The following is a 140,098-nucleotide window of genomic DNA, read 5'->3' on the forward strand; positions in this document are numbered from 1 at the left end:
TTATATATCCAAGAGTAGACTTTCTGGCTTATACGTGTCTTCGCATACTTGGACTACAAAGTACCAGAATGAGGCACCTTATAAATAAGAGAGTTTCTGGATGCTGGGAAGTCCATTTCTGTCTGGTAAGAACCCCTTTTGTTTCACAGATGATGCATTCTAGCTTTGTACATGTATAAGAGCCAACTATCTAATCAAAGGGAGCCCTTGTGGCCCCTCACTTCAGTACTACTACTTTGGAGGCTAGGGTTTCAACTTAGGAATTTGGTGGATGGCTTACCACAAACCCACTTTAACTTTTTGAGGCATTGCCAAGTTGTTTCAAAGCAACTGGCCATTGGTATTCACTTCAGCAATATGTATGAACAGCAGTTTCTGTAGAGAGCAGGGGGGAAGGGTAGTGCTGTGAACCCCTCGTGATGACAGTAGTTGTGCTTACCTGCAGTGGCCCGAATAAGGTAGAGCCATCAGGCACTGGGGAGATGGCTCAGTGGTTAAGAGCACTGATTTATTCTTCCAGAGGTCCTGAGTTCAAATCCCAGCAACCACATGGTGGCTCCCAACCATCTGTAATGGGATTCGATGCCCTCTTCTGTTCTGTCTGAAGAGAACAACCGTGTACTCGCATACATAAAATAAATAAATACACCTTGAAAAAGAAAAAAGATTGAGCCATCAACATCCCATCAACAATCTTTGGGGAATGGACGGACCATCAGCTGAGGAACTATTGCCAAGTCAACGTTCCTGGGGAGGGAGACTCATTTTTCTTCAGGATGTAGCTACTGGTAAATTGCCCATGCTCCAATAAATAATTCCCACACCAGTACGAATTCCAACAGCTCTTCTTAAACTCAGTAAGAGAGTAGAAGGGGGGCATGTTAGAAAGGAGGAATTTCAGAGGTAGTTGGGGGAGATATGAGAAGGACAAAGATGATCAAAGAATGCTATCTAAACATTGCCAAATGCTATACACACAAACAAAGGTTTTGTGATATTTCCAGATGCTAGCCTGAGAGTCCTATTGCCATCATTTTACATTGTAATTATTGTAGTAGGTATGAAGTATCAACTGTCCTATTGCCATCTTCTTACATTGTAATTACTGTAGTAGGTATGAAGTATCAACTGTCCTATTGCCATCTTCTTACATTGTAATTACTGTAGTAGGTATGAAGTATCAACTGTCCTATTGCCATCTTCTTACATTGTAATTACTGTAGTGGGTATGAAGTATCAACTGTCCTATTGCCATCTTCTTACATTGTAATTACTGTAGTGGGTATGAAGTATCAACTGTCCTATTGCCATCTTCTTACATTGTAATTACTGTAGTAGGTATGAAGTATCAACTGTCCTATTGCCATCTTCTTACATTGTAATTACTGTAGTAGGTATGAAGTATCAACTCCTTTTAGCTCTGCTTTACGTCTCCCTGATGACACTAAGCCTCTTCTTAGATATTTATGGCCATTCGTGTATCTCCTGTTTATCGGTATCCCTTGCTCATTAAAAACTATTTATCTCTTTCCAGGGGTGGGGGCATGCACTCAGGAGGCTGGTAGAGCTCTGTGAGTTCAAGGCCAACCTGGTCTACATAGAGAGCTCCAGGCCAGCCAAGCCTACACAATGAGACCCTGTCTAATAATAATAATAATAATAATAATAATAATAATAATAATAAACAATAATGAGGATGATCTACTTATCTCATATTATTGTGACAGGTTTCTGTGTATTCTAGATAAAATTCCTTAATGCATTATTGGTAAATATTTTTATAAAGTTCGTTCCCTACTTTAAAAAAATTATTTTATGTGCCTGCATCTGTATCTGTTCACCATGTGTGCCTGGTGCCCACAGAGATCAGAAGAGGGTATTATTGGATTCCCCAGAACCAGAGTTGCAGATGGCTGCCATTCAGGTGCTGGTAACAACCTGTGCTAAGCAAGTGTTCTGTTGTTGACTTACACCAACCTCCCCCTTGCATTGTGATAAAACCCAATTCACCTAATTTCCTTTGTGACTTACGCTTTTATGTTTTAACCCAACCAGCTGCTGCCTTATCCAACGCTTTGGAGGGCTAGTGTTGGGTTTCCTCTAAGAATGTTACAGTTTGACGTTATCGTTTTGGAACTTAAATTTCAAGTCTATGGTCCATTCCCGTTCAGTTAACTTCTTGTGTATAGTGAGAGGTATGGGTCTGTCTTCATTCTTGCATAATCTTCCCGATGTTTTAAATATAAGCCTGCTACCTTGACAGACCGTGATATGCTTCGCATCTGCCTGAGTATTTCAGTGCCCAATACTGCTAACCACACAATTACAATCATGCTGTCGTAAGTGTATGTGAACTTTGGATATTTTTGTCAAAGTCTATGACCTATTCTGATACTCAAGACCTATTCTGATGCTCAAATACTCAAACTCTTCCTTCCTTTCTTCCTTCCTTCCTTCCTTCCTTCCCTTCTTTCTTTCTTTTTTGGTTTTTGGAGACAGGATTTCTCTGTGTAGCCATGACTGCCTGAAGCTCACTCTGTAGACCTGGCTGGCCTACTCAGAGACCTGCCTGCCGCGATTATCTTTAAAAAATAAAAACAACAACAAAACCCCCTTAAAACAGTAAATGCTAGGGCTGCATATTTCTTGGCATGGTTACCACAGAGCCCTTCATTTGTTCCGCTGTGCAAGCTTATACGTTTTTCTTTGCTCCATAGCTTCCTGGTCTTTTATGTTCCCCTGACCCCTCTCCCCATCTCCTCTCCCACCTCTCAGGGCCTAGACACTTATAACAAAACTGTGGCTATGTAACCTTCTTCCCACCCTACTTTCCTTGATTTCTGTCTTCTTGGTAGCTTTTCATCCCTGGCAATCTGCTTACCTAGTATTCGATAGAAATAATTCATTAGAGTTCATCATGCTGGCTTTATTTAAAATTCAAGCCCCCATCTTACATATTCATGCCTGAAACCTCTCTCGTTTAAACCCCACGATTGTGGTTTGTATTAATCTTTTAAAATAACTTTTAAAGTACATCATAAGCAGGTCCAGAGAAAGAGCTGAAGTCAACCTGAGGATTACCAAGCCCAGGGCTGGATCTGGTGACAGATCTGTGAGGTATCATTTGGTCTAAGTCTAAGCCCAGTGCTTGGTACCTTATATGGGTATTGCTGCTTTCAAAGCTGGAGCTGCTCTTCCAAACACTGGAGTTCTCGGCTCCTTTTCGGCATGATGTAAGTCCCACAAGTATTGAGTTGTCTTAGAGGTTCTGGGGCGGGGGTTCAGATAAGAGCCTACATTTAAATACATTAGAAAACATTAGGTAGAAGCAAATATTTAAGAAATGCACTTGAAGGTCTCACTTGATGAACTAGAAGGGGGAAAATATCCTGGTTTCAAAGGTTTGAGTTTTGGCTTCTCTTTAATCTTCAAAGCAGCAACAGCTTGAAATACTCAAAGCCAAGGCCTGAAAGAACAGGCTGCACCCACCCTAATCATTCTTCCAGAGGTATTTCACCAAGGGTCCCTGCCTTCCAGTGCTCAGTACCACACTTGGCTTCAACAAGTTTGTCTGAGGAGAAGGAATATTCAGAAAGGACATGGATATTTTTGGTGCTAAGGCATGTTAGAGAGACTCTGGGCTTACTGGAACACACGGGCAGGTCATTAGGAATAATTCTGGGACCTCATTCCTCATTTCAAGTACCTACCCCATCCTCCTAAGCCTCAAACACATACACATCTTGTTCTTGTTTCCAGCCACTTCTAATGTCCGCTACCTCCTACCTTACGCATCCTTTCACATCGCCACAGATCCTTTGGAGATAAGGGGAGGAAACAAACAGATGCAGTGGGCAACGAACATGCGTAAACATTTCACGAAGGGATTTCTTTAATAAAGAGATTTCCCCATGGGATAGGCCCCTGATTGTTTGATACTTTTTAATTGGTACCAATATGTTCTCTATATGTTTTGTGTCAACCTATTTGTAAATGTATAGATAACACAAATGTATAGTTAACTTTGAAGATGCCAACACACACACACACACACACACACACATACACACACACACACAGAAAAAAAAAATGCAAATCCTGCCCATGAATCTGGTAGCTGCTGTGGCCAGTCTGTCCATCACACAGAGAGGGATTGCGGCAGTGAATACAGTTCTCAGTAGTGCCAGAAAAGTCCAGGATGTGGCAGGTTTTGAGGTGGTTAGAAAAAGAAAGACTAAACCCAACCAATCAAAAGAAAACCCCTCAAGACCACAACACCAAATAATTAACATTTGGGGACTTTCCTCCTAATCTTTTTTAAAATCTAAATATTTAAAAATGGTTGGGTTCTTGATTTTACAGTGGCACGTACGGGGTTTTCTACAGATCTTTGTTTGTTTGCTTTTTGGAGACAGAGTCTCTCTAATAGTCCAGGTTGTCCTGGAACTCACTATGTAGGCCTGGCTAGCCTTGAACTCAGAAAGATCTGCCAGCCTCTGTTTCCCGAGCGCTGGGATTAAAGGCATGCACCACTACGCTTGGTTTGTAAAGGGTTTTGTTTGTTTGTTTGTTTGTTTGTTTTGTTTTTTTGTATTTTTTACCCAAGCAACTAATTCTCTACATTATTAAAAAACATTCTCCTATATTTTTCCAACAACATAATTTCATCAACGCTGTTTCCACCCTGAACAACACTGCTTCTAAGTAAACCACTCACAAACGTCTACAAGTAGAAATAACTGGAGAGAGGCAAGCTTAGAGAGAGGCATCAGTTTCTCCATGATGACTAGCTAGCGTTAGAAGAGTGGTTTCCCTTTTTTTTCCACTCCCAAACCTCTGGCATTTGACTAAGTTTTTCTGCTTTCACTCCCTTACGAGTGTCCACTCCTTTCTGGCGACTGTGCTTTTTCTTTCGATGTTGTATGGATGAACAAAGGGTTGTTTGCGCGGTAGATTTCCCCTTTGAAGTGTCTAGGGCAGTTCAAGAAGTCCAAGACACTTTTTAAAAGCCTGGATCTTTCACAGTGTCTTATCTGACTCTTCCTGACTTGCTGATTCTGAACAGTTCCTTTCAACAGAGTGTAATAGTTAATGGGAACGTGGAAGTGGGCCGTCGGAGACCGTTCTCCATCACTAGTCAAAGTCTTTAACAGGTAAAAGTTCTGTCCTCTGAACACCGGTTCAGAGCTACTTAAATGTCCTCGAAATGTGTCGGAGGGTGAGGAAGAGAATGTGCGTGCAACCAGAACACTGAGTCCTCTAAGTTGTGGAGGAAAAGTCCCAAGTACGCGCCAACAGTTGGCGAGGGTGGAGAAGCGGTCTCGGGTAAGCCACTGCCCGGGGAGGGGGTGGGGGGTGGTCCCCCTTTTCCAGCAGGAGCGCATGGGCCACCCTCTTGGGTCTGGCAGGCATTTGGGTCCGAGGGATTTGTAATGCTCGCCATCTCTCGGGGTCCCGCAGGAGCTGCGGATTGGAGGGGGACCCTGCTTGCCAGGCAACTTTTGTGGCTCATCGCTCCTCTGTCCTTTCTCCTACTCTTGTGGGATGTTCAAGGCAGACATCGTAAAGTTTCTGCATCCCAACTTCTCTCCCTAGCTCCCCGGCGCGGTGCCTTCGCGCCCGGGTTCCACGCACAGGTCCCGGGGTCTGGGAACTTGGCGAGGCTGCTTCTCACGCACGAACCCGGGACCCCGCTGCAGGCGCCGCCTCGGCCCCGCGCGCGCCCCCGCCCCCCTCCCCAGCTCCGCAGCCGAGAGCCCGGATGTTGGATTCCATCCCTGCGCCTGGTCCTTCATTTCCATAAAAGGGCAGCGCTCCGCAGGGCCGAGATTGCGGCCGCCGCCTCCCCCCGCGGCGCTCCCCCGAGGCGCGCGCCGCCCGGGCCCCACCAGAGCGCGCGCCGCCCCCGCGGGAGCGCGGCAGGAGGAGAGCCGGAGAGGAGGGGACGGAGGCCGGCTGCAGGCGGTACTGCGGGGGGGGGGCCGGGGCGGGGAGGGGGGTGGGGCGGGGCCGCGGCGCCGGGACTCCATTAGCCGCAGCGGGAGCCTTCGCTTCCCTCAGAAGCAGCGACGCGGGCGCCGCCGGCCTCGCCTGTTGCCGCGGGAGCCGGGCGGGAGGAGCGCGGTGAGGGGCGCAGCGGGAGAACAGAGCGCGGGGAGGACGCGGCGGGAGGAGCGGAGCGCGGGCCAGCGCAGCGCGGTCACCCGGGCCGGGTGGGGAGGCGCGGAGCGGGCCGGGCGCAGCGGCGGCAGGTGAAGGCACCCGAGTCCGCTAGGCGGGTGCGGCGGGCGGAGGCCACGGTCTGGGTGCCGAGGCGCCCGCACCCGCGCCCTCGGGGGTGCGCGCTTAGCCGCGGCTCCTCCGCCTTCTCCCTCGCTGCGGCCGGCGCCGTGGACTCGGTGGGGTTTGTCTTCCTTTGGGGGAGTGACGCTGACGAGAGCCATTTCCTCCGCGCTCGCAGGAAGGAGCCATGGCTCTGGACGGGATAAGGATGCCAGATGGCTGCTACGCGGACGGGACGTGGGAACTGAGCGTCCATGTCACCGACCTGAACCGTGATGTCACCCTCAGAGTGACCGGGGAGGTGCACATCGGAGGGGTGATGCTGAAGTTGGTGGAAAAACTCGGTGAGTAGCACCCCTGATGCCTCCAATGAAGACTTCCCAGAATGAGAGGAGGGGGTGGGGAGGAAAGACGGCGGGGGGAGGGGCGGAATTGGGAGATCCTAGCACCCGGCGTGTGCTGCGCTTAAAATGCGAAATTTGTTGCTATCGGGGCGCATAGACCTGCTCCCCTCCGCGTCCTGTTTGTTATCTTGATTTTTACATAAGGTAGTGATTCGAGCCTACTAAATAGTTAACTGCGGATTCCCGGGACGACTTGTTGAAAGCAACGAGGAGAGTATGCAGGTGAAAGTTGTGAATGTGGTATTACGGGTCTGTAGGTGTTAACGCCTCATACCTTCATTGAACCTGGGTGTGGATGACGCTGTTTATTGGGGAGAGTGTGCACTGGCGTCGGTCGGTATGAAGTTTCTGTAGCTGTACTACGTGATGGAGTGCCCTGAAATGTTCCACTCTGAGCTCTTGCGAGGGGTGGGGCAGTGCTTCACAAACTTGGTATCTGTATTCTGAGTTGGAAGTGAGCTATTTCGAGCATTAAGAAGCCAATGAAAGAACTTCGTTTTTTTTGGTGGTTCTTTTTTTCTTTTCTTTTCTTTTCTTTCTTTTTTTTTTTTTTTCAAGCAGACACTAAACTGAGTTGAAGTTGACAGTATTTATTTGAGTACACATGGATACTGGATTGATTCTGACTCGATTGTAAGCCAGGGCTGTCACCCAGGATATTTGAGAAAATGGCACTACCCATTTTGTGATAAGGCAAACCGTTTTCACCTGGCAGAAGGACCGGACTAGATAAGATGATGATTTTATCGGGAGAGCTTTTATCAGAGGAACAGCTTTCAGGCCTGCAAAGTGCTTGCTGCTGTGGGATAATGAAGTGATAAGGTGTTTTGTGTGGGGATGTCTTTTTGGCAGGGTTAGTTGGTTTTAATCAGTATTCATGCTTTAGGCCATCCTGGAAAAGTAAGGAATATTCGTTTCTCAGAAAATGTATTTCTTATCAAGGAGGAAGGGGAACTGCCTATTTACCATATAAACTTAAATGAAATAGCCTGATACAATTTAGGAATTAGGCTGATTTCATTTATTAGGTGAATCTACTTAATGCCCCTGCAGGGAATTTAATTATTGGAGGTCTAAAGAGGAGCTGGTTGTACCGCCTCTCAGTAGCAGGGTCCTCCCAGTACTGTCCGTTGTTGATGCCAGAGACAGCCCAGAAAGAGCCACCAACCAAGTAACTGTCGGTTCACTGCTTTTTTTATGTGATTCAAGTTAATCACTGTTGGCAAAATACTTACCAACCTTTTTTGTCCAGTTCCATTTGGGGTTGAAAACTACCCAATATGGTTCCTGTTTGACAAGGACCCGGTAATTTGTATCAGATTGCCTTATATGTGATTAGTGGACCTTGCTGATACATTGCCGTTTTTAATTATTTGTTTGGTTAATTTTTTTTGGTTTTGTTATCCAAGACTGGAGTCTCACTATGTAGCTCTGGCTGGCTTTGAACCCGCCGTGTAGACCAGCCTGCTCTGCTTTTGAGTTGTGGCATTTAAAGGGGTGCCCTCCCCATGCCCAGCTCCACACGGTGATTTTTTTTTTTTTTTTTAAGTAATGCAATAAAAGATCTGTCAAAGGTGACTTAGACGAGTTGGAATTCTCAAAAAGCCAGGCTTTAATGAATAAATAATGATTTCTACTATATTTACATCACTTTGACTGACTGTGTTATGAAATCACAATTATAAATAGAATTGTTGGGGGACGAGCTGTCTGTAGACAGGATTGATATTTCTGAGTAACTATCTTAATCATGCCGATGTTAATTAATTACATAGAACGAGGGGGCAGGGATGCCTCTGTGTAGGAATTTTGTATCTGTCCTCAGTTGGACCAGTTCTCTCGAGTTCTAAGTTCCAAATGGGGGAGGCATTGCAGACTTTTGACAAGTACACAAGAGTGGGATACCATTTAAAATGTCCACAAATCAGACCAGTCAAATTAGAAAGGAATTTTTGCGGTTTTTTTTTTTTTGGGTTTGTCTTAACATTGGGATGGGCTGCCTTCTGAAGCCCTGCGTGTTATCAGCAAAGGTATTAAAAGACCAACTCGATGACTCTTGCCAACAGTGGCTGACTAGATCAAAGCAGCCTACAGGAGTCTAGGTAAAAGGTGGAGGTCTTTTTAGGGATGAGATGGTGCGGTGTCTGGTGTCTTCAGATTGCACAGCTGTATGGGCATGTAGCAGAAGCAGGCTTACGGGGCCATGGAACGGTTAGTGGCACTATCCTGCAGACAGCCTTAACTGTGTATGATGACCCTGTCAGTCTCACTGGAGGGTAGATGATTAGCCAAGGCTTTATGATTCCCTGGAGTTAATAGACCCCAGGTTGACCCTCCCTTTCATGCCTTGAGTTGTGGAAGCTCTGGAAAGGGGGTACCTTTGCTGTCATTAGGTCCTCAGAGATGCAGGTGAGCAGTGAAGGGAGCAGCCATTGTGTACAGCAGGTTTTACTGTACAGCTGGTGTCCCTCCTGGAGCAGACCAAGTCGGGAGCATTGATGATGCTCTCTCGGTGTGTGTCAGCGGTTACCCTTGTAGTTGGTTTCAGTCTTTTATGAAGAACACTTGCATTCCAGGGAATGTAGTTATCTAAACCTGATTCTCAGATTTATTACTTTAATTCCCAACCTCTGAAAAGAGTCTTACGCCTTAGCATGGACCACATTCGTCATTCTGCTCTAGACATTAAAAAAGAAAAAACAAGAAGTATATGCCGTGAATGTGATAATGGGCTTTGGGGGCTTATAGCTTGATGAAACTTTTATGATTGGCCTGTGTAGGCTGATCGTAGACAGTCTCATTATTGTACATCTCCATGTATGTGAAGAACTGCTTTTTTTTTCATCTTTCTTTAAATGCTATATAGAACACTTTAAATAAGGGCTTTAAATATTACTATGTCTTTTTTATTAAAATAAAATGTTAACGGCCACTGTGGTGGCACATACCTTTAATCCTAGCACCCAGAGACAGGTGGATCTCTTGAGTTTGAGGCCAGCATGGTCTACAGAGCAAATTCCAGGACAACCAAGCTACAGAGAAAAATTCAGTCTCAAAAAACCCAAAAACAAATAAGTAAAAAAAAAAAAAATGAAAATGAAAATTTAGATGTGTGTAGTTTAATTTTTTTTTAACTTGGGTATAAACGGTACTGTTCTATAAGGATAATTTCATAACACGTATATGCCATGCATTGAACATGTGTTAGTTTGTTTTGAAGCAGCATCTCATGTATCCTGAGCTGGCCTAGAACTCACTATGTAGCTCAGGCTGGCCCTGAAAATACTGGGATCGATGCGTAGCATGTCTGGTGTGTATAGTTTTTGTTGTTGTTGTTTTTGAGGTTTTCTTGTTTGTCTGTTTGTTTTTAAGAGAAAAAACTTATATCAAGGATAAGGATTATAAAAATAAGATGAAAAAGGATACAATTTAAAACAATTATATCTAAAAATAAATTGTAAAAGAAGGCTTAATTGGCTGGGATGCCTCTGGAGATCACTGGAAAGCAATTAGACCTGTGAGAGTCAGCGTTCCATCAGCATTGAGGATTCTGGGTACCAAAGGGGATGCTTAATTGGTGTTCCGTTTGGTCTTTCCTTTTTCTCTAGGTACTCTGAGCTTTTGTCCACTAAGTTTTAGAGTCACTTTTAGATGACTTTCTAACAACTCAGTTTGCGTCTCTCTAGAAATACTCACTTTCAGTGGTGAGTAAGGAATTTATAATAGTGTGGAGCTTAATGAATGGAAGTTTCGGCAGCTAGCTCTGAGCTGGGAGGGAGCGGGAGGGATCCACCACCTATGACCGATTCCTTCCAGCTCTGAGTCTGAAGTTAAATCACATCCCCATGGTACAGATTTAAAGGGAAGTCGTGGGATTCAGTTACGATAAAGAAATGAGTGGAGCTGACTTAAAATCTGAAAATTGCCCTGCCTGGTACTGCACACCCTCCATCCCAGCACTTGGAATGGCACAGGCAAATGGGTCTTTGAGTAAGTTCCAGGTTGGCCAAGTCTACAGAATGAGACCTGCTCTCAAAACGGGGGTGGGGGGTGGGGGCGGGGATGGGTTGGGGGGGGTAGGAGTGAGGATCTGGTTAGGTTTTGAAGTTAGCACATATGATCTAACCTAAACTAAGATATTGTGAAAGCTATTCACACAGCACTCACTGTGTTTTTTTTTTTTTTTTTCTTTTTTTCGAGCTGGGGACCTAACCCAGGGCCTTGCGCTAGGCAAGCGCTCTACCACTGAGCCAAATCCCCAACCCCACTGTGATTTTTTTTTTTTAAGCATGCATTTATTGTACCTTCCGGAAGTGCAAACAGCCAGGTTTGAACTCCAGGAACTCTAAAAGCAAGGTTTGAGTCGAGTGCCCAATGAAGGTGCTGGTACCCATTAGGACCTTTGTCACCTTCAACACTAAGTGAGAGGTTGACAGGATGCACACAGAAGAGGAGCCACCATAACTGCACAGCTCTCTCTCCCTCTTCATGCATACGCCTCCCTGAGGGAGAAGGACTTACTTGTTTTGTAGAATGGTGTCCATGCTGGGAAATCCTCTTTCCTCCTTTGAAGTCTTACAAGTGAGTTTATGGAAGTTAAATGTCTGGATAATGTGTCACTGACTCCAGCTGAACTGTGTTATAAGTCGTGTTTTTAAGTCTCTGGAAGAGCAGCTGGCCAATCACTGAAGTGAATCGAGTCCTAGTTAAACCTGATAGCAAGCTTCCTAAGTGTTTCCGTACTGTGACTGATCCATAGGCATTCACTGTTGAACTTCATCTGTTTCCTAAAATCTTAGAAGTTATTTGAGCAAGAGAGAGGGTGCATCGTAGTTAAAACACCTGCTCCCAAGCCTGAAAAACCACAACCAGAGTTCAGTTTCTGGGACTCCGGAGGGTGGTTTAAGGAGAGAACTCTTCTGAGTTGTCCTTTGACCTTTGCACATGGACTGTGGCATGCTCACCCCCAAAACAAGATGATTTACATACACACACAAAATTTTAAGTTCCTTAAGAATAGAGGACAATATGGGCTGGGGATTTAGCTCAGCGGTGAGCGCTACCTAGGAAGCGCAAGGCCCTGTTCATCCCCAGCTCGAAAAAAACCAAAAAAAAAAAAAAAAAAAGAATAGAGGACAATATAAATTTTACTATGCTTTTTATAAATTCACAGTAAGTATGAACTATTTTGGAGGTATATGGTATTTGTTCCCTTTTAAAAAAGGAGGGTGGGGGACAGGCTGCCACTAGGTAGACCATACTGGCCTGATCTTCCCTTTTTTGTCTTCCTGGGTGCTGGGATTAAAGGGAGGTGGGTGGGCTTTGCTGTTCATATTTCCCTCTGCCAAGTTTTTTTTTTTTTTTTTTTTTTTTTTTTTTTTCTTTTTTCGGATCGAACCCAGGACCTTACACTTGCTAGGCAAGCCCTCTGCCAAGTTTTATGTCCCAATTTTCTACAAAAAAGAAAGAAAGAAAAAGTCTGTTAGATTCCAACTAGAGCTAACTTATTTTTAGGGCAAAGGCTACCTTTTTCTTTATTCAGTTATTTACAGAAGGCCGTGTCACTTTGTCGTTCGATCTCACTGTTGGAAAGCACAGCTCTTAGGGCTGGTTGAGCAAGTTGTTGCCATCGTGACCTTTTGCCCTTAAATACTCAAACCCAGACTGCCTAAAAATGAAGGTTTCTCTCTTAGACAGTTGCAATACATTTTTATCACCTCCAGGAAATTTCCTATTGACCGAACACTGTCATTTTCTATAAATACGCACACATTCAAATACATTCAGATTTTACAGTTGCCTCAATGTCGGTGGCAGCCAGACTGGCCTCTTACTCCTTTATTGTGCAGAATAACTAAGTGTAGAGTTCAAGGAGTATGCAAGTAAGATACGTGTAAGATGAGCGTCTTTTTCCAGACTTCATAGCTACACTGGGAAACAGCCCTTGTTAAAACATCTCTTGGCCTTTCAAAGCAAAATTATCAACGTGGTAACCGATATTTTTGTAAGTTCTCTTTCATAGACTGTATCTTTAAATTCAGTGTAAGATTACTTGGACTGTTGGGAACGTTTTTATTTTAACATTATTTTCGTGATGGGGCCTCCTTATTTTGCTCAGGCTGGCGTGGAATTCCTGGACTTAGATGATCCTCTTGCCCCGACTTCCCAAGTATAAGAGTTAGAGATGTGCACTTTGCACGGAGCTACATTAACATTCTCAGACATTGACTAGATTGTCCCTAATGTCAGCTGACCTCCTATTGCTTTAGGTACTAATGGATACTCTCCAGTCAGTAAGGAAAAGAACGTGTTGTCTGTCTGCCAGCAGATCTAATTGCACCTCTGACCCCTCTTGCTTCTTCCTGGTTTGTGCGATCCTTGAACAACCAATCCAGCCTTCCGAGGGGGGTCTTAACTTACACAGAAGTCATCATGTGGACCTGGAACGCTGTAGTCAAGGCCAGAGTTACTACATAGTGGGTTTGAGGCCAGTTTGGGCTCCATGAGACCCTGTGTCAAAAAGTATAGAGGGCCTTAGCCCAGCAGGTAAAGACCTGCTGCCAGGCCTGACATCTGAGTCCAGCCCACAGGACTTAGATGGTGAAGGAGAGAGCCGACTCTTACAAGCTACCCTCTGACCTTCACACGTGCACACGTGCACACCTCCAGCACACGCATGCTCAGGGATAGTTGTAGTAAATTGAAAAGACCCTTTCACAGGTTTTGTTGAGACCTGAGTTATGAACACAGGTGCTTTATATAAACTCTTCGTGCTGTACAAGTACAGAGACGACGCTTTGTCAGCATTGACCATGTCCGGCTGTGCACTGCAGAGGAGGAAGGTGTCCAAAGTACAGTGGAGAATACTGTTGCCTATTTGGGAGTGCAGAATTGTACGCCCCAAAAGGAGTTTAGCTTGGATTACCGCGCGTTCCCACCCCCTCCCTTCACTCTGAAACACATACCTGCCTCTAATGTAACAAAGAGCTATTTAACCACTGTTTTCCTGAGATTTCTGAAATGCAGCTAACCGGTAAGTGGATGATGGTATTTCAGAGATTTGAAAAACTTATAGCCAGTGGTAAATTAATTCCCTACTTAATCTGTTTTATAAGAGCAGGTGTTTTATATTCATTTATAATAAAGGAGTGAGGTAAGATTATTTCTTGGCACCTCAAAACATGAGGCTGGTTAGAAACTCATGAAAAGACTTTGAGGGGAAAAAAGCTAATGTATTTGGATTTCTTGCTCGTTTTCGATACTAATACTCAAAACCATGGCCTCACGGATGCTAATTGAGCAAGAACTCTCTGACCCTGAGCTAGACCCTCAGTTAGGGGTAAAGGATACTTAACAATTTCACCCAAATAAGAGTAGTAAAGAGTAGTAATGCCTGGGGTGAAGTAAATATTGTGCAAGGTGTTTTTAAATAACTCACTATCCTTTTAAAAGATGTTTCATCTTATGCATCCTAATGTTTCATGTACGTCCGTGCACCATGTATACCTCCTACGGTGTGGGTGTTGAGAATTAAACCCTGCTCCTCTGAACCAGCAGCCATTCCTCTCAACTCTTGAGCCATCCCACAAGCTTTAATAAACTTTTGTTCTAAGATGTGACATTTTGCACTTGAGTTTGTAATTGCAAATCCCTATCGTAATTAGTTTTTGAAATACATAAGTTTATTATCAAAATTATTATACTAGCCGAGTGTGGTGGCCCATGCCTTTAATCCCGGCACTCAGAAGGCTGAGGTAGCTGTATCTGGGTTAGGCTAGCCTGGTCTACAAAGCAAGTTCTGGACAGCCAGGGCCACAGAGAGAAACCCTACCTCATCCTAGGCCCACCAAAATAATTACTGTATTAGTCTGTAAACACTGCATATCCAGCATCTTTTCACCCTACTACTGTTCTGTTTGTCTTAAGTAGTGTCTCGTTCAGCAGAGACTGGCCTAGAACTCTTGTGTGGCTGAGGAAGACCTCAGACATTTGATCCTTCTTCCTCTGTCTCCCATATGTGGAATTACAGACATGCATCGCCATGCCCAGCTTATGTGGTGTTGGCGACCAAGCTCGGGGCTTCTGCATGTGAGGTACTCTACCAGCTAAGTTATATTTCCAGCCCTGCTGTTTCTCTTAATGTGCACGTATGTTCGGGTATAATTTACATAAAGCAAAAATAGTTGTTGAATGTAATGTTTTGGGTTTTGGTAGCTTTACAGTCATGTTAAACTACCATAATCAAGAAATAGAAGTAGGCCCCAAGTTTCTTTGTATTTCTCCATAATCAGCCTAGCTCCCCAGCTTGAGGCCCTTAAGCCATTGCTGGTTTGCCTTTTCTGGGGAGCCTTATAAGGGGAACATCTGTTTGAATGTGGTTGCTTGATACAATTTGGCTCTTTGGTCCATAGAACATGTTCGTAGTTCCTTCGGTGGAATGTTAGTCTGTGGAATAGATGTGTATTCTAGTGGGTTTTGTGGGGGAGGAGATGGGAATACCAAGGTTTCTTGAATAGCCCTGTTTGTCCTGGAGCTCTGTAGACAAGGCTGGCCTCGAACTCAGAGGGCCACCTGCCTCTGCCTCCAGAGTGGAATCAAAGGTGTGCACCACCACCCAGCTTGAATATGCACTATAATTTTATTGTGATTGAAGACATTTGGGTTGTTTCCAGTTTTTGTTGATTATGAATAATGTTGTCATAAAAGCGTGCAGACGTAATTTCCCATTTCTCTTTGATAACTACCAAAGAGGGGGTGGCTGGGCCTGAAACATAAGCTGAAAGTTATAAGAAACAGCCAAGTTTGTCCGGAGTCATTTTGCCTTCCGTTCAACATTGTATATGAGTTTCTGTTAGTCCCTTTGCCTCTGTACTCAATACTGTCAAGGTTTCTTGTTTTCATGTAGTCCGTTCTGATAACTAATTTTGCTTTGGGCAGTGTGTCTGGAATGAGTAGAACATTGGTTTTTCGAGAGCTTATTTGCTCTTGTGTATATATATGTGACTGAAGCTGACCGGCCTTCCTGGCCCAGAGAGCCTCCTGAGGCCAGCTCCCCAGGGCTAGGATGAAACCACACAGCTCCACTGTAGTGGGAGCAGCAGTTTGGGTCCTTTGCAAGCGCTGCCATGTGGGTGCTGAGAATCAAACCCTGGTCTCTGGGAGAGTAGCTAACACTCTTAAACTCTGAGCTGTCTCCAACCTCCTTGAGTGAGAATATTTTACATTGGTATGTCACTCTAACCAAGGTTAATACGACACTCACTGCATAGCTTGGGTTGGCTATGAATGCATAGGAACCCTTCTGCCTTGGCTTTTTGAGTGTTGGGTTTGTAGATGTGAGATCCGTACCCTGCAATGATTCAGGATTGAGACTTGTCTCCTGCCTAGGTGCATGAGATCAGCCCTGGGTGACCTTTACAACTTGTCTAGGTTACCAATCTGAAAAAAAGCAGCAGGAACATCTGCTCCAAAATTTATGATCTTAGCTCTGTATCTTATATTGTAACTTAAAAAAATGTATCAGGTATTTTAAAGTTGACATTTAAAGCATCTGTATAATGATGTTTTGGGTATCTTTTTCCATAACAGAACACCCAGAGTTATAAGTAAAACACAAAAAAGTGCCAGGTTAATCGATTGTAGGTTTCTATCGGATAAGTGCCTTCTGGTGTAATGTTCCTTAATGGAATTTTGGGGTTCCGACTTAAAAGTTTTATAAAGCTTAAAAAAAAGCTTGGAAAAAGGCAAGCAAGCGCTGTATCCGTTTTAAAACTGACTGTTTTTAGACGGTGTGGTGATAAAATCTGTGGGTCTGGAAGCCCCCTGTGGCAGGCTCCTGGCTGTGCCATAGACTAGCTGTGTGACACTGGACCGTCCTCCTCATCTGTAGGGTGAGGGTAATCTATGGCCTTGCTGATGGAGTGATTGGAAGGACGACATCAGCAAACACGAGCGTTAACGTCTGTGGTGACCGCCAGTGGTTTTGTACACTTCCAGAAGCTGAACTAGAGAAACAGAATTTTGTAACATGGAAAATGTCTTTTATGCAGTTAAGCCAACCAGCGCTCATTTATTCTCTGCTGCGGTAAAAAGATAGTGAACCTCTTTTTGACCACCGTCTATCAATGTTAATAATATTATAAAAGGTTAAGTATGAAGATGTTTTATGCCGTACATTTAATGCTTCTGTATGGACTGTACTGGCATCAGGGCGTACTGACTAGACAAATCCCTTTTTTTTTTTTTTGCCAGCAATTAAGAACTTAGTTTAAAACAGAGTTGTGTGTTTTGTAGACCAGCTTTATTTTTATTCCCATGTGTGGGGTGAAGAAGCACGTGGATTCATCTTTCCCAGGAACAGTGGCAAATGCAGAGGGAAAGTGTTCCTTTAATATGCCCTTCCTGTTGTCACTGCTTTCTAATAACAAAATGAAGTAGATCACTTTGAGTGTGGAGTTGGTGGATTGGCTAAGGAATAAATGCCAGCTAACCTTGCCGTGGTACAGGAAGGTGGTGGAGACTTAGAAGCATAACTGATGACCAGCCTGAGGGTCCAGTGAAAACTTAGACATTCCGGGTGATGGGGACTGCAGCATGGTGGTCAGAAGAACTGTACTCGAGCACAAAGCACTTGTTTATTCTCCAGTCACTCACTCGCTATTTTTAAGAAAGAACTGTTGGAGTGAATACAGACTTTTACTACCGTCCCACTTCCAGTCGTGGGGAAAGACGGTCTTTACATAGTCGTTACTAAAATGTAGCAAAAGTCCGTGTAATAAAACAGGCGTTGTGTACTGGGAACCTGACCCAGTATAGGACAGGGTGCGTGGAGGGAAATGACTTGGAAGCTCAGACCCAGGTGTATTAGAATTTGTTAGTATTTTCTTCTGAGAGAAATTTAAAATGTCCAAGCTAGGAAGTCTTACTAAATCGTCTTTTGAACTAATTAACAGCTCTGACTACCGTTAAAAGGACCAGTGCAGTTAATTGTTGTGGGTTGAACATTATCTAGTATACACACTCTCTGGTGATAGTCTTTGAGCAGGGTTTTACTTGGCTTTACTCTGACTTCTGACTTCTAGGAACGAAGCCATGTTAAATCAGTTAGCAGCCTTCAGTGTTGGGTAGAGAGTGACCCTCCCTCAAGAAATGATAACTGTGTGGAGTCTACTGTGTGCACTCTGTGCTTGCATGGTCCCTTTCATCTGAGAAACTCCTCAACCATATTATTACATACTCGGGGTAGAATGTAATAATAAATAGGGATAGAGAAATCAAATGTATGGACATAATTTTGTATTTGTACAAAACATGACCCTGACCGAAACAGCCTGAGGAAGAAAGGGTTAATTTCAGCTTACAGTTCTCAGTCCATCATTGAGGGAAGTCAGGGCAGGAACTCAAGGCGGGAACCTCAAGTCAGGAACTGAATCAGAGACCTAGGTTGCTCCCTGTACTGGCTGGTTTTGTGTGTCAACTTGACCCAAGCTAGAGTTATCACAGAGAAAGGAGCCTGCCTCAGTTGAGGAAATGCCTCCATGAGACCCAGCTGTAAGGCATTTTCTCAATTAGTGATCAAGGGTGGGAGGACCCAGGCCATTGTGGTTGGTGCAGTCCCTGGGCTGGCGGTCTTGGGTTCTATAAGAGAGCAAGCTGAGCAAGTCAGGGGAAGCAAGCCAGTAACATCCCCCCATGGCCTCTGCATCAGCTCCTGTTCCCTGACCTGCTTGAGTTCCAGTCCTGACTTCCTTTAGTGATGAACAACAATAGCTGAATAAGTCTTTTCCTCCCCAACTTGCTTCCTGGTCCTGACATTTGTGCAGGAATAGGAACCCTGACTAAGACACTCCCCATGTGCAGTGATGTTTTGCCTGCATGTATGTCTGTATGAGGGAGTATGTTGGGTTTTCTGGACATGGAGTTACGGACAGTTGTCATATGGGTGCTGAGACTTGCTGGGCCTTCTCTCCAGCCCCATGGAATACTTTTGTTTGTTTTTGAGACAGGCTCTCACTGTGTAGCTATGGCTGTCCTGGCCTCGACTCAGATACACTGGCCTCTGCCTCCTGAGTGCTGGGATCTCAGCCTCCTTTCCTGTCGGACTGAGAACTTTCCTATTGTACCAAGCCAGGGGTGGCACCGCCCACCATAGACTGCGCTCCCACATTAATCACTGATTAAGAAAAAGTTCCACAGACTCACCCATGTGACAATCTTACAGAGACACTGCCAGTTGTAGTTTCTTGGATAACTCTAGTTTGTGTTAAGTTTGGTAGAGATGGGGAAGGACATGACAACCAGGAGAGCCGGCCTCCAACTTGTAATTTCAAGTGCTGGGGTTACAAGTTTGTACCACTCTTCCTAACCTTTGTTTGTTTCGAACAGTGAATTCCAGATTCTTGTCAGTTATGAAGAAGCAATAATAGTTTTTGTTCGAAGTTTATTTTTTCTGTTAGTTTACTATAACAATTACCCGAAATCGTGTGTCTTTAATAAGATTTAGTCCTCACAGTTCTGGTGACAGAGAAGCCTGGGTCACCCTGATCTGTTTCCTTGGTGGGAGGGATGCCCAGCTCTGGCCTGACTCCCGAGGCCCCCGATTCAACCAGCAGAGCTCTGCCCTCTGCGCTGCTCTCTTCCCTGAAGCCCCGTCACACTGGGGTGGAGTGGCCACACGTGAGCATAAGGTATTCAAATCGTCCTCCCTAGCAGTTTCTAAATATTTCCCACCATGGGGCACAGACCCCATCAGTTCACCTCAGAAGCCTTAATGTAAGCTAATGTCTTCATAATTGAATACCGTACTTTAATTGAAACATGTTAGTTTGAGTGGATGGAAACGTGAAACAGCTCATGTTTCTGTTAACAATTAAGTTAGCATTTTAAACTACAACACAGAAATTTCAAAACAATGCTTTACCACCAGTGTACTCCTTTGTTACTGTGACTTAAACTGCATAGCCTAGCAACACATTCCCATCTCCTGCTTGCGCTGTGACTGATGAGTGACATCCAGTCTGGGGGAGCTGAGTGACCTCTTCCCACCCAGTCAGCAGAGTGTGTGCTTGTGTGCCTCTTGTCTCCGAGTGATAAACTTCCAGGACCTTTTATAAGAATGGAAAACTGAAAGAGGAAATTTGTAAATGAAGATACAAGGACAAATAGTGAGCAGGAGTGAGACTGAAACCCGACTGGATACTGCGCATAGCTCAGCTTGGTCGCCTGGCTCCCAGCGCCATTCAGGACACTCAGATGCTGCCATCGGAACTCGAGAAAACTTGGTAAAGACAAAATCATAGAAGAAAACTTCCCTAACCTAAAGAAAGAGATGCCCATGAACATACAAGAAGCCTACAGAACTCCAAATAGATTGGACCAGAAAAGAAATTCCTCCCATCACATAATAAATAGTCAAAACACCAAATGCACAAAACAAAGAAAGAATATTAAAAGCAGTAAGGGAAACAGGTCAAGTAACATATAAAGGCAGACCTATCAGAATCACACCAGACTTCTCACCAGAGACTATGAAAGCCAGAAGATCCTGGACAGATGTCAGACAGACCCTAAGAGAACACAAATGCCAGCCCAGGTTACTGTATCCAGCAAAACTCTCAATTAACATAGATGGAGAAACCAAGTTATTCCATGACAAAACCAAATTTACATGTTATCTTTCCACAAATCCAACCCTAGAAAAGGAAAATAGATGGAAAACTCCAACACGAAGGAAACTACAGCCCTAGAAAAAGCAAGAAAGTAATCTTCTTGCAACAAAACCAAAAGAAGAGAGCCACACAAATAATAATTCCACCTCTAACAACAAAAATAACAGGAAAAAACAATCACTATTCTTAAATATCTCAACATCAATGGAATCAATTCCCCCAATAAAAAGACATAAGAGAGGAGACAGTGTAGCAGGGTGAGGACATTGTCATGGAAATAACACCAGAACCTGCATGTATATAACAACGATCTCAAATATTTCTTGACGCTGGTCCTACCGCCATGGGGATTGAGCCCAGGACCTCTAACTGCTAGGCTAGCACTCCTCCACTGAGCTGCCACTCTTTAAACATGTTTTTATTTTGACAGGTTGTCACTAAGTTGTGTAGGCAGTCTTGAATTTGTGATTCTTCTGCCTCAGCCTCCCAGGTACCTGTGAGTACAGGTCTGTGTCACCAGGCTCAGAGTGACATCGAAAATACAGAGTAGCATTTAGGAGGCAGAGGCAGGCAGATCTCTGTGTTCAAGACCAGTCTGATCTGCATAACATCCAGTGTAGCCAGTGCTGCACAGTGAGACCCTGTCTCAAGGAAACACACGTACACACCCCCACCCCCACTCCCACCACCCCCACCATCCCCATCACCCCCACCATCCCCATCCCCATCCCCATCCCCACCCCCCCCCCCAACAGCAACAAGAATGTAAAGAGTAAAATGTTTATTCCGGTTTAGAAAGTAGAAGGACTGACTGCACCACAGCACAAAAGATGTTGTTTCCAGGCCGTAAGTAAGTGTTGTGCAGGAGGGAGATGGCTCAGTGAAGTGCTTGCTGTACAGCCGTGAGAACCTAAGTTCTATTCCGAGAACCCACTTAGTTAGGCCGCTGTTGGGGCAGTGCCTGTAACCTAGAACCGAGTAGGCAGTCAGGAAAGTTCCTGGGACTTGGTAGACAGGCAGTCTAGCTGAAGCCATGAGCCGCATGTTTATAGACTGAAGACCTCAGATCCCTAAACAATGGTAGAAGGAATGAACCCCTCCCGAAAGTTGCCATTGGACTTCCTTGCGGCGCCTTTACACACACACACACACACACACACACACACACACACACACACACACACACACACACACACACACACACAGCAGTTAAGATACCTACAAGAAGACAGGTCATGGGAAAGAGGGATGCTAAGGTGCAGACCAGTTGGGGATAGAGGTGAAGGACAGCAAAACTGCCTCGTTCCACAAGTTGGGCCAGAGGACAGGGATGGACGAGGCCTTAGCTGGCTAAGATTTGTGTAACCCGTGAAGTGGCTTAGATAACTGCCAGTTGAGACTTTAAGGTTTTTCATTAGAAGTGAAATGAAATTTGCATTGGGAACGTTAACTAATGTGAACTGGGCCTTGGTGTGATACAAACCTGAAGTCCTAGCTAATGGAAGGTTGTTTAAATATTTGAAAGTTCAAGGACTACCAGGGCTGTAGGGTGAGTTCGAGGTCAACTGGAGCCATGTAAAGCGATCCTTCTGAAGCAATGAAGGGGGCCGTGCTGTTGCCCAGGGTAGTCGGGTGTCTTCCCGCCCCTTGATGCTGAATGCACACAGGGTCAGTCTCCAGTGTGGGGTGGGGCTAGAGATGTTGAGTAAGGTTGGGAGTGTGAGGAGGGGAGGAAGGGACAGATGACAGCTGCTGAGGTACTCAGTTCTTGGACAGAAAAAAAAAAAAAAACCTGAGAAGAGCATAGAGCGCTCTTGGGTTTCTAAAAAGAGTAACAGGTTAACATGTGTATCACACACTCAGGGAGGTAACTGTGCGTTCTGCTAGGTGAGGTGGACACAGGCTGGGGTCAGTGTTGTCCAGGATTTGCGTGCTCAAGTGGTAATTCTCTTCACTTTATTATGAGCAGACAGTGCTGTGTGCTAGGTTGTTTCAGCGGAGTTCACGCGTTAGAGCTTTTGTAACTCTTTTAAAGCATCTTCCCCTCCCCCCAACTGTCCTTGGTACATTCATGGAACTATATTATAAAAACTTAAATTCTGGAGATGTACTATTGAATTCTGTTTCTTTAAGGAGCATTCTTCTAGGACAAGATTAATTTAGGAATTTATTTTGGGTCATTCTTTCTAGAATAATGTGGCTACCGAAGGGCCATCTTAAGGGGAAGGAGTGACTTAGATGTGTGTATGTGTATACTATTTAAATAAGTGTGTATGTATGTGTATACTATATAAGTGTGTGTATGTGTGTACTATATATAAATAAGTATGTATATATAAAACTAAAAAGTATATATTTATACAAATTTGTATATATATACATGTATATATACATATATATACACATACACTAGAAATTCAGTTTCTGATATTAAAAACAGAAGTGGCTATACTCAGCCAGGGTACATGCCAGTCCCTAGTCACGGCTGCTTAGAAGGTGAAGATGGGAGGTCTGATTGTCCACTCCCCTGTCTCAGCACTGAGATCCCATCCGGCTTGAACCTATTCAGGTTTTGTGCATGCTGCCCCAGGCTGAGAGTCCCATGCACATCAGTTCTGTTGTGTCTGGAAGACACTGTTTCAATGGAGTCATCCACTACCTCTGTCTTAAATCTCCCACCTCTCTTCTGTCTCTTGGGCCCCAAGAGGAGGACTTGGATGAAAACACTCCATTCAGGACTAAATTCTCCAAAGTCTCTCCCTCTGTACATTGTCCAGTTGTGTGTCTTTGTGTCAGTGCCTGTGTGCAGTAAGACGGGCTTTTCAGGTGCAGGCTCAGCAGAACCCCAATGTCTGAGTACAGCAGTGTGTCACTGTGTTCCCTTAGCAGAATGTAAGCAGAATGGGATGTAGGCCCATCTATCTATTCTCAGGCTCATGGCCAGTTTAACAGTGTCAAGACTATGTTCCATCTCTTGGTTTGGGTTGGTTTTGGGGGGGCGGGGGTTGTTTTATTTTGTTGCTGTTTTGAGACAGGATTTCAATATGTAGCCCTGGCTGTACTAGAACTCACTGTGTGGATCAGGCTGCCCCTGCCTCCTGAGTGCTGGGTTTAAAGGTGTGTGCTACCATGCTGGTTAGCACCAGTCTATTTTCCGGGTAGGTCGCTGTTTTTAGGTTGCAGACTTTATTTAATAACCTATTTTTTCTTTGAAGAAGTTCAGCCAATCTTTGTCAGTCCTGAATGGCTCCTGTTTTCTGTGTGAAATGTTCAAGTGTATCAGTCAACTTTGTAGTTCTCCTGCACTCCTAGCTGTCCTCTCTAGTCAACAGTAAATATCAAGAAACTCCAGTTTCCCAAACTCCAAAAATGGCAGTCCTGACCCAATTCAGACTACTACAGAAGGATTTCTGGTGCTTAGTTAACATTCCTCTGGAGCTTGTCAAACAGGTCACCCAAAAGGAGGGAGTCATTTCCCTTACCTCTGGCAGAAGGGACATATATGGCTCTTCATTGACATATATCTTTGATGCCTGAAGAATATCAAAGTCTAGGTTAACGTCCACGCTCCCTCAGTCCCTCCGTGTTCACAAGTCCTTAGAGTTTGAGGAGCAGAGTTTCCTTTGGACCTTACCTTCCAGCCTCTTTGTTGGTGAGAAAGGATAGTCTGACTGCTTCACAGCTGGAGAGGGCCCAGAAAGCCTGGAATGCTGGTCAAAGGTGAGGAGGGGGAGGGGAGTCAGGTAATGAGAGGAGACCGGGAAATTCCAACAGAAGCTTCTGGCTTGTTGACCTAGCCTGAAGAACTGTGCTTTCTCGGTGTCTTTCCGTGTGATTAGGGCTGGCTGGTGGGCTCTGCAGTTGATTTCCTGGATGCTGTCTGTCAACTGAGTGGGACTCTTCTGTCTCTGTCTCTCTCTCTCTCTCTCTCTCTCTCTCTCTCTCTCTCTCTCTCTCTCTCTCACTCTTTCACTCACACTCTCTCTCCCCCTCTCCTCCCCCCTCTCTCCTCTCTTCTCCTCTCTCTCTCTCTTCCCCCCTCTTCCTCTCCTCTGATCTTCTCCCCTCCCCTTCCCCTCCCCTCCTCCCTTCCCTCTCTCTCCTCCCCCACCTCTCTCTCATCTGCCCTAAGTCCTCACTGTAGGGTAAGCAGTTAACAGCTGGGGTAGACTCCACTTTGAGCCATAGCAGAATGAGGCCTGAAAGTTGTCAGTGTGATAAAAGTGTAAATACTCATTCATAGTAAGAAATTTCTCAGCAGGGAAGAAAACAGAGTTTAAAGACCCAAAAGATGGTTCTGGGATAACGCGTGGCTAGATAGAGGTCAGACAGAGGTGTTTTCAGCACTGGGAAACACTTTTAAACTTATTATTTAGAAAACAACTGAAGACAGTTTCAATTTTGATCCTGTGACTATAATGATAGCCAGTGTTTTTGTTACCAAGACCTTGAAAAACAAGTTCTTTTCAATGAGCAGTAGTAAAGAAGTGAAATTGAGTCAGTAACAGCAGCATGGTACCTGGGCTTGTCTTTCATTGGAACCTGTTTTGTGAGTCCCTTTCTCAAAGGAACCTTGTCAGCAAGGTAAACCCCCCTCAGTTGTGCGTTTGATTCGAGTAGGCTCTCTTGTTGTCTGTAAGGTTCTCCACAGTTAGCCTGCTATTCTTGGCCTCTCCAGATGGGAAACGTTTTGCCTTCGTGAATAGTGGATGTGTCTGACGGCTGCACTCTGAAGATATACTGTTTGCTCCACGACGGTCGGTCCTGTCAGGTTACAATGATGCTGTGGTCTCTCTCCCTTCTGAAAACCCCAACTGGAGGACTCCTTGGGCCTACCGTGCACTTTCTGAGCATCGTCACCTGTAATACTGCTCCTCAGCTTAGAATGTCAGACCCACACTTTTTTTAAATGCTGCTCAGGGAATCACAGTGCTGACCAGACTAAGGGCCTTATCTCGTACTCACAATAAAGCCTGGACTACTTTCTCCTGCAGACAGGGCTCCTGCCTGCCCCTGGAGTCTTCGCCCCTGACAGCAGCCCTCTGGTCCATCAGCCTCCTTCAGCTGCCATAGCTTTGTGTCATCTCTGGCACTGGGGCAGTGCCCTTGGCACACAGTTTAATGGGTGTTTGTGAGTGAACCGTTTTACCGGGGCTGTTTGCTACCCTACTGTAGCAATGGCAGTAAATGTGGACTAAGTTGGTAGCCTGTGCTGCTGGAGGTGCTGGGGAGATGCTCCGTGAGTAAAAACATTAAGCAGACAGGAGTTGGATCCTTGGCTCCATAAAGCGGCCATGTTGTGAGTCCCACACAGTGCTGTGATAATACTAGAGTGTCCATGTGTAAACACGCACTACAGCCTCCACGATCCCTCTCCTGCCCTCTTCCATCACCATTTTTCTTTTGGTAGTATGTGCATGTGCACACATGTACATGTGCACCAGGTGTGTCGTACATGCATGCGTGTGCTAGATGTTGTATGCACGCCAGATGTTGATGGCAAGTGACCTCTTCCCTTTTTTTTTTGAGACAAGGTTTCTGTGCTGGCTAAAGTTATGTCAACTTTTGACACAAGCTAGAGTCATTGGAGGGGGAACCTCGATTGAGAAAATGGCTTCCTAAGATCAGGCTGCAAACAGTCCTGTAGGGCAGTTTCTTAATCAGTGACTAAGGGAGGGCCCAGCCCATTGTGGGCGGGGCCATCTTTGGGCTGGTGGTCCTGTAAGAAAGCAGGCTGAGCAAGCCAATAAGCAGGGCCCTTGTATCGCTTCTGTCTGCGTGAGCTCCTCCCTTCAGGCCCTGTTTTTAGTTCCTGTCCTGACTTCCTTTGGTGATAGGCCATGGATGTGGAAGCTTAAGTCAAATAAGCCCTTTCCTCCCCAACTTGCTTTTGGTCATGGTGTTTCCTCGCAGCAGTAGTGACCCTAACTAAGACGGTCTCTGTGTAGCCCTAGCTATCCTAGAATGGAACTCGCATGTAGGGTGCCTTCCCTCTGTCTCCCAAGTCCCAGGATTAAACGTGTGCACAGCACTCTTTTTTTTTTTTTTGGTTCTTTTTTCCGGAGCTGGGGACCGAACCCAGGGCCTTGCGCTTCCTAGGTAAGCGCTCTACCACTGAGCTAAGTCCCCAGCCCCCACAGCACTCTTACCTCTTCCTCTTCCTCTTCCTCTTCCTCTTCTTTTCCTAGACATCACCTCGCTGAACCAGAAGTTCATTGAGTCCAGCAGGAGTGGCTGGCCAGGGCGCTCCAGGGGTCTGTTTCTTTCCCCCACAGTCCCCACACTAGGTTTCTGCCTTGTTCCTTCTCTCCCTCTGGGGGTTAGGGGTCTAAGCTCCTTGATGTCTTTCCTTGTGGATGAAACACATTAGGCTCACTGGCATTGCCATGGGCAAGAGGTCTTCTGTCATATGCTGGGTGAACAGAATCCCCACAGGGCTTCCAGTCCCTGTGTCGCAAGTTGTTCTTGTTCATGCTTATCCTCACAAGCAGGCTGCTGCTTCGTGGAAGAGCAGTAGAATTGGCCTTGGAAATCAGGCTGTAAAGAGAAGCAGCAGCAAGCCACTTGTGGTTTATAAGTGTGCTGGCGGGTTGTGTTTTCAGGCTCCCGTGTGAGCTGTGTCTCTTTGAAACCTCATCACAGTGTGCTGTGTGTGTCTGATGGGAGACAGGACACAAGGAAAAGGGGTATTGGGGAAGGTCATGGGCTTGAAGTTTGTTTATGGACAATGAAGGGTTTTGCCTTTAAGGAGGCCGGGTTTATTTTGACCCATTTTCAGGGTACAGTCCATCATTGACAGAAACTTGTCTGAGGAGGCTTCTGGAGAGTGTTCAGAGTCCAGACATGGAGAGCCGCACACGTCTGTCAGGATGATGCTCACGTTGAGCATGGTTCTGCACCTCAGGAATCCTTATGAACACGGAAGCCTCTTAGCTCCTGGGAGCACGAAGAAGCCAGCAGATGGTGCATTAGGTCCTTTGGACTTTACTAACCCTAGTTTTACATCTTAACTTGAGGTGGTTTTTCTTTCCTTTCCTTTTTTACTTCAAAAATACAATTTTTGACCATTTGTAACTTTGGTAGTCTGGAACAAGTTGCCTCTGTCAAAAAATCATGGGCAGCTTCTACTTCAGATTGCTCCTGAGGCCTTAACTTCTGGACCACATTTCATAGGAGCCTGCCCTTTGTGAGGGCTTGGGGCAGTTTCTCCCTGCCAGCCCCGCCAGGCAGCTGTCGTCCACATCAGTAAGCATTTATTTCAGTCTGGGAGCAGGTGCCTGAGGAACCGACCCACTCCCACTTCACCTTCAGCTGTGTGGGCAGATTCCTAACATGCCGGCAGCGTCTGCTGCTAAAGCACAGGATTTCTGTGCCTGAGTGCTTGGCCCTGGGCCACTAAGAGAGGTGGCCAGGAAGTGCTAGGCATTCGGTGACCCTGGCACAGTGCTTAACCTAGGAATGGAGAAATGGCCTTTTCTGCTCCCGTAGCATCAGCCCTCAGTAGCAAAGGACTGCGGTTGTCCCATGTGCTCCTGAACTCAGCACCTCGGCTCATCTCTTCCTAATTGCTTCACGCTCCCTCCCCAATGCTCTTCCTGGGGCCCTACCCCACCCCTGTACTACAAGGAAGCCACACAGTTTATCTCAAAGTTACTTTGGGGACAACCTAAATCTTCTGGCTATTTGGATTCAGGGTAGCTTTAAATTTTACTTCTTTAGTTGGCTGGTTGGGTGGTGGTGGTGGTTGTTTTGAAGACAGGGTTTCTTTGTGTAGCCCAAGCAGGCTGTCTTGGAATGGAACTCTCACTGTGGACCAGGCTGTCCTCAAACTCAGAGGCCTGCCTGCTTCTGCCTCCTAGGTGCTAGGACTGAAGTGTTTGTAACTGTTGAGCCGTTTCCTCAGTCTCCAGAGTGACTTTATTACAGTCCTGGCCCACCTTTCTTTCTCTCACTGGAAATTTGAGACTTCATTTCCTTAATGGGGATGTTGTCAGAGGTGTGGGGAGGAAGGGTTTTGTATCTACCTACAGGCTCAGCCTCTCCGAATATCTTAATCTCTGTTCCTAATGAGAAAAGTAACAGGTGTGACCAGTTACTCTCCGTAAAAACCCCAGCTGTGGCCGTCTGCTGTAGACTGATCCAGAACTTAGTACTTCCAAAAGTCCTCAGATTCAGTGCTGCAAAATAACTTAAGGTATGAATGCTACATGCAAAACAGAGCAGCTGCACTCTGCTGGTTCCACTTGTGTTTGCAAGTGAGCTCCCAACACCGTGATTGATACAGTTTGGTGAGAAAATAACTTGGAGAATCACCTTTGCTTCAAATAAGGTAACAGTTGCCAGTGTCATGAACAGACCGCCTCTGCTGCTAAGAAGCCCAGCTGGGTTCTTAGCATGGGACAGAGGCTGGGCTACACAGCTGTGTCTTTACCCTTAGATCAGCCAGTTCTACTGCTCCCTAGCAAGAGCTGCTCTGAGTGCGTCAGCCATTTTTATTTCAAGAATGTTCTTCTTAAGTGTCTTTTGCTGTGGCTGGTGTGAGTTCTCTTGTATTTGGCTATTTCTCCCTCTGGAGTACTCGTTTGGATGTTTCGTTTCTCTTAAGTCATTCCTCCCTTTTTTGGGCACTTAGTAACCTTAATATACAATTGACCCAAAAAGATTTTAAATTATATCTGCCTGCTACAAGTTTATTATTACTGTATGCCTTATCTGAATGTACCCAAATCTTATGTATTTGTCTTCTAAAGCTGCAAAAACATTTTATAGATATTAATGTTTTATATATACTAGTGCCAAATTATGTTCAAAGAAAAAACTTGGGCTCTCTGATTCTTGTCCTGGTTGGTTTTTGCCAACTTGATATAAACCTAGATGTACCTGGGAGTAAGACTCTTCAGTGAGAAAATGTCTCCATCAGTTCGGCTGTGGTGTATTTCCTTGATTGATGGTTGATGTAGGAGGGCCCAACTCACTGTAGGCGGAGCCACCCTGCCTAGGCAGAGGGTCCTGACTGCAAGAAAGCAGAGTGAGCAAGCCATGAGGAGCAAGCCAGTAAGCAGCACTCTTTCAGGGTCTGCTTTGTAGATCCTGCCTCCATGTTCCTGCCTTGACTTCCCTCAGTGATGGAGTGTGACCTGAGAGTTGTAAGCCGAAATAAACCCTTTCTTCCCCAGTCACTTTGGTCATGGTGTTTGTCTTACCTCAGCAGTAGAAAGGCTAACCACAGCGATTCTCTGGGTTACTATCCTCAGGGTGTGTTTGGGAAGCATGTTTGGGCTGCAGGCCGTTCACGTTTGTTTTGGAGTTCTTTTCACGCCCCTTCATTTCCATTCTCTTTGACTCCCAGTCTGTGTTCTGCCCTTACTACCTCATTGTATTAATTGTTTTTTTTTTTCTGAAGACTTATTTTATTTTAATTATATTGGGGTGGGGGTGCACTTGAGTGCTGGGATCCACAAGAGCCAGAGGCATTAGATTCCACTGAAGCCGGGGTTATGGTGGTTGTGAGTCACCTGACATGCAAGCAGCAAGTATGGTTAGCCACTGATCGTCCTCTCCAGCTCCCGTGCATACGTGTGTAGCCTCAGGATTAGCCTTTTAATGTACTTTGTGGGGATTCTGTTGTCTGTTCTTCAAAGCTGAATTTCAGAATCCACTACTGTGTTCTCAGTAATGCCTCCTACTCCAGGCCCAGGTTCTGTTTGCCTCTAAGGGCCATTTGGTCAGTTGGCCTTGGGCAGAGAAAGTTTTCTCCACTGTTTGTACTTTTTTGGTACCTATCACTATCACTAACAGTCTTGTTTTTCTTAAGTCTGCAGGTTTTTTTTTTCCCTGTATTTAATTTCTCTCCAGGTGTTCTAGGCTATTTTTAAGCCTTTTTCTTATTTACTATTGTCTGTAGATGTCAAAAAAGATTGGTCTGACCATGCTCTCTGGTGGGAAAAGAAGAGGACTTGGCTGCTTAAGACACACTGGACCTTGGATAAGTATGGCATCCAGGCAGACGCCAAGCTTCAGTTCACCCCGCAGCACAAACTGCTCCGCCTGCAGCTTCCCAACATGAAATATGTGAAGGTGAAAGTGAACTTCTCTGACCGAGTCTTCAAAGCCGTGTCGGACATCTGCAAGACTTTCAGTAAGTGGTCAGCCGTCAGTCAAGCGCGAGGCAGATGCGGCCGGCACTTGGCATTGAGTGTGTCCTAAGGGGGGGTGTGGGTTGGGATGAACCTGTGTGCATCTGTATTTGAAATTATTTTTTAAGATAAAGAAATATTGGGTTAAGGTGGAATAGGAAGAATTAGATTTTTTTCTCCTGATAAGAATCGTGTATTATATAAAAGTCTTTTCTGATGACTTGATCATTTGACAGTTGTCAGATTGACCCTTGCTCTCAGTGCAAGCGTGGTCCCAATGATCTACGCCCTAAGCCACAACTGCATTGTTTGTGGGAGGGTGGGGAAGGGAACAGGCATTGTTTTCAGAGGGCTGTGTCTCTTCAGTGTTTCCTACACATAAGTCACTTTGACTGTGTAATTCAGAGAGATGATATCACTCCCGCTGAAGGCCTGCCCGCTCCTAAGGAAACTACCGCGAGGACTTGCTCACCCAGTGCGAATACTCCTCAGACACAGATGTGGATTGCTTTTTGCTTGTCTGACATGGTTATGATGTATAACAGGAAGCATTCAGCCACCAGAGAGATGTGAATGTTCGTCACTCGTTACCACCAGCACACAGTTCTTAGACACATCTAACGAGTCTCCAGGTTTTATTCCAACTAGAACTATAACTCTTTTCTACATGTGTTGCATTTTCAGATGATACTAGTCATTCATGAATATATTGGCCCCCAAAGCAACTTTGATATACAGTTTGGTTTGCTACATACGCACTTGTTCAGACTGTGCGGTAGACTGTGTGTTGTGTGTGGCTTTGCACATGTGTTTGCAGGTATGGGAGACTTCCCTGGCGTAAAGATGTTAGGAGTTAGGAGGATGTTGGTTCTCTGTCCTCCTCTCTTCTCTGCACTGATTACTTCAAGCAGGTGTCTTTGAACCTGGAGGGGGGCTGGCAGCCTCTGCAATTCTGTCTTTGGCCCCCACAGCACCGGGGCGGCAGTCTTGTGCTGACTGTTTAGGTGGAAGCTGGGGATTTGAACTCATGTCCTCATGCTTGCACTACAAGTGCTCTTACCCACAGAGTCATCTCCCTGGCCCCAAGTATATGCATTCTTAAAACAATTTACTGTTTTGTGCTGTTTCACAATACTTGTGTGTAGCTGCATTGGTATTCCCCATGAGTTCTGTTAGTGGACATTTTGGTTGTTTCACTCTTAGAGCAAATACTGCAGTGAGGTTTTGTTTTTGTTTAGCATATTGTTGACAAGTTTTTAGTTGAGATAGCTTCGGGACACCCACCTTAGTTCTTCAGCACCTACACTCACTGCTAGAGCCACTGGCACATACTCCTCCCCTGCAGGTCCTCCCCCCCTGCAGGTCCTCCTCCTCCCCTGCAGGTACTCCTTAAAGGGAGGCTGGGTTGGGACTGTTGCTCTTTAACTTTATGATTTTAGATTTGTCTCATGGATTCTCCATTTCTTTGTGGTTCTAATAGGGCCCCTTTGATCAAGTCAGAATCTATTTTAGGTCTTTTAAGAAAAAAATTTTAAATATTTATTTATTTATTTATTTATTTATTTATTTATTTGCTTGCTTATTTGAGTTCTCTATCTGGTTGTACACCCGAGTGTCAGAAGGGGGCATCAGATCCCAGTAGATGTGGCAGCTGAGAATTGATCTCAGGATCTATGGAAGAGCAACCAGTGCTCTCTCAATCACTGAGCCATCTTTCCAGCCCCTAAGAATTTTTCTTTAAAAGATTGATTTTATGCATATGAGTGCTCTGTTTTGAGACACTAGAAGAGGGCATCAGATCCCATTACAGATGGTTGTGAGCCACCATATGATTGCTGGGAATTGAACTCAGGAACTCTGGAAGAGCAGCAACCACTGAGCCATGGTTTCAGCCCCAAGAATACTTTTTTTAAACCTCTGACATGTGTGTTTTTCTTATTTTTTTTTTAAAGATTTATTGATTTATATATAAGTACATTGTAGCTGTCTTCGATACACCAGAAGAGGGCATGGGATCTCTTTACAGATGGTTGTGAGCCACCATGTGGTTGCTGGGAATTGAACTCAGGACCTCTGGAAGAGTAGTCGGGTGCTCTTAACCGCTGAGCCATCTCTCCAGCCCGTGTTTTTATTTTAAAGTAATCTTAGAAATGCTCATCTTTTCCCTCAATTTTTAGGCATCTTTTGCTGTTATTCCAAAGAACTTAGGAAATCAGAAGGGAAACAGATTAATATCACTGTTTTTATGTAGTGCATCTGGGATAATTCACCATGTTTAACTGGATGATATAGATTAAACCACTGAAAAACACAAAGAATTACATAAGTTATCTAATACATAATATTTAGACTTAATAGCTGTTGATACTTTATCATTTTTAAGTCACAGTAACATGTAGATTCCTTGAGTGTCAGTCATGGCTTCCTTCACAGATCATGTGTGCCTAGTTTGCTGTTGTGTTACTGTGATTAAAGGTGTATGCCACCACACATGGCTCAAGATTTTTTTTTTTTAATTTATTGCTTGTATATGGCTGTGGAGCAAATGTCGTGATGGTGTACATGTGGAGGTCAAAGGACAACTTTCAGGAGTTGGTTGTGTCATATTGAGTGGGTTCTGGGACTTGAACCCAAGTCTTTAGCCTCTACTCTGAGCCATTTACTAGACCAGATCTTTGATTTTTATGCTTAGTGTTCTAGCTTGTCTGAAAGACCCTGACAGACGCTACGCTCTGAAAAACATTTTTCTGGATTTCTTGGGAGCTTTGTAGGTGAGTGTAGGGTTGACGTTCGGTTTTGTTTCTTTCTTTGGGACATCCTCAAGTTCTAGGACAGTGGGTGTGTGCCACCATGCCTGGCTTAGGGTCGAGTGCACTGAGTCACCTCACAGCCCTTCCCCCCCTCACTGGGTACTGCTGTTAGAAATGTCACTTTCCATGTAGATAGTCACACCTCTTACAGATAATAACTTACCCTGTTTTTCATGTGCACATCGTGTCCTCCACTGACTTAGGGTTTTACTGCTGTGAACAGACACCATGACCAATGCAAGTCTTGTGAAGGACAACATTTAATTGGAGCTGGTTTACAGGGTCAGAGGTTCAGTCCATAACCATCAAGGCAGGAGCATAGTGCATCTAGGCAGGCATGGTGCGGGAGGAGCTGAGAGTTCTACTTCTTCATCTAAAGGCTGCTAGTGGAAGACTGACTTCCAGGCATCTAGGAAGTAGGTCTGATAGCCCACACCCACAGTGACACACCTTCTAGTAGTGCCACTCCCTGGGCAGAGCATATGCAGACCATCCCACCTTGTCTCATTGCAATGAACTGTACTTTTAGTCACGGGAACAGGGACGATATTGTTTCACTGTTTCTGATTCTTTACATTGACTTACCTTTTGTTTAGAAGTTTCCGCCTTTATTTTATTCCTAAGACCTAACCACATGTACTTAGGTAAGCTTGCGGATCCTGAGCTAACTTATTGGAGATTCTCTGTTCATCTTCCCACCACTGAACACCAAACTCTGACGTGACCTCGTAACTGCTCTCTGCAATAATTTTCTCCCATTAAGTTCTTTAGTGTTCAAGCCAAGTAATTTTCCTCAAATTAAATGAATCCACTTAAGTGCTGGTCACTGTGGTCTCATTAGTTGAACTCTTCTGGGTTCATTCTTGTGGCTCTTGATTAGTGTAAGAGAAGTAGAATCCAAAGGAAGAAAAATGACATGGCGGGTGTTCCCAAAATGCCCCTAACACCAGAGCCCAACAGTCAGCCGTCAGACGAACGTGCAGTTGAATGGAAATTAACTGATTTTGCTGAACTCTGACAACCTTTCTAAAGTTATTTTGTTTTTAAAATTGGTATAAAAAACATTTTCTTTCGTAATTTAACTGTTACAAAAATGTCTCGTAAAGATTAAATGAGATGGGCTTGTTTGCCTCTGCCTTTTCACAACGGACATTGCTGTCAGAGAATGGTGAGTTCTTTTTTTTTTTTTTTGGTTTTTTTTTTTGGAGCTGGGGACCGAACCGAGGGCCTTGCGCTTCCTAGGCAAGCGCTCTACCACTGAGCTAAATCCCCAACCCCGGTGAGTTCTTACCTAACCTGTACAAACGTGCACTCCCCCAGGACAGTGTTCCTACAGCGTGTTAGGTCGGTGTTAATAGATCAGGGTTCAGGTCTTCCCACTACTGAGGTAGGTTAGGCCATTCCTAATCCATTCCCTCTTTCTCCTCTGCCCTGTCCCTGGGAAGGGCACCTGTGTTTGGTACAGGCACACACAGGGATGGTGATCTGAGAGCAGGGCCCGTGGAAGGGTGTCCTGCAGAGACGGAAAGGAAGGAAGAATCCTCAGATTATTGTTCTGCACTTTATGCTGTTGTGTGCCCTCAGAGTTTTTGTCGTTTGTTTAGTCTAAAAACTGTTCAGTGCTTCTTGTTATTTATTTTCAAATTGCTTTTCTCTTATATTCCGTTCTTTATAAATTTAGTTTTGGCTGTAAGTACTACTCCAAACTCTGTTCCACGGAAGGGTTGACATTTTCCCAGCGTGAGAACTCCCATGAGGAACTGAAGTGCTTAGTTACACATCTCCAAGCACAGGCCCTTCCACAAGGCCCTGCGGTAGTGAGGGCTTCTGTTGCCGTGATTAACACTGTGACCAAAAGCGACTTGGGAGAGAAGGGCTATTCCAGCTCACAGTTCTCGGTCATGCTCCACCACTAAGGGAAGTCACTGCGGCCCAGTGGATTTAAAGGCCAATCAGGGCACACCCTCAGGGCACGCCCCCTTTGGAGGAGGGGCTGTTGAGCTCCTTTCCAAACTTGGCGGATAAGTGAAGCAGAAACTCCCCAGACTGTTCCAGACCAGAGAAAGGGAGAGACACTAACCTTTGCAGTTTCTTTATGTTAGAGACCAGCAAAGAGGGGGTTAAAAACTGGTCAGTGCACTCCTTTGTCAAGGCCATAAAGAGCCAAACAAAGCCTAAAGATCAGCCATGTTTTCATTAGAGTAACTAAGGGCAAACTCTCTGTCTCACTGAACTTTTAGCATTTATCTTCTCTGTGTGTTTTGTGTGCGTGTATGTCTGTCTGCCGTGTATCTACCTGGTGCCTCCTGAGGCCAGAAGAGCTTGTCAGATCCCTAGGAATTGGAATTATAAATGGTTTTGAGCTGCTATCGGGTGCTGGGAATCCAACCTGGGTCCTCTGGAAAAGCAGTCCGTACTTTTAACAGCAGAACCAACCATCTTCCCAACCCCTCACTTAACTTCTGTCTGGTCACTTTGAGGTATATGATCTTCAGATAATATAGAATGCATTTTTGACAAACCTACAGCAGTGTGATAAAGGCAGGTTTCAGCACCCTCATTTCTAACTATAGTTTCCTCTCCTCACCCTGGAGTTTCCTCTCCCTATTGTTTCCTCTCCCTATTGTTTCCTCACCCTCCAGTTTCCGCATCCTAGAGTTTCCTCAGTCCTAGAGTTTCCTCAGTCCTAGAGTTTCCTCAGTCCTAGAGTTTCCTCGTCCTAGAGTTTCCTCATCCTAGAGTTTCCTCGTCCTAGAGTTTCCTCGTCCTAGAGTTTCCTCGTCCTAGAGTTTCCTCATCCTAGAGTTTCCTCAGTCCTAGAGTTTCCTCAGTCCTAGAGTTTCCTCAGTCCTAGAGTTTCCTCGTCCTAGAGTTTCCTCAGTCCTAGAGTTTCCTCAGTCCTAGAGTTTCCTCAGTCCTAGAGTTTCCTCGTCCTAGAGTTTCCTCGTCCCCTTGGCTGTTCTTGCCCCACCAACCACTGACCTGTCTTCTATCACTACAAGGACTGCCTTTTCTCAAATGTCATTTTGGTGTAGCCATAGCGTATGTGGCCTTTTCTATATGGCTTTCCCCACTTAGGACATTCCGTTCAGCCCTCCGCGTATAATTTACCCGTGGTGGTTAGAGTGGGAAATGTTCCTCAGAGGCTCAGGTATTTACACATTTGGTCCCTGGTTGGTGCTGTTTGGGAGGTTTGGGTTGTGCAGTCTTACTAGAGAAGTATGTTGCTGGAATGGGATTTCTGTCTCGCCCACCTCACCCTGTCTGTTTTGTGCTTACAGTAAAAGATGTGGTCTCCTAGCTTCCTGTTCCTGTTGCCATGGTTTCTCATCATTATAGACTCTTACCTTTCTGAAACCATAAGCCAAAATAAAACTCTTCTATAGGTTGCTTTTGGTCACGATATTTTATCACAACAACAAAAAAGTAATAATACAATAGCAATCTCAGGGCACATTGATTCCCTCCAGTTTGGACTATTGTAAATAAAGCTGCTGGACTGGTAAGACGTAGCTCAGCAGGTAAAGGTGCTTGCCCCTAGCCGGAAGACCTGAGTTCAGTTCCCCAGACCCTTTACTGCATAAGGTCTAATTTCTGCAGATGGTTATCAGGCCCTACACATACACATGCACACACAGTAAGTAAGAGAGATTAAAATGTTGAATAAAGATGCTAAGCCATCTACTTGTAATTCTTGTAGGAATTCTGGGTCATAAGACAGGAAATTTAAAAGAATGAAAATTTCCAGCTCCATTGCAAACCACCCATACTATTTTGCATTCTGACCAGCAGTCCTTGAGAGTTCCTGTTGCCTGGTGCCCTGGATTAAATAAGAATGTTCCCCAGTAGGCTCTTACACTTGAGTGCTTTGTCACCAGGGAGTGGCACTATTTGAAAGGATTAGAAGGATTAGGAGGTGTGACTTTGTTTGAGGCAATGTGTCACTGGGGGTGGACTTTGAGGTTTCAAAATCCCATGCCAGACCCCATGCTTGCCCCCCCTTTCCCCATTTTTCCTCCCCTCCACCCCTTTCTTCCCCCCACTCACCCCTCCATCTTTCCTTCCCTTATAAAGTAGGCCATATGGTAGAACTACAGACATTCTCTACGTATTCTGGATGTAGAAACTTTATTGGACATGTTTTAAGTTTTTCCTAGTGAGTGGCTAGCTCTTTTGAAATGTTATTGCAAAAAGACTTAATGTTTGTCAAAACCAATTTGTGATCTCTTATTTTCTCTCATTCTGTTTTCCTTGCTTTTTACTAAAGAGTTTATTTAGTTGTCCTTTGTGATTAGAGTTATCTCTACTGGTGACTTATGATCTATTTCCACTTTTGTCTTCATAGTAATTGCTTTCAGGAGTGTCCAACTTCAGCCTGTGCCTGTGTTCAGGATGGATGTGAATATAGCTTGACACAGAAAAATCATTACCTTACTTAAAACACTATTGGGTGTTTTTTTTTCCTTAACTGGATTTATGCAGCTCTTGAGCAAGAATTTTGCAGCCGTCAACAGTGTCACAGAGGTAGGCATGTCTGTAGAAGATTGTCTTCATTGTTTGTTGATATAAAAGGGCCGAGCCCATTGTGGGCAACATCATTCCCTAAGCTGGGCTCTGAGAGCAAAGAAAGCTCATTAGCAGACAGGCCATGTGGATGCATTCATTTCTCTTTGTGTATGTGATGGGACCCGTTGTCCTGAGTTCCTGACTCTGAGACACTTCTGTAATTATAGACTATAACCTGGAAATGTAACCCAAAGAAGTCCTTTCTTCTGTAAGTTGTTTTTGATTAGATTCTCTTATTACAGCAACAAGAATGAAACTGGCGATTTGAAACATAGGATAGCTGAAGAGTGCCAGCTTCTCCTCCCTCTAGTAATTGTTCTTTAAGTTGCTTTCTGGTTAGTGGAATTCCAGAGCTGTCTGCCATTCTGTGTGCGCTTTCTGTTTCCTTTAGTGATGCATAAGTGTCTTATTTTCAGTAGTGTCTCTTGTTACGTCTTCAAGTTCATTTGCCGTTCTTCTGCCAATTACTAATTATGCTAATTACCCTGCCCAGTGTGTTTACCATAGCAAGTATGTTGTCATCACTAAGTTTGATTTTATTATTTTTATTCGAACCTTTCTTTTTTCTCTTCATAATGTTTATTTCTCCGTTTAAACGCATACACTATGCATAGAGGAGCCCCTGTTGTTAGTAGCTGGCACTTAGTCCGGGTAATTCCTGCTTTCCTTCCTGCCTCCCCCGCTTCCTTTTCCTTCACACGGGGTCACGGATCAGATTTTCCCTGCTCGGGTCGCAGCCAGTGCTCTTAACCAATTAGCCATCTCTCCAGTCAGTGCTCTGAATCTTCATTTTTGTCTTTTCTTTGTGGACTGCTTTTTCTTCTTGGAAACTTGTAGGACCTTTACTCTTCCATTTTGAAATTTCGTAGCGATGTCCCCTGGTTAGGGATTTATTTCAGTCTGTTATTCTGGATGCGCCTGAGGGCCTGATTCTTGTGTGTCTGTGTCCTTGCTGGTTCTTCTCCCTTTGTTTGATCGTTTGCTGTTGATGTGTGCTCTTGGGTTGACTCTCTTAGTAGTAACTACGTCTTCTGCTGGAGTCTTTCACTGTGACACCACATGCTCATTCTCCGTGTTTGTATTTCCCGAGTGTGTCGGGATGATCAATAGATTTAAGATCACTGGCTTTAATACAGTTGCACCTCATGGAATAGTAAGGACGCATAGAAGCCCCTCCCCTGTTGTTAATACCCAAAGCCTCTTGGTCCCTGCTTCGTTGCTGTTCTGTGGTCTCTCAGATGCCCCCTCTTCATCTTTTTTAACGTGTTTATTGACGCAGTTTCATTTGCTTCTCCTGTATTGCTTGTTTTGTGCATACAAGAACTCTACTACTGAGCTATGTACGTCTCTGACTTTCATATTTGAAACTGTTAGCATTTCATTGCCACCGTAAGGAAATATCATAAATTTAGTAGCCAAAAACAGCACAGACGTTTTATCTCATAGGCTGAGGGTCTGGACACAGCATCATGACTCACCTAGGTCCCCTTTGAGGTCTTCGTTCCCCTCCTTGACATTCTGAGAGTGGGTTCTTCGGGGCACAGTTTTGTTCTTGTAATTGTAGGAGTAAGGTCTTACCCACTGTTTCTGAGGCCTCCTGAGTTCTCCTCAAGTTCATCTGACCTCTCCTTGTTCGTCTCTCTGGTGTCTCTTACTTCGGCCTCTCTTTTCTTTATAAAGGATGAAGTGACTATTGGGTCCATCCAGACAACTCATCTCTCTCCCTACGATCAGCTGCTTAGTAACCTTCATGGCAGTGCCCTTCATTGTTGAAATGCAGAACCAGGGGTAGGACCCTTAAGGGCTGTCTCTCTAGAGTTCCTCTCCTTGAAGGCTTTCTTAAATGTCCATTCACAGTTCAGTGACGAAGCACCCTAGATTTCTAATAAGGGAGGGGCTTAGCTCACTGCCCTGCCTGGGAGCAGAGTCCCCACCCTGAGTTTGTCATCTCACCAGCTCAAGGACTTTATCCTGTGCTCCTACAGTGTCTGTTGACAGGATCCCATAGGCTGGTAGAGTGGATTTAACAGTGACGGAGCAGAAGACTGGCAGGGTGTGTTTCCATCCACAGTGCTTTGGTTTTCATGTCTCCTCGCTCCTAGCATTTGACCCAGTGAGTCAGTGGCCCTCGCCTGTCTCTCCTCTCAGTACTTTACCACGCTGTTGGTCAGCCAGTTCCTGTTGTTCTGTCTGGCTTATTTCTTTTCATTGTTTGATTTGTATTGGTTCATGGTTTTCTTTCTTGGAAACAAGATCTTCCTTTGTGGCCCAGGCTGGCTTTGAACTTCAGAAATCCTGCTGCCTCAGCTTCTCGAGGGCTGGGATTATAAACGTGTCCCATTTCGTGTGCCTCTGATAGTCCCTCCTGCCGCCCCCACCCCTCACCGGAGTCTTACAGGAGGTGTTTGTCCTCTTGGAAAGGAAAAAAGAATGAATGCTCGGCCTCACTGTACTTAACCAGAAACTTACAAGAAAGTCTCTAATCTTAAATAAAATCTAAAAGTACTTTCCTCAGACACCCACAGTGCACTCATTCTTAGTTCCTTTATCTCTAGGCTCTATAATTTCTATATGTATGCATGTGTACATGCACTTGTGTTATACATACACAAACAATATTTATGTAGTCCGTCTAGATTATCAGGCAGTTTGATAATACTGATTTCATAAATGTTAAATGCCACTATTCTATTTTCTTTTCTTTTATTGGATATTTTCTTTATTTACATTTCAGATGTTATCCCCTTTCCTGGTTCCCCCTCCGGAACCTCCTCTCCCATTCCCCCTCCCCCTGCTTCTATGAGGGGGCTCCCCCACTCACCCACCCACTCCCTCCCGCCTCCCTGCCCTGGCATTCCCCTACTCTGGGGCATCGAGCCTTCACAGGACCAAGGGCTTCTCCTCCCATTGATGCCTGACAAGGCCATCCTCTGCTGCATATGCAGCTGGAGCCATGGGTCGCTCGCTCTGTGTGTCTGTAGTCTCATACAGTGGCAAGAAGTGCAAGGATGTTGCTCTGTATGGGGCCTCATGAATGCCAGCTGTGTTTACCACTCAGTGGGATGGTATGTCTTGTCTGACATTCTCATGACTCAGTCCTAGATTGTTCTCGAGCCCCACTCTTAGACGTAATTTAGATGTTTTAGATTTCCCGGTTCCTGAAAAAAAGGCACAAAGTGAAGTCAATAGATTTTTTTTTTCTTTTTTTCGGAGCTGGGGACCGAACCCAGGGCCTTGCGCTTGCTAGGCAAGCGCTCTACCACTGAGCTAAATCCCCAACCCCAGATTTTATTTTTTAACTGTGTAAGTGTGTGTCTGCATGCCAGTTTATGCATGTAAGTGCAGCAGTGCCCATGGAGGCCAGAAGAGGGGGTTGGATCCCCTGGAACTAGAGTTACAGGCAGTGGTGAGCATCTGACGTGGGTGCTGGGGAATGAATTTGGGCCTCTGCAAGAACATTATGAACTCTTAATCCCTGAGTCATCTCTCTACTCCATAAATCAGTAAATTCTAAATTCCCTTATTAGTAAAAGTCTCCTACGTGATTGATCGGGTTTACTCGTCATTATTAGAATTAAAAGAGAATCAACTACTCACATTTCCTGTGCAGCCAGTGCCTTATGCAGATCAAGGGCGGGACTGTCAACAAGCAGGAGACTGAGGCAGCGCCCATGCTTCTGGACACTCTGAGAAAAACTCCCAACTATAAACCTTTATCAGACAAGCTCCTGGGCGCGCTGAGAACCCCGGACTGGGAAGGTCTCCAGGCACATTTATTGTTTACACCTAGATTATCAGTCAGTCTGATATTGTTTACTGTTTTGACTGGACAAGCAGTTTGTGTTGGCCCAGTTGGTTAAGAAGTACTTGCCTGCTTAGGACAGACTGAAAGTTAGTTAATGGTTCATTGTTGCTGTCTCAGTTACGTTTATAGCTGTGAGCCGGACAGGAAATGACTTAGGGACAAAAATCTCAATGTATGAATGTGCAGTGCAGAAATTCTCAGAACGTAGGAAACATTCCAGAAACACTTAAGACTTCAAATGACACATGCTTGATGGTCAGCTGGTCAGTGACACGGAAGTGTGTCACAGCTCAGCTGTGAGTCATTTTGTGCCCTCTGGTACTTTGGATTTTTTCCCATATACTGATGTAATTCCTCTAAGGGGAAACAACTATGGCGGGGAGAGAGCTTGTCAACACCACCAGCCTGCCCCCACTTAGTGCCGAAGCATGACGTGAGCTTTAAGAGAGTTAGTATTTTTAATTATGTGTATTGTCTGTCTGTTTCGGGGGTAGGTGCATGCGAGCTCAGGTTCCCCCAGAGGCCAGAGGAGTCGGATCCCCCATGACTGCAGTTAAAAGTGGTTGTGAGCCACCTGGTGTGGGCGCTACTGCGGAGCCATCTCTCCAGCCCAGCATGGAGTCCTCTTATGTCCCTCTCTTCTCCAAACATGGCAGTGATGGCATTTAAATCCCAGGGCGCAGCTCATAAACCTCTAGGTGTATTGAGCTGTTAGTCACTGACTGTGACCCAGACGAGGGAGACACAGCGGAAAGGGAGGGGCCATCTACTGGGACATCAGTTTTAGAAGTTTCCATCCATTGTGGCAGGGAGAGCACGGTGGAGCAGATAGTGGCTGTACTGGCTCACGCTCACTAGAAGTAATAAAGGGTGTTTTTTTTGTTGTTGTTTTATTTCACTTTGTGGCTGTTTCTCTGCATTTATGTCTGTGTACCATGTCTGTACCAAGTGCCAAAGGAAACCAAAGAGGGCATTAGATCCCTTAGGACTGGAGTTACGTAGACGGTTAATGAACTGCCGTGTGGGTGAGGGGAATTGAGTCTGGGTCCTCTGAAAGAACTGCCAGCATTTTTTTTTAATTTCTTAGCCATCTCTCTAGCTCCACATTGGATTTTTGGATGATAGCCACTTTCACTGGGGTGAAATGGATTTTCAGTGTCATTTTTATTTGCATTTATTTGATCACTAATGATATTAAATGTTGGTTTATTTGTGTTTTTTTTTTAAATACTTATTGGCTCTCTGTATTTCTTCTCCTTTGGAATTTAATCTTTAAATTTAATTTTATGTGTATGTTTTGCCTTTGTATATATCCATGTACTGCATGTGTGATGTGCCCATGGCAGTCACATTGGATCCTATGGGACTGGAATTCAGACAGTAATGAGCTGCTATGTGGGTGCTGGGAACCAAACCCAGGCCCTCTGGGAAAGCAGCCAATGCTATGCTAGTAACCATGGGGCACCTCTCCTAGCCCTTTCTGTATTTCTTTGGGATTCATTTGCTCATTCTTGCTTAGCTGATTTAAGGGGAGGAGATATTTAATGTTTTGAGTCTTTAAATAAATATATCCTAGATAATAATTACCTGTCGGATGACACATACCAGAACCCAAGCCTGGGGAATGGTGCTGCCCACAGTGGACAGGGGTTTTTCTACATCAGTTCTGACAGTCCCCCACAGACATATCAATAAGCCAACATGATCTAGACAATCATTCATTGAAACTCTTCCCAGGTAATTTTAAAAAGACAAAAAATATATATATTTATACAATCCGAAAAGAAACCAGAGTATTCACAACTAATTTTAGATTGTGTTAAGTTGTCAGTTACAACTAACTAGCCATCATATCTGTCATCCCAGCCCTTGCTTGGAAGATAGTAAATGCACAAAGACCTAGAGTCAAAGGTCATTCTCCGCTACATACAGAGTTCAAAGCCAGTGTTTAAAAAATAAGATATAAGCCTTTAGCTCTACCTTTGTCTTATCATGGTCTCTGGTAGCAACCCAGTCAGTCATTCACAAAAATGAATTGCAAAAGAAATAACAGTGTGAAAAAAGATGAACCTAGGTGTTGTAGAAATATTTACGAGGACATAAGAATTAGAAGTGGCCATTATATTTACAGAGAATACTGTGTAGATGTTAAAATTATCTACATGATTATGCTTCGATACGAAAATATTTTAAAGGAGACAGAGGCAGGCGGATCTCTGTGTTCAAGATCAGCCTGGTCTACCTAATGAGTTCTGCGATAGCCAAAGTTACATAGCAAGCTCTCATCTCAAAAGAAAACAAAAAGAGAACATTTATAAATAATTCATACCTTTTCTATTTTCAATTCTTAGCACAACTTTACTTTCTTATAATTAGAAGGAAATATTACATGAATTTATATTCCCACTGTGTCTGTGGTTTCACTCCCCAAGATTCCATTTGTCAGTGGTCAGGCACAGTTCTATAATATTTAATGGAAAATTCCAGAAATCAACAATCATTAAGTGTTTTTTATCCTTCTGAGCTGTGTAGTGAAATCTCCCCTTGCCTCACTGGTGGTAAATCACCCCCTGCCCCTAGCCACCAGTAGCCATCAAATTCTGAGATAAGCTCTCAACGGCTTGTGTTTAACCCATATTTATGAGTCTCCGTGCGAGAGACACAGCGCTGGCAAAGACGCCTAAAGGTGCCCTTGAATATCTGTCTCAGGCACCAGAGGATCACAGACAGATACTGGCAACGTTATATTTATGTCACTTGGTTAAGAGTCCATGTAGTGGTTTTCTGTTATTGTTTGCCATTTAATCTCCTACTGTGCCTGATTTAGAAGTGTGCTTTTTTTTTTTTTTTTTTTGGTTCTTTTTTGGGAGCTGGGGACCCGAACCCAGGGCCTTAAGCTTCCCTAGGCAAGCGCTCTACCGCTGAGCCAGCTATGTATGAACAGGAGTCCCTGTAGAGCTTGACACCATCTGAGTTGCAGGGCATCCCTTGAGAGTTGTGGAATGTGTGCCTCATGGACAAAAGGAGACTTGTAAAACAAAACCATTCTTGTCCCTTAATTTTTATAGCAGTCCATACACTCAGAAGCTCAGACCCTGAGAGGCTGGGTAAACAAGGATCTTGGGGTTGAGTTCGGGTAATTTGGTTGTGCGTTTCTTACCTTAAATTATGTCTCCTGGCCCTTCGGCCGGAGAGTAGATCTTAGTCTCTGGTTTCCTTGAGACAGAGCTTCCCGATTCAGCTTCCGGACTCATCCAGTGGGTCAAGTGTACGCCTCCTGAAGCTGGGAGCTGGCACTTGTGAGCCCATGGGTCCTGTGGTTGAGCATCTGTGACAGCCTGCCTGCTTCTGTTCTTTCCCCTTCTCCCCTTTGGCCTCTCCATCTCTCCCCACTTCTCCTTTTTGTAAGAGCGTCTCACTGGGCGGCTCTGCCTGGCCTGAGGCTCACTGTGTAGACCACGATGGTTTTGAACTCAGTCTAGGTCTCCTCGGGGCCGAGTAAAGCCCTGCACCCCCATACCTGACCCTTTGGGGTTTTTGTTTTAGTTAGGGAGATTGTGCTGTAACCAATGTGCAACTGTCTACAGCCATTTAAAGAGGAAAACCTTTGGTTTTTGAGATCTTACTGTGGAACCCACTTTCTAAAGTCTAGCCTAAACTTGGCATCCTCCTGCTTCAACACACAGTATATCTACACTGAAGTCACCACAGTTTAAAAACCAGTGATTTCCATCTTCTGCCAGAGGTCCTTTGGTACCACTCAGCTGCTCTGTCACTGGGATTCGTTCATTCCCTGGAATCTCATTAGTGAAACTATAGATATTAATCATAATTTTCTCCTTTCAGATTAGCCTTTTCCACTTAATTTAGAGTCATTCACTTTATAGTATGTGTCAGTAGGCTGTTTCTTTCTCCTGATGAATGGACTTCATTGTATGAGCATTGTTTCCGATGATATGCAAATTCCACATTTTTTTTTTATCCATTTGAGTAAAGCTGTTGTAAACGTGCTTTTCACTTTCCTGGGTGTTTAGGAGAATATCCAAGTAGTGTGCTAGCTACATGCTTAAACTCTTGAGAAACTGAAGAACTGTTCCCACATATTCTGCCACTCCCATCCGAGCTGCGTGTGAGAGCTGCAGACGGCTCTCACCTTGTGTCACCCTTGTGTCACGGCTCCCACCCGTGTGTCTTTGAACATGCTTTGCTCTGTCCAGGGTGTGGTGGGATGTGGGAATAGTGCTATTTCATAAGTTAATTCACATTTCTTTGAGTGGTAACCCATCATTTTTTCATGTACTTCTGGGCTATTTTTTAAAGAGTTGATTCCATTCTTTAGCCCAGTGGCCTTATTCTTGAATAGTATATATCCACAAATTTTGAATACAAGTCTCTAAACATTTTATTACCAATATATTGCTTCTCTCCTTATTTTCCGAACAGCACCTTTCAGGTTGGTTAATTGTTTAAGTTTATTATTTTTAGTTTATGTGTATATGTGCTTGCCTGCATGTATTCAGGGCCAAATACATTCAGTGCCCTCCGTGGCAGGAAGAGGGTATTGGATCCCCTGGAACCGGAAGTAGAGGGGTTTGTGAGCCTCTATGTGGTCTTGGGACTCAGACCTGGGTTCTCTGGAAGAGCAGCCAGTGCTTAACCACTGAGATATAGTTCCATCCCTCTTGGTTAATTCGTTTGATGTAAAATGAATTTTTAAAAGTTTTATGCGTTTTCATTTTATGTCTGCGTACCTGCCTACATATGTGTGTACCACATGTGTGCCGGTGTCAGCAGAGGCCAGAAGAGGGCATCGGACCTCCCAATGCTGGAGTTACAGGAGGTAGTCAGCCACCTCGTATGGGTGCTGAGAAGTAAACGTGGGTCTTCTGTAAGTGCAGCAAGAGCGCTTAGCTGCCGAGCCAGCCTCAAGGGCAGTTTGTGGGGTGGTGGTGGGAGGGTATGTGTTTAGTTACTTTTCGGTTGTTCTTACAAAACACTGGGACCAAAAGCAGCTCCCAGGGAAAGCATCATTTGGTACAGTTCCAGAGTCTAAGCGTCCATCGTGCAGGGAGGCCTGATAGATACCAAGCAGCAGAAGTGGTGGGAGCAGTGGGAAGCTAACTGAACACGACTCCTTGCACATGAAGCAGAGGGTGAACTGGAAGTGGGGCAAAGCTATAAGCCCTCAAAGCGCCTCAGTGAGTGCCTCCTCAGAGAGACATGGTTCATCAAGACTCCTACAAGTTCTACAACCTCCTCCAACAGCACCAGTAGCTGGGAGACAAGCGTTGACACATGCGAGCTTGTCTGGAGGAAACATCTCGTTCAAAGCACCAGTGCCCTTCCAAGCAGTCTGGGTCTACCTGTGTCTTCTAGTCTTACTCTTAGATGTAGGTTCACAAGTCACTAAGAATCGAATTTTAGCACATCGAGTTAGGTAAATGTCAGTGTTCTCTTTAAAAACTCTGAATCTTTTCTCTTTTTTTCCCCCTCCATCTTTATTAAATTGGGTATTTCTTATTTACATTTCAAATGTTATTCCCTTTCCCGGTTTCCAGACCAACATCCCCCTAGCCCCTCCCCCTCCCCTTCTATATGGGTGTTCCCCTCTCCATCCTCCCCCCATTACCGCCCTCCCCGCAAGAATCACATTCACTGGGGGTTCAGTCTTGGCAGGACCAAGGGCTTCCCCTTCCACTGGTGCTCTTACTAGGCTATTCATTGCTACCTATGAGGTTGGAGCCCAGGGTCAGTCCATGTATAGTCTTTGGGTAGTGGCTTAGTCCCTGGAAGCTCTGGTTGGTTGGCATTGTTGTTCATATGGGGTTGCAAACCCCCTCAAGCTCTTTCAATCCTTAAAAACATGGAAGCTTCACGAATTTGCGTGTCATCCTTACACAGGGGCCATGCTAATCTTCTCTGTATCGTTCCAATGTTAGTACATGTGCTGCCAAAGCGAGCACCTGAGTCTTTTCTTTAGCAGTATTTGTTGAAGGTTTTCCCGTCCATTTAAATTGCCTTGGCACTCTTGACAATTTTCTGACCATGTCTTTATTGCTGGAGCTTTACGATGAATTGAAATCAGTTAGTCTAAGTTCACAGTTTTATTCTTATCAAGGAATGCGTTGTCTCCTCTAGGATTGTCCCATTTTCATGTAGGTTTATAACCTGTGAGGGTAGGGAGTTGGCTTAATACTAAACAGTTAACGCATAAGCATGAGGCCCTGGGTTCGGATCCCTGACATCCATGTAGAAAGCCAAGAGTGATGGCATTCATTACTAACATCAACACCGGGAGGTAGAGCCGGGAGGTCACAGGGGTTCACTGGTCAGCCAGCCTAGCCAGCCAGGACTCCAAGTTCATGCGAGACCTTGTCTAAAATATAACATGAGGTACAGTTGAGGAAGATGCCTGGTGCTGACTGACTACTGGTCTCCATGCATGCATTCAAGGCTGCACACAGGCACACACAATTTTAGCCTGCTTCTCAGTCATGGGGGAGTTGACCGAGGTCCCACTAGTTTTGGGAGAGGGATGATGGATCTTGCAATTCAGGAACATGGTTTATACTGTAGGTAAGAAATATCTGCTTGGGTCTGGAGAAATAGCTCAGAGGTTAAGAGCACTGGCTGCTCTTCAGAGGTCTAGGGTTCAGTTCCCACCACCCACATGGTATCTCACAGACATTCTTACAGGCAAGACACCCACGCATATCAAGTTAAAAGAAAATGCCTGTTTATTATTAGTTTCGTGTGCACATGTACTTTATGACATAGACAATGTCTGATACCAGCTAGTCCAAAATCCTGGACAGAGTGAATATATAAGTAAGAGTCCTAGGAAATTTTTTTTATGGTTTTCAGACAGCGTTTTTTTAGACAGTGTTTATTCTGTAGCTCTGACTGTCCTGGAATTCATTGTGTAAACCAGGCTGGCCTTGAATTCACATAGATCTTCCTGCCTGAGATTAAAGTCGGTGTACCACCCCTTCCAGTGCATTTTCCTTCTGGACCCTGTAGATTCTCTGTTCAATTTTGGGGTCATTACACTTACCAGCAAATAATGAATTCGTGCTTTGGATTTATTTTCTCCAGGGCCTTGTGTGAGCTAGACGGACATTCTCCTGCTGTAGTTTTGGGGACTTTTCACATGTCATATGCATCAGTCTTCCATTGCGGTATGGGTGTTGGGCAGAATGCTGACTTCCATAAACAGAAGGAAATGACAAATTCATACCTCAAACTAGATTAAATAAACTTCATGAACTAACCTGTTTTCGTTTTATGCACTCTTTAACAGATATAAGACACCCTGAAGAACTTTCTCTCTTAAAAAAACCCAGAGATCCCACGAAGAAGAAAAAGAAAAAGCTAGATGACCAGTCTGAAGACGAAGCACTTGAGTTGGAAGGACCTCTCATCATGCCTGGATCAGGTGAGACCCAGATTCAGCAAAGGCAGAACATGGGGCTCACAGAGGTCAGGAGAGTGGTCCAGTCCCCTAAACCTCTCCTCAGTCACAGTGCTGTGCGATCCTGCCCGTCATCATTCGTTACTGATTGGATCAATGAAGAAGGACCCTGGGTCTTTGGTCACAGAGTCTGGAGAGAGTACTCCACAGTCGAATGTGGTTATTTAGTTTGCTTCTTTTTTAGGTAGAGTGTGAAAAGAATCACTGTTTTGTTGATACATTAACACCTAAAACCTTCAGCCCTTTCTGTGCTTTGCATATCCTGGTCTCTTTGCATCCCTATCTTTTTCCTCAGAAGTCCTTCCTTTGAGAAGTGTTCTCATATCCCACCCACCCCTTCCCCAACTGAATTAGGTATTGATTGTCCCATCTTATGACTCTCTGTGTTTATAGTGAGTTGTATGCTCTAATAATTGTGCATTCCCCACGCAAAGGGAGTCCCTGACCCTTTTTGCTTTAAACTAAAACCCACTCAATGTATGGCATAGATCAGGCAGGAAGGTGATTCTCATCACTGGAAGACTAAATGGGTTAGTGGTTCTTTAGTCCTGGGCACGGACATACCACCATTGTGTTGCCACATTTCCATTGGCCACCCATTACTTGCGATCTTCCCTGCTGCACGTGTCTGAACTTGGTGTTGATGTAATTCATTCCTGGCCATTTAAATTCTGTCCTGGTGCAGATGAAATCCAGTGCTTCTGAGGCACAACCATGCGCCGTCCGAAGCTGTGTGATGCACTTTGGGAACTGCATTCTCAGCCAGCCTTTGAGGTCAGAGTGCAACTGCCAATGTTTTAAGGAGATGGAATATTACAGCCCAAGAAAGTTAGGGAAGTATTGTACTGTTAATGCTCACGCACTGACTGGATTCGGGGAAAGGCAAACAAGACCATGCACTCACTACTGAAGCCACGTACAGGAACAGTTGCTTACGGTTGAAAACAGTCTATATTTAAAGGAGTTCTACATAAATGCTAAATGAACTGGAAAGCGTGCTAGCAATTCAGAGACCAGTATCACTCATCTCAGTTAGGCTGTATTCAGCTTTATGGGTTGAGGAATTTAGTTTGTTTAATTTGTTTGACTTTTCTTTTTTTTTTTTTTTTTTCTTTTTTCTTTTTTTTTGGAGCTGGGGACTGAACCCAGGGCCTTGCGCTTGCTAGGCAAGCGCTCTACCACTGAGCTAAATCCCCAACCCCTTTGTTTGACTTTTCGAATCAGGGTTTCTCTCTCTCTCTCTGTGTGGACCAAGCTATCCTTGAACTCAGAGACCTGCCTACTAGGATTAAAGATGTAGCAGAGGTCATAATTTTACTGCTTAAAAAAAAAAAATGGGGGCTGGAGAGATGGCTCAGCGGTTAAGAGCACCCGACTACTCTTCCAAAGGTCCTGAGTTCAATTCCCAGCAACCACATGGTGGCTCACAACCATCTGTAATGGGATCCGATGCCCTCTTCTGGTGTGTCTGAAGACAGCTACAGTGTACTTATATATAATAAATGAATAAATCTTTAAAAAAAAAAAATGGCAGAAGGAATGATAGCAGACAAAGACCATCCTGGTAAAAGAAATTCCAAGAGGTAAATACCTCGGCCAAGCCCTCTCTTGGGGTAGCCACCTCCAGAGAGGTTGAAGACCACAGTGGAGAGTACCTGATAGGAAGATGATGAAGTTATTAGTATGTCATCGATCAATTGGTTTCTGAAATCATTTACAAAGGAAAAGTATTTTTAGAAAGATTTTTTTAGTTCAGTTCTAATTGGTAATTTTGGAGGAGGAAGTGGGTGGTTGAGAGCTCACTCTCCTACAGTAGAACAGTTCTAACAGTTTTTAAGACAACAGTCTGGTCCCCCTTCAGTGTTTCTGATGGAGGCCTTAATAAAAGCCATGAAGGAGGTTGTGGTTTACAGCAAGGGCCTTCTATCCACGCCTGAGTCTGTGCTAATGAGGTAACCTTTGGAAAGCCTGAAGAATGGGGACTGGTTATCAGAGAAGCCAACTGTACGATTAGAGATTTGGTACCACCCGAACCTCCAGACATCTTATGGAAGGGAGAAGGACTGGAGACCTTGTCAGTCACTGTTACAGTTATGAAGGACCCGTGGCTAGAGGCTGCTCATAAAGACATTTGTACGGCTGACTGTGGTGGTTGAAGGCCATGATGCCAGTCTGGTTAAAGAGCTATGCCTGATGATATATATACCACCGTGTGTGAGGAAAGAGACCAGAGTAGGACTCAGAAGTCAAACCTTTCAAACAGCCCCTCAGAAGAACTCAGTCAGGATCTTACAAGCGTTACCTCATCTTCTGAAGTCAGTGTTCCAGAGCCCTGATCCTGGCTCTTATGGGTCCTGCTACTTCTTAGTGCTGCCACATTGGGAACCAGGCTTCACCCCTGTGTCCCCAGAGAGCAGTCACAGGCAAACCATCAAGATAGCAGGAACCATCCTGCCTTTGTGATTAAGCCTCCATCAAAGCTCAAAAGAAAAGGACTCAAAGCCTCCAAGTTGGTGACCTTACCCAGGGGCCATGCAGAGTTCCCAGAGAGTGTAGATCCCTCCGTGTGCTATGCTGTGCTGTGTCCCTGTTCCCTCTGGCTACGCCTGAGTAGACTCTCTGTTATGAAGGAGTGATGTAGGGAGGGTGTTTGTGAGTTCTGCCAGACACCCTAGGGAATTAGGAAGGCAGTTGCAGGAGCTCTGATGGATAGCAAGGATTAGAAGCTCAGGTGAGCACATGGATAATAGCTGGCCCCAGACGTCACCCAGTGTTACCAGGTAACAGTGGAAGATCCCCAACCAAGAGAGGGGATACGCTAGGGCCAGATAATGTCTTCAAAACATAAATACTCCTTTTTTTATGTAGGACTAAAAGTGTATTATGTCTTTAGCGTGTGTCTGCTGGCCAGAGTTCTGAATCCTTTTTTATAAGTGTGGGAGGAGGGGTACACATGGGTGCAGTGCCAGAACACTGTTGGATCTCCTGACTATGGAGTAACTGGTTGGCAGTTGGGAACACCCGTCGGGTGCTGGGAACAGAACTCAGGTCCTCTGGAGGAGCAGAGGAATAAGAATCCTGAAACACGAGGCTGTGTCCAGTCGCCAGAGTCCAGATTCTTACACCAGTGCCCTTGTGGTATTTTGTAATTACTGCTCCTTCCTTACTTGCAAGTTGATTCTGTTTTTCAGTTGAGTGGAGCCTTGGTGTGGCCTGGCTGGGCTGGAGCTTGCTGTGGGCATCACTCTGACCTCCCATACTGCAGTGCTGACCCACAGCCCTCCACTGCCTGCAGGTCTGAGCGCCACACCCACTAGGGTTTCCTCTTTGTGTGGGGACAGAATTGCGGTCCACCGTAGTGTAGAGTTCATGGTGCCCTCCTCCCTTGCCTAATACTGGTGATTTCCTTTTCGCTCAGACGATAGCTGATCTTCATTTCTGGGCCACGCATCATCCTTTAGTTCTTTCCTCAGGCTTGACCTCTCCAGCAGCCGAGTGTCCTAAGGACACGGCTGGACAGCTTTGCAAGAGACCATTTCAGTTTTGGTTTTTTTTCATTTTGAGATTTATTTTTTTCTCTGTAGGTGTTTTGCCTGCCTGCATGTTTGTGCATGCCGTGTGTGTAGTGTTCGCAGAGGCCAGAGGAGGGTGTCAGAACCCCTAGATTGGTGTTAGAGACAGTCGTGAGCTGCCATGTGGATGCTGGGAACGTACCTGGGCCCTGTGGAAGAGCAGCCTTACCCACCTAGCCATCTGAAGCCCCTTCCCACGTTTTTAGGAAAGGAAAGCCGGGGTTGTGTTGGAAGGGTGCAGCTGTCGGAGACCACGTTCCCTGTCAGCTTGTTTTCCTGAACAGGACGTACAGAGCTAGTGTTTGACTCACCTCAGTTCCGAGTTAGGTAGCATGAGAAACTCAGGCTTAGTCAGTTGCCTGGGATCGGACAGCGTAAAGGTGTCTGGGAAGTTGAGTGAGCTTTGCAGCCCAGAAACCAATGGTGAGCATCAGTGTACACAGGAATCCCAAGACACAGAAATGACTGGAAACCGATTCTGGGTGTGAGAGGCTCAAGAGACTGTTTACGCAGACAGTCGCAGAGCTGGAAGCACTCGGTAATTTTGTCATGATTTATGGTTCTAGGCTCTTTCTCCTCTGCTCCTCCGAGTTATGCTAATAGTGACTGTCAGAAGGCTGGCTGAGCCGTACTCATTTAGATTGATATTCCTCTTTTAGAACACACTCTGGTTTATTAGGAAGGAAAATCGGTGGCAAACAAGTCATAAAGCGGCTGAACAGGTTCTTCTCTGCATAGCGTCTGATTCGCAGTGGTGAGCAGTACCTGTGTCTCACCAATGCAATCAAGGCCGTTTTTATTACGAACTTACATGTGTGTATATAAGCTGAATTCCACTCTGCCTGGCTGACAGACACACACAACACACACACAACACACACACACACAACACACACACACACAACACACACACACACACACACAACACACACACACACACACACACACACACACACACACACACTCGAAATTCTGACGGCTCCATCGCCCTGTTTGGCATGAATTCACTATGCTGCCAGAGTTGGCCTCAGACTGGACAGTTCTCGTGCCTTAGAGCTCCCACTGCTGGGGTCAGCAGCTATGCACTACCACACAGACCGAAAGCACACTTTTGTAATGTAGTCATTAATTTTCAAAGACATTTAATATCAGTTCATTATATAGGCGGAAAGGATCTCATTAGAAACTTTTCTTGGGGGAAAAAAAACCAATCAGAAGGCATCTAGGAAAGAAGAAAATGTAGGTTCTACACTAATATTGAATATAATCAATAGTCTATTTACTAGAAAAATTATCTATGTAGGATGCAACTTTTTTCCTATCTGGATCTTGACCATTTTAAGTAACAAAATACTGTTAAACCTATTCTTTTTTTTTTTTTTTTTTTTTTTTTTTTTTTTCGAGCTGGGGACCGAACCCAGGGCCTTATGCTTCCTAGGCAAGCGCTCTACCACTGAGCTAAATCCCAACCCTAAACCTATTCTTTTTTTTTTTTTTTTTTTTTTTTTGGTTCTTTTTTTTTTTGGAGCTGAGGACCCGAACCCAGGGCCTTGCGCTTCAAGGTAAGCGCTCTACCACTGAGCTAAATCCCAGCCCCCCTAAACCTATTCTTTAAAGAACAAAAGATATAGATAGATACACACACAGAGTAAATATTCAAATACTGAAGTTGAAATTTTCCTCAATTTTTTCCAAACTAAAGTGATATAGATAGATAGATAGATAGATAGATAGATAGATAGATAGATAGATAGATAGGAGAATGTGTGAGATTTTCCTTCAATCAGTGCTATGTTCCAGTGAGTTTCATTCTCTATTGCAGAAGTCAGATACTGAATATGATTTCATTATAACAAAGTCAGATAATACAGGGAATCAGCTAGGCTAATAGTGGAAGTTACTTTTAAACTTACTCTTCGGCTAGTCCCTTTCAAGAGCCAGCCGTTTCTGTGTTCTTCTTTCTTTTCAGTGTTTGTTATATAAACTCGGGCAAATAAGAAAACAAGATTGTTAGTGTTAGCCTTTGAGCTGACCTGAAGGAATTTAAAGTATGCGTGCCCTGTGACCCAGCAGTGCAGCTAGGATTGGGAAATGAGTGAGAAGGGTTCACTGAAGCCTCTCCTGTCCTGACACCAGGGCTCTAAGCAACCAGGCTGGGGGTGGTTTGAGTCGCCGTACATGACGGTAGCTTGCAGGCAACCGAGACAGACTGGTTCCTGGCCTGGCCCGAGGCTTGCTGGCTCCTGACCGTGACCAAGGCCTTCACCCTAGTTTGTTCTCCAGGGTGAAAGTCGATTTGTTGGGACACTGAGTTGTTACCCTGTAGTCTCCATAAGACAAATAGAAACTATGGTTTGTAAAGTGCAGACTGTAGGAAATTGAAAGAGAAGAGGCCTGGGTGTGCTCTGTTAACATTCTGTATGGGAAACTCCATAAAGAGTGGTCAGTTTTAATTTTACTAGGCTCTAAATAATTCTAGTATATTTGCGGGGGGAGGTCAATATTCTGACATTTTTAGGGAAAGGTTTACTCAACAGTTCTTTTAAATAAGCAGGTTTCTGCCTAACACTAATATTTCCCATACTATATTTCTTTGTACTGCCTTAGCAGAGTCACCCTCTGCCCAAGTGCCCTGGGGCACTGATGCCTGCCTTTGGTAAGGATGGCCCATGGCTTTAAGTTTGAAAATGGTTCCTTAGTGAACAGTGCCTCGGGGCTGTGTCCCAGTGTCTGCTTTAGAGGTGGAGCAGACTCCAGGCCCCCTCTCTGCCTACGGCATTCAGATCGACAGGTTGTTCGAGCACAGCACAGTACACAGGAACACCAGGTCAGATGTGGGTGGCTGACAAGATCCGCCTACGCTCAGTGAAAGCCCTTCCATCTCACTGTGACTTCTTACGTCATTGTCGTGGCTTCCGTGCCTACACCGGTGGGAGGAAGGAGGATTCCTGCCCACGGTCTCCAGTTAGATGACCGGAGGAGAGTGGACTTCACTCTTCTTTTCCACGTCGTTACAATGTAACAGCAATTGCACATTTTCTTTCTTTCTTTTTTTTTTTTTTTTTTGGTTCTTTTTTTTTTTGGAGCTGGGGACCGAACCCAGGGCTTCCTAGGCAAGCGCTCTACCACTGAGCTAAATCCCCAACCCCCACATTTTCTTTTTTTAAAATCATGATTATATCCAGAAAATGAGTCAAGCTGAGCCCAGCCTGGACCATGGTGTTGAGACCTCTCTCAGAAACAACAAAACCTCAGGACACCACCAGATATAACGGAGTTGATGCAAATGGTTTTACTCGATGCCTTTGATCGCCTTAATTCTGTTCTTCCAGCCAGAGAGCATGCGTCCTTAGCTAGCGTGTTTTCTGTATGTATTGAGGTGGTTGATGCGTTTACGTACGAGTCCCAACTGGGGCAAGTCTGTTTTCTCTCTTCCCGTTTCCTTTCATTCTTTTGTCTTCTGTGTTCCTTTCCTTTGCTTTCTGAATTCCTTTCTTTCCTCTCCTATAGGCACCGATGTTCTTTACATTGGCCCTCTGAAAGGTGAGCCTCACCACAGTTCCACACACAGTGTGTCGGTCTGCTCGCTTCAGCCATAGCCCTACTTCCTAGTTCTTCCAGCCGGCTTTTTCCTCAGAGTTTCTGCCATTTAATTACACCCTCACGGCTTTGGTACTGTGTGTTCTGATGCCCAGCAGAGTTCCTGTGTTTTGAGGCAGGTACATATGCACTAAGAGCTACCCTTCCAGATCGAAGCTTTGTGGCTCAGTGTGCTTCCTGCCGCGGTGTGTGTCGTTACTGAGCTGAGACTCCCACAGCTTCTCACAGCCCTGTCTTCTCACTCACTAGGAAGCATATACTCAAGCCCGGGACTTTACAGTAAAACAATGACCCCTACTTACGACGCTCACGACGGAAGCCCCTTGTCACCAACCTCCGCCTGGTTTGGTGACAGTGCCCTGTCAGAAGGCAATCCCGGGATACTTGCTGTCAGTCAGCCGGTAACATCACCAGAGATACTGGCAAAAATGTTCAAGCCTCAAGCTCTTCTTGATAAAGCAAAAACCAACCAAGGGTAAGTTTTGGGTTTTTTGAGACAGGGTGTCTCGTCAGAGACCAGGCTGGTCCAAACTCACAGAGAACTGCTTGACTCTGCTGCCCAAGTCCTGGGATTAGTTTTTAAAACGGCCTGCACCACCGGGCCTGGCCAGGGGTAAGTTAGAATTTACCGAGTTGGGGATGTGGTTGCCTGTGTCTGCAGTGCTCAGGGCCGTTCTTGCTTTGTGCAGGTGGCTGGATTCCTCAAGATCTCTGATGGAGCAAGACGTGAAGGAGAACGAGGCCTTGCTGCTGCGATTCAAATATTACAGCTTTTTCGATCTGAATCCAAAGGTAGGAACCGAGGATTAAAGGGCTCTTTCCACCCCGCTCCTCTTCTCATCCGAGTGTTAAACTAGAGCAAGCTTTGAGTAAGACTCAAAAGCTAGACCTTCAGGGAAAGGTATTTGCATAGGTTGAGACCATGTTTAAACATTTTCCTCTCTTTTGTTAAGGTAATTATATTTTCTTTGATGTGTGTCAAAGGTACTGATTACTTTTTAAAAAAATACATCACCTGCAAGTATATCGTAAGAGTAATCTTCTGGGCTGGAGAGGTGGCTCAGCGGTCAAGAGCACTGCTCTTCCGAGGACCAGGGTTCAATTCCCAGCATCTGCAGGGCAGCTCACACCTGTCTGGGACCCCTGTTTCAGGGGACCCAACCCCTTTACATAGACATACGCGCAGGCAAAACACCAATGTACATTAAGTAAAAATGTAACTTTTTAAGACTAAATAATTTTCTAAAAGATGACTTTTTGTATTTTTTTGTGTTTTGTTTTGTGTTCTGTTTGGTTAGCTTTTGGGGTTTTGTTTTGTTTTTGAGATAGGTAGCCCTGGCCATCCTGGAACTCTGTGTAGATAAAGCTGGCCTAAGCTCACGGAGATCCACCTGCCTCTGCTCACTGGTGCTGGGATTGAAGGTGTTCGAGAAGCCTGCTCTGTATGTTTGAAAGTCTACACGTTGTCCTACTAGTAACTAACCACTGTCACTTGTTCTGTGACTCGTCGGTCTGCTCAGCTCTACCTCTCTGCTTTTCTGCTCTGAAAATCTGTTTTTCCCCAAGAGCAGGTGGCACAGAGGAGGGAGAGAGGCTCGTGGCTTTTGCTGTGTTTTCCTGTCTGAATTGTACTGTAGCTAGTGCAGTGGGTCTCAGCCTCCCTAATACTGCAGTCCCATAATACTATTCCACACATCGTGGTAGCCCCAAATTATAAAATCATTTTTGTTGTTGCTTTTATAACTAATTTTGCTACTGTTACGAATGGTAGTGTAAGTATGTTTTCTGATGGCCTTAGGGGACCCCAACACACACACACACACACACACACACACACACACACACACACACACTCTCTCTCTCTCTCTCTCTCATTCTTTCTTCTCTCTCTCTCTCTCTCTCTCTCTCTCTCTCTCTCTCTCATAGAGAACCACTGACCTAGTGTCTTAAATTATGTATTCATGTAATCTTTTTTACATATCTCCTTATGTTTACATATATATATATATATATATATATATCAAACTATGATAGAACTATTAAGAGGTTTTTTTTTTCTGGCCACGTATCTGCTTTTAGTTATAGGTTGAAGGAGGGGGGATGGTTGATTAACGTTTTAAGAGTATTATTTTTTGCTAATATATTCCAATGGACAGTCTAATAACAAATCTATTTCCCCAAAATGTATATGTACTGTCTTCTTTGAATACTTAAAATAATTCCCCCTTTTGAGGACCTACCTACATCTTTGGGGGGACTCTGTGAACAGGTATGTCCCAAAGTAATTTGTTCTCACTGAGTTTTATTGTGGTAAGTCAAAACAGCAGTTAAAACCCATCTCTATTTGTACCTTGTTTTAATGTTTTCCAGCTATATTTCTCATCCCCCCTCCCCCACCCCTTTATTCTGTGTTTGGTCTTTGAGCCAGTCCAGCCGTTCTGCATAGGCTGCCAGGAACTTATATGAAACCCAGGCTGGCCTCAAACTTGTGACTCCTTGGACTCTGGGTGCAGATTACAAGGCTGTAGCAATACCCAGTTTCATGGGGGTTTGCTTTGTTTTGGGGACAAGGAGTTTCTGTGCAGGCTTGCACAATGTGGCCTAACGTGAAGGGTCCTCCCACCATATGCTTCCAGTGCAGGGCTAGCAGACACGCACCACCGTACCCTGCTTCAAGTTAGGGTTCTTACACTGAAACTGTAACTGTGGTTACAACAGCCGCCTTTTCCCTTCAGTGCTGGGGATTAAATCCTCTGTCACACTAGGCAACTCCCTCCACCTACTGAGCTTAAACCTGAGTAATTCCCTTATACGGTATGCCATGTCTAACACTAATGGCTCTCGTCCCTTCTTTAGAGTTATTTTGACACTAAAGGGCTGACAGAAACATTACATTCACTTTCTGCCATGCGTTAAAAGTATTTAGCTGGGCGTTGTGACATGTGCCTTTAATGGCAACAAACAGGAGGTAGAGGCCGGAGGCTCTCCTGAATTCAAGACCAGTTAGTCTGATAGCAAGTTGCAGGCCACCCAAGGCTCCATAGTGAGACCCTGTCTCAGCACGGTGAGTAAGGGTAACCACTGGTTAAAAGCACTTACGAAGGGGCTGGGGATTTAGCTCAGTGGTAGAGCGCTTACCTAGGAAGCGCAAGGCCCTGGGTTCGGTCCCCAGCTCCGAAAAAAAAAGAACCAAAAAAAAAAAAAAAAAAAAAAGCACTTATGCGAAGGACCTGGGTTCATCTCTCAGCCCCACACAGCGCCTCATAACCATCCATAACTCCAGTTCCAGGGGACCCGACGGGCACCAGGCATGCATACAGTGTACAAACATACACAAGAGCAAAACACTCATAAAGTATTTTTAAAAGAGACTATTTAAAGACTTTAGGTGTGAGTGCCAGTGTCCACAGAGGCCAGAGGCATCTGAACCCTCTGGAGCTCAGGTTGCAGCAGTTGTGAGCAGTCTCAGGTGGGTGCTGGCACTGAACTTGGTTCTTCCACAGTAGCAGAATGCACTCTTACCTGCTTAGCCATCTCTCGTCGAGAACTCTCTGGTATTGAGAACACTGTGTTACAGACCACGTCTCCTTTGTTCTGCAGTATGACGCCATCAGAATCAATCAGCTTTACGAGCAGGCCAAGTGGGCTCTCCTCCTAGAAGAGATCGAGTGCACGGAAGAAGAGATGATGATGTTCGCGGCCTTGCAGGTCGGCAAGGGAATCGGGATGACTTACGGGGGTCGGGGGTGGGCTGGGGGGACTGGGGTATGATTATGCAAGCATTTTTGGTGTGCCTTTTGCTGTGTAGAAAGTAGCACTTAGGGTTGCCAAGATGGCGCAGCACATAGGTGTTTGCTGCCAAGCGTGATAACCCAGGTTTGATACTCGGGACTCGCTTGGTGGAAGAGAGAACTTGCTCCCAAAGACTGCCTTCTGAGGATGGACATACGGCGCTTTAGTCCCAGCCCTGGGGAGGCAGAGGCAGAGGCAGGAGGACTTCTGGGAGTCTGAGGCAGGGTCTCACTGTGAAGCACTGGCTCTCCTAGAACTTGCTCTGTAGACCAGGCTGGCCTTGAATTTACAGAGATCGGCCTGCCCCTGCCTCCTCTGTGCTGGGATTAAGGTGTGCGCCACCACTGCCCGTCCTTTTCTGTGGTGGTGTTGTTGTTGTTGTTGTTGTTGTTTTCCGGAGCTGAGGACCGAACCCAGGGCCTTGCGCTTCCTAGGCAAGCGCTCTACCACTGAACTAAATCCCCAACCCTTCTGTTTGGTTTTAAAGTCCTCTGAACTCCATGTGCACGTGCATGGTGCATGGGCACACACACAATAAATGAATGAAAACTTCAGACATTGAAAGTGGACATTTAAGAAAGTAAAAGAAACATGATTTTGTCTTGTTTTAAAATAAGAATCAATGATACTTTTGGTTACTTTCTTGTATCATGTGGGGGGAAATTGGTCTTTTCCCTCCCAGTATATACTAATTTGATGTTTTTATTTCTCTTGGAGATAAAAAACTGACAATATTAAATTGATGAGGAGGCACATTTCCAACTGGCTGTGGCAGAAATAATGACTGTTCAGTAACAAGAGACCAAGATAAACATAATTGTTTTATGATATTAATAATTAAGTGAAAGCTAATGTTTTTAGCTGTCTTTTTTTTTTTTTTTTTTTTTTTTTTTTTTTTTTCCGGAGCTGGGGACCAACTCAGGGCCTTCCGCATAGGCAAGCGCTCTACCACTGAGCTAAATCCCCAACCCCGTTTTTTAAACTAGTATTTTTTCAAGTGTGAGCCTTGGATACCACATGCTTCTGAATTATCGTGGTAACTACTTACAAATTACCCACTCCCATTGCTGATCTGCCCTCAGTGAAATGGCTTTAGACCAATCAGAGTTCTTAGAAGCAGTGATGTCCGTTGTCACCAGGTTGATTCTCTCTCAGATGTCAGTGTGTCTGAGAGGGGCTTTGGCAAGAAGGCCTGGGTTATGATGGGAGTCCAGTCCTCCCTGAGATCCCAGTGTAGTTGGTATTCTGTAAACAGAAGTGGGAGAAGCTGGACTGACCCCCAGTTAAGAAGCGTCTCAGTATAGAGATTTTACTTCTTTCCTCAGAACACAAAATGCTCTCAGCCTTCCAAATGCAGTTCACGGTGACAACCAGAGTCACTGTTGGGAGGCAGACGAGCAGAGAGCAAGTCTGCTGGTTGACGAATCCATCGGTTGCTTTAGGGAGATGGTTAAGATTCTGCACTGTTTCTGGGTGGGTTCAACTGTCTGGAGAATTTCCTGCATTAACTCTGGGCACCGTTTATCGGGAGCGTCACTGGAGTGACTTCTGTGACTTCTGCGCTGTGCACACAGACTTACTGTTTTCTGGGGGGAGTTTTACCAACATCAGATCTATGAGGCGTGTCTGTGTTACAGCCATGGATGTCATTGCAGAGCGTCGTCTTTGTCATTCTGTTGTTGTTTTGGTGCCGTGCTCACGACTGAGCCCAAAGCCTTCCCATGCCAATAAGCAGGCATCGTCCTCTGACACATACCCCAGCGAGACTTAGGTTTTGTTCATTCACAGGAACTGAAGGCCTTCAGGGCATAGCCCTCTTGAACCATTTTGGAATCTAGATAAGTATAATGAGGGAGTCTTAGAGTACAGATCCAAGAAACTGACAAGTCAAAAAAGTTATTAGGACAGCTTTTTTTTTCTTTTTTTTTTTTTTTAATTCTTTTTTTCGGAGCTGGGGACCGAACCCAGGGCCTTGCGCTTCCTAGGCAAGCACTCTACCACTGAGCCAAATCCCCAACCCCGTAGGACAGCTTTTAAAGCATTTAGATACAAGTGTGTGCTGTAACGTTTGACTGATAGCTCCATATGCCTTTGGAAGCAAAGCTAGACTCTGGTCTGTCCACCGCCGGGACCCTCTAGTGGACTCTCGTGGCCTGTTGGGTCAGGATTGGCAACAGTGCTTTGTAAAAATGCAGATTTCAGGCTGAGTCAGGATCTCTAGGGTGTCTATGCTTTTTAACCAACTTTCCTCATGTTTCTCAATATTCTCCACATTTGAGGTCTCTTCTGACAGCCTGAGTACTTTGCTCTTACTAGTTACCATAGAAGTTTCTGTCTTCTTAAAGATCTCACATTTGCCCTCCTTGAAGGTATAACCAGGAAGTTTACTACTGAGTGTTAGAATGCAGGACGCTGGTGATTGGCTGCAGGCCCGTGCATTGAGTTCCCTACAGATAGACTTCATCGGGTAAATGTCTTCTTCAGAAGTTCAGAGCTGCTTACGCTTTGAAAAGCAGCCACACCAGATTCTGTTGATCTCTGTATAAATAAAGTCTCTCAGGTTTGACATCAAAACTTACTATATTGTTAGTATTCCGAGTCACTACATGCATTTAAAATGAACTGTTTTATATTTTAGAAAAGTCTAAACCAAAGTCTGCTACCTAGCTAGCTAGAAGGGCAATCTAACTGCACCCACACATTCCCTTTCCATACATGGAGACCGTTTCCTGTTCTTCCATAGCTGAGATGAAGCATTGGACCCAGAACTGGGGAGAGTGGAACTGGCTTCCTCTTTGCTCTTTGTCCTGAGTGGTTGGGATTGTACGGCAGTGAGGGTTAATTTTCTCCAGTGACGTAAAACAAGTGGCTTAGTTCATCCCTACAGAAGACTTCGTGCATGGCCTGAATCCTCTTGGGCTATCAATCTGTACAAGGCCCTGTCGGTGGACACCACCCACCCAACAACAGACAATAGAAACTGCCCGTGTAGTGTCGCAGCAGACCCGTAACTTCCCTCCTCACCGAGGGAAGCAGAGACTGGGTTCATGTGTGTGTATCCAGAGTCTGAGCTCATCTGAGTAGGTCTTTCTGAATAGGGTGTCACAGTGATCCCCAGTGCTATGGCCCATGCTTTTATCCTTCCAGTCCCCGGCCTACATTAATGTGTATAGGTGTCTTCGTGTCTGCATTGTGTCTGTGCACATGTGCGTGCAGTGTCTTGGAGACCAGAAGAGGGTGGGTGCTGGTTCCGCTGGACCTACATAGGTGGTTGTGAGCTGTGCGAGTGCTGGAACTCAAAGCTGGGTTCGCTGCATGAGCAGTGAGTGCTTTTGGCTCCCGTGCTCTCCTCTTTCCAGCCCCTCGGCCCGACGCTTTATCTTTGCCAATCGGATGACAAAACAAATCCAATATAGAGTCAAGCAGTAATTTCATCTTAAAGTCCTGCAGTTAAACGGTCATTTCAACAACGTGTTATTGTGGTTTCAGTATCATATCAATAAGCTGTCAATCATGACATCAGAAAATCATTTAAACAACAGTGACAAAGAAGTCGATGAAGTTGATGCTGCCCTTTCCGACCTGGAGATCACTTTGGAAGGCGGGAAAACATCAACAATCCTGGTAGGGTGGATGGATCTGCAGCTAATGGTTGATCTCAGTGGAGCCTTACCTTGGTGTGGGTTTCCATCGCCAGATAAGGCACCTGGAGGAAGGTGGTTTCTTTACACAAGTCAGTCATAGATTTTCAGGAAGTTTCAGAGAGAGGGAGAGAGTGTGTGTGTGTGAGAGAGTGTGAGTGTTGGGAAGAGTGACCCCAGGGCCTCATTTTTCACCCCAGGAAACCTTTTATGAGGAAACAGTGTTTGTTACCAGTGGGGAGGGCTTCCAACACAAACACTTGTTGTGCAAGTGGTGGGAAGGCATTTCTCCAGGGGAAAGAGTAATCAAGTCATGGAAGATTCAGGGGAGAGTCTCCTCGGAGATACGAGTCTCCCAGTAGTGGTTAAACACTGCTTATTTTTAAAGCTAATGAGTGAGTTATTGCTAAAGAAATATTTTCTCAGTGTCGTTATGATTTATAATATTTCCTTATGTTGCTACAGTTTCCCCATATTTAGAAGTAGCAACATATTCTTGGAGTTGTACAGACTGTCATTTTGTTCACGTTTTTACCTTTCTTCAACACTATTCCAAGATGCCTTTGTAACAAGACCATGTAATACGATCCTATCATTTAAGTCTCTAATATATGTATTTTGAATCTTAAATAAGCAGGTTTTTTTTTTATATCGGATACCAAAGTAGATTTTTTTTCTGATTAAAGGAAATATCATTTGAATTCTTTCTAGGGTGACATTACTTCAATCCCAGAGCTTGCTGACTATATTAAAGTTTTCAAGTAAGTGCAAAGGTGGGAGGATTTCAAACATGCGTGAGAGCTGTTCACGGTCTGAGTTTGCAGTAGGTTTGTCCAGTTTATTCGTAAAGTAAATCTGTAAGAGTTACCAGTTAAGCACTTAAAATTAAGGTAATCATGGTCATTAAACTAAAGCCACAGCAATCTTTGTGCTGTTTGGTCCTCAGAACATCAAGGTTGATTGTGTCATAGAGGCTGCCCCCGGTGGGCTCACACGGTGCCCTGCGACTGTCAGTGGTAGCTCTTTGCTCTGAGCTCCAGACTCCATTAGCTTGTGCTCCTGTGCTCCTGAACCCTTTCCTATGAGGTCCCAGTAAATCTTTCTAGACTTAAGCAATCCACCTTTAATCCTCAAAATGGAGAGCCGAGTAGTAAGGTGAACGGGAGGCACAGATGCATGTAGCACCCACTGTCCACTGTCCTGTGCTGTGTAACTGTTGCAGTGTGATGTCACAGCTCACAGTATGTAACACAGCAGCAAGACTTCCAAATGCCACCGTCTCTCCTCTCGTCCTTTCCTCGCTGTGTCGTCTTCTGTGTGTGGCACTGGGGTGGCATGCTCGTGTCGGGGCTGCACTCTTCCTTCCCTGTCGGAGGATGCAGAGGCCTCCGTGGCAGTAATGCTGCCTCTCTCTGCAGGCTGTTGGTGCACACGGACCTTTCCGAGCTTTAAGTGAGAAGTGGGAGGCCGTGGGCTCTCCACCCTCTCACTGACTAGGGGCGAGCACACCAGCGACCTGTATCAGGAAAAGAACAGCCAGTGGGAGATGATTTCAGCCTGTGTTGCCCTGTATAAAACTGGCCTTGTGTTTTTCAACACTTGAGAAGTTAACTACTAAAGCACAGCCTACAGAGTTACTTCAGGGTGGTCATGTCTCAAGTCTGTTTGACTTACAGGCCTAAGAAGCTGACTTTAAAGGGGTACAAGCAGTACTGGTGCACCTTCAAAGACACGTCCATCTCCTGCTATAAGAGCCGAGAAGAGGCCAGTGGCACACCTGCTCACCAGATGAACCTCAGAGGTAGGGCGTGACCTGCGGACCTCTGACAGCCTGATACGCAGTCCATCTCGCTTGCCAGTGCCTGCCCCGCTCCTTCTTTATACCTTTGGGGTTTCTCCAGTTTGGTATTGAGTTGCATGCGGACGTTTTGTTTTGTTTTGTTCTGTGGGCAGACCCGAGCTGAAGTATTCAACTGTGATGTCATTTTTTTTTTGATCTTGAGCATTAAGAATGTTAGGATTCCCTCATTTTCAGCCTTGTGGTTATCACTTCTGCATTTCTCGTCTCTCCTTGCTCATTGGTGTCCTGCTTACTCTTTGCCTCTGATCATAGGCTGCTTAGCCTCTCTTTCCCTGGCCACAGTCTCCCTATTCCTCATCCAGGTGTTTTTTTGGGGTTGTTGTTGTTGTTGTTGTTTTGGCTCTGTTCTGTTGGTTTTTTTGTTTGTTTTGTTTTTCAAGACAGGATTTCTTTGTGTGTGGCCCTGGTTGTCCTGGAGCTCGATCTTTGGAGCAGGCTGGCCTCAAACTCAGAGATGCCTCTGCCTCTGCCTCTGCCCCTGCCCCTGCCCCTGCCCCCTGCCCCCCCTGCCCCTGCCCCTGCCCCTGCCCCCTGCCCCTGCCCCTGCCCCTGCCCCTGCCCCTGCCCCCTGCCCCCCCTGCCCCCCCCCCTAGTGCTGGATTAAAGGTGTTTACCACCACCACCCACCCATCCGCTTTTCTTATCCTTACCTTTTGTGCTCCGTAGGCAAGCACAGAGTCCCTGTTAGGCCCCTAGCTGTGAGCTTGAGTCTCCCTCTCCCTTGTCAAAGCTGCCTGAGGAGCTGGAGTTTAAGATGCGTCCCTCCGTACAGACCCTGCAGCCTGGGCCACACATTGGTACCAGCTCTGCTGTTAGCTCTGCTTTTTTACTTAGTGTTTTTTAAAGCTTTATCTCATTTTTAAGTGTGTGTGTGTGTGTGTCTGTCTGTCTGTCTGTCTGTCTGTCTGTCTGTACAGGTCTCTGAAGGGTCTAGAAGGAGGGTTTCAGATCCAAACAAGAGGCCATTGCAGCTGAGCTCCTGCCTCCCCCAGCCCCTAGCTCAGTTCGTTCTGGCCTATGGATGGAGCTGCAGCTTCAGCTGCCATGCTGGTGGCCTCTGTCCTGTCTTCCCTTCATGCTCCTGATGGATGCACCGGCTCAAGTAGAAGGGGACTTACCCCTCCGTCTGGGGACTGGGTGGCACTCAGAAGTGTGTCTGGATGTGTGAGACCCTGAGTTCGGTTCCCAGTACTCTGGAAATCAGCCAGTTTCTGAAGTGATGATTTAGAAAAGGCCGGGGGCGGGGTGGTGGTGAGAGTCCTGGCTTGTTATTGTTCCACGAGGGAGTGAAGGTCTTGGGGTAAATGGGGTCCCACTCAAGATGCAGAGAGGGATCCTAGGAGAGTTCACACGTAAAGCGTGGACTGGCAGTGCACTCTAGGCCCTGGAGGCCCATGGTGCGAGGACAGGCGCTGGCAGAAACTCCAGAGCGGGTGCAGTTGGGCAGATACGGGGATAAGGAGATTGGAACCTAGAAGAGGGTTCAGGGAGAGAATAGTTTGAATGTGGAGAATGGATAAGGGGAGACCTGTGCTACAGGTACTAACGTGACGGCCACATGCGTGCTCTATGTAACCGGTCAGTGCGGTCAGCTCTACGATGAGGAGAAAAGACACCTTGGTTAAGTTCTTACAGAATTATTAACTCTAAGTCACCTGGAGTCCCCTCCCCTCCAGATTTGTGAATCTTCACACGTGTTTTAGCCTCACCATGTAGCTCCTCCCTTGTTTGAAAGTTGTACAAAAGGCCTTATAAGGCGGCTGTTGTAGGTGGCTATTCCTAGAAAGAGCAGGACTCTGTACCTACGGCTCCCTTCTGGTAATGATGTAAACATTTCCATGGAGGTAGAGCTGAGTCACGTGGGTTCTCAGGGCTCAGAAGGGTCTACGTTTCTGAATCCTTGCTCTATGGCCACTTGAATGCCAGAGCAAGTCACCTTCCACCAGATAGGGATGTTCCTAAAAATGGGCACAGGTCAGCATAGTAAGACCCCGCAAAGTGAGGAGTTCCATTATGCATTTCTATAATTAAATTTCTTATTCCAGGATGCGAAGTTACTCCGGATGTAAACATTTCGGGCCAGAAATTTAACATCAAACTCCTAATTCCGGTTGCAGAGGGCATGAACGAGATCTGGCTTCGCTGTGATAATGTAAGTTGTCCAATTAAACATAAACAACCTTGCCCGCCGGCCCTGCGATCTGAACCTGGGTCCTGAGCACTGTGGCTTCCTCTCTGTCTCTGCCCAGGAGAAGCAGTATGCGCACTGGATGGCGGCCTGCAGACTGGCCTCCAAAGGCAAGACCATGGCAGACAGCTCTTACAACCTAGAAGTTCAGAACATCCTCTCCTTCCTGAAGATGCAGCATCTGAACCCAGATCCTCAGCTTATCCCTGACCAGATCACAACTGACATCAATCCCGAGTGCCTGGTGTCCCCGAGATACCTAAAAAAGTACAAGAACAAACAGGTACCCACTCCGCTCAGTCAGCTGGTCACCATTTCCTGCTGTCCTTTCAGTACTGTTTCTCCAGTTAACCAGACGATACCAGCTGTGCTAAAACGTGAAACAGGACGGGGGAGGTGTAGGCCAGCTTAGACTGGTTGTAAAGCTCATCAGTAAAGTTAATAGTGAGAGCCAGTTCGTTCTGCTCAGCCCAAGGGAACTGTTTTGTCCCCTGTGAAACGGGACAGAAAAGCACGTTCAGTTCTTCCCCAAAGGATCTAATTCTTGGTTTTGCTGAGGAAGATTTTTCCAGCTTTAGAAATAAACTGTTATGTGGTGCAGAGTTTCTCCCACACCACTGTCTAAACAGGAGTAAAACCTAATGGAATCTTACAGGGTTACAAAGTTGGATCAATTTTAACGTAAAATTCGCTGCCTCTGTCCACTCTCTAGAATTCCTGTCCTGGAAATGAATACCGTAAAAGGTTTGCTACTCGGGAACGTGTCTCTTTGATGCATCATGAAAGGTCCTTTCCAGGGGAATTTGACTTGTGAGCCCCCAGGATTCCCTTCACTGAACAGCACTCCATAAAAGGAAAGATTCAGATTAGGTGGGGGAGCAGAGGCTTCTAAAATAAATAAATCATTTTACCGAGTTTAGTTTTTATCTTTCAGAAATAATTTTAAAACATTAAGGTTCAAACAGAACGTTTCCTTCCTTAATTTTAAACATAAGTTTATTAAACGAGTCTGAAACAGTTTCACTTTCTGAAGAAATGTTCAGAACTTTAATTAGGAATGGTCTGATGTGCGGTTCAGAGGCCGCGTCAGAGAGGGAACATTGTTTATCCCCCAGTCATCGGCTGTGGGAGCGTGTGCTAAGGGTTGTCGGAAGTGCTGCCCTGGGGAGCCTGGTGGAATGCGGATGAGTTAGGAAGGAAGGAGGCACTGATCCCTTCTCCCTGAAGAGCTGTGTTCAGAGAGACAAGTTTCTAAAAGTGAACCCATCTGCCTTCTGATGGCCTCAGACCTTGGCGGTTTGATTACTTCCCTAGGTGTCAGGCGTCCAGGATGATAGTTTTCTGTTTTTGAGTTGTAGATGAGCAAAAATGTGACCTAGAATCCTCTGTTTGGTGACAAGAGCAGTGTGCGGCCCTTGGTTAAGGACCCCCGCGATCCTCCGAAGCCCGCCCTTCCCTAAGGAGCCTCTGAGGCTTGTTCCCTGAATGTTGGGCCTTCACATTGCTACCCCGATAGCACAAGATTCATAGATGTGAGGTTCATGCAGGTGACCTTTGCCAGGAAACAGGACAGTCAGCACAGTGTCACAGTCACACTTAATCTGCAAATACTAGCTAACTTCCCAGGATTATTTTGAGTAAGAGTGAGTTTTTACCATGAATAAAAGAATTGCCCTACAGTCCCAAACTGAAGACTTGTGCAGCCATAGCTTCCAGAGCCGTGTGTGGCAACCTTTTGTTTCTCCTTCCAGGAAAAAGGATGCAAAAAGCAGATGGTAATTGAAGGGCCTGCTGCCTTTGTGTGCAGATAAAGGGCCAGTGTGGTCAGGGGCTCATGCGCAGCCCTCGCTCTTCTGAAGAAAGCTTATGCATCCCTCACCTGACTAAGTCTGAAGAGGCTGCCGTGGCTGATTACTGATCGCATTTGCTACTAAACAGTTAGCTTTAGCTCGCTGTAAGAACCGACCTGTGAGGGAGAACGAGGCGTTTGCCCCTTCTCGTTTTCTTCCGTGAGCTTCCATCCTTAATCTGAGTGGCACTTGCCGCCGTGTGGCACCTCTGTGGGTGTCACTGGACAGCGATGGCCACCTGCCCATCTCCGCTCTCATTCCTCCTTGTGTTTCCTTCCCACCCGAGTGGCCGCCTTCCTTCCTGCATGGTTTTCTGCTGGAATTTTGGGTTTGCAGGTCCACAGCCTTTTCTTTGCTTCATTTCCATTTCCTGATCGCCTCTTTTTTTTTCTTTTCTGCCTCCTCTTTCTTCCCTCGCATTGCCATCTACAGCCAGGCTATGTGAGAGAGTTGGTAAGTTCTCCATGTTTACCAAGAGAAAGAAGTCAGACACCGTAAAGCCATAGCCACCTGTGCCTCCACCAACCTAAAGCAAACAGGGAAATTATATCATGGCCATGGGAACATGGGTGGCCCTGTTTCCCGGTGTCCGGTCCGCCCTGGAGCGTTACCGCGCTGTGGCTCTGTAGAAGGCCAGCCGGGCTCTGTGGCCACCTGGATGTGTTACTTTGTCATTGCCCCCAGGGTCTCCCCCTCACCCGGAACCTCTCCGTCCACACTGAGCGGCTACACTAGAATCCCAGTAACGCTTCTCGTGTGGTACACAAAACCTCACACTATCCTTGGTACTTTGTTGGGATTCCCAAATGAAGCATTAGATAATTTTTAATTCCAATTCAATATAGTTTTATGGTTGCACATTTTTTATCTTTTATAAAAAATGATGTCTAATTATTTAATAAAACATTTGAAATCGTGTTTAGATAACAGCTCGGATCTTGGAGGCCCACCAGAACGTAGCGCAGATGAGTCTGATCGAAGCCAAGATGAGATTCATTCAGGCGTGGCAGTCTCTGCCCGAGTTCGGCATCACACACTTCATCGCCAGGTCAGTGCGCCGCCGTGGTCTCCGCTCAGTGTGCCCGCCGCGATGCCTTAGATCTTCACCGGGAAGACAGGCTAACCTCGTCTACACCAAAACCTAATGGAATCCTCTAGGCTTTCACTCTTCTCATTAACAGCTCACAATGATTGCATTTCTCTTATAGAATAGTTTGTTGGTTTTTGGGTTAGAGAAAAATCCCTTCCCCCATGCTAAGTAGTTTTTCTTCAATATTACAGATTTCAAGGCGGCAAGAGAGAAGAACTGATTGGAATTGCATACAATAGATTGATTCGGATGGATGCCAGCACAGGAGACGCCATCAAAACATGGCGGTTCAGCAACATGAAGCAGTGGAATGTCAACTGGGAGATCAAAATGGTGAGCTAGCCCTAGCATTCCCCTCAGGCGGTCAGTCACCCAGTACACACCTGAGGGCGCAGTCCAGGATCTGGATTTGATCCCCAGGACTTAAGACAAAGGGGAGAGCCTCGTAAATTTTGAAGATTGGGTTATGTGGGATGATTTGGTTGTGGTGTTTGACACCCCCGTTAACTGCTAAGGCTCGTTTGGGTTATCTGGCTAGTGAATTTTAGCGTCCCCTTCTCCTCTCATACTTGGTGGGAACGGACCACCTTCCCTCTGCCAAGGCTGGCCAAGCAGCTGTGTTTCCTCGCTAGAACCTTAAACAAGCTTTAAAGGCCACCATTGCATAGCCAAGCTTCATCACCCCAGCCCATCCCAGCGGAGATGGCTCAGAAGCTAAGAGCTGCTGTCGCTCTTCCAGAGGACCAAGGCTCAGTCGTTAGCACCGCATGGAGGCTCACAGCCCCCCTGCAACTCTAGTTCTTGGGTCTCTGATGCTGTCATCAGGCCTCACAGACGTACGTGCAAACACAACACCTGTACTCAGAAAATTAAAAAAGGAGCCTAGGGACGTTGGGCAAATACCTGTAGAGTATTTGTCTAGCATTCCTGAAGCCCTGGCTGGTGTAGCACACCCATGACCTAACACTCGGGAGGGGCAGAAATTCGAGGAGTTAGAGACCAGCCTGGGCTACAGAAGACTGAAAATGAAGAATAAAAGATAACCTTGAAAGTGTGGACCATGTGGTTGGTTACTCATTTCTCACTTGGACTCTTACCATTGTTAATTAAGGCCATCTTTCTGTAACCGCTAAATCAATCCCTTCTTCTAGCAGCAGTCAGGTTATGTCCCATGCCTTGGGCCAGGCACAGCACTCGCCTCTAAGCCTCATCACAGCCTTCTAAAGTAGGCAGATCTCCTGTACTTCACAAGTGAGGACACTCTGCTTAGAAGCCTGGGGCCTGGTTATTGTCAGTGCCCACACACGTGAAGACTGGCTCGCAGGGTCTGTGAAGACTGGCTCGCAGGGTCTGTGAAGACTGGCTCGCAGGGTCTGTAAAGCCTGGTGTGTGTCCCACTGTGTAGCCTGGTGCCCTTCTCTTCGTTACATTGTCATCATACAAAACAGTCTCACTGGTGGGCTGTTCGCTTGGCATGAATTGGATACATTGTGTCAGCTACTGTCAGAAAAACACATCTTTCTGAAATACTGAAGCTTGATACCTAAAGGTTAAATATTGAAGCAAATGTTAAATAAAACACAGGAAGTAGGTTTTCTCCCAGGACCTGAAGAGGAACATTCTCATTAATTTCATCACCAGAGACCACTGGGGACCTTAATGACTTAAACCCCTTGAGAGCTTGCAAACTAAAGGAGTAGGAGGATATTGCACTTTTCTTACTCTGCAGATCTATGGACATAGTTCCCGGGGAACGGGGGTGGAGTAGCGTAATTTAAAGCCCTGGAGCTTCCTGCAGAACTGACAGTTCTTTGTCTTTGCTCCAGGTCACTGTAGAGTTTGCAGACGAGGTCCGGTTGTCCTTCATCTGTACCGAAGTAGACTGCAAGGTGGTCCATGAATTCATTGGTGGCTACATATTTCTCTCAACTCGTGCAAAAGACCAAAATGAGAGTTTAGATGAGGAGATGTTCTACAAACTCACCAGTGGTTGGGTGTGAGTAGGAAGGCTATGCAACGAAACTCCACGGCCATAACAATATTTAACTTTAAAGCTGTTGTTTCCTATGTGCTGCTTAATAAAGGAAGCTTGAAGTTATCGTTTTATCCTGACACCTTTTGCCTTACCTGAGGGTTACATGTGCACTAACAAGCACGGTGGTTAATCTGCTGCCTCCCTTGATGCCGTGTGTGGACGGTGGAATACCCGGCAGCCTTTAGGGCCACACTCGGAAAGCTGAAGTAGTGGGCCAATCGGGAACCGGCCATCACTGATTGACAGTAGCCAAACTAAGAAACAAGCCACCTACCACCAAGCCACCAGGGCATACGGATAACCTATATGAAGTATATTTATCATGTGTATGCATGTGTTTATGTTTAATTTGATGTCCTCTTTTAAATATCCTGCTTCTGGTACCCAGTTAATCCCCTCTCCCAATATAGAAATCGGGTCTGCGTTAGATGCTTGGCGTGCAATGATGCCGTTGACCTTGAAGGAAACACTGTTAGCCTGTGGTCGGGTGGGTTGTCCTTGAGTAAGCATGTTGTACGTCGTTTGTGTTTATTTTTACACCAAACTGTATTACATCACTCTTAGTGTTCACCAGCATATTCACTATCTGCCTAAGGTATGCAGCCTGTGTTACCATATGAAGTAAAGATCTATGAAGTATGCATTTTGTGTAACTAATGTACAAACACAAATTTTATAAAATTGTACAGTTTTTTTAAAAACTATTCACAACTAGGAAATGGCTTAAATGTAGCATCTTTGCATTAATTAAGTGCTTTTAAAATATATAATTAATATGCAGTTTCAGTATCTGCTACATTACGAATGACGTCATGATGCTCGTGACTTGCCGTGATGCCCTTAACCACAGCCTGGACCGGCTGTGTTCTAGTCTTTTGCGCTGTTACATCTGCGTTGGTGCTAGTTAGACAATTCCTAGCTCACGAGCCCAGAAGGGCGCCAGGGAGGGGTGGACTTACCAGTATTTTCCAATAATCCATGAATTAAAGACTGTATAAATGCATTTTATTTTAAATAAAAGTAAAACCTTTTATTTAATGTTTTCTTTCTGTGCTTCTGATCTCTCAACACTCCCTGCCCTGTGTGTTGTTAGAATGGGCATCCAGTGCTAGGCCGTGTACCAGAAGAAGAGCTCTCTCTCTCTAGGGGACACCCTTCCTCAGTATTGAGAGACCTCTGTGGTTATTCAGTTAGACTCCAGGCTGTCCGCGTGGGCCTGGCCGTCACCTCTGTCAGTCCTGTGCCTGTGAGGCCAAGGCATCCTCTTAAAACTGGGCTCTGCGCGCCTCTCTGTCCTCCCCCTCCCCCCTGTGTCATGGTGGGCCTGCTCTAGAACATAAGAGCTCATTCCCGTTTTTTAAAAATATGATAATCTCATGCCTATGCCCTGTGGAACAGAAGCTCAGGGTCCCCGCCCATCTCCTCCAGGTCCTCTGAGCTGGGGCATCTCCCCGGGCCCATTCGTCCTTAGGAGTCTGGGCAGCCACATTCTCTAGATCAGTGGTTTTCAACCTTCTGAATGTTGTCACCCTTTAATACAGTTAATTCCTCCTGTTGCTGTGACCCCCCAACCATAAAATTATTTTCGTTGCTGCTTCTTAACTGTAATGTTGCTACTGTTGTGGATAATAATGTAAATATATCTGTTTTAGTCTTAGGTGACCCAGGTGAAACTGTTTGGGCCCCCAGGGGTCAGGACCCACAGGTTGAGAACCACTGGTCTAACTCTCCATCCCATGGCTGTATTTCCTAGCTTCGCACCCCGCCCTCTCCTGTCCAAATCCATGTCTCCCTTTAGAAGTGTTGATTTATAACTGTTCTCCCATAAACACCATAAACACGTCTACATGTCCTCAGAGTCAAGCATGCCCCTTGCATTCTCTGAGCTAACAGATTTAATGGTTACCAAGGCAGTGCTAGAAGGGGACTCAGGTTCCAGTCCCTGTGTCCATGGTAAGCAAGCCCTTGGGAGCCCTAGAGAAACCCGTGGGCAGCAGCCTCTGTCAAAGGTGTTTTGCAAGAACACTGTCTAGGACTTCCGGAAACCTGCGTTTGAGTTTCTGCTCCTTGCCATTCAGGTTCGTAAGGGCACAGGAACAGGATGATAACAGACTCCATCCAAGTCTTGTTATTCTCCAGCAGCAGGCTAGCAGCCTGTTAGAAACTTCTGCAGTAGCCATGCCAGCCCCACAGCAACTAGTTTCCTTGTAACCTTGAAAGACACTCGCGGTTCTTGTCTCTCGCATCCAAAAGGCAAAGACGGGGCGGACTGTCTGATTCTGTTGTTTGGTTGCGGTTTATGCCTTATTAAAAGCTTTTGAAATTATTAGTGGTGAAGAAGGACGAGGCCAGCCTTGGGTTCCTGGCCCTTAGCCACAAGGCTTGGTATCTTGCAGTCCACACAGCAATAGTGAACACAGTAGCAAAATACTTTGTTCACCTTCTCTGTACCATACCCGTATCCAAGCCACTCGAACATCCCTAGCGTGAGGGCCTTCTACTGTGCCTTTGTTCAGGCCACGTGTATCACAGCTGCCTGTACGGAGTGCACGGACCTGCACGACTGCCACCTACAGTGCTCAAACGTTTGCCACGGCCTGAGCCTCTCTTGCTGAGGTAGCTGCAGACAGAGGTTAGGATGAGTTGATCCGCTCTCCGGGTATAGACCTGGAAGGCTGGAATAATAGGAACGGACCTAGTTCTTACCCTGCAGAGGAACCGCCGGTGCCCTCTACACAGCAGTTCAGGAAGCCATTTCTTCCTGGGAGCTCGGAGCTGTTCAGCAAATTAACCGAGGCTCGTATCGGTTTGAACTGACTTGGTTTGGCAGCTCAAGAATGGGGGAGGTGGGAGAGAAAACTAACAGGAAATGGGAAATCAGACGGAGGGCAGCGAGGTTCTCAGTAGACTGCAGAGCCACTCAGGACAGGAAACAGAAGCCAGAGGCTTATCTACTGACCTGATTTCCCACTGTGCGATTCCTCCTCCTCCGCTGTATTTAATTAAACCAAATCAAGTTTCCCAGGATAAGCACATGTATGTCAAGTGTCCCTTCCCCTTAGTAGACTCACCCCCTGGTCAGTGTCCCTTCTGTTGTTTGTGCTTCGGCCTGAGTATTACTAAAAATTACAAGCACTTAAAAATAATTTGAGACCATTATTTCATGAGATCTAATTATAGTCTCCTGTGGCTTCGCTGCTCAGGCATTCATAATACTGCTCCGGGAACTGGTCCAGGTTCGATGTTAATTAAATTTATGATTACAAACAGCACAGTGGACCAAACAACTTGAAAGCCATGTCTGAATCAATGTGGCAGATGCATGATACGAAAACCATTTCTGTGAACACAGAATTCTGATGTCCAGGTTTCTAAAATCCAGTGAGCACACGGACTCCGAATCCTACTCATGGCTACACAGCCTCTCAGCTTTTTGCCCAGTTACAAACAAAACACAGAATGCCCTTGAGACATAACAAGCAGCAGAGGGGACCAGCTTTGCCAAATAGGGCAGTGGGTGAGTGGAGTGCAAATGAAGCAGAAAACATGAGTATGAAAATACCAGAATAACCCGCCCCACTTGTATCCTGACTTTAAAGTTTCAAATGCAGAAAGTGCTGGGTGTGGTGGTGCACACCTTGCGTGCCTTTAACCCCCAGCACCCAGAGGCCAGCCTGATCTAATAGTGAGTTCCAAGGCTATACACAGAGCCTGCCTTAAACAAACAAAAACACCCGACAAACAAAGCATGATATTGGCAGAGATGATGGAAACACAGCAGAGTCAGATGAGACTGGAACCAAGTGTGTAGTGGGACAGCTACTTGTGTCTGAGATCATCACAAGAAGAGTTCCCCCAAAGAGCTTGGATCACAGCCTCGTCTTGCTATGCAGTCCTTGAAATCAGTTCCAGGTGGACCAGGGACTGAAGTTCGGGCGGGAAAATGCTCTCATTAAAGAATCCTGGCCTAGGATCCGTGAGGCGACACGGGGCAAACATTGTGAGGAGCGCTCTGAAATACTGAGTGGAAGGCAGGTCAGAGCTGGAAGAAGAGAGCATCGGAGGGGCCGGAAGATGCTGAGTTTGAAGCCAGCTTGGGCTGCAGGACAAAACCTTTTCTCAAAACAATAAACAACAGAAAGTGTGGAGATGGTATTGGTAACATTTAATTGACTGAAGAAGACAACCCAGACTATAAACAGATGTGCGCACGTGTCTGCGCTCACACAGACCAATCCAAAGGAAATGGGTAAAACCCTGAGGTGTTCATTTCCAAGACAGGAAAGGAAGCCTGAAATGAAAACCTGCCCAACTTCACAGTGTTCTAGAAAATGGGTGCTTTGCGTGTGAAGTGCAGAGGACTGAACCAGCCCAGAGGGCTTTGTGTGTTAGACCCGTGCTCTGCCACTGAACCACATCCCCAGCCACCAATTTTAAACTAGTCTCTTGCCTATGGTACTACTAAAATGGTTACGATCTGACAGAGTCAAGCGTTGCTAGGATAGCGGGATATTTATTGGTGCAATTATAAACTGTAGCGTCCCCAGAAACAGATGTTGCCATCTCGTGCATTTTAGGACCTCCCAATTCCACTGTGTATGTGGAGACACTAAATGTATCCTGGTGCCCACCAGAAAACGTCCTAGGACATACAGAGCCCTGTAGTGGCACAGGTCTGTAATCCCATCTGCTTGTGAAGCTGAATCCAGGAGACCACAATGCCAGCTTGAGCTAATTAGTTAGACCTTGTGTCAGAAATCAAGAGGGCTGGGAAACCTGTGTGTAATTCTGGCACCAGTGAGGGAGAGAGCAGGATTGACGTTCAAGACCAGTCTGAGCTACCCAGGAGGCTCTCCCACTTCCGGCACCACATCACACCCACCCAGAGTCCTGTGGTCAATATCTGGCACTGAACTAAAAATAAAATAAAAGACCAGAGCTCATTACATAAAGCAACAATGACTTGAAAACAAGTACATGAAACAATAGAGTGAAGAATTACTTGTTCCACCCTGCAGAAAATACAACTAGCTTTTAAACATGGAGGATTTGAAACCATGAAAAATGGCGAATGTTTGTCATTGTGGCAGGCAGGCTGTGCCTTTAAACTATTATTATTACTGAGGAAGGAGCCAGCACATGACGAAGGTCCCCCCACCTTACATGGATCTCAGGGTCTAAATCAGGTCGTTAGGCTCATATGGCAAGTACTTCGCCCTACCACACCATCTGGACAGCTTCCAAACTACTGAAAGACCGTTTCGGGTTCTAATGTCCCATCTGTAACAGTGGCATTGACTCACTGAAGGCCAGAGGGAGGGAGTGGTCTCAGCTCCTCCATACCTGTTCCCCAATTCTGGCCGCTGCTGCCAAGCGAGTCTCTAATGGGTGGGCTACCTGGCTGCTGTGGTTTAAGGAGAGAGCTAATGAGCAGGGCCAGGAGTTCAGTTCTTCAAGATCCACTTGACCTTGCTCTGCTTCAGACTCTGGCTGTACGGAGACCCCATGCGAGTCACAGACCCAACAGGACGAGCGACAGCGCAGCCAACTCCGAAGGGAAGTCCTGCTCAAAGCTTGCCTCAGCATACAACTGTGATTTGTGGAAACCAGCACAAACCTGCTGAAGCTGCCTAAGCCGTAGCTGAGAAATCCCAGGCAGGGCCTGACCCCTCCTTCTGTAGCCTCTTACACAGACTGGGGGACAGCAGCCACACCGAGAAGGGCACATGCCTCCTGCTCAGAGCTTGAAACTGGAACTGATTTCCCTCCTTGCTTGCTGTATGCTGAATGGGGCCGAGGCTGGGAGCCTGACCTCTTTCGCATGCCCCAAATTCTCCCTGCAAAGATGTTTAGAAAGGAAACTGGACAGATGTCTCCTTTCCTGTTCAGTACTTAGGACGCAGTGGTGGCACGGAGACCTTTTTAAGTGCTTTCTATTTGTTTGGTTTTTTTTGTTTTTTTTTTTTTTTTTTTTTTTTGGCAAACAACAGCCTTTCCTCTAACCCTAAGAACTGCTCCGGGTCACGTCATGTTGATCTCTGAACAAAAACAATTTCTAAACCTATGAGGTGTGGTTAGAAGCCCCGCTCTTTGATATTTTGAGCAACTGGGCTAAGAAGCTCAGCTCCGGCAAAGCCTGAGGAGGGCATGGCCCGGTTTCTCAATGGGGAGAGACCAGATAATTAGCTGTTTGGTGTTTGGGACCTAGTTAATTGGGTGCCGTCTCTGAGGAAGGTCACGAGGTCGATAAAGAAACCGGTCAGCTCGTTTGGTTCCCAGAGAGCCCACGCTCCCAAAGATCTCTGCATTCAGACATGCATGTCACTGCTGCCAGAGGTGGGGTAAGAAAGGAGATTTTTTTTTTTTTTTGATAAATCTTGGTGCGTGCTCAGGAGGAGAAGCCTTGAAGCCTGTAGGGCTCAGAAAGAGAAGGTTGCACGCCGTGGCAGTTCCGCAGCCGTTAATGACTAACTGCAGCCAGGAGAGAAGTGATAAGTGCTCACGAGGCATAGCCCTGGGAAAACCGTGTGACCAAGGGGACACCAAGGGCCCCAGGGGAGCCATGCAGGGAAGGCGTGGAGACCAGGAAATAAGAAAATCCACAGCCCATCCCTCAGGAAAGGAGAATCTCAAGAAATAGCCCTCAAAACCTCAATGAGGGATTGAGAAAAGAAAAAATGATGGGGAATAATGAGGTCTGTCCGAATTATTAAGGCAGGGCTAAATTTAGCTGTTTTTGAAGTGCAGATGGGGAAACCAGATTTCCTGGGAGCGGAGCCATTAAAAAAAGGCATCCTAGAGAAACAGGGCCAATCAATCATGTCCATGTGAACATCAGCTATACAATCCAAGTCAGCTTAAATGCCTGTGGTTTCAGGAGGCGACGTTGGAACAGCGAAGAAAACAGCCAAGAAGGTTTTATATGACAGAGATACAGAAGCCCAGAGCAAACAAAGGCTTCGAGGAGCAAGAGGCTGCAGGGGGCCAGTGGGAAAGACAGCTTGCATTTTTAAAGATGCTTTCCACTGAGGATGAGGGGACATCACACCCAGAGCACATCCTGTGGGAGGGCAGAGGGGAAGGGACCACAGCCTGCAGGGAGACAGAGGGGCGTGGGAATCTCCCATTGGAGGAGGGTGTGGGGACCTTAGACCCAAAGCAGATGTGCCTGTGTGTCCTTCCGCTTAGGGGAACTTCTCAACTGGCCGAGAGAAAGACCACGGCTGTAAATAAGCCTTCGGAGTCAGCTCTTTCTAGAATATTCCTTGTAGAATCTCTGTAGTGGGTTGGCCTGGGGCTGCCGTGTATTCAAATGCTAAATACTGCATCTCAAGACCAGGTTGACCCAAAATGAGCAGATCCTCAGGTATGCTAGCTTTTGTAGTGTAAACCTTGCCCATCCCACTCACGAGTTATCCCTGATTGGTTAATAAAGATGCCTACAGGCAGGGCAGGGCCGAAGAAGGGGCAGAGTGAAGGTTCTCGTGCTTGGGATCCCAGGTAGGCAGGGTCCAGGAAGAGAGAGAAGGAAAGAAAGAAACCACTGTGGGGTAGGTGGACTGACGTGGATTGTGAGGGCTGACTTACCAGAGCAGGACCGCCCAGGCAGAACGCGGCAAGTGATATCTCAGAGTTACTGACAGGGAAGTGGGACAAGATAGCATAGAGGGAGGGTTGATATCTGCCTAGCTTTAATGCTTTACGGCTTATTATAAATCTGAAAGGTTTTGTGCCTTTTATTTGGAAACTATATGGTCAAAGTGGGGTAACCACCCCCCCCCAAATAGTATTTACCACAACACATCTCTCAAGAACCAAGACTAGGAGAAAGGACTCTTGTCGAGAGGCAGGATCTATTCTGACTTTTTAGGAGGCCAACACTGACCACAGCTATGAGGTGTCCCCTGCAGAGCATTACTAGCAACTCAGAGTATCTCAACCGGGAAAGCTGACCACAAGGCCACACAAGCCCAGAGCCTCATGGAGACAGGCATGCAGAAGGGGCTCGGCAAAGACTTCTGGAGGGGAGAGAGGGCAGGATCCAGAGAAAAGGATCAGCTCTCAGGAAGCATCATAGTGGCTTGCTTGCGAGGTCAGCAGGGCTGGGCCTACAGCATGGCATATCTGCCGAGCACCGAGCATGTGCAAGGCCCCAGGCTTGGTCCCCAGAACTAGCTGGGGCCAGAGGGCTCAGAGGAAACAGCATTCAGGCTAGAATGTGAACCTAGGCTTTATACTTGCTTTGGGCTTCTGTTTTTTTGTTTCATTTTGTTTCGTTTTGTTTCTGTTAGCCAACTAAGGAATTTTTTCTGTTATTCTTTTCTTTTTCTTTTTTTCGGAGCTGGGGACCGAACCCAGGGCCTTGTGCTTGCTAGGCAAGCGCTCTACCACTGAGTTAAATCCCCAACCCCTTTTCTGTTATTCTTAATTCAAAAAAATCTTAGTCTTCCACTCCCTGCTGTCCTTTTGAAATCAGGAAACTGTATCCGTTTAAATAATGACCCGACCAGAACTCTTCATAGATGGGTGCTTCCAACAGAAAACGCAAGTTCAGATTCAAAAACCAAACACGTAAAAAACAAAACAAAACAACAAAAAGCTGGGAGCTTCTGGGCTCTCCTGGTTTGTGTTTTATGCAAAAAGGCCTTCTCACTAGGAAATGGTGGGGCCCGCTGTATACCTGCAATCCCAAGCACAGGCTAAGGCTGGTAGATCTTGAGACCAGCCTGGTCTATAGAGTGAATTCCAGGCAACACCGGGAAACCCTGTCTTGAAAAGAAACAACAAGAAGAAACAAAAGGCATTCTCATCAGAATGGAGGAATTTATTCTCAAAGTCCTGTTGTAAGACCCCATAGTGGCCCTACCTCAGAAGCGCAACCCACAGAGCACAGATTGACAAAGTGACCGCTGCAATAGCATGAGGGTGTAAGGTTTTTAATCCACACACGTGAGGTTGCTCATCCACGCAGGGAGAGGCAACCCCGAACCCAAAAAGCACACAACTTTTATTCTTTACGGAGGGCAGATTTCACCAATAGGATTAGCTGGCCCATTCTCATTGGTGGTACACAGGACAAAGGATCTGCTCAGGTATTGGCTGGCCTGCTCAAGGGGCTGTTCTTGGCTCAGTTGGTCACTTTCCTCATCCAGCCCTGCGCCTGGCCTTGGAGAATCACTGGGAAAGGGCTAAGTTGGCACGGCCCTTGGGGGAGGTGGGTGAACTGGGTGGTCGGGCAGGATCAGGATGACATCCTGTGGTTGTTCTTGGAATTTACCACAGGGAGGTGTGGGGGGAGGGTCTTTCCAAGAACAGTTGTTTTTTGTTTTGTCTTAATTAGCTTAGTCAGAATCTTGGTCACCAAAACTTATTTCATATCACTGGGCATCATGACGTCAGATGTATCTCTCAGAAAGGTCACAAGTTTGTCATAGGCATCCTGACCACCAGATGTATTTCTCAAAACCTTGTTTTTATAACTTTGTTTCTCATATCTATGAAACTTTATTTCTTCAGTCCCAATAGGAGCCCACTATAAACCCTTTTCTAATTTCTTCTCTGATAAAGCGTCCCCAAGACTCTATCACAACCATCAGAAAGCTATGCCTTAATTAAGCAAAAGGATTTCCGGAAGGCATTTAGGAATACATTTTTTTTTTTTTTTTAAAGATTACAGATGGCTAAAAGAGGTGGCCAGCGCTCAACCTCCAAATTCACAAGGAGGAACCAAACTAATGTTTATGGCTGCATTTGGAGATGAGCGCAAGTCAGCTAGAAAGAGCCGAGCCAGGGAAGGGCGGCAGGGGCAGGGAGAGCCCAGCAAACGCACTGCAGCCACCGACAGCTTCAGTTTCTGGAAAGCTGCTCAGTGCTTCCGGTTTGCAGTCAGCACACCCGGGTCAGTAACCTGACCTCTGTGTACCAGCCAGGCCTTGGGAAAAATCTCATATCACCTCCCAGTGAACCCCACCTCCCCAGCACGGAGCGGTAGCCAGAGCCATACTGAGAACTGAGCTAGGACCTGAGTTTGGGCGTCTCTCCTGCACTCCCACTTCCGAGATCTCTTCACTGCGCTGGCTTGGGGAGCCAAACATGGCCCAGGAGAATGGCTGAGACCTAAGCCCCTGCCTTATAGAGGGCACTGGTATCATAACATGGAAGGAAATGGAAGGAAATGGTAGATGCCCTCCTTGAGAACCAAGAGACCTAGATCCTTGCCCTTTTAGAATAAGGGTGTGGTCAACTGCCTGAATCACCGTACCAGTGCCAGGATTGACAGCAGGTATCCTCGTGGTCCACACCCATCCTGCCCCCTTCGCGTACCTATTACTGACAGGAAGCAGTGGGATGACCTGCTCACGGGGCCGCACTTGGAGGCCTTGAGCAAATCTGTGGCTACACTTGGACACACGAAGCTAGATGGCACAGAAAGCAACCTTGCCCAGCCCGTACCCAACTCCCACTCAATCCTAGGAAGGCTCAGTAGCTAAAGGATGAGGGAAGCCAAGCAAAAACCCTGCCCCCGCCAGGTGAGCTCCAAGAGGGAGCTTTACCGGGCTTTAGTCGTGGCCCTGCTCCTAGGTGGGACTGAGGGCGGGCCACCGGCTCCTGTGGACACGCTGCCATTTCCCATCCAGGGATCTGTCTAAGAAGTGCCGTCAGGAGAACCTGAGTACCACACAGAAGCAACTGTGGCTCCCGCACCCCGACCCTGGCAGCATTTGGACGTGCCCTACCTGCCCATCAGAGATCAGTACTGCTGCCTGGCTCCCCATTGGTGCGGGGCCACACGACCGGAGGCCCTGACTACTACCAACGCACCATGAGCAGAACCCAAGGACATCCTCGTCACCTCGTAGAGGCCACCATTCTCATTGCCAAGAGTATCTACCCTGTGACGACCCAACACCCACTGCTTTCTACACCACACCTCTCTAGGCTGCTAAGGAAGTCCTTGTGGGGCTGAGCCCACAAGGGCCATAGGTCTGTCTAAGAACCCATTCCACCTGCGTGGGTCCACAATCACTAATTAACAGTCCCCAAAGCCGTAAGAGATTACACTACAAAGCCAACAGCGCCTAAAGAGATGCTCCAACACACATCTTCATGGGGGCAGCGGGCGGTAATAAACGCCTTGAGTCCGTGGAGGGCGGGGCTGGCGACGCACCTGATTTACAACTGCTTCCAACTGGACTATTAAGGGTAATACCCGGGGTTGGGGGTTTGGCCCAGTGGGAGGGCGCTTGCCTAGCAAGCAAAAGGCTCTGGGTTCGGTCCTCAGCTCCGAAAAAAAGAAAAGGAAAAAAAAAAAAAAAAAAAGGGTAATACTTCAGATCTCGTCCTTCTGCTCTTCCTCCCCGCCCCCCAGGATAGGTATGTCTCCACGTGTTTCCATTTCTCCTAGGAATGACAGTTGTAAGTCTGGGAGAAACATGTAGCCAAGAACGACCTTTAGCTTCTAATTCTCCTGCCTCTACCTTCCAAAACTTCCTACCAGGCCAAAACTTTGTTGTCCATATTTAAAAGGATCCATTTCGGAGGCTAACAGGACTGGTGCCGAGTATTGAATTCAGAACCTACTTTTTATTATTTAAAAAAAAATTGAGACAGAGTCTAACTTTGTACCCCTGGGTATCCTGAAATTCTCCATGTATACTAGGATGGTCTCAGTTCACAAAGATCTGACTGCTTCCGCCGTCCAAGTTCTGGGATTAAGGGTGTTGCCACCATGCCTAACATCTAATGTTTTTGAGATGGCGTCTTACATATTGGAACCATAGGTCACACCTCCATGGGTATGGTGACCCCGAGTGTATGTGTGTGGTCTGGAGCCTGGAGCCTGCTGGCCGGCCAGTGTGCTCCAGGGAGGTATCTGCATCTGCCTCCCGACACTGGGGTCACAAGTACGTACTGTGGTTTCTACGTGGGTTCTGTGAATGGGACTCAGATGTGTGTGTGTGTGTGTGTGTGTGTGTGTGTGTGTGTGTGTGTGTGTGTGTTTCTACTGTACATGTGGATGCCAAAGGCTGAGCTGGGGAATCGTTCCACCTTAGTCAATAAGGCACGGTCTCTCCACACTCAGAGATCACCAGTATGGTTGACCTTGCCAGGGTCTCCATCTCCACTGCCCAAGGCAGAGTGACTTGCAGGCTTCCGTGCTCACACAGAATGTGCATGGGTTTCTGCGAATTCCAGGCCTCACACATGTGGCAAGTTCCTTTAGGCGCGGTACCATCTCCCTGAGACCAGTAATTTTTTCAAAACCGTTTTGGCACAGAGGGGAGTCACGCAGTCGGGGGGGGGGTTGTTTTACAAGATTTGATTCATAAAGCGCTCGGCATCATAAAAGAAACAGACGCAGAATGAAGGATAAGGATAGGGAAGCCCCAGTTTCCTAGTGATAACCGGAGAGGCCTCCCCTGTGACCTGTGAGAGAACCAGGATAACTGTGCACTTTCCTGCAACTTTCTGCCCTGTCTCAGGTCAACTTTTGACACAGGATGGTGAACGAGAGAGGCATGATCAGCTGTGCAGTAGGAAAACCTCCGCGGGAACATAACAGAGGGAGACCTTTTGGCCTCAGCGGTATGAGCCTGACATGTATTAATATCTGAGCCCCACAGGGCCAAATTAATGCTTAATGAGATATTAATGACATACCAATTCTGAATGCAACCCAGGTCAAAGGAGCCTCAGAGATAAACAGAGCTCTTTGGTTTTCGTTTGTGTGGGTTTTCGTTATTGTTGTTTTAAGCAGTCTCACATAGCCAAGGCTGGCCAGGAACTCACTACACAGTTGAGTGCTCTTGGATTCCTGATCCCATCTGTCTCTGCTTCTCAAGGGCTAGGCCCACTTGTATGTACCACTGCAATGGGCTCCAAAACAAAACGGCTGGAGAGACGGCTCAGCGGTGGAGAGCACTGACTGCTCTTCCAGAGGTCCTGAGTTCAATTCCCAGCAACCACAGGGTGGCTCACAACCATCTGTGATGGGATTGGATGCCCTCTTCTGGTGTGTCTGAAGACAGCGACAGTGTACTCATATACTATATATATATATATATATATATATATATATATATATATATTTAAAGCTACCTATTTCCTCTATGTATTAGAGGTGCTTCCAAGACAAAATGCTAGCCTTTGACATGCTAAGAGCATCCCGTTTTTGAAAGCTATACACAAGACAGTCGAATATTAGCCTCGCTCTCAATAACTCATCTACATTTTAAATATCTGCTATTTAGCTGGGCATGGTGGCACCTGCTTTTAATCCAAGCATTTATGAGGCATAGGCAGGTGAATCTCTGTGAGTTCTAGATTAGCCTTGTCTACACTGTGAGTTCCAGGACAGGCAGGGCTATGTAAAAAGGCCCCATCTCAAATAATAAATAAATAGATAGATAAATTAATAAATTAAATTAATATATAAAACATATTATATTAGTGGTGTTATATACATAATATATTAATATATTAATATAAATATAATAATATTAATTATTAACGGTATATATATATACCGTTTACCAGACACCTGTTTGTACAGAACTTCGGAGGCTTACATAGGAAGAGCTGTACGCTGTAAGCCAGCCTGGACTACAAAGTGAGTCCCAAGGTAGAAAGGCCACATAGCGACTTCTGTATTAAATCCTCCCCTCCCCCTCCCCTCCCCTCCCTCCCCCTCCCTCCCTCTCCTCCTCCCTCTCTCTCCCCCCTTTTTTTGCTAAATTAATGAATTTAACTAGATTATAAAATCATGACAACTTGCCCTTTGCTAAAACAGACTTTGCTGTGTGTGCGTGTGTTAGAGGCAGATGTAAGGGAAGGGAAGAATTAGAGGTTTTCAGCACTTAAACGTTGCATCTTTCCTTAGAACTCAGACGGGTCAGAGGATAACCCACAGCAGTGTTGTTTGGCCTGGAAAAGCCAAATACTGAAGTACTGAGTACTGAAGGCTGACCTGCTTAAAAATAAACCCGGTGGGGCAGATCCCGAGCACGTCTCGGGATTCTTACACTCGCTCCCGGTGCCCCGCCCCGGTACAGCTGTGTGCAGACATCTATCTTTAGACTCCCATGCTTCCCCTTTTGGGCTTGGTCCTCTCTCCAGGCACTTGCTGCCTCTGAGGGACCAGAGTGGCACCACACCCTGGCCTGCCCTCCACGAATATGTCCTTGACCGGAAAGCAGAATGTCTTCCCCTGTCTTCCCGTCTGTTCTCCAATCCCCAGTACTCAATAAAGATAAAGACACAAGAAGCAGGATAGAGGCAGAGGCCAAGGTACCGAGATCTTGAGTCAGATCGGGAGACAGAGTGAGCGCCTCTCTCAGAAATCCAAAGAGGGTCGGGCGGCATGTGGAGCAGTTGGTAGGATGCTTTCCTAGCATGGCGCGTGGGGGGGATGGGGGGGTGCTGTTCCTGGATTCAAACCTCAGCAGCACATAAAGCCCGTCTGGTGGCCTACGTTTATAATACTAGGACTTGGGAGGTGGAAGCCGGAGGATCCAGAAGTTCCAGGCCATTTGTTGGCTTCATAACAAGTTTGAACCCAGAGAGATAAGACTCTGTCTCAAAAGAAAAGAGGGAAGAAGTGGGTAGATTAAAGGTAAAGGTCCAGGGGTTGGGATTTAGCTCAGTGGTAGAGCGCTTGCCTAGCAAGCGCAAGGCCCTGGGTTCGGTCCCCAGCTAAGGGGTAGTTTTCTGCTATTATAATTAGGCAGCGGATGCTGGGTAGCCTTATTTAAAAAGAGTTCACACTTCTGGAGGCTGCACTTGCTACCCTGAGGTCCTCACGGTAGGTGGTGTCATGAGTGCAGGTGAGAGAGGAGATGATCTGGGTGCAGGAGATGCTAACCAGGCCTGGGAGGAGCCAGGCTAATTCTCTGAAAGGAACACTCATTCCCTGAGGATTACACGAGGCCTGGAAACTCAGTAGCCTCCCATCAGGCGTTACCTCCTAACTGTGGGACACCCCTCCAGCAAAGGCACACATGGGAGACTGCACCCAAGCCTGTCAAGCTCCTTCCTAGGAATAGGGCTGCAGGGATGCTGGCCAACTTGGTAGGCCTTGCCCTTGCCCGGATTCCTTCTGTCTTGCTAAAAACCCTTCGATGACATTCCTAAAGCTAGGCCCCAAGGCCTATCCCCTTATTTGGTTATAGCCTCCTCCTGAGGCTGACTACCAAGGCCCAGCTATCAAAGCATTGAAGTCCATCGACCAAAAGCCCCCTTTGGCTCACCTAATTAACACGCCCAATTAAAATTAAACACCTCACCCTAACAGACGGGTGTCTCCTTTTACCTTTATAAAGCGCCATTTTCCTTCTAGTCATCTCTGTCTCTTCTTCATCCAGGGACAGTCCCTTGTTTTCCTCCAGGACAAATACCCCCTCCTCCCTCTCCCTTGACCTCTTCCCCTTTTCCCTCTTCCTCTGTCTCCTGTCTTTGTCCCTTTCACCTGGCCTCTGCACTCTGGAACAAATAAATCTCCTTTGTGCTGAGAACCTGGCTTCGGGGCCCTGAGCTGACACTTTTCCTTTCAAGGTCTGATAACCTTTGTGACAGATAAACCCACGACTCACTGTCCCTTGAGTAATGCTGTAACGGATGCATAGACTTTTTTAAAAAATCAACCAAAATGTGAAGGGCTGTCCAGAAGCCTAGATGTAATTCTTTTTTTTTTTTTAAGATGTTTTATTTATTTTATGTATATGAGTGGTCTATCTACACCTGCCTGTCAGAAGAGGGCATCGACTCCCATTACAGATGGTTGTGAGCCACCATGTGGTTGCTGGGGTTTGAACTCAGGACCTCTGGAAGAGCAGTCAGTGCTCTTAACCGCTGAGCCATCTCTCCAGCCCCTAGATGTAATTCTAACTTAACACAGTTTCCATTTCTCTAGGAACAGGGCAATCACCAACGACAAGACCGTTCAACACCTAGAAAGACAATCTTTTCCCCAAATGGTGCTAGGGAACTGGGTATCCTCATGCAGTAGAAGGAATTAGACTCCTCTCTCACGCCATCCATAAAACATTAACTCCAAGTGGAGCGAAGGCTTCCGTGGGAGAGCTGACTTTAAAACTCTCGGGAAAGAAAGACGGGTCAAAAGCATCGTGACGCTGGTTTGGCAATGCCCTTCTGAAGAACACACACTCACAATTGACCACTCTTGTGAAATAGGAAACGTATCAGACACAATTATCCTCACTCCCCACCCCACCCCTACCCCCACCCCACCCCCGCCCCCAGACGCAGGACACTGTGCCTTGGCTTTTCTGAGGGCCGCAGCACAGGGTGTCGTCTAGACCTGCTCTGAGAGACGGGAGGAGGCTGCTGATGCTGTAGATGACACAAGATGCAGCTTCCGTGCTTGGCAGAGCAAACGCCGGGGCAGCTGAGGCATCTGTGGACGTGACTCATGGCAGATGCTGCCTCTTTGGAAGGAAGTGAGGAACAGTTTCTCTGATTCCAGGTAAATTAAGGAGTGGGAAACCGCTTGCAGAAGTAGGAAGAGTAAAACCAGAGCCTCCCCTGGGCACCCCAGCACTTTCTACCTCCTCATCCGAGAGGAAGCAGTTGGCGCCCTTCAGGTCATGAGATAGAAGGCTGCCCAAGGCAGAGTGTGTGAGGCTCCCATCGCGCGACCTCCAGTGTGGTGGGGAAGTGCCCGGAGACCTGGGTTCATCCCACTCAGCCTTTGGCTCAAGGCCGTCTGGGTTTCCAGAACACGGGGCTGTTAACTGGATGGGGTAACTGACATTTGTCTTCATAAACTTTATTAGGGACTTCCTGGCTTCGAGTAGGCCCCCTAGCTAGTTTGTTTCTAAAGAATGGTTGTTAGTCTTTTAAGTGGTCTTTTCCTTATTTTGTTTTGTTTTCCGAGACAGGATCTTATGCGGTTAAGGCTAGCCCTGAACTCCAGCCTCTTTCCTCCCAAGTGCTGAAGAAGACGTGGGCCACCACAAGCAGCTTCTAAGAAGCGATTATTTTATTGTTTTCTGAGTAACACCCCACCCCAATACACCAGTCGCTTTTTCTACAAAGGAAGTATTGGCCTCTGGAGATTTCTGATTAGTAATCACTATCAGATTTTAACTTAACATTCACTCCTTTGCTTTTTTTTTTTTTTTTTTTTTAACTAAGTTCTTTCTATTGTTCCCAAGAAATTGCTTTTCAGTAATTCAGGCTGGGGATATAGCTCAGCAGAGGAGTACCTGCCTAGCTTAAGGAAAGCCCTGGATCGATCTCCAGTACACACACACACACACACACTCACACACACACTCACACACACACTCATACACACACACACACACTCAAACACACACACACCACACATACTCACACTCAAACACACACACTCAGATACACACACACACTCTCAGATACACACATACACACACACTCAGACACGCACACACCACATAGGCATACTCACATATACACAAACTCTCACACTCAAACTGACACGTACTCATATTATCATACTCACACACATGTCACATTTACACACACACACCAAATTCTCACACTCACGCTCACACGTACTCATATTTTCATACTCACACACATACCACACTTATATACACATACTCAGATACACACACACACCACATACTCAAACTCACACACACTCACTCATATTTTTATACTCAATGCCACACCGACACACACATACTCATACACACACACCACATACCCATTCTCAGACACATACACACACACTTACATACTCTTACACTCACATACATTCCCATACATACCACATATTCTCACACACATACACACTTACATACTTACATACTCTCACACACTCTCTCTCTCACACATACACACTCACACACACACACTCACACTCAAACACACACACACTCAGATACACACATACACACACACTCAGACACCCACACACCACATAGGCATACTCACATATACACAAACTCTCGCACTCAAACTGACACGTACTCATATTATCATACTCATGTCACACATGTCACATTTACACACACACACCACATTCTCACACTCACACACACTCACTCATATTTTTATACTCAATGCCACACCGACACACACATACTCATACACACACACCACATACCCATTCTCAGACACATACACACACACTTACATACTCTTACACTCACATACATTCCCATACATACCACATATTCTCACACACATACACACTTACATACTTACATACTCTCACACACTCTCTCTCTCACACACACACATACACACACACACACACACACGCACACACACCGCGCACATGCACGCACACACTCATACCTGCAAAGCTTAGCTTAGACGTTCCTTAACTGTGCCTTGTCTGCTGTTATCTGAGACACTTTCCCTCTGTGTGGTGAACCTTCTCCTTCTCTCTGCAGGAAACCCACACCATGTGAGTCAGCCAGAAAGATCAGGCTACCACTGCTCACTGCCTGCCTTCCATTTTGGGGTAGGAAAAAAAAATCTCCAACAAGTCATTTTAACTGGACTATCTGACACTCATACAAAAGCATTTCGAAATCTTCTCCTTGGTTGTGTCTGTGACGCCATGTGAGTCTTTGCTTGGTCCCAATTAACTACCCAGTATATCCTACCTTGCATGCCTATCCCATGTTATTTTCAGATGAAGATTAATTTCATCAAATGTTCCCCTTTCTAAAACACAAACCCAGCACTCGATTTGGCGAAGTCTGCCCTAATTGCATTTTTTTTTAAACAAAATATGTTAAATAAAGCTTACAGGAACACACGTCTGAGAAGCCCGTGCCCCAAGACTTCAGGATTTTCTCATTAAATAGTTTTTTTTTTTTTTAAACTCAGGCTCTTAAATTTTGTTATTAATTAATTAGGAGAAAAATAGATCTGGTTCTAATTTGCAAGACCACCCCTAATTCAGAATAAGCTGTTCATCATGGAATTTCAGACCGGAAGACTGAGATATCTACTGACTGTGCCCGGAACAAAGGGGATGGCTTCGGTCAGGAGCCCAGGAGATTATTCTAGGTTAGACCCAGAGAAGGCCAAGCGAAACATCCCGAGAGCCCACCTACTTCATGCCCAGGGTTGTAAATGGGCCTAAAGGGGGTCTAGTGAGAAAACAAAGCTTGTGCTGGTCCAGCTACAAAGCCAAGTTTTATGGAAAAAAGAGCTTTAAGCTAACTATCTACTTCATAACTCACAGCACATATCATAAATGACAAGGAAAGCCAAAGAGAAATTCCAGGTTAGGAAGGCAGGGCAACTTAATCCTTTATTAAAGAAAAATAAAATGCTTTAAGAGAAAATACCACATTAACACATCCCACTGGAGCATGGATTCTGGAAAAAGGTGTGTTTGGTCAGTGTTAAAATCTGTCTGGGAACTACTAGGGTCTCTCCATCCTTGAGAAACACAGACGGCAGCACGTAAAGGAAACCGGTTACAGTACATGCTGCCGGCTTTCAAACAGTTCCGAATACGTATGCGCGTATGCGCATGCGTGCTCTGGTCTCACTCTCGCAGCGCTTCTGTAAGCTTGAGGTTACAACCAAATGCAAAGCTAAAAATCAGTGACAGCTAAGTTTAGTCAAGTTTGGAGAAAATGGTGGTACTTGGCTAAGTTCTTAGCTTCTCCAGGAGGCAGGGTGTACCTATTTGCTTGGAAAGTTTGGCTTTCTTGAGACGGGAGATCATAATGGAGCCCAGGCTGGCTCCTGCTAGCCCTACTTCCGTCTCTACAGTGCTGGGATTAACTGGTGTGCATCATCACGCACCCGTGACCATGTTTGCAAACAGATTGCCTACCTGGTAGCTTCCTCCAAGGTCAAATGGAGGTAGCTCAGTGAACTCTTGGCTCTCTCCTTTATGTAGGTTTTCTGTACATTTATTAGCTAGAGTTCTTCAGATAAACCAACAAACACACACACTCTGTCTGACTCTCTCTCTCTCTCTCTCTCTCTCTCTCTCTCTCTGTGTGTGTGTGTGTGTGTGTGTGTGTGTCTGTATGTCTCTCTATGTGTGTGTGTATCTCTCTCTCTGTATGTCTCTCTCTCTGTGTGTATGTATTTCTCTCTCTGTGTGTGTATGTCTCTCTCTCTCTCTGTGTATGTCTCTCTCTGTGTATGTCTCTCTCTTTCTCTCTCTGTGTATGTCTCTGTGTGTATGTCTCTCTGTGTGTATGTCTCTCTTTCTCTCTCTGTGTATGTCTCTCTCTGTGTATGTCTCTCTGTGTGTATCTCTCTCTCTCTCTCTCTCTCTCTCTGTATCTCACACGGGCGCGCTCGCACACACACACACACACGCTCACACACACACACACACAAACACACACACATACGCTCGCACATGCTCACACATGCACACACAAACAAGATTATTTTGGGACCTTAACTCAGGTGACAGTGGGAGTGGGCTACTCTGAACTCTGAACACGCCGGCCCGCAGGCTGGGGATTCCAGAAGAGCGGATGCCACGGTGGAGTCCGAGTTCACAGGGCCGGGTGTCCCCGCTGCAGGTTTTTGTAGGATTCCTTCCACTTCTGAGACTCTCACTTCCCCAGTTCTGGCTTTCACTGGATGAGGCCCACTGTCATAAAAAGCTTTACTCAGTTTCTACCGAATTAAATGTTACGTCTTAGAAATACCTTCAAAGCAACACGGAGTAGCATAGCCGAATGGACAGGGAGAGTTAAGCAGAGGGGTCCTGGTGAAGAAGGCATTGTGGGAAATGACGTTAACCTTCCATTCCGCCTTAAGGAAGGGTGAGCTCCAGAGGAGAAGCCTGTGCAGGGCGCCCAGGAAGTAATCACAGAAAGGCATAAAATGTCAGAATGGAAACCTCTTTACCACGGGGCTAAGTGAGCAGGACAGAGCAGGTGAGAAGATTCGGGGGAAAATATGGCTGCGACAAAACGGGTGAAGCATTTTTTTTTCTTTTGTTTTTTTCGGAGCTGGGGACCGAACCCAGGGCCTTGCGCTTGCTAGGCAAGCGCTCTACCACTGAGCCAAATCCCCAACCCCTAGGGTAGAGCATTTTTAATGGTAAGGTCCTTAGAGAAGAGGGGGGAGGCTCTTCCAGATGAACTCAGTTAATTCTTCTGTCACTTTAAAAACAAAAACAAAAAAAAAACAAAAAACAACAACAACAAAAAACTCCTGAGACTATTAAAACAAGGGCATAAAGGGGCCTCTCAGCAGGCGACATTGTCTGTAGACTTCATGCCCCACTTGAGTGAGCTTCCTTGGCTAATAAATCCAGTTTACAACCGAACCTTCCTCCTATAAAGGGCCACAGACTTGAAAGCCTGGTTTACAGTTGTCTAATAGCCTTAATTATTGAAACATGTGGGAAGCTTTTTTGCCTTGAAGATGATTACCACATTAATTCAGTTTTGTTAATAGTTTTTTTTTCCCAGAGTAAAAGTTTTCAGACCTTCGAAACTTTATTGGTGACCTATTAGTTTACCACTTATTTGCCACGACTTTCCTCATCGGCAACCTGAGCCTGATTTAAGAAGAGGATCGAACCGCAGCCGCTAAGGTAAGGAAAGGTAAGTGTTGACATTGGTCCAGTTTACTTGAAAGCGAGTCTTGGAAAGGACTCCCAGACGGACAGGAAATTGCCACCAGAACAGCGGAATTGGAAGAAGCTCGGTGGGTGCCATTGAAGGAGGCTGCTGAAACCTAGAAGAACTCAATGCACCTCAAGTTGTACTTTTAAACTCACATCTTAGAATGATACGGAATATTCTGGAATCAAAAGCCCCTGAATGTTTACGTTGTCAAAATTAACAGCCCTTGCAGAGGAGAGGCAACAATTTGTAGCGCCATGGGAGACATCAGATTATTTTTAAAAGCTGAGGCAATGTGGTGAGTAATGGGACTCACTGAGCAGTCTCATGACTTATGTATGCAATACGCAAATTAAAAAAAGCCTGTGCTGCCCTGTGACTTATTTGAAAGCATTTTCTCATTCACCGATCATTTGTGTCCTGTCACTGCTAAACTTCAAGTCTGTTGTGTGTACGGGGGTAGGGGGTGGCCGGGGCAGTGGGTGGGGGGCAGTACACAGCGCAGAGGTCAGAGGACAGCTTTCAAGACTTGGTTCTCTCCTTGCACCATGTGGCTTCCGGGGATTGAACTCGGGTCCGCAGACTTGTTGGAAAGCGCTCCTACCTGCTGAGCCATCTGCCTGCCAGTTGCTAAATGGTGTGCGCTGGATTAAACCAGTCTGCTGAGCCTGGTCGGTGTTAGCTACCTCAGAGGCGGGTAGGGATGGGTTTCCACTTCCTGTCTTCCAAGGGAGAGGTCTGGAATCACAGGCAGATGTCAAGGACTTGTTCCCGCTGTGGAGACCACTTCTGTTTCTTCAGTAGCACTCCTGTGAGAGTCTCTTTCTCTTCAGCTCCTCTATGGCTGTTGACCTGGCTCCCCTTTCTCCGATTTCTCTCTGCCCACCACACCTCTAGGCTAGGATTTCCAGGTCCTCCTTTGAGAGACATCTCTATCTCTCCGAGGAGGAAAGTCAATGTCATGAAATCACCAGCCATTAGAGACTGATGACAGGAGGAAGTGGAAGGGAGAGACATTCAGTTTGAAAGGTTTTTGAGAGGCACGGAGTAGGAGAGCTTGATTTTCTTCTTGAGACATCAGATGAGGAAGAAGGTCAGCTCGGTGCTTTCCCTGCCTCTCTGAGGGTTGGGGGTTTTAGCTCAGTGGTAGAGCGCTGGCTTAGCAAGCGCAAGGCCCTGGGTTCGGTCCCCAGCTCCGAAAAAAAAAAAAAGATGTCTGCCCCTGCCTCTCTGAGCTAGCCGGCTTTAAACCCAGCATCTGGCTCCTGAGTCTTGGTTGGTAAAATTGAGTGTTTGAGATTTTGTTTAAAAAAAAACAAAAACAAAAGCCAAATGATTTCAAGAAAGGGGGACTGCAGGAGAGACACATAGCCCCCTACAGCTGTAATAACCTCAAGGGTCCCAGCGGCGTCTTCCCTCAGTCTCTCATGGGAGAGAGGCTGCCCCTTGCCATATGAATTAATAAACACAGCTCCATCAGTGGAGCTCAGGCTCTGGTCTCTGCCCTCTCTGTCTTTATTGCTTACCTCAGACATCTAACATGACATATGAATCGTGTGAGCTTAGAAACACAACTTAATGTGTTAATGCCACTGTTAATCACCTCGGAGCTTGGTGGCCAACATTTACTGTCTTTGAGGTTAGCTTGAGTCAAGGACCTGGGAGAAGCTTAGCCAGGTGGGTTGCACAGGTCCCGTCCAGTCAACACCAGAGCTGCTGACCTTGGAAGGCAGCACTGTGGTTAGGTGACCTTTCCAAAGTGGCCTCTCCCATGGTGGAGCATGGGAGGCTGCAGTAACAAAATGGCTCTTAGCAGAAAGTCATCATTTCTTACGGTGGGAATCCCTTCCTGAGGCTGCTTCGGCCTTTCCAGGTAAGGCCTCTAGCTGCCCCCAAGATGGACGATGGATGCATTAGAGAGGGTACAAGAAGACCCCCATGCTTTTTACAACCTAGCCTTAGGAGTCACAGTTTGTCACTTCTGTGTAGAGGGCACAATGTCCTTGTGCTCACAGTTAAACACCAGGGGAAACAGAAACCTTAAAGACACAGGGTTGTCTCTTTAAAGAAACATTATGTATATAACCTGTTTTCTACCCAGAACTCTGGAATGGACAACAGTTATAGTCTGGTGCCTCTGTGCTTGCTGTAGGCCACGTCTGACTCCCCCAGACTTATGTTTATCCCAGACTCTTCCTCCCTACACCCTTACCTTGAGCATTCTCAGTCAATGGAACCCATCCTTAAGGAAGACGTCACATGCACTTTGAAAAGAGTTTCAATGTAACCACATCTGAAGCTTTGCTGTATACACGGGACTGGGTTAATTATCACCAGGAGACTTTCCCCCTGAATTGCATTGTGCTTAAATATCCCTAAAATAAACTTCCCAGTGTTAGACTCTTGGAGTTTGAACCAACGCCGGCTACTGAGTTGTGTTGAACCAGACTTCCTACCTCTCACACGGATCAGCACTCTGATGGCTGTGGTGTTTACAGAGACCACAGACTTCTGTCATAGTTCATTTGTTATAGCGTAATAGGATCGGGGGTCCGTGGCTTTAAAAGAACAAGAAATTGTGTGGGCAAATTTGAATGGTACCACCGTAGCTTCCCCTGTAGAATGGAGCTAGAAATACTAATACCTCATGATTTATTTATTTATTTATTTATTTTAGGTATGACTGCTCCGCTGCATGTACACCTGATTGCCAGAAGAGGGCATCGTATCCCTTTATAGATGGTTGCGAACAACCCTGTGAGTGTTGGGAATTGAACTCAGGATCTCTGGAAGTGCAGCCAGTGCTCCTAACCACTGAGCCATCTCTCCAGCCCCTGTTAACTGTTTGGAACGGTGTACCATCTAAGTACTAGCTACGACTATCATGCAAATTAATATTCTCCACAGCAACTCCCTTGACACACCCCATCACACGGCCTTTCTGAGTTTCTCTTCTTTCCTGAGCAAACTATGTCCTCTGCTCTGTCTTCCTGGGAGACTTTTGTTGTTGTTGTTGTCTATATGTGTATGGGTGTTGTACCTGCATGTATGTCTGTGTACTGTGTGCATACCTGGTGCCCTCAGAGGTCAAACGAGGGTGTTAGATCTCCTGAGACTGGAGTTACAGACGGTTGTGAGCCATTACACGGTGGCTGGGAATTGAACTCCAGTCCTCTGGAAGAGCAGCCAGTGCTCTGAACTGACTGATGCGTTTTCTTTTTTTTTTTTTTTTTAATTTTTTTTTTTTTTAAGATTTATTTATTTGTAAGTACACTGTAGCTGTCTTCAGACCAGAAGAGGGCATCAGATCTCACTACAGATGCTTGTGAGCCACCATGTGGTTGCTGGAATTGAACTCAGGACCTCTGGAAGAGCAGTCGGTGCTCTTAACCACTGAGCCATCTCTCCAGTCCCTGATGAGTTTTCTGTCTAGTCCCTCAGAAGACTCTCTTACTTTCAAGTTTTTCTGTAACTTTTAGTGGATTCTAAACAGAGCCATATCCTAGAATAACACAGGCTGGGCTAAGTGCCTTGCACGGTGTAGCAGGGCTCCTTCAAACCAAGCACCCTACGCACACGCTTGTTTTCTCCTCTGGCATGGTAACTGGTGTAGCCTCGGGTACACCCAGGCAGAATCAGGAGTTCCTTCCCATGTAATCTCTGGGACCCATGAGCAATGATGTAACATCTCTGTCTTTTTTTTTTTTTTTTTTCCGGGGCTGGGGACCGAACCCAGGGCCTTGTGCTCTACCACTGAGCTAAATCCCCAACCCCGTAACATCTCTGTCTTGTCTCAGTCAACTGCGTGCCTCAAGTTCAGTCTTCCTAGCACAGCGGTAGCCAGCAGATAACTAACAAAGGAACGCACACCCAAAGATAAAAAGAGCCCGGGGTGGTGGGGATGCCGGTAAGCCCAGCCCCAGAGCACCGGAAACGGAAGAATCAGGCATTCAGACTCAGAAACATAAAGATCCCACCCTGGGCTACTTGGGTCGGTCTCAAAAACCCAAAACAATACAAAAGACAAAGTAGAGGAGGAATCAGAGAAATCAATGAAACAAATGAGGTAAATTTGAACAATGTGTTGTCCCATCTCAGTTTTAGTCACTAATAAATAAATGAACTGTGATTATTCCTACACCAACTCCAGGCAAATAACATTACAGTGTATCTAGTAAAAGATGGGCATCTGTATAAGATGGGCATGTTCCTTTCTTTCAGTCTACTCAGGACCCACTAATTAAAGTAAGCCAAGCTTAAGAATAAATTTATATTAATAGTTCATAACGTACTTATGTTCATAAATATGAGTGACTCTAAGAACTTGGAAAATTCTGTTTGTGGTTTATAGGTTACAAGGCCAAGGCAGAGACAATCTCCCACATATAATAAAATATTGCTTAAAAAGTTGGGCTATCTGACTATTAATGTCTTAAACGCCGTTACTAAAATTAAGACCCTAGACTTATTATTTCCTGTTGGCTAAAAATAGAAGGAAAGCAATTTTTAGACAAATACAAAGTAAATCTTGACCTCAATGTGGCTGAGTAGTAACTGACGGGCCATTCAGGCATGGCACACCAGAAACAGGAAGAACACGCAGAGACATAAAATGTGAACATTTTAGCATCGGTTGCTAGTTTGTTTCTACTTGGGCCTTGTGTTGTTATTGTTGTCTTTTGAAATGGGCTTTTATTGTATAGACTTTACTGGTCCTGAACTTACCCTTCCTCCTTCTGTGCCTAAGTGCTGGAATTAAGACATACACTACCACACCCAGCTGTAAATAGTGTTAACTATTATTTTTTTTTTTTTTTTTACTTATGAGGGAATATACATGTGTCACAGAAGAAGTATGGAAGTCACAAGGTAACTTCCAAGCCTCAGTTCTCTCATACTATGTGGGTTTGATGACTGAATTCATCAGGCTTGGTGGCCTCTGCTTGCCAAGCTCTCTTGCTGGCCCTAGAAAGCTCTTATGTGTCTGATTGTTCTCCCTGAATGCGGTTAGTGCATCACACGCATGCAGTACCCACAGCAGCCAGAAGAGGGCACCAGATTTCCCAAAACTGGGGTTACAGACAGTTAGGTGCTACCTTGCGGTGCTAGATACTAAACTGGGGTCCTGGCAAGCAGCAAGTGCCCTTAACTGCTGTGCCGTCTCTCCAGCCCCGCTGGAGGTCTGCTTATAACCTCACCAAAGTTTTCATTTGAACTACACTTGCTCTACAAGCGTTATTGTTCTTTTCAGGTTGGGTTTCTTTGAATGTTTTAAAAAACGTCTTTATAAAGAGTTTGTGACATTTTCAGGGACCAAAATTAAATACAATGTCCTTGGATTAGCAGGAGGTGGGTGTGGGTGTTTTGGATAAAATACCTTGTCTGGAGTCCCTTGAAACACACCGAAAGTGTATTGAGTCTACTTCAAGACTTCTTGTTTTGTTTGGTTCAGTGCAATTCCCTACACCCACGTGGCCACTCAATATGGTCTTATGCTGTCTCCTGGTGTGCAGATGTATATACAGACATAAGTTGTATACCTAAAATACATACATGAATATATCCTGAATAAAGAAGAAAATGGAAGTCAATGCTGGCCTCTAAACTACACTTCTGGGAGAAGAGTTAGTGACAAGCCCAGGAAGATCCTCCCATAGACACTGTCCTGCAGAGACCCTGAACACTGCAGCATCGAACGCAGTCTCTTTTCAACCCGGCTGCCCCATCAGACCGTGAGTCACAGGCCATCTGGGCTACCGGCTTAATTTTATAGGCAAAGAACCAGGATAAATAATTTACCGAACACCACACTAGAATCACTGGCAGATGGAATGCCAGTTAATTCCTAACTGTCCTTTGACCGTCCTTTGACCGGTCCTTGCGAGGATGGCAAGGTCGGCAAGGTCCTCCTGCCTAATCCCAGACTTCTTAGCCCAGACACTAAACAGATGACCTGGATTAAAAAGGGAGCGGCCAATGAGCAAACGTTTCTGTTTGCAAATGTTTGCCATGACTTCATTAAAACTGACGACATTTTCAGTAACTAATTTTACGATGAAGTGAGGAGCAACGGAGTTCACGGATTTGTAGTAATTAGAAAACTTGGTGTGAACTGCAGCACAGAAAATTATAATTCAAAGCCACATGTGGCCCACGCCTGTAACTCCAGCATTAGAGGAGACGGAGGCAGGAGGATCATAAATTCGAGAGCTGCCTGGGTTACTCACTCTGTTCCAAAAACAAAACAAAACAAACATGGGGTGGGGATGGGGCACTAAATTTTAAATTTGAGTCAACCAAAGCCATAAATAAACTGAAGAGAAATTTTGAAGAAGACAAATGGCCACCATGAATTCAGTCACATCTGTCTAAACGTGGTCATTCGAAATTCCCTACTGTTTAAAATGAACTTTGGGTGGTGGTGGCACTTGCTTTAGACCCCAGCACTTGGGAGGCAGAGGCAGGCGGATCTCTGAGTTCGAGGCCAGCCTGGTTTATATCTTATGAGATGAACCTGTGGGGGGTTTTTTTGTTTTTTTTTTTTGTCCTTCAGTCTGTTCATGGGGTAAATTACATTTATCGATTTGCATTTGTTGAACAGTCCCTGTATACCTGAAAACGAAGCTTACTTGATCGTGAGAAATGATCTTTCGGATGTATTCTTGGATTTGGCTTACAAATATTTTTGGAATATTTTTGCATTTATGTTCATAAGGGAAGGTTGACCTGTAATTTTCTTTCATTGTCTTTGTGTGGTTAGCCATCAGGGTCATCGGATATTAAGAAGAATTGAGCAATGTTCCTCCTGTTTCTATTTTGCAGAATTATTTGAGGAATATTAGCATCAGTTCTGGTAAAATTTGTTATGAACTCTGGCTTATTTTGCTTGAGACTCCTTTTATTATTTCTATATCACTCCTTTATCTTCTATGTCTTCTATATCATTATCTCACGTCTATATCACTAGGTGTTCTGGATCTGTTTAAATTGCTCATCTGGGACTGGAGAGATGGCTCAGTAGTTAAGAGCACTGACTGCTCTTCCAGAGGTCCTGAGTTCAGTTCCCAGCAACCACATGGTGGCTCAGAACCATCTGTAATGGGATCTGATACCCTCCTTGATATGTCTGAAGACAACTATAGTGTACTTATATATATTAAATAAATAGTTTTTTAAAAATTGCTCATCTGACCCCAATTTCACTTTTGTAGGTTATATATATCAAGAAATTTATCTTTTTTTTTTTTTTAAGGTTTTCCAGTTTGATGGAGTATAGATTTTAAAGGTATGTATGCATGCTTCTCTGGATTTCCTTAATGTCTGTTGTGATGCCTCCCTTTTCATCTCTAATTTTATTAACTTGCATCTTCATTCTCAGTCTTTTAGTTTATTTGGCTGTGAGTTTATCAATCATATTGATTCTCAAAAATTCAATTTTCATTCTTTATGTTGTTGTTCTTCATTTGTTTGTTTTTGGGTTTTTTTTTTTTTATTTCAACCCCAAGTTGACTATTTCTTGCAGTTCACTCTTTGGTTTTTCAAGACAGGGTTTCTCTGTGTATCCCTGGCTGTCCTGAAACTTGCTCTGTAGACCAAGCCTGGCCTTGAACTCCAGAATCTGCCTTGGGATTAAAGATGCACCACCAGTGTCTGGGTTGTTCTAGATCTTTCAGGTGTGCGGTTAAGCTACTAACACAAGATCTCTCCAATTTTTGGTGAAAGCGGTTAGTACCTCTTAGAACCACCTTCATTGTGTCCCATATGTTTGGGTAAGTTGTGTTTTCATTTTCATTCCATTATGAAAAGTTTTAAACTTCTGTCTTTACTTCTGTCTTGACCCACGTTTCCTTCAGTTGTGAGCTGCTTAGTTTCTGCTTATGTGTAAAGCTCCTGTTGCTTCTCTTCTTGTTGATGTCGGCTTTAATCCATGGAAGTCAGATAAGAGGGGTTGGGGATTTAGCTCAGTGGTAGAGCGCTTGCTAGGCCCTGGGTTCAGTCCCCAGCTCCGAAAAAAAAAAAAAAAAAAAAAAAAAAAACAAAACAACAACAACAACAAAAACCAAATTCTTAGAACTGCCACAATAGGGCAATACTCTTTGGGGCTGAGAGATGGCTCAGTGGTTAAGTGCATGCCCTTAAAGGGAACCTGAGGTCATACCCTTGCACCCACATCAAACAGCTCACAACCAAGTGGGACAACCAAGCGCAACTTCAGCTCCAGGGGTATTTCAACCCTGTGAGGGCACCTGCACTCATGTGCACACACACACAGAGAGACATAGACACACACACACACACACACACACACACACACACACATACATAGACACACACAAACACACACAGACACCTTCACTCACATGCACACACACACACAGATACACACAGGCACACACAGACACACACACACAGATATACACAGATACACAGATACACAGACACACACAAACACACACAGACACACACACAGATACACACACACACAGACACACACACACACACACACACACACACAGATACACACACAGACACACACACATAAGTACACACAAAGACACACACACACACACACACACAGATACACACACACACACACATACACACACACAGACACACACACACACAGATACACACATACACAGACACAGACACACACTCACACAGATACACACACACAGATACACAGACAACACAAACACACACAGATACACACACAGATACACATACAAATACACATGCACGCACACACACATACAGACACCTGCTCATGTGCACACACATGTGCACATAGGCACAAACACACACATGCACACTTCCGCGTCCATGTACACTTATACATACACATAATTAAAAATGCTAAAAATACTGTTTTAAGTAATTATAGAATGACCAACTTCTGATAAATAAGTAACATATTAATATTCATCTCCAAATTATCCCACCAATTTCCCTATTAGCTTTTGAAACGAAGACTAAATATGTAACCCAAGCTGTACTTGAACTCTCTGTCCTCCTAAATGACACTATGAGAAGCATACATCGTCATCCTCAGCTCCAAATCCTAAGCTTTTTATTTTAAAAAAATGTCAATAGCTTGTTTTTCAGTAGGTAGTTTGTGCTTACTTTAAAAAATATGCACACATAGCGCCATCTAGCGGTGATATAATTTTCACTCGCTAAAAAACTTTTTAGAGCTGCTGATGTAGCTTGGGTGGCAGCATTCTTGCCTAGTATGCATGAAACCCTGGGTTCAAGGTCCAGCACCGTACGAACCAAGCATCCTGTCTCTCACCTGTAATCTCAGTCTGAAAGGTAGAGGCAGGAAGATCAGACATTCAAAAATATTCTCAGCCACATTCGTGTGTGAGGGTATGTGAGACTATCAGAAAGTATTATGAATAATTAATAATACTTACTATATTTGGAGGACCCAAGTTCAGTTCTTGATTTTCACACCAGATGCCTCACAATCATTTGTAACACCCCCCCTCTCTCACACACATACACACTAAATATTAAAAAATAATGTTTTTAGTTTTAAAAACAAATTGTCCTGTCAATATATTTTATGTTCGCAAAAAGTCAAGTTTTTAAAAACTTTTTATTTATTCTTTGTGAATTTCACATCATGCACCCCAATCCCACTCATCTCCCCGGCCTTCTGTATTCCCCTCCACCTTTGCAACCTCCCCCCCAAAAGAAAATAAAACCTAAAATAGAAATAAACAAAATGAACCAACCAGGCAGAAACAAAAAGGACTATACAAGGAATCAACAGAACTAAAAGCTGGTTCTTTGAGAAAATCAACAAGATAGATAAACCCTTAGCCAGATTAACCAGAGGGCACAGAGAGTGTGTCCAAATTAACAAATCAGAAATGAAAAGGGAAACATAACAACAGAATCAGAGGAAATTCAAAAAAAATCATCAGATCCTACTACAAAAGCCTATATTCAACAAAACTCAAAAATCTGGAGGAAATGGACAATTTCCTAGATACCAGGTACCAAAGTTAAATCAGGAACAGATAAATCATTTAAACAACCCCATAATTCCTAAAGAAATAGAAGCAGTTATTAAAGGTCTCCCAACCAAAAAAAAGCCCAGGTCCAGACGGGTTTAGTGCAGAATTCTATCAGACCTTCATAGAAGACCTCATACCAATACTGTCCAAACTATTCCACAAAATAGAAACAGACGGAGCACTACCGAATTCCTTCTATGAAGCCACAATTACTCTTATACCAAAACCACACAAATACTCAACAAAGAAAGAGAACTTCAGACCAATTTCCCTTATCAATATTGACACAAACATACTCAATAAAATTCTTGCAAACCGAATCCAAGAACACATCAAAACAATCATCCACCATGATCAAGGGAGGCTTCATCCCAGGCATGCAGGGATGGTTTAATATACGGAAAACCATCAACGTAATCCACTATATAAACAAACTCAAAGAAAAAAGCACATGATCATTTCATTAGATGCTAAGAAAGCATTTGACAAAATTCAATACCCTTTCATGATAAAAGTCCTGGAAAGAACAAGAATTCAAGGCCCATACCTGAACATAGTAAAAGCCATATACAGGGGTTGGGGATTTAGCTCAGTGGTAGACTGCTTGCCTAGTAAGCACAAGGCCCTGGGTTCGGTCCCCAGCTTCGAAAAAAAGAAAGAAAGAAAAAAAAAAAAGCCATATACAGCAAACCAGCAGCTAACATTAAACTAAATGGAGAGAAACTTGAAGCAATCCTACTAAAATCAGGGACTGGACAAGACTGCCCACTCTCTCCCTACTTATTCAATATAGTTCTCGCAGTCCTAGCCAGAGCAATCAGGCAACAAAAGGAGGTCAAAGGGATACAAATTGGAAAGGAAAAAGTCAAAATATCACTATTTGCAGATGATATGATAGTATAATTAAGTGACCCCAAAAGTTTCACCAGAGAACTACTAAGCCTGATAAACAACTTCAACAAAATGGCTGGGTATAAAATTAACTCAAACAAATCAGTAGCCTTCCTCTACACAAAAGATAAATAAGCTGAGAAAGAAATTAGGAAAACGACACCATACATAATAGTCCTAAATAATATAAAATACCTCGGTGTGACTTTAACCAAGCAAGTGAAAGATCTGTGTGATAAAAACTTCAAGTCTTTGAAGAAAGAAATTGAAGAAAATCTCAGAAGATGGAAAGATCTCCCATGCTCATGGATTGGCAGGATTAACATAGTAAAAATGGCCATTTTACCAAAAGCGATCTACAGATTCAATGCAATCCCCATCAAAATACCAATCCAATTCTTCAGAGAGTTAGACAGAACAACTTGCAAATTCATCTGGAATAACAAAAAATCCAGGATAGCTAAAACTATCTTCAACAATAAAAGGACTTTTGGGGGAATCACAATCCCTGAACTCAAGCAGTATTACAGAGCAATAGTGATAAAAACTGCATGGTATTGGTACAGAGACAAGCAGATAGACCAGTGGAATAGAATTGAAGACCCAGAAATGAACCCACACACCAATGGTCACTTGATTTTTTTGACAAAGGAGCCAAAACCATCCAATGGAAAAAAAGATAGCATTTTCAGCAAATGGTGCTGGTTCAACTGGAGGTCAACATGTAGAAGAATGCAGATCGATCCATGCTTATCACCCTGTACAAAGCTTAAGTCCAAGTGGATCAAGGACCTCCACATCAAACCAGATACACTCAAACTAATAGAAGAAAAAAAGTGGGAAGCATCTCGAACACACAGGCACTGGAGAAAATTTCCTGAAGAAAACACCAATGGCTGATGCTCTAAGATCAAGAATCGACAAATGGGATCTCATAAAACTGCAAAGCTTCTGTAAGGCAAAGGACACTGTGGTTAGGACAAAACGGCAACCAACAGATTGGGAAAAGATCTTTATCAATCCTAAAACTAATAGAGGGCTTATATCCAAGATATACAAAGAAATCATGAAGTTAGACTGCAGGGAGACAAATAACCCTATTAAAAATGGGGTATAGAGGGTTGGGGATTTAGCTCAGTGGTAGAGCGCTTACCTAGCAAGCGCAAGGCCCTGGGTTTGGTCCTCAGCTCAAAAAAAAAAAAAAAAAAATGGGGTATAGAGATAAACAAAGAATTCACAGCTGAGGAATACTGAATGGCTGAGAAACACCTAAAGAAATGCTCAACATCTTTAGTCATAAGGGAAATGCAAATCAAAACAATCCTGAGATTCCACCTCACACCAGTCAGAATGGCTAAGATCAAAAACTCCGACTACAGTAGATGCTGGCGAGGATGTGGAGAAAGAGGGACACTCCTCCATTGTTGGTGGGATTGCAGACTGGTACATTCACTCTGGAAATCAGTCTGGAGGTTCCTCAGAAAATTGGACATTGCACTACCTGAGGACCCAGCTATACCTCTCTTGGGCATATACCCAAAAGATGCTCCAACATATAAAAAAGACACATGCTCCATTATGTTCATAGCAGCCTTATTCATAATAGCCAGAAGCTGGAAAGAACCCAGATGCCCCTCAACAGAGGAATGGATACAGAAAATGTGGTACATCTACACAATGGAATATTACTCAGCTATCAAAAACAATGACTTTATGAAATTAAATGTAGGCAAATGGTTGGAACTGGAAAATATCATCCTGGTGAGGTAACCCAATCACAGAAAAACACACATGGTATGCACTCATTGATAAGTGGCTATTAGCCCAAATGCTTGAATTACCCTAGATGCCTAGAACAAATGAAACTCAAGGCGGATGATCAAAATGTGAGCCTTCACTCCTTCTTTAAAAGGGAACAAGAATACCCTTGGCAGGGAATAGAGGCAAAAGATTAAAACAGACACAGAAGGACACCCATTCAGAGCCTGCCCCACATATGGCCCATACATATACAGCCACCCAATTAGACAAGATGGATGAAGCAAAGAAGTGCAGGCTGACAGGAACCAGATGTAGATCTCTCCTGAGAGACACAGCCAGAATATGTCAAATACAGAGGTGAATGCCAGCAGCAAACCACTGAACTGAGAACAGGACCCCTGTTGAAGGAATCAGAGAAAGGACTGAAAGAGCTGAAGGGGCTTGAGACTCCATATGAACAACAATGCCAACCAACCAGAGCTTCCAGGGACTAAACCACTACCCAAAGACTATACATGGACTGACCCTGGGCTCCAACTGCATAGGTAGCAGTGAATAGCCTTGTTGGGGCACCAGTGGAAGGGGAAGCCCCTGGTCCTGCCAAGGCTGTACCCCCAGTGTACGGGATTGTTGGGGGGTGGTAATGGGGGTTGGATGGGGAGGAGGAGGGGTTAGGGGGATGATGGCCTGGAAACCGGGAAAGGGAATAACATTTGAAATGTAAATAAGAAATACCCAATTTAATAAAAATGGAAGAAAAAAAAAAGAAATAAGCAAAATGAAACAAACCCCATCTCATTGTGGAGAGATGGGGGTTTTTGTCCACACATCTTTACTTGCAAATGTTCATTGCAGTGAGTCGCTGGTCTGGTTCAAGACCTCTGCTACACTGTCAATATTAGAGTCTCACTAGGACTGCTCTCAGATGTCCTGTTGTTGCCCTGTGTCATGGAGATCCTGCAGTTTTGAATCTAAAGGACCTGTCCCCTCACTTGTCCCAATAGTTCACAGATGGGGTAGATGCTGGTGTGGACCAACTTAAAGCCCTGGATCTGGGTCTGGGTGGTAGTTGAACTGGCCAGCTCATAAGCTCTCTTGCTCCCACAAGCTCTCCGGCACCCACACCATCGGGGCCAACTCTCCAGCAGGGTCCAGGTGAGGGGTGGGGCCAGCCCTGCACAGCCCTTAGACATCTACAGGGCCCCAGGCAGCAGCCCAGACCAGGGACGTCTGCATGGCCTTTGGTAATAACATGGTTCATGTTCATCAACACAGACCCCCTGCTGCTGCAGTGCCAGGGACCCGCTGATGGGACTCCACCATGGCCTGAAGTGGCAGAGCAGGCCAATCACATTAGGCCGTTCCTCACTGCCGTCCACTCTCCAACTTAATCTCTCTTCACTGTGCACACGTCCTTCTGCTTCTCCTTCTCTCCCATTTCTCCATCACTTACTTGCTCATCTTAGTGGCACCCAGTCTCTGGGTGTCTTCTACTCTACCTACCCGTGGTGGTGGCAGGCAAGGGTCACCTCCAAAATGTCAGAGTTTTAATAGCTCTGTCATGTAAAAATAAAATTTGTGTGTTATATGTGAGGTACTGGGATTGGATTTAGAGCTTTCGGCGTGCCAGGCAAACACTCTACCACGCTCATCTGGGCTGAATCTATTGTCTTGTTTACTGATACAAGGTATCGCTATGTAGCTGTGGCTAGCCTGAAATTTGCTAGATGGACTAGACTAGGCTGGAATTTGTGCTGTTTCCTCTTGAGTACTGACACTACACACAGAGAGAGCCAAGGATAAAGCTTTAAGTTGTTGCTTTTGTTTTTGTTTTTTCAAGACAGAGTTTCTCTGTGTAGCCTTAGGTGTTCTGGAACTTACTATATGAACCAGGCTGACCTCACTCACAGAGACCCACCTGCCGCTGCCTTCCAAGGGCTGGGATTAAAGACATGAACCAACACAGGTACAAAGCTTTTACAATGTATCGGTCATAGTAACTACAAGAACTCTTGGTTCCGGAGCAGTTCTCTATTACTTTTTTGCATACTTGTCTCTGGGAGAAAGGCCTTTTTTTTTTTTTTTTTAATTTGAGCCTTCTTTAAGAGTACCAGGGACATCACCAAGGCATTAAATACCACAGGTGTCATACTTACCCAATCCTGGGACACACTCTTTATCCAGAGGGTTGTGGGCAGGCATGATGAAACTGTAGCCTCTAGTTTGTGTGTCTGTGGGCATCCCATGCGTACAGAGGACACATGTGCCCACGGAGGACAGAAGAGGGCATCGACACCCTGGTGCTGGAGTTACAGGTGTGTATAAGTAACCAGACTCCATGCCGGGGATCACGTTCAAGTCTTCTGTAAGAGCCACAAATACTTTTAACCTCTGAACATCTCTTGAGCCCCTCCAGCCGCTACTTTCCCCATTGCTTAGATATTTAATGTTCTTCTAGGCCTAGCTTCAGAGAAAGAATGCTTGAGTTGGGAATGTGGAGAAATAGCAACAGAAAATTGCTGTTATAGTCCCCTGAATCTACTTAAGACAAAAATCTTAATCTCTGTAGAAACATGAGATCTGGGTCTGTCTAGTCACTGTGAACACACAGCTTATTAGAACACGGTTTATCAGTGGTGATAGTTTTCTCCCCAGGATTCCTTTTTGGAACGTCATTGTTTTTGTTTATTCTTCGAAGTTTCCCTGGCTTTCTTAATTTCATCATGGTTTGCTTTCTAACTGAACTGGGAAATCTTTGGGGGTGAGGGGATGCATCCTGGATCTGTTCCCACAGACCCCCAAAAGTATCATATTATGAGCATGTGTGTGGACCGTGTGGTGAAGCTTGCCGATGACTACTGGGAAGACCCAGTGTCTCTGGCAAACTTGAGTGCACATGGTCCAGGAGCATTCGGATAAGGAAGCATTCGGTAACTGCCATGACAAAGGTCGGGGGGGTGTTGCCTCAGCTCTGTGTTTACCCTTGGGCAATGATCTAAAACACAAACAATCTTTTTGAAAATTCCTCAGAATTTTATGCTCTCCAATTTCTAATTCATATTTTGGGCAGGGATTCCCTTTGGAGAATTACATAATCATAACTTGTTTTCAACAGGGGAAAAAAAACAAACGAAGAATCTTTCTCAAAGATTTTATCCTAGGGGTTAGGATTTAGCTCAGTGGTAGAGCGCTTGCCTAGGAAGGCGCCAGGCCCTGAGTTCGATCCCCACTCGAAAAAAAGAACCAAAAAAAAAAAAAAAAAAAAAAAGATTTTATCCTGAAAGAAATTTAAACACCCAGAAAAGTTAAATGGAGGAGAGCAAGCTGAGGATACGGGTCTAGGCACAAGGCTTGCTTCAGTCCCAAGTACCAGAAACCAATACATTGAACTACCACTGTATACCTATTTTAAAATAGTTTATTTATTATTTTAATGTGTGTATTTATATATTAATTTAATTTATATACTTATATTTATTTAATTTATATATACTTATATTTATATAATTTAATTAATTTACTAATTAATTACTTAATATTTTATTTATTATTGTGTTGGGTGGGCAGAGTAGAAACATATCATAGCATAGGTGTGGTTGTCAGAGGACATCTTTTTTAAAAAAGACTTATTTGGGGTTGGGGATTTAGCTCAGTGGTAGAGCGCTTGGTTAGCAAGTGCAAGGCCCTGGGTTCGGTCCCCAGCTCCGAAAAAAAAAAAGAAAAAAAAAGACTTATTTATTTATGTATTTCATGTATATGAGTGCTTTGTCCTCATGAACACCAGAAGACGGTTGTGAGTTACCATGTGGTTGCTGGGAATTGAACTCAGGACCTCTGGAAGAGCAGCCAGCATTCCTAACCACTGAACCATCTCTCCATATCCCCTGTATAACTAGTATTATCCATTATTAACATGACACAATGATAGAGCCTGCCACCCACCTACAGTTAGCAATCTTCATCTAACCAGGTCTTTGTTTGCTTGCTTGCTTGATTTTTGTTTCTTTGATCATTTGTTTGTTTGAGGTAAGGTCTCTCTTCACAGCACTGGCTGTCCTGGACTTCACTATGTAGATCATGCTGGCTTCAAAACCACAGAGATCTGCCTGCCTCTGCCTCCTGAGTATTGGTATTAAAGGTGTGCGCCATCACGCCTGACTTCTAACCGTATTTCTGAACTACTGAAAATAAGTTGTGGATCGTCATGACATTTTGCATCTAACTACTTCGAGATTTATATAAGAGAGGTGAATCGTCCTTCAAAGCTGCATTGTTACACCTAAGACAATGTCCTAATTTCCAGCTCAAACCTAAATGTTAATAATCATCCCAAGATGGACTGGAGAGATGGCTCGGTGGTTAAGAGCACCGAATGCTCTTCCAGAGGTCCTGAGTTCAAATCCCAGCAGCCATATGGTGGCTCACAACCATCTGTAATGAGATCTGATGCCCTTTTCTGAAGACAGCTACAGGGTACTTCTATAAATAAAAATAAAGAAATCTTTAAATAAAATAATCATCCTAAGAGTGTGTATTACATATGATTTTAAAATCACAATCTACTGAGCATTTATCTTAACTACAGAAGACCAGGCTGTTGGTGAAGCTCTCATGTACCAGGTATGTACAATGTTCCAAAGTGCATGGCTCTCCTGTGTGTCACAAGAAAATCGGGGAGGGTTCTGTTATGATGTAAAATACTGGAAACATGGAATGTTTATCTCTGAATACTTTGGTAGATTTTAATGATCTACCAAACCTTGACTAGTTCTAGGAACTAATTAACCGTGGGATCAATGGAACGGTATCCTTTCTCAGTCTTGGGGAGACAGGTACGAGAGCATGATGGGAAGTTACCCGAGTTACTGTGACAGTGTTTCAAGGCAGCCTCGCTGCTTTCTCTAGACACTTGAGTGGGTAAGTTTGAGAAGTAGACTAACGTTAGCTTCCTTAAAGCCATGTGGTGCAGAACAACAAGCACAGTTTATGTTGATCGTACCTGTTCACCACACTGTGCTCATTGTACATGAATATATGTGACTGCATGCATGTGTGCACATGTATGTGCATGTGTGTGCAGTGAGCATTCCCCAGACTGCAAGTAAGTAGACGATGGGATGACATTGGATCAGATATCTTTCTCTACCACTTGCCACCCTATTTGTTTGTCTGTTTGTTTGTTTAGAAGAGTCTCTTATTGATCCTAGAGATAGATCGGGTATTTAACAACCCCAGATGGCCCTGCGACCCACCTGCCTGTGCCTCCCAGCACTAGGATTGCAGGTTCACCCTATACCCAACTTTTATGTGGTTGTCACAGATCTGAACTCAGGTCCTCATGCTAGCACTGCAAGAGCTTTACTGCCCCCTCATCTCTCCAGTCCCACATTTTGTTTCAACATTTTACAAGGTTGTTAACATCAAGGGGAAAAGAGTTTCCTTCTGTCTTGTTTGGCTACAGCATGTATTAAATTTGGACACCAAACCAGCTGGTACTAAACACTGGGCTTAGTATCCAACTTCTCTTGTCTTGGGTCATGGAATTTTAAGAACCGATTTCCAGAGTGGTTCAGCCTCCATTACTTGGCTTCATTTTCCCTCTGCACAATGATATGCTCACTATATAAAACATTAACTTGGTCCAAGAGCATAGCACAGTGTTCGAATGGGAGAATCATAGAATAGAGCTAAGCTCACAAACTCCAGTGAGGCTCTAGGGCCCAAGTACCACGTGCCTGCGGTTCCAGATGTTAAAAGCCAGAGACTAGCTATGTAAGTATGAAGAAAGGCCAACGTGAAGCCAGCCTGGGATGAGACCCTGTCCCAAAACAAGGAAGAGAGGACACTAGCTGCTCTTGCTGTGGACCCAGGCTGGATTCCCAGCACCACGGTGTACATTCTGGTGACATTAAGCCATTGCGTTGATGTGAGACCGTCACACATCTACCGCTAGGGTTTTACGTCTTCCTGCGTGCTGAAACAGAGGTCTAGACAGGATAGAGCGGAGAAAGAGTTCCCAGATCTATACAGGAGACTTGTGAGACTCTGGCTAACTAACAACCTTTGCGGTCCTAAAGTGGATCTTTGTGAGGCTGAGCGCAGAAGTGTATATGATCCCCAGAGCCCACAGAGGGCCACGAGAGGTTTCAGATTCTACACAATCTGAAGAGAGAGCTCACGAGGCCATAGAGAGCCGTCAGTAGGAAGCCAAGCAGGGCAAATCCAGCCCCGTTGCGGTAAGCTCAATTCCAGCCGTCCGCAACAGAGTTAAACGTCAACTCTGTGGCCAAAACATGATGGCACTTGCCTATTGTCGCAACACTCAGAGGCTGAAGACGCAAGATCGCAAGTGTTAGGAGAGTCTAGTTGTACGGCAGCAAGACCCTGCTCGATTAAAGAACAGTACTAAAAAACCAAATCCTCAAAATCATCCAGATGACCCACGAGTAAACTAATCACTCCTCCCTGAGTCTTTCAAAACTCTATAAAAAAGTAAGAATATTTAAAAACAGCATAACACAGATAAGGTCTGATATCCAGTACAAAATTACTAGAACCATAAGAGGATCTTAAAACTATATATAATATGTATAAATAAAATTTTATATATGTCTATATATGTGCACACGCACATATATTTACATATATATATGTAAATATTGGGTCTGGAGAGACGGCTCAGAGGTTAAAAGCGCTGGTGTTTTTCCAGGGGCTGTCTGGTTCTCAGGCCCTAGGACACCCAAGTACCCTGGGAACTGCAAAAGAGCTGAGGATGGAGTGGGGGGCCCGAGGGCTGGATCTAGCACAGGGCGGGGGTGGGGATGGGGTAAGATGGGGTGCTCTGGCAGTCCTGCAGGGGGTGGGGTGGGGGAGTCTTTGGCTTGAGTTTGGTAGCAGCTGTGGCTAGAGTGCAGAGAGGCCTTCTACAGGAGATTGGATGGCGGCTCTGCAGGTAAAGGCCTTCTCGGTGGCTCCCCATGGTGAATCCCAATGAAAAGGGGCAGTCCATGGTTTTAAGACATTTATCATCATGGCAGAAAGTGGATGAGTAAAACCGTACCCCACTCTCAGGGTGGGCCTGAGGTTAAATACCTTTTGCAGGGAGGAGTGTCTGGGAAGGAAAGTTTATTGGCTAAGCCCTCCAAGCCTTTAGGTACCTCATTAAAATGGAGATCTGTCTCGAGCCTATGTGACCACAGGTCATGTCCTCTGTATGTGGAGGGCCTTGGGGCATTGCCCTTATGTGACCGATGGCCACAAATCTATGGGGTGCTGTGGCTAGTGACAGGGTCCTGGTACCCAGGAACGGGCGAAACACCTACCATCCCTTCAGGGTCTCTGGGGATTGAGCCTTAGCTCAATGGGGAACCAAGCTGCCTTTCTGGGTCCTACATGCCACCAAGTAGGAAACAACACTTGGTTCAAACAGTTTGAGGCATAAACAATGTAGAAAAAGTAGGTGGACCCAAAGAATGTTTTACACTTGAATTGGGGAAGGAGCATTGAGATGCGCTGTGATCTTCCTTGTTTTAAGTTTTAAATGATGAGCTGTGGAGGTGACCCAGGGCTGTCCTTCCAGAGGACCCAAATCCAGTTCACACACACACACACACACACACACACACACACACACACACACACACACACACACCATACACTTACACAGATACATATGCAAACATGTAAATAAAAAAATGCCTGGCATGGTGGCACTCGCCTTTAATCTCAGCCAGCAGGAGGCAGAGGCAGGCAGATCTCTGTAAGCTTGAGGCCAGCCTGGTCTACAAAGTGAGTTCCAGGACAGCCAGGGCTGTTAAACAGAGAAGCCCTATCTCAAGAAAAGAAAACAAAAGCCAAAAACTTCTTAAAATTTTAAATGAAGCATCTCCCATTAAAGGGCAGATTCTAGGCCAGGACCTCAGAGAGTCTTACCCACAGGTCATGTCCTCTAAATGAGGCCATGTTAAAAGAACACTTCCTGCTGTTTGTGGAGTGGTACAGACCTGCAGGATCAGAAGGGATGCTGGGAGTTCAAGACTATGCTGGACTACATGCTAAGTTTGAAGTCAGTCTGGTCGGCATGAAACCCTGTCTCAAAAAATAAGACCTCCAGGGGGCTGGAGAGATGGCTCAGTGGTTAAGAGCACTGACTGCTCTTCCAGAGGTCCTGAGTTCAAATCCCAGCAACCACATGGTGGCTCACAACCATCTGTAATGATATCTGATGCCCTCTTCTGGTGTGTCTGAAGGCAGCTACAGTGTACTCGTATATAATAAATAAATAAAATATTTAAAAAAATAAGACCTCCATAAATAAGTAGCCAGCAACAAACACTCTCTCTAAGCGTGTATTATAAAATCCCTTAGTGTTTATCAGCGCCATTGATCTCAGCACTAGGAAGGAGGCAAGAAGATCAAAAGTTCAAGGCCATCCTCGGTCATAGCAACTTTGAAGCTAGCCTGGGTTGTATGAGACCCTCCCAACCCCCCACAAAGATAAAAAGCAGGAGATTGCTCTTCTCAATTGCTCTTTTTTTTCTTTTTCTTTTTTCTTTTTTTTTGGAGCTGGGGACCAAACCCAGGGCCTTGCGCTTGCTAGGCAAGCGCTCTACCACTGAGCTAAATCCCCAACCCCTCTCAATTGCTCTTATAAGCTGCTGTACTGGTCCCTCCCTCCTACAGGGACATAGGAAGCTACCATCGTCTGAACAGTGATGGAGTCCAGAGTGAGCGGGTTGCCCGAAGTTGGAGCTAGAGGGAACTGTGAGCCACCTGATGTGGTTGCTGGGAATCGAACTCTGGACCTCTGGAAGAGCAGTGCATGCCTTTGACCACTAAGCCATGTCCAGCCCCCGGTGAACAGTGTTTATCAAACCTGTCCTGGAACACTGTCAACTTCGTGTAGGAATCTATCAGGAATGTAAGTGCTTAGACTGCATCCTACTGAATCCGGAACTCTGGGGTTGAGTACTGTGGTCTGTGTTTTACTAATCTCAAAGGGAATTCTGGCGCCCACTCAGTGGTTGAAAGATCAGTGCACACTGGTATGCCCATTACCAGATGTTAGCATCTTAAGACCACAATCTTTGTCAGAAAATTTTGCATGAACTAGAGAAGAGGAGGAGGAGGAAGAGGAAGAGGAAGAGGAAGAGGGGGAGGGGGAGGAAGAAGAGGAGGAGGAAGAGGAGGAAGAGAAGGAGGAAACGTGCTCGGGGGAGCAGATTGAAGATGTGGTTCAGTTTGGTTATATAGCACTTGCCTAGCATGGGCAGTCTTGGATTCAAATCTCAGCATCACGTAAAACCAGGTATGGTGACACAAGGCTGTAATCCTAGTACACTGGAGTTGGAGAAAAAGGACCTAAGTTCAAGGTCACTTTTGCTTATAAAATGAGTTTGAGGCCAGTCTGGAATTCATGAGACCCTGTCTCAAAAAACAGAACAAGAGCAACAAAGGAATAATGTCAGCCACCGGAAGTGCTTGGGATGGGCAAAAGTGGACCTTACGTCATAGTCGCCAATGCTCACATCCACTCTCCCTCTGTTAGACTTCACCCTGCAAGCCAGGCTGCTGGAGCAGTCCTGTAATCCTGGCTACTGAGGAAGAGGTCCTTTCTTGGTGTTATGATTACAGCAAGAAAAATAAAGGACACAGAAGAGATGGTGGAAGGGTTGTCTTTTTCCCATTTTTATTTCACTTTATTTATTTACTGATTGACTTTTTGAGAAAGGGCTTCATATATCTTTGAGCTAGGCCTATGTAGCCTTGGCTGGCCTGAACTTGTTATGTAGCCCAGGCTGGTCTTGAATTCACAGAGGCCTGCCTGCCTCTGCCTTTTGAGCGCTCAGGTTAAAGACTTGGCACACCGTGCCCAATATTTCCCTTAAAAGAAACAAAGTGTTTAGTAATTTGCACCTGGAGCAAGTGAGCTGTCCCCAACCTGAGAATGCGGGCTCCAATCTGGGGACCCACATGGTAAATGGAAAGACCCCGGTTCCCACAGACTGTCTTATGCCATGGCATATGCTTGTACATACATACGCACGCACGCACGCACACACACACATGGACACACAAAATAAACCAATAAAATGCAATGAAATAACTTGTATCTAGAATGGGCTGTTGTTATCTGATATCTACATCTGTCTTACAGCCTCTCCCTTCTGTCTCTCTCTCTCTTTTTTTTTTTTTTTTAAAGATTTATTTATTGTATACACTGTAGCTGCCTTCAGACACACCACAAGAGTGCACAGGATCTCACTACAGATGGTTGTGAGCCACAATGTGGTTGCTGGGATTTGAACTTGGAAGGCTCGAAGCGAGTCTTAACTATTGGGAGACCCCACCCCCCCACCCACCCACACACCAAGTGAGACATGAGAACAGAATTCAATGCAAACGCAAGAGGTTTATTTTCTGGCCTGTCGGGGTTGACCTTCAATCAGCCCCTCATGGCGAGAGACTAGAAGGTGACATCAAATGGCTATCACAAGCAGATTTTCTACTTTTTAGGGGTACAGGTTACATCAGCAAGGTTACAGTTTAAAGTTATTGGCTAAGCATATTGATCTTCGAATCTGCTGGCTAGCAAGCATATGACATGCATTTGAACTCTATCTGGGACCAGAGGGTCAGGTGACATTCTGTGGTTTTTCAAGAATGTCCCTGCTGCTCCTGAGAACTGTGGGTGGAGAATGGAACTTGGCCTAGCTTTGAACTGAGTTGGAAGCTGATACTTGGCCTAATCTTGACCTCAGGTAATGGTTGTAAAGCTGGCGAAAGCCCTTAGGGCCCTTCACAGGAACTCCATAACCTACCTACTTTCTACCAGGCCAAGCCTCTTAATAGCTCTTACACTTCAGTAAGAACTAAGGTCCTTCAAACTCAGGACCTCTGTAAGAGCAGTCAGTGCTCTTAACCTCTGAGCCATCTCTCCAGCCCCTCTCCCTTCTCCTGGCTATACTTTTGAACCAGGAGAATAGAAGAATAAAAGGGCATTACAAGGTGGGCACCTCTCTCCTCCTTAAATGAGATTCTGAGAGGGGAATGCGTTGGACATTCCAATCGCCGGAGTCTCTCTCAATGCACAGGGAAACAGCAGGATCATCAATTTATTTTTTTTTGTCATTTGCTACTGTGGTGGTTTGAAGACACTTGGCCCAGGGAGGGGCACTATGAGGAGGTATGATCTTGTTGGAGGAAGTGGAGCACTGTGGTGGGGTGGGCTTTGAGATCCTTCTCCTAGCTGCCTAGAAGCCAGTTCTCTCCTGGCTGCAGTTGGATCAAGATGCAGAACTCTCGGGCTGGAGAGATGGCTCAGCGGTTAAGAGCACCGACTGCTCTTCCGGAGGTCCTGAGTTCAATTCCCAGCAACCACATGGTGGGTCACAACCATCTGTAAAGAGATCCGATGCCTTCTTCTGGTGTGTCTGAAGACAGCTACAGTGTACTTATATATAATAAATGAATAAATCTTTAAAAAAAAAAAAAAAAAAAGGTGCAGAACTCTCAGCTTCACCTCCAGCACCATGCGTGCCTGGACGCTGCCATGCTCCCTGCCATGATGATAGATGATAATGGACTGAACCTCTGAACCTCTGACATTGTAAGCCATCCCTAATTAAATATAAGAATTGCCTGGGCCATGGTATTTCTTCACAGCAAGGGAAACTCTAACTAAGACAAGTACCTACTAACACCCACCCACCTTCCTTCACACAGTGAGGGGAAATGGGGTCTCTACCCTCAGTAATTTTTTTAAAAGAAACGTTTATTTTCATATTATGTGTGACTAGGTGTTTTTGTCTTAGTGTATGTGTGCATGCTTGACGCCTATAGAGGTCAGAAGAGGGTGTCAGATCCAACTAGCTATGGGTGGTTTGAGCCACTGTGTGAGTGCTGGAAGTTGAACCCTGGTCCTCTGCGAGCGCGGCCAGTGTGTTTAACCCAGCCCTCTAGACTTTTACAGTGTAATTTGCTGTATGAAAGCAGCACTCGGGAGATCCGTTAGTCTGGATACAGTCAAGTACTGAAGGTTGTGACAGAGATGTGGCCCTGTGACATTTGGAGTACAGACAGGGCCTGGACCTGCCAGTCACATCTGCAGCTCTGTCTTCTCAGCCTGGAACTTGGAGGCAGATGATCCACGCTGCTAAAAGGATGAGGTAAGCGCCCACATTCCTCATGCAAACAGGAAGAAGGGACCTAGGTGGGGAAGGCCGAGGGGGTTGCCTGGTGAACCGCTCCTAATCGCTGTGGCTGAAGGGAGAGAGGATGCAAGGACACACAGACGGGAAGGTGTTTGGTCGAGAGCCCAAGCTCCCCTTATACGGTGAGTGCAGGAAACAAAGCCGAGGAGGAGCTAGTGGACTTGTACATTTCTGTTAAGAAAGGAGTATTTGTATCTAACAGAAACGTTTTGGGAGAGAAGCAGGGAGAAATATTAGTCCGACCTGAGAAAAGGAATCTGGTGACTGTTGGGCATGGAATGGGATTTTAGGCTGGGGACACTGGGAGTGTTAGAGCGCTCACCCAACAGGCACAGGGTTTTATGGTTTAGCAACAAAGAGGAGAGGAGAAAGCGTAAGGGTCCGTGATTCGCCAAAGAATCATACCCCAGACTCAAATAGTCTGTAAACACAAAGAATGTTTTATCCTGCAGAAGTCCAGCATGCTGGGGTCTCCCATTACCAAGATAGAGAGACAGCCCCCCCCCCCCCAGTGAGCTTGCAGGCCCGATTTAAAGCACAGTAGGGAATCCAGGGTAGGTGACCTCTATGTTAATCTGCTGGGACCACGTCTAAGGACATTCCCTCAGAGGGTGTGGGGGCTGGAAACTTGCTAGGGAGGGCTGGGAATTTTTACTGAGGAAGTCTGGAAGCTGCTGCTGACCCATTGTCCTCGCTGCAGGCCAGCTGGCTGAGACATTGCACTACCTGGGCGTGAAGGCTGGAGCCTGAGTTTTTTTTTCTATTAGAAATTGAGTTGCCCAGGCTTGCCTGAGCTTGCCCAGTTTTTAGGTCTTAACTGCCCATGTGAAGCCTATCATGGCGTCAGCCTTGCCTTCTCACTCCCCCCTTTTAGTAATGGCCCGTCTCGAATCCTTGAGATGTTTCTGAGGCCTCTGCACTAGCACCTACAGCCAGTTCTATGTCAAGGAGAGAACCTGGTAACATAGCGGAAATGGCCACCCTTTTACTTGATTGCTTGGAGGCACAAGCTGGTTGAAGACATAGAAATGCTCAGTCGTATTTACAACCAGGCCATAAAGGCATGGGGTAAGCCGGGAGGTTCAAGTCCTCTAAGCATTCTCTGGGGGCAGCATGTGTCCTGCATCAGTAGGGGTTAGAGTAAGACTGCAGGGCTGGGAATAGGCTAGGGTTACCTCATTTCCAATATGGAGTCCCTGTCTGGCGAGCAATAGTTCTGTGTCCAGGGAGAGAGGAGTTAAGAACCGGCAGTCCAATCAGCCTTTTTGCCCGCCACTGTGAACTTAATGACAAGGTTGTTGCTTCGCCCCCTGGGGGTACCCAGATAGTGAGGCTACTGGCTGGTGTAGCCAAGCGTAAACAACAAGCAAGCAGGATCAGGAGGGCTGGAGTTGCAGTTTCAGGGGTTTGGCAGGGTGTGGGGTGACCTTCCCGTGGTGGTTTGTCTGGAAGTCTCCTCCACTGGGGCATCAACTGCTGGGTCAACTCTCCTGGCAGGCTTGAAGTGGGAGTGGTGTATCCGTGTCCTGATCCCTTCCACCTTAACAGCTATCGGTGTGGTCAGGACCATGGTGTGAGCTCCTTTTTAGCAAGATTCTAGAGTCTTCTGGTTAAGTCTCTTAATCTAGACTTCATCACCTGGTTCAAAGCAGTGGGGGTTAGGGGAGGAGCAGACGCAAACCTGGCAGATGGTAGACGAGAGTTGCCTCTGGACCCTGTGGAGGGCTTCCAAGGATTTTAAAAACGTATATTGGTCCTATTCAGCTAAGACATCAGACTGGAGGTTAGGCAGCATGGAAGGGGGGCTCTCCTATAGGATCTCAAAAAGGAGGGCGGACCTAAAGTGTAGGGGTTGTTCCTAGCCCTATATAAAGCATAAGGTAGGAGAGACTCCCAGTCACCGGCAGTTTCAAGGGTGAGGTCAAGGCCTCCTTCAGGGTCAGATTCATTCTACTTTCCCTGAACTCTGAGGTCTGTTTGCACAATGTGATTTCCGATTGGTCCCCAGAACCTGTGCTAGAGATTGAGTTACCTGAGAGAAGAGTGGTGGTCCATTGTCAGAGCCTGGCAGGGTAGGCAGGGTAGGTATGATGTCTTCCAGAAACTTCTTTGCCACTACGTTGGCCATCTCCTTTGTGAGGTAGGCTTCTACCCATCCTGAAATGGTATCTATAAAAACTAGCAAATGCTTGTACCTATATGTTCCTGGTTTTATGGCCATATAATCTATTTCCTGATTAGCCCTGGCCTTTGACCCCTGACTCTGGTTCCCAGAACAGCTCCTTGGCTGGGCCCTGAGGAGTTCACAGCCTGGCAGGTGGCACGGTCTGAGATTATCTGATCAACCACGTGTCCTAAGTAGATATTTTATACCTTGCCCCTCATAGAAGTCCCTTCAGCTTTTGGTGAGCAGGTGGGAAGCTTGATGAATCTGAGGGATGAGTGGCTTAGCCAGCTCCTTGGGTAGGATGATGGTGCAGCCTTCAGAGGTCAGCAACCACCCGTCTCTTCTGTAAACTCCTTGGCATTTCACCTCACGTCGTTGGTCTCAGCAGTATATTCAGGGATGTCTGGAAGCTCGGGGGTGCAAAGCTACCGGGACATTGACAGTGGAAGCGTGGGTGGCCTCCCTTTAGGCTTTGTCAGCTAGCCTGCTCCCTTGGGCTATTTCTGATGCCTGGGGGCAATGAATTGTGGCCACTTTGAGAGGAAGCCATGATGCCTCCATAAAGCAAGTATTCCTTCCTTATTTTTGATTGTTTTTCCTTCAGCAATCAGAAGCCCCATCTGCTGTCAGTGTAAATGTTAGCTATGGCTCCTTTAGCCAGTTTTAAAGCCTGGGTTAGAGCCTTTAGCTCAGCTTTCTGGGCTGAAGTTTCCAGGGGTAAAGCAGTTGCCCACGTCCATTACAGCTGCCCCTGCAGAGCTGATTCTACTCTGGACGAAGCTGCTCCCATCTGTGAAGTAGATACATTCCAGGGTGTGTCCGTCAAGTCTGACATGATGTTCTGGATGTGCCCCAGAGTTATAGAGCACTCATGCTGCCTGTCTGAGGATGGGTCGGGTAGCAGGGTGACTGGGTTTAGGGCAGATGATGGGTTATCTCTTATGTGAGGGGGATTCAAAAGTAGAGCCTGAAGGTGTGCCAGTCTAGCATTGGACAAACACTGGCTGGGTGGATTCTCAAGGGTCCGTTCTATAGCATGGGGGGTGGGTGATAACCAGTTCCTGCCCGTGGTTATTTCATCAGCATCCTTGACTAGCAGGGTAAGGGCAGCTATGATCCAGAGGCAGGCTGACTGTCCTTGGGCCAGGGGGTCCAGCTTCTTCGATAAATAAGTCACAGGTCTTTTCCATGGTCCCAAAGTTTGGGCGAGCACCCACTTTGCTATCCCCATCTCTGATTCACATACAGGTGGAAAGGTTTGTGACTGTCTGGGAAAGCCAAAGCGGGCACCTCCAACAAGGCTCTTCTTAGAGTCTTAGAAGCCAGGTCCATCTCGGGTCCATTCTATTTTCTCTTCTTGGCCCTGGTGACCTCACATAATGGCTTGGCCATCTCAGTGAACCCCCGGCACCCGAAGTCTACAAACCCTAGCAGAACCCAGAAATTCCCGTACTTGCCTTCGGGTTGATGGAATTGGGATGCTAAGGATAGTTTGCTTTGGGGGTGTCCGACAGCATGAGTTGGCTGGTCTCCCTTGGTTATGTACCCCAGATAGGGGACCTCAAGTTAACAAAGCTGGACCTTCTTAGCAGACACTCGGTAGCCAAGTTGACTCAGCTCCTACAGCAGGTCTCCTGTGGCCTCCTGTCATGTCTCCAAGTCGGGGCCCGCAATACATACTGGAGCCCAGTTATTTAGGGGTGTGCCCACCAGTACTCACCCAAGTCCACAGGCAGTACCTTGTCAAAGGTGGTGGGTGAGTTCTTGAATCCTTGAGGCAGGCGTGTCCAAGTCACTTGTCCCTTGAAGCCTCTCTCCAACTCTTGTCATTCAAAGGCAAACAGAGGCTGGCTTTTGGGCACAAGAAGTAGGCTGCAAAGCCACTCACTCAGCCGATGGATGTCAGGGGCCGCTTGGTTAACAAAAGCCACGTTCACAGCTCTGGGTCCAAAGCAGTGTAGGTCCTGTAGGCTTCAAAAAGTCTTTCTAGATGTTCCCTGGGGCTCTCATTCTTTCCCTACATCACCGGGCTCACCTTAGATAGATGTGTGGGCCATCTGTCGGCCTTTCTGAGGCCCCCTGCATCAGAACCTGGCGGTAGACCCAGAGCCCCTCCTTACCTTCAGCAGTGTTAATATCCCAGTTGAGTCCAGTCAAAGGAAAGGCTGCATCAATGTCAGCCTGGACTTGATTGGGCAGCCATTTGCTTCCAGGCAGGTGCTAGACAGGTAAGTCAGTGTCATTGAATCTAGAAGACCTGTGAGAGCTGCTGGTCTTTCTAGAAATGGGGGGTTCTGAAACGTCCACTTGTCAGGACCATGACTGGCAAATGGCACATATGTCATGAACTGTCTCCCCTGAGCGTCTGGGGGACAGCCCATCCTATCCTAGGAATCAAAGAAAAATTTGCACGAGAGGCCAAAATGCACAAGCAGGACACACACAGACAGACACAGAAGGACATTCCCCAGAAAACAAACAGAAAAACCAGAAGGCCGTCTCAGGCAGTCTTCCTTCCTGCACATGGGAGGCCGAAAGACCCACAGCCAGTTCAGAATCCAGATGAAAACTAGCAAGTTCTCCAGCTTCTGTTAGGCAGTTGGGAGTGTCCTCTGTTGCTCTTGGCCGGGTGACAAAATACAAGTCTACTTTGTCCCTTTCGACCTCCAGATTAAACCAGACACAGAAACAGAGATGGACAACTGGGTACCAGGACTTACTGATCTGAAAAACAGTTCCTTATTTGGGTCAGGTGGTCCTCAGCAAATCCTGGACAAGAGCCACCAAATATAAGGGCCCGTGGTTTGCTGAAGAATGATATCCCAGACTCGAACAGTCTGTAAATGCAAAGAATGTTTTATTCTGCAGAAGTCCAGCATGCTGGGGTTTCCCATTATCAAGATAGAGAGAGACCCCCCCTCCCCCCAAGTGAGCTCGCAGGCCTGATTTGAAGCACGTTAGGGAATTCCGGAGTAGGTGACCTCTGTCTTAATCTGTTGAGTCCATCTCTAGGGACATTCTCTTACAGGGTGTGGGGTCTGGAAACTTGCTGGGGAGATCTGGGAACTGTTCCTTAGGAAGTAGCTGAGGGAACTGCTGCTGACCCCACTGTCCTTCCTTCAGGCCTGGTGGCTGGGACATTCCATTACCTTGTCATGAAAGCTGGAGCCTGGGGTTCTTTCTATCAGTCATTGGTTTGCCTGGACTTGCCCAGTTTTTAGGCCTAGTTTCTTTAACTGCCATGGAATCAGCCTTGCCTTCTCAAAAGGAACTGGGGAGAGGATGAGGGAGGAAGGGCAGGGAGAGAGAGGAGGGGAGGAGGGAGAGAAAAACCCGTTTTTAACTGAGCGTTCGTTTGTATTGGGGGTTCGGGGGAGGGAGTGTAGTATGTAATATTCGTGCCTATCTGGACTTTTTTCTGTTGTCTCTTGCTCTCCGGCACGTCGTGTCCCGCTCTATCACTTTCCCACTATTTTCTGGAGTCTCACTAAAGCCGGAGCTTGGCTGGAGATCAGCAAGTCTTAGCGATCCTCTGGTATCTGCCTTTCTCTTCTGTCACACTGCCCCCCAGTGCTGGGGCTACAGGACCACATCTGGCCATTCATGTGAGTTCTGGGGATCTGAAGGCAGGCCGCTGTGCTTGCAACAACAGGCTCTCTTACTGGCTGAGCCTTCTCCTCAGGACCCATTTTTGGTTGTCTTGTTTGAGACTGGGTCCCGCTACGTGGTTAGGCTGGCCTGGAGCTGGTAGCCATTCTCTGCCCTCAGCCTCTGAAGGGCTCGGATGACTGATGTACAACGCCACACTCAGCTTCCACCAGCCTACATTTGTTTGCGTTATGTACTAAGTGATTACAAGACCTACTTAAAAATAAAATAAAATATACAGGCTGAGGGAGGAGGGAATTAATTATCGTAATCCTTTCCTCTAAGAGGTATCATGATAGAGCCTTGGTTTGGGCCAGCTGGTGGTGGCACACATTTTTAGTGCTAGCTTTTAATCCCAGCACTTGGGAGGCAGAGGCAGACAGATCTCTGAGTTTGCGGCTAGCCTGGTCTACAGAGTGAGTTCAAAGACAGCTAGTGCTACACACTGTCACGCGCCCAACGTCCCGCCAGCAAGAACGACGCGCGGCAACAGGATTCTTCTGCGAACAAACCTTTACTGTGGTACAGCTCTCTTGAACAGGGACAGGGGACAGGGGACAGGGGACTACGAGCAGCAAAGTCGCTCGCCTTATATAAACAACAGTATGCTAATGATCTCTCAGGGATTGGTGGGGCACGGGTCACCCCACTATCACCCCACTACTTGTCCTCCAGGGATTGGCGGAGAACGAATCACCTCACTAGCATGGTACCGCCCCTCATTAGCATATTAACGGCCAACTGACACCAGGTGCAAAAACCGCACATGTGCAGTACCGTTGTTCACCACTGGAGGGCGCCCTACAACACACAGAAACTCTCTCAGAAAAGCCAAATACAACAACAACAACAACAACAACAACAACAACAACATCAAAAGAGACTTGGTTTTGGAGGCTGCTTTTTGAGTTTTTAATTTTTTTCCCCTTCAGATCTGATTTTGAAACCAGATCCCCTTTTGCTTCTTTTGTGGTCTTGACCAAATTTCTTAAGTTCGAGAGCCTCAGTTTTGGCATTAGTGCAGTGGATATAACAAAAGTTACTCTGTGTGGGCCAGGCACTATCTAACACTGCCCTGTACTTACTAAATGGGAGCTCGTATTGTGTGGGCCCCCGTGAGACCTGCTACCCATTACTACCAAGGCTGCTGATGAAGAGGGGACCTGAGTTATGAACCAGGCCTAAAAGAGTCTCGGTTATACAGATCAGAATCTCCAATACCCATGAGGGAAAACTAACCATCTTTGAACAGTGGGGTAAGTTTTGACTCTTCAGGTACAAGAGGGCAGTTCTGAGAGACTTTACCATCCATGCGGACATCCACGCCATCCAGTAGTTTCATGTGGTTCTCTCATCTCGGGTCTGACTCCCCCAATACCCCTTCCCCCCCTTATTACCCCTGATCCATGCAAGAGATCTCCTGCCTAAAGCACATGTGTCTTTGCCCCAGGCTATGCTAGGGAAAACCTAAGCTAAAAGTGGAGCCTGCTTACTCTCACTGAAAACAGTCTGCAGCTGATGCCCTGGGCCTCTGACCGTGAGCCTCAGGCCTTCCTCCTGCCAACCCTGCGTCCATCCCTCGGCTGGGAGCTTCAACCACTATGTACTTTTGTTCTGTGTAACTTGTTGTCTTTTTGCTTTCTTTCTTTTCTTAAATTTTACACACACATTCAGACAGAGTATAGATACCAAAAGGCCTTCAGGACTTTAACTCCTAGAACCTCTATGTAGATGGGGCCTCAAAATCGTGGGTAATCTGCTGCCTCCTGCGGCTGGGATGAGATGTATGTGTACCCTCTACCCGCCTTCCGGAAGGCTGCGGTTATCGTGTGCCATCAATGGGGCTTGCTTTATTGTGTTTTATTTATTATTTCAGCAAGTTAAATACTTTTGAGACAGTATCGTACGACATAGCTCAGGCTTGTCCCACACTTGCAATCTCCTGCCTCTGTAGCCTGGAGCGCTGGGATTACAAGTGCCCCACACCCAGCAGTCGTTTCACTTTCCTGATGGGTGCAGATGTTTCCCAGAGGTTTGGACTCATCTGTAATCCTCCTTTTAGAAGGTGGGAAAAAGGAAGAGCAGGAGCTCAAAATCATCTCTGACTAAAGTAGTGAGTCTGAGGTCAGCCAAGACTAAATGACACCCGGGGTCAAACAAATGTACGGTTGATCAAGGTCAACAATATTAAATGGAACATTCTAAACAAGCAATCTGTAAGTTTTAAATCGCACCCAGTCTGATACTGTAATATACTCTCTGTATGGTGTCTGCACGGCACTGTCTGCCAGTCGCACCTGATTCTGCCATGGAAGAGAACCAACTTCTCAGCTAGGCCCCGCGAGAGTCAAAGTCACGGTTTAAGTTTCTCGGTGCCTAAGAAGTCCAAGAAACGAAAATGTCTCTAGCCTGTAAGCGCCTTGCCCAAGGACAAACACTCCCCGAAATGCTGAAGGCTGGTGTTTATGGGAGCTAACTGGCCACGTGTTTTCATCTGACCCCCACTACACTGGATGTGATCTCATGTGGGTGGAGGTACAGGAGCAGGAAACGTCAGGATGTACACTTGCCTCTGATTGGCTGTGGGTGAAGGGGGTGGGTACGAAGGCAGGAAGTGAGTCTGGATCTTTGCTTGGCCCTGATTGGACCTAATAAGAAATATGGTAGCTCTGTGGTTTTGCTTTTTGAGCCTCTACAAAACGTAGCTCATGGCCATTTCCTGGGGACCCCAGATCGGTCCTGGCCAGACCTCATCAAGCTTGCTTCAAAGTTGGCTCAGAATTGTGGTAGTGGTCTTTTTCTAGACTAGTGGGATTAACAGCCCTTCTTTCTTCTTCACAGGCACAGTTGCTGTGTTCAAAGTGTTTTGTTTTTTTTTTTTAATTTTAATTGTATATGAATACACTGTAGAGCTGTCTTCAGACGTGCATCAGATCCCATTACAGACGGTTGGGAGCCATCATGTGGTTGCTGGGTTTTGAACTCAGGACCTCTGGAAGAACATTCAGTGCTCTTAACCGCTGAGCCATCTCTCCAGTCTAGCTCAACGAGGTTTTAGTTTGCTTAATAATGACACCAAGAGTGTCGGCAATTTGGATATGCCGAAGAGAAGCCATAAAGTGCAGCCCTCCACCCTTGGGCTGACTTAGTAAGGGTACTTACTGCCAAGCCGGACAGCGTCAGAGTAGCAGGAGTATGTATGTGTCAGGGCTGCTAACCGATGGCAGACAGGAAGCAGAGAGAAATGGCTGAGAACACTCCACAGACATGAGCCCAGTCACCTTCCTCCTACCCTCCCGCCATCTTACTACTTCCCCACACAGCGTGGCCAAAGGGGGACCAAGCAGTTCACACAGGAGCCCACAGGGGGGGGGGGGTTAGGGGCCGGGGGTGGGGTGGGGGGTGGGGTGTTTTCATCTTCAAGCCTGAAGTGGACCAAAGTGTGGAAGGTTCCTGAGCATTCAAACTCCTTTGTTGTTTTTGTTGTGAGGCTGGTGTGATGGTTTGCATATGTTTGGCCCAGGGAGTGGAATGTGATGGTTTGCATAAGCTTGGCCCAGGGCGTGGCACTATTAGAAGGTGTGGCCTCGTGCTTCCCAAGCTCTATGTCAAGCTGCACTACTGCGTGAGCTGTGCCATTCATAGCAAGGTTGTCAGCAATTGATCTCTTGAGGCCGGGAAGGACCGGACACCCCCACCACGATTCCGACCTGCTGGTGCTGCACCACGACCTCCACCAAAGCCTATGTAAAGAGGTGACTTCATGAAGGCAGAAAGAAAAATACCATGGAAAAATAAAACTGAAGTTAATACTTAAAAAAAAAAAAAAAAAAAAAGGTGTGGCCTCGTTGGAGGAAGTGTGTCACTGTAGGGTGGAGACCCTTCTCCTAGGATGCTGAAGCTGTTATTGGCTTCCTTTGGGTGAAGATGTAGAACTCAGCTCCTTCTGCACCATTTCTGCCTGGATGCTGCCAGGCTCCTGCCTTGATGATAATGGACTGAACCTCTGGACCTGTAAGTCAGCCTCAATTGTTCTTCTAAGAGTTGCATTGGTCATGGTGTCTGTTCACAACCATGAGACTCTAACTAAGAACAGCAGGGTTTCTCTGTGTATCCTGCCTGTCCCAGAGCTCACTCTGTAGACCAGGATGGCCTCAAACTCACAGAGATCCACCTGCCTCTGCCTTCCAAGTGCTGGGATTAAAGATACATGCCACCCCAGCCTGGCAAGCATTCGAACTCTTGTCCTGCTGGACTTGGGGTAGATAACTGTCCCAGTGCCAGCCTAGAAATTCAGCATTCTCACATCCAAAAGGTTTAACACAGCTTGAGCTCCAGGTCCCAACCTCTACTTTTTAGGGTTGAATGGGCAGCAACTTCCGGCCCTGTCATCCTCTAAGCACTGGGTCTTTCTGTGAGTCAGCCCCAAGCTGAACTATTCCATCAGTATCACACCAGGTCATGTAAGTTGTCCTATTAGAATACACTCAGGCGTGTGCCAAAGGCAGTTGGCAGGGTAGCATCACCCAGGTAAGGGAAACAGAGAAAGAAAAGGGACAACATGACTGCTCCTAGGTCTGATGGAGGAGTTTTATTACATAAAGCATAATCAGAGGCAGAGACATCTAGAAGAGTCCAGAGTGAGCATGACCCTGAGCTGGGCCATGCAAGGGGGAGTGGGGAGGAGAGAGCCTGGAGACCAGGAAAGTAAAAGGTAGACAAAAGAGGGTGGGCAAAAAGGCTGGCCAACCAGGATGGTTGGACTATATAAAGAAAGGCAACTGGGTAAGGGCAGCCCAGCCCCTGGGCTGGAGAAGTTTAGGACGGGGCACAGTATGCCAACCACACCCTATAACAGGTAAGGAAGGACTGAGGCATTCTGGGACAATATGGTGGCCAGGTTTGATTTGTTATGCTGAATAGGCACCTTTGGCCTGGGTTTGAGACCTAACATACAGTAGCGTCAAGGGCTCTAGGAACTTTGTATAAGAACCCAGTTATGACAAATGTGCTCCCGTCGTCTGTCTTTCAGAGAACTGTGAGGCATGTAGGAGTTTCAGTGGCACAGATGGAGGACAAAATCCAGTCTATAGAGCGGCCTTCAGTAGCTCAGTGTTCATATCCTTGGATTAAAACAAGCGCAAGTCGGGCTGGGGATTTAGCTCAGTGGTAGAGCGCTTACCTAGGAAGCGCAAGGCCCTGGGTTCGGTCCCCAGCTCCAAAAAAAAAAAAAAAAAAAAAAACAACAAAAAAAAACAAGCGCAAGTCAGGGTTGGGGATTTAGCTCAGTGGTAGGGCGCTTGCCTAGGAAGCGCAAGGCCCTGGGTTTGGTCCCCAGCTCCGAAAAAAGAACCAAAAAAAAAAAAAAAAAAACCAAGCACAAGTTAAGAGTAATTGGGAAAAGCGAGTCTGAGAGCCAGTGAGCTCTCAGCAGGTAAAGGCATTTACGGTACAAGCCTAGAGACCCGTGTTTGATCCCCAGAAACCACCTGTCTTAGCTAGGGTTTACTGCTGTGAACAGACACCATGACCAAGGCAACTCTTATAAGGACAACATTTAATTGAGGCTGGCTTACAGGGTCAGAGTTCAGTCCATTATCCTCAAGGTGGAGGAGCTGAGAGCTCTACATCTTCATCTGAAGGCTGCTAGCCGAATATCGACTTCCAGGGAGCTAGGAGGAGGGTCTTAAGCTCATGCCCACAGTGACACACCTACTCCAACAAGGCCATACTTCCTAATAGTGCCACTCCCTGGGCCAAGCATACTCAAACCATCACACCACATAAAGGTGGACTCTGTCCTCTGACCATACATGTATCCTGACACAGACCAACCACACAGGCACAAGAATAATAACAACTTAAAATATTCTGAAACGTGTTTGTACTACATATGCATACACTTTCTTCTTGTCATTATTCTGTGAATGGTTTTATATAACAAATAATCACATGATATTTGTATTATATTAGGTTTTATCGGTATTCTTTAAGTGATTTAACATATACTGGTGAAATACGTTATACAAATGCAATCCTATGCAGATACCAGGGAGTCAGTTATCCATGGATTTGGCCTTTTCTTTATTATACGTTGGTTTATTTTGTGTGTGTCTCTTTGTGTGCATGTTTATGTGGTAGTTACAGGAGACAACTCATGGGCTTTGACTCTTTCCTTCCACCGTATGGGTCCCAGTGATTGAACTCAGGTGTGGCTGCAGGCCCCTTTACATACTGAGCCATCTCACTGGTCACCGTTTCGGCATTTTAGGTGTGCCCCATGGATACCAAAGGCTTTGGAGACAGGGCCTCGTTCTGTAGCCCAGGCTGGTCTACCCTTGTAGTCTCTCTGCCTCAGCCTCCCTAGTACAGTGATCGATTGTGTCTGCTCTCTCCTGTGCTGTGCTACTGTGTTTCTGATTACACCAGTTTAAATGGAAAGGTACAAATCTTCCAGATTTGGTCTTCACTTTTAATATCACTGTAATTTTTAACTTATACTGATTATGGTGGCCCACACCTGTACCCCAAACTTGAGAGGCTGAGGCAGTAAGATCTTTAGTATGAGACGGTCATGGGTTGCACAGGGAATCTGAGACCAACCTGGATTTTTTTTTCTTTTTTTTTTTTTTTTTTTCAGAGCTGGGGACTGAACTCAGGGCCTTGCGCTTGCTAGGCAAGCGCTCTACCACTGAGCTAAATCCCTAGCCCCACAACCTGGATTTTGTAGTCATACTATCTCAAAGAAAAAAAAGTCCCATCTGACTCCAATGCCAAAATATTTTATCTATGTGTGTGTGTATGTGTGTGTGTGTGTTTGTGTGTGTAAGAGTGTGTATGTGTGTGAGACTGTGTGAGTGTGTGTGTATGAAAGTGTGTATGTATGTTAGACTGTGTAAGTGTGTATGTACATGAAAGTATGTATGAGAATGTGTGTGTATGCGTATAAGTCTGTGTGTTTGAGTGTATGAGTGTGAGTGTCTGTGTGTGCATGTGCATGTATGTGTGAGTATGTGTGTGTGTGTTTGTGAGTGTGTGTGTATGAGTGTTTGTGTATGTATGTGAGACTGTGTGAATGTGTGTGTATGGGAGTGTATATAAGTGTTAGACTGTGTAAGTGTGTATGTATATGAGAGTATGTATGAGAGTGTGTGTTTATGTATATGAGCCTGTGTGTTTAAGTGTATGTGAGTGTCTGTGTGTGTATGTGCATGTATGTGTGAGTATGTATATGTGTGTGTATGTGTGTGTATGAGCCTGTGTGTTTGAGTGTATGTGTGTGAGTGTCTGTGTGTGCATGTGCATGTATGTGTGAGTATGTATTCGTGTGTGTATGTGTGTTCACTTAGTTAGTTGGTTAGTTAATAGTTCTAGCAATGGTGTTGGCTCAGTACTGGTTACTACTGCCCTCTTGGTAGAGTTCTGAGGTGCCAATGGCTTCATACTGCAAAAGGAAGGGAGCACGCTGGTGTATGTCTTTGTATCTGGCCTGTCCCTCTTTGGAAGTGGCCAGGACTCCGTGGCAGGGCTCGATCTGGAGGTTCTTTGGAATCTGAATCACTTTCTGCAGACCTCACCTCGATGAGCCGCGGCTGGGGTAGGTTTAGGCCCTCTTCACTCCATTGACTGTGGAAGGTCAAGGGGACAGATCACACTCACCCATGGTTCCTGTTGCAGGTAAAGGTGTGGATCCATCTGAGTTCCTATTGCATTTGTTCTCTGCCTCCTCTTTTCTATTCCTGAATGAGAACTGGGCTCAGGACTGAGTGTAGGCCATGAGCTGAGTCACAACTCCTGCCCTTATTTCCACTCATCTGGGCTCCACACACAGTCTTGCTAGGTTTCCTAGCACAGGAATGCAGCGCCAACAGAGACCAGAAAAGGCACTGAATCCATCGGAGTTGGAGTTACAGGCAGTCATGGGCCACCCGGTGAGCCTATTGGGTCTTCTGGAATTACAGTCAATGCTCTTAACCACAGGGCCATCTCTTCAGTCCTGTAAGTATGAGTCTTATGCCTGCATGTGTATGTGTGCACCATGGCCATGCCTGGTCCCCACAGAAGCCAGAAGAGGATGAACCTCTAGGGCTGGAGTTACAGATAGTTGTAATCTGCTGTATGGGTGCTGGGAATTGAACCTGAGAACAGGAAGAAGTATAAAATAGTGACATGTGTGGGCCACGAGATGGCTCGGCAGTTAAGATCACTGGCTGCTTTGCTAGGGCATCCAGGTTTGATTCCCAGCACCCACATGGGCTCACAACTGTCTATAATTCCAGTCCCGGGGATCTAACAGCTTCTGGCCTCCTTGGGTACCAGGTACACATGAGGGCACACAGACATGATGTAAGTTAACACATTCACACACACACACACACACATAGACACACACATAACAAACACACACACATACACACACATAGATACACACACACACAGACACACACACATACACACATACACATATACACACACACATAGATGTAGTGCCATATTGGATTTGGGCCTGGCCACTTTGTAACTGCATGGCCACAGTAAAAGTCATGGGATTGTTGGACAGAGGCCTCTCCCATGTATTTACGGCACAGGAAGAAAAGACCAAGCAGTAAACACCCGGTGTCTCCACTGCATGACCTCTGCTGAGCCCGGCTGATGCACGTGGAACTGACACACCTGGACCACACCTGGGTGGTGGTCAATTTACTTCTGCCTTTTGCTTCCTCAGCCTTTATCCTTGAGATTTAGGCTGGTCTTCTCGGATTTCTCCCTAATTAATTCAGGTCTCCTAGTCGGGGTCTTTTGTCACCGAAGTCAAGAGCCAGGTAGTCACGAGCCAGGGTTCCCACTGTGCTTCCCAGTTATTTTCTACCTGGAGACTTGGGTATATAAGTGGTGAATAAAGCTACAGGACTCTCTCACTCTTCCTTCCTCACTCTCACTCTTCCTTCCGCTCTCCATTCTCTCTCTCTCTCTCTCTCTCTCTCTCTCTCTCTCTCTCTCTCTCTCTCTCTTTTCTTTTCTAACACATGCACACACACATGCAAACACACATAGACACACACACACGCACAAACACATACATACATATACATACACACATGCACACACATACAAACACACACATACATATACATACACACATACACATACAAAAACATGCACACACACATAAATACATGCACACACAAACACATGCACACACACATGCAAACACACATAGACACACACACGCACAAACACATACATACATATACATACACACATGCACACACATACAAACACACACATACATATACATACACACATACACATACAAAAACATGCACACACACATAAACACATGCACACACACATGCGCACACACATACAAACACACACATACGCACATACATATACATACACACACATAGACACATACACATACACACACAAACACATACGTGCACACAAACACATACACACACAAACACACACACAAACACACACACACACACAACGATTCACCTCAAGGCAAGCATGCGTAAGCTGAAGTGCTTTCTAGCTACACGAGGAATCATAGGAGTGCCCTTAGCCACCTCATTTGTTTGTTTGTTTAGCATCCTCTCTCTTTTGTGACAGGTTTTCACATACCTCTGGTTGGTCTTGAACTCACTATGTTGCCAACACTGGTTTCAAATGTCTGATCCTGTGCTTCTACCTCTGATATCTCTAAAGCCCGCGTTGGACCTCCAGATTTGGTGACGTAGCACCCTTTGAAAGCTCCCGTGGCATCTGGTGCTTCTCAACATTGTTTGGTTTTTCCTCCGATGCTGAGATCAAACCAGGGCCTGATGTGTGTTAGACAAGCCGCTGCCAGCAATAGAGATCTGCCTGCCTCTGCCTCTGGAGTGCTGGGATTGAAGGCACGTGCCACCATGAGTGGGCACAACAGGATTTTAATGTTACTAATGTCACAAAGTTCAACCTGCCTGCATCACTCTCACATTCTGTCTGCCCCTCACTCGGGCCCCCAACTGCTGGGAATGGAGCCCAGGCCCTCATACACTAAGCTACACACACCCTGCCTGCCAAAGCCCTTTTGACACAACTCCCCAACAAGTGGTGTGCTTTCCTTCAGGGTCCACGTTTTGGTTGCATAACTAATGATGACAACTATGTCTGTGACTAGAGTTCTTCCTCACTGACTTAGGCTCGACCAGCCTGTCACCGTTTCCCTGAAGCACCGAGTCAACAGTGATCTTTCCACAACACTCCCTGTGCATCTGGGAGTGCCCTCCACATCATCGTCCTGTAAGAGCTGAGCAAACTCTCCGGGCTCAGCCCAGACTGATCTCACTGTCTGTCTCAGTCCTCACCGTCTTAGACCCTTAGTCATTTAAGCCAAAACACGATGGAAGTTACCAAAATGTTTGTGTGTTGCGGCTGATTTCCACGACGACAGAAATCAAATAGCGAAAGGACGTTTTAAAAGAGTCATAAATATGTGACTAAGAAAACTTTCCGTTCAAAGCGTCCATGACTTGCAAGAACACCTCAAGGACTCTTGAAACAGCTGTTCACACTCCTTGTGGGTACATTTTATAACCCACTGCTTATAGATATAAATATGTATGCATGGATGTGCACACGCATGTACTGTGGTTATTATATGTATTTGGTAGGGGGGAGGTGTTGAGATAGGGCTTCTCTGCGTAGCCCTGGCTATTCTAGAACTTGCTCTGTAAACCAGGGATAGCCTCAAACGCAGACATCCACCTGCCTCTGCCTCCGAAGTGCTGGGATTAAAGGTGTTGTGCCACCACTGCCCGGCATAGGAATTTATTCTTAACACAATAAAGGTTTGCTGGAATCAGTATGAGGACTCGGTAAGTACTGTGTGAGCACGAGAACCCAAGTTTAGCTCCCTCGCACACACTTAAGGAGAGCCAAGCATAGCAATGGGCGTCTGTAACCCAGAGCTAGGAGGCATAAACAGGCAGACTCTAGAGCTCACTGGCCAGTTGGCCTAGCCAAACCATTGATCTCCACGTTCAGTGAGACCCTGTCCTAAAAAATATGGTGGGAGCCACGGAGTAAGACACCTGGTGATGTCAACTTGTGACCTCCTCCATACATGTATAAACATGATGCATATTTACATGCAGCATGCGCGCACATGCTTGCATGCACGCGCGCGCGCACACACACACACACACACACACACACACACACACACACACACGGGGGGGGGGATAAAATTAACAGGATAACAGGAAATTAAGTTAGGCATGGTGGCCTGGTGGCATGGTGGCACATGCCTGTGATCCCAGGACTCAGAGGCAAAACAGGAGCCTGTCTGCACGTTCAGGGCCAACCTGTGCAATACAGTAAGCTCCAGAACAGCCAGCGCTAATTAATAAGACTTATTTGTTTGTCTGTTTGTTCGTTGTTTTGGTCTTTTTGACTCAGGGTTTCTTTGTGTAGGCCTGGCTATCCTGGAACTTGCTCTGTAGACCAGACTGGCCTCAAACTGAGATCTGCCTGCCTCTGCCTTCCAGGTACCGGGATTAAGGGGCTGTGCCACCCCCACCAGACTTCTGTTTGTTTTAAAAAGGGTCCTGTTGCCAGTTGGGGGTAGAACAGGCCTTTAATCCCAGCACTTGCACTTGGGAGACAAAAGCAGATGGATCTCTTACTTGCAGGCCAGCCTGGTCTACCCAGAGAGTTCCAGGACAGCCAGCTCTACAGAGAGAAACTTTGTTTCGAAAAACCGATAAAACGAAACAATCAGATAATTAGGAGATATGACTATTTTAAACGAAGTTACCAAGGGGCTGGAGAGATGGCTCGGCAGCTATGAGCACTGGCTGCTCTTCCAGAGGACCCAGGTTCAATTCCCAGCACCCACATGGCAGCTCACAACTATCTGTAATTCTAGTCTCAGGAGATCCAGGTCCTCTTCTGGCTTCTGTGTTGACCAGGAATGTATGTACATGGTGCACAAACACGCAGGCAGACAGAATGTTCATATATATAAAATAAAGATACATAGGTAAAGCCAACAGTAAGGATTACTTCTCCATATCTTTTTTTTTTAACTTTTTTTTTTTCGGAGCTGGGGACCGAACCCAGGGCCTTGCGTTTGCTAGGCAAGCACTCTACCACTGAGCTAAATCCCCAACCCCACTTCTGGAGTCTTTTTACCAAGAGAGACAGGGAGAGAGAGAGGGAGAGAGAGAGAGAGAGAGAGAGAGAGAGAAGAGAGGAAGAGGAAGAAGAGGAAGAGAGGAAGAGAGTGAGGTCCATATCTTTATAGAGAATTTATTGTACATCTAACCACTTTCAAGGCTATCGTAGACAGTTGCTACCAAAAAGAGGTGGATTAAAATTATGGCAATAGGGGTTGGGGGATTTAGCTCAGTGGTTAGAGCGCTTGCCTAGGAAGCACAAGGCCTGGGTTGGTCCCAGCTCCAAAAAAAAAAAAAAAAAAAAAATTATGGCAATAAACAGGAAGCTGAGACCAGCACATATACACTACACATGTTCTGTAAAGCAGAAGACTTGGTTGCCAGTTAGTAAGAATTGGAGAAACAAACAAGTTAAAGTCTTGTTTCTAGAGAGATCAGCTGGTTAAAAAATTTGGAGGGGCTTAGCTGGGTGCATGCCTTTAATCCTAACACTCAGGAGGCAGAGGCAGGGGGATCTCGGTCAATTCAAGGCCAGTCTGGTCTAGAGATCATGTTCTAAGACAGCCAGGAGATCCTTTTGAGACAGAGAAACTCTGTCTCAAAAAAAACAAACAAACAAAAAAAACAAAACAAAACAAAAAAAAAACAAAGCAAAGCAAGCAAAGAAACAAGTCAGAGGGGGTTAAAGTATCTATTATTTTTTACGAAATTTCTAATGATTTTCTAAAATGCAGACAAAAAAGCTCTATTAACATTCTACAGGTATTATCTTTTGAGTTTAAATTTCCCGTGGGAATTTTTAGATAAAAGTAGCAAAATGTAGCACTTAGCGACTTAGTTCTTTTCTTTTCTTTTCTTTTCTTCTTTTAATTTTATTGTTTAGCCCTGACGTTGAACCCAGGGCCTTGCATATGGAGTGAGTGCCCCACCCCTGAGCTGAAGGCCAAACTCTAATAATTTTTATTTTCCTGGAATGTTCTTTCTTTGTTGCTGTAAAATTATCCTGCACTAGTGTGGGCTTCACGGCGTCTGTGGGATATTTTCATCTCAGTCAGCAAAGCGTCTCACCCGCTCTGCTCCATCCCATATCCCATATCACTCTGCCGATGGCTACTCTCTGAGCCCGGCCACAATCTCTCTACCCATCTAGTTCCCAAGGCAGGTTGCCACTGTGCCAGACATACACATCCCAATTCGGTGGCGGCCCAATGTCTCCAGCCACCACGCACTCTCTTAAACTTAAATTGCCACAAGAAAGAACACATAACACAATAACCTCTGATCCAATTGGTAAGATATAATTGCCCACCTAGACATACAAAGCCTTATACACATCCATCCCTTAAGAACACTCATAACAACCTGTAAATACACAGAGTGGAATCTTAACATCCGCCCCCACGTTCTCTAGGCTGACTCTTCTCCTCCTCCTCTCTCAAACTTTTCTCCCGCCCATCCTTCCTGCTTGTCCAATGACAGGCCTCGTTCTATCTCCCCCCCCCCCTGCCCCGGGGCTGGGGACTGAACCCAGGACCTTGCGCTTCCTAGGTAAGCGCTCTACCACCGAGCCAAATCCCCAACCCCAGGCCTCGTTCTATCTTGTACCTGCCTTCACCTGTATGACAACATCATCCTACATTTCTTTAATAATATTTACAAGATTTACTTCCTTTCAGAGTTAAACTCAAATGAGATTCAGAGAAGACTTCAGTGATTATCACGTCAGTGACCAGGTATGGTAGGGGAGAGGGAGGGGAAAGTGTGTGTAAAAAGTTCAAGGTCAGCCTAGGCTATGTAGTAAAAATGAATAAATGAATAGAACTATACCCCAACATTACCTTTTCTATTTTTTGTTTTTGTTTATGAGGCAGATTGTCTCTATGTAGTCCTGGAACATACTATGTAGATCAGGCTGGCCTTGAACTCACAGAGATCCACCTGCCTCTGCCTTCTTAGTGTTGGGATTAAAGTTGTGAGCCCCTAGGACTGGCCTTTTCTTAACTTTTTTTTAAAACTCCAACACTTACCACCTCTTAATAGAAAATAACTTGTAAAGAGTTTTATTTCTGGTCTTTTCACAATCTCACGAAGCCTATGAAGAAAAACCTTAGCAAATACTTTATCCCAACATTACAGCCTTGATATGGAGAGGTCTCAACAAGTGGTCAGCGGGTGAATGGCTGCACTGACATGGGAGATGTCCACAGTACAAGTTTGAAAAAATGAGAAAACTTGGCATATGGTTTACATGCATTGGGCCGTCCTGGTAAAAGGGGACACGGGAGACTGTGAACATAAAAGTGCTCACAAACTAGGTCGTTCTCCAGTTATCTAGCAGTCTTAGGCAAGGCTGCACTTACTAACCGACCAGTCGGTCGTAAGAGGAACATCAGCCTTGAGTTAAATCAGTAAAGTCTACCTGAGACTTCCTAGTTTCTTTATGCGATGTATTTCAGAGCGTTTTGTGACTGGATGGCCTTGGGCCCCTGTGGGATCGCATGGAGTAATTACGCTGCCGTTCTGTGTGAGACGTGCAGTTAGCAAATACGTTTTGTTGCATTGGAATTTGGGTAGATGTTTGTTACTTCACCATACTGTAGTTTATCCCTCCCCCCCACACATACGTGTACACCAACTAGCATCGTAAGCACATAGTACAGGCCGGAAGACTTGTCGAATGTTTTATATGTATTGCTTTATTAGACCCCACATGTCAGCTGAGGTGCCAGATACCGCACCAAGAAAAGGAAGCCGGTCACAAATGTTCAAGGCCACAAGTTAAATGGAAGCACGGTAAAGGAAATTCCGGCAATTCGAAGTGTTACCTACCAAGCTGTTAACGTCATCTTAACTCCGCAGGTGAAGCTATAGGGACACATGACTTC

The 140,098-nt window shown here is 45.8% G+C and overlaps 1 protein-coding gene and 1 non-coding gene across 5 annotated transcripts; one reads left to right on the plus strand and one right to left on the minus strand.

Annotated features, from left to right (window-relative positions):
- Window positions 1–6,011: 6,011 nt before the first annotated feature.
- Fermt2 (fermitin family member 2) lies at window positions 6,012–73,808 on the plus strand. Of its 4 annotated transcripts, XM_032917523.1 has the most exons (17): window positions 6,012–6,123; window positions 6,461–6,626; window positions 30,258–30,491; window positions 48,971–49,105; window positions 56,224–56,256; window positions 56,563–56,788; window positions 57,003–57,105; window positions 59,914–60,021; window positions 63,595–63,729; window positions 64,458–64,507; window positions 65,423–65,547; window positions 67,653–67,759; window positions 67,857–68,078; window positions 70,078–70,098; window positions 70,569–70,693; window positions 70,927–71,068; window positions 72,562–73,808. In XM_032917523.1, the coding sequence occupies exons 2-17, from the start codon at window positions 6,470–6,472 to the stop codon at window positions 72,733–72,735; spliced, it is 2,097 nt and encodes a 698-aa protein (XP_032773414.1). In that variant the 5' UTR covers window positions 6,012–6,123; window positions 6,461–6,469; the 3' UTR covers window positions 72,736–73,808. The 4 variants fall into 4 exon arrangements, with proteins under 4 accessions (XP_032773414.1, XP_032773415.1, XP_032773416.1 ...); XM_032917524.1 differs by lacking the exon at window positions 70,078–70,098; XM_032917525.1 differs by lacking the exon at window positions 56,224–56,256.
- Window positions 47,527–47,633, minus strand: LOC116914172. Its single transcript, XR_004389716.1, has one exon. It is a non-coding gene; the product is annotated as a U6 spliceosomal RNA (small nuclear RNA).
- Window positions 73,809–140,098: the final 66,290 nt, after the last annotated feature.

This window comes from Rattus rattus, chromosome 12, assembly GCF_011064425.1.
Source record: "Rattus rattus isolate New Zealand chromosome 12, Rrattus_CSIRO_v1, whole genome shotgun sequence".
Lineage (NCBI taxonomy): Eukaryota > Metazoa > Chordata > Mammalia > Rodentia > Muridae > Rattus > Rattus rattus.

Excerpts from the sequence above, each read along its gene's own strand:
- Fermt2 (XM_032917523.1), top strand. The coding sequence starts at position 6,470 with ATGGCTCTGGACGGGATAAGGATGCCAGATGGCTGCTACGCGGACGGG. Across the intron at positions 60,022-63,594 it reads TGATGTTCGCGGCCTTGCAG|TATCATATCAATAAGCTGTC; the intron begins GTCGGCAAGGGA and ends TTGTGGTTTCAG. Across the intron at positions 70,099-70,568 it reads CAGGCTATGTGAGAGAGTTG|ATAACAGCTCGGATCTTGGA; the intron begins GTAAGTTCTCCA and ends AATCGTGTTTAG.